The sequence below is a fragment of the Malaya genurostris genome, chromosome 3, assembly GCF_030247185.1.
Source record: "Malaya genurostris strain Urasoe2022 chromosome 3, Malgen_1.1, whole genome shotgun sequence".
Classification (NCBI taxonomy): Eukaryota; Metazoa; Arthropoda; class Insecta; order Diptera; family Culicidae; genus Malaya; species Malaya genurostris.
Window position 1 is genome coordinate 129,511,012 of NC_080572.1, and position 122,512 is coordinate 129,633,523.

A 122,512-nucleotide genomic window follows, 5' to 3' on the forward strand; every position below is an offset into this window, starting at 1 on the left:
TTAAACTATTTACAGCAATAAATGCTGGAAGAACATGACTTCCATATACCATACGACTCAGTTCGTCGAGATAAGCAAATGCGTGTGTGACAAATAATTTCACTCAATTTTCTCGGAGATGGTTAAACCGTTTTCTACAAACTCAGATTCATATGAAAAGTCGTATACTCCCAAACAAGGTTCTTGAATTACGTTTGGATCCGACTTCTGATTGCGGAACCACAGGATGATATGTGAAACGAAATTAAAATAATGTAATTAATTTTTCTCGTAGATGGCTGAACCGATCTAAGATTCAAATGAAATCTAAGAATCATCTATGATTCAAATGAGAGGTCTTAAAATCCTATAAAACCTCTTACTTTTTAGTCAGATCCGACTTCTGGTTTAGAAAATGCAGGGTGATTAGTATAAAAATGTTCATTTCACATAAATTAATCAGGTTTATCGGGTTTGCAGATTTGGATAGTCGATTACCGATTACCAGTTTGAGCGGTATTTGTTTTTGAATTCGGAATGTACCCCCAAATTTTAATTCGCACTACAATTTCTCAAAGATGTCTACACACTCCTCAGGTGAATTTAACTGATTTCGGCTACACCGATTTTAGAATTCCGGTTCCAGTATCGAATCGATTCTCAAAGCTCAATCATTTTCTCAAAAAAGACCAAATCGAACTTCAAAACAAATATTACAGGACTTAAGGTCCCATACAAAATTGGTGAATTTTATCCGATTCTGGAATTACAGATGATGAGTTTATAAATTTCATGTAAATTGTTCGGCGTAATAATTTATGGCCATTCGAATCATTTTGGGCTATGCTAATTTCTGAATACCGGCTCTGGAAGTACCATAAATAATGACGAAAAACTCTAAAGTGGAACTTACTTCGACATCTCATGGAATGTTCAATCGATTGTCACACGCTAAGATTGAAATTCGATATGTTTTGCAGTTTCGGCATTACAGGGTAATGAGTGATTAAGGTGAAATGTAGCGGAATGCGAAAATCGCGTTTTTGATCAATTATTCAAAAACTAGACCGATTTTCGAAAAACCAAAAACACTTAAGTTTTCGAAATCAAATTTATCATAACTAAGTATTCTTAGAATTTTGAAATTTTGCTTTGCCGAGCCGTAATTGGTTTTTGAAATGTATAAACGGTCACTGTTCCGTCCCACGGGGATGATTTTAGAACTGAAAAGTAGTGTTTGTAGCAGAATTTCACAAAGAATCTGAAAATGCAACTCAAAATTATAAAATTTTAGCTAAATCAACCGAAATTTGAAAAAGTTTACATAAACTTTTCCTTATTTTTTTATTGCTTGCGCGCTGCTGTTTCGTATTGAGGTGGTGTGAGAAATGCACGGAGGGCACGGTGGCATTATATCGTGAGCAAAAATTACATATAAAATTATGACACGAATTTATGCAGCATTGGGATTTGTGTTGAAATAAAAACGAGTTGAATACAATAAAATGGGTATTGTAAGAAATTGTTTATTTTCTAAGTAACTGTCATTTATAATGCTAATAATGTCCAATTCTGTTGAGTTCAATGCATTGATGTTGCTGAAGCAATAAAGCCTGGCTGTGTGATATCGTATAACAGGTATTATTTTAGATTGTAGCAATTTTTATAGCAAAACTATAACTTCATCATTGACAAGCTGCTGAATGAAATACAAACCAAACATTATCGTGATACAAACAATGTGATAAACATTGAAAAACAACAGGCATATACATGGTTAGCAAGTTGGTCAATACATACCTATACATATAACCTCATCACTAACATTCATAATTACTCATGATTTATAGCGCTAGTGTAATAGTATTCACTAACAATAACTATTGAATTAGCATACATTCAAAGTGTGAAGGATTCAAAAATCCATTACGTCCAGTCTTTTTTACAAGCCAATATAACGAAAGCTAAGCCCACTGCGCTCAATCATTGAAAAAAGTTCTTGTTTCTATGTGTCCGTTTTTCTTGGTATGCTTTGTGCGACGGTTCGTTCAACTGAAGCGGATAAAATTTTGCGCGCATTTTATGACGCTACATTTCACCTTAAAATCTCAATTTGCCGTTTTAAACGACGATAATTAAAATAATGTCATGAGAACTAAAACACCTAAGAATATCCATGCAAAAACACATGCGTATTGATAAAAAAAGGTATCATCTCACTGCTAGGTGGATTAATCACGTTTTTTTACAAGAGTGCATCAGATTCATATCAAAAATTTTAACGTAAACGTTTAGCCTTTCCTTATAGAAAGGTATTAGAATTACTGGAAAAACCGACTTTAGAACGGAGCCCCGGAGACCCATAGTGTTATATACCATTCGACTCAGTTCGACGAGATTGGGGAAAATCTCTCTCTCTCTCTCTCTCTCTCTCTCTCTCTCTCTCTCTCTCTCTCTCTCTCTCTCTCTCTCTCTCTGTCTCTCTCTCTCTCTGTGTATGTGTGTGTGTGTGTGTGTGTGTGTGGTTTTCTCGGAGATGGCTGAACCGATTTTGACAAACTTAGAGTCAAATGAAAGGTCTCATGGTCCCAAACGACATTCCTGAATTCCATTCGTATCCGACTTCCGGTTCCGGAGATATAGGGTAAATCGTGCTGAATATTGTACACCGTCACTTAATCCGGCGAAACAAAAAACCTAAAAAAATTCTAAACTGGACTCAAAACCGTTATTTTCAATCTTAGGGTCAAAGGTCTTATGGTCCTACCAAAAATTACTGCATATTTTCGGATAAAACAAAAATTTAAATCATCGTTTAGATTTTAAATTTAAATAAAAACTAGTAGAGTTTGTACGTCATGTTAGTTGGTGGCCGTACGAACCGACTTGGATTATACCGGTTCTTGGGTTCCGGTGCCGGAAGTGCATATAATAGTGAACCCACTTCGTTTTCTTAAGGATGACCTACACAAGCCAAGCACTGTTTCAATCTGTATGTTATACTAGTTAATGCACAAACAATTCCTTGGTTTCTTTCAAAAATCGAAGAAAACATATTTGAATAGAATACCACAATACTATATATGAGAAAGGCATCATTACACCACTAGGTGGATTAAAACAGGTTTTTAGATTAGCACCACTCTTTTCATACAAATATGCAAGGCAAATGCGAGGCGCTTGGTTGGAAAAATGATGCCGACTTTGTGACATAAACGCTGAAGCATGCTTTTGTGAACTACTCGAATCAATCTGAATCAATTGGTGTCAAAAATGAGCTCAAATTTGTGTCCGACATTATTTAATAAAAAGATAAACAATATTTTCATAAGACCACTTATAGGTGGATTAGGAAAAAAATTTTTTTATTGACTTGAACAGGCTAGAATTTTTTTCAACCAGTCATCGGCCATTATTACCGTTTTCGTGATAATCGCTTTTATTCTGAATAACGTCGTATCGATTTTACGATCGTATTTCATTTATATTCCTAATAACGCTAGCAAAATCAAAGGTAGCTAGGATTCGATCGAACCACATTCGATCGAAAAATCAATACGTCGTTATTCAGAATAAGGGCGAATGACTTCACTTAGTTTTCACCGTTTAGTGATACCCGTAATAAGGGCCATCAATTTATCTGATGATGTTTCTATTTTTATATTTTGAAAATATTTAGTTGATTAAAAAGTTAAAATCAATATATTACTGTGTTTGGGATTCTTACATTAGCTTGTATGCATAGAACCAATTTTTTTCTATTTTTTCTGGTTCATGAATTTATTGTAAACAAATTTAATTTTACTAATGAAAATGGCTAAACTATATTCCAATGCAAAACGAAAAAATATAATATAGGTAATAAACCCGAGATCGACGATATACGATATAAAAAATATAGCTAATAAATTATCCAGTTTACATTGACGATACGGATGACCGAACCAATTGTTAATTTCCTGGACACTCGAGTTCTCACGTATTTTCGCTGCACGCGGATTTTTCATACGGTCAGCTAGTGCGAGTTCTACTCCGCAATTTACTAATTCTAACGGATTCTCTGTGAAACTTTTGAGGATAAAAAAAATCAATAAAAACAACAGTTAATGTGTGATTTATTACCGATTAGCTGCGAATCTTCAAATTAGCAGAAATACTTTGCGCCACCAATATCGGCTTAAAAAGCTTCAACTGAGGATGTATGTTGTTTTGAAAAAACTGCTCATCATAGGTTATATTCGTTGATATCAAGTCCTTATGAGCAGCATCGATGAACACGACTGTAGCCGATAACGCTTTGGTCGAATGCATTAAGCTATGAACTTCAACCAGCACTGATTTTTTCGGGAAAACTGTTCCGTCCTTAGCGTTATACATGCTACTTTTTCTTTTTTCTCCTACTTCTATCAAATTTGAATATTTACCGCGCTTCGCTTTTTTTATTATGAAAATTTCCATTCGGTCCAATGATATGCCTGCAATACAAAATTTATCAGTTACTTGTACTGTTTTGAAAAATGAAAATAAGTGTTACAATTTAGAAGAAAAACTCTATAAATAAATTTCTAAAAGCACATGGTGTTTATATGAATCATTAAGTAACATGATCCCTATATTTATAGACGTAATATTCACAGCCTTATAGCAGGAATCAGAACTAATTGGCTCAAGTAAAACGTTCCCCTGGTTATTTGGAGATTTGTGCCTTGATGTGACTTCTCATCATTTTCCTGATGGAAAGGTAAGGATAAAAGGAACATTGATGGGATTGCTAAGCATTGATTGCATTGCTAAGTGAGTAAGGTATAAAAAAGAGCACAAAACTAAGAAAACCGTTCCTGAAAGTATGCTGCACGATCAGCAGGTGTCATAATGCTCATTTAATAAAACCTTAATCCCCTGGAAGCGTTTAGAATTTCTACAAAACCAACACTATTCTGCACTCCGAGAAAAACGAATTACAAAATGCATGAGCAGAAGTAAGTTTGGCGCCTTATAAGAAATCATTCAATCCAAGAAGAACGATGCATCCCTCTGACTACATCTCTTTTTCACATTGGGTGAGAAACGATAGAATATCCTTTAATTTAAACTCCCGAGACACAGGTTTCACCATTCATGGAGAAGCTTAAACCCGGATACGTAGTTGTGTCAAAGCGGAACAGTTATATATTAGATGATATGAAGTACCGTAATCGCGTTCACAGAAATCGCACGAATAATACTCAGCACGCTGAATAATACCCATGTGATAATTTAAATTGCAATGCCCAGTCAAATCTCTGCCCATGATAATGCATTTTTTTACATATTTAGATTCTAATCTGATAAAAATGCTTTTGTCAGAGCACAAGTTTGCAAGCTTCGCCAGTGGCTGGCATGTTTGGGTGCAGCTCAAGAACGAATCTTGTTGAAAGTGGTGAAGCCCATTCATTAATTCATAAGATCGGTCATTCTGGTATTACTTGGCGGCTTGGCAGCTTAGTTATTTATTTATTTATTCATTTATTTATTTATTGATTTATCAATTTATTTATTTATTTATTTATTTATTCATTTATTTTTTTATTTATTTATTTATTTATTTATTTATTTATTAAGTGCAGAGAAAAGCCCATTACAGCTGAAATTATCTAATCTCTTTCTCCAACAGGCATAAAACCTCCTGATCTTTTAAACCAACAGATTAACAATATTCAAATGGTACATAAAGTAATTTATATACATAAAATAGTTTTATGATTGATTTATATTATTTCTATAAGTACACTAAAATTTGTTGTTTATATTTATTCAAGTATATATCATATATTTCTGAGCATCAAACATTATTGAGAAACTTGGACTCCTAAAAGTACTTACCGCCCGGAATTCCACAAATAAATGGATGACATGGGCAGATAAATGCTCCACATGATGTGAACTTTGTGTCCAATCTCTGCATAACAAGTTTCCGTACCGCTAGGTTGCTCCGCAGGGTTAAATATACCTGCTTTTTAGAAATTAAAGCACCAGCTTTCTTCTCCATCCCCTTAACTGATTTGCTGCGAACAACTTCAAAAACCAACCTATCACCATGGTAACCTATCAGATACACGAGTATTAGAATGAAACACGTGTATGATCAAGTCAATCTGCATCAGAAGGAGTATTTTATAGTTTGAATAATTAACAAACATTCAAATCTTAAAAGTCGTCAAGCAATGCCAACAAGTTTCAGGTATTCAACCAACTAACCAAACGGAGTTAACTAATGTTTAAAAACAAGCTTTTGGAATACCACTCGAAACGAGTACATGTAAACGCTTCAGACGACCTGCGATCTTAGTATGTTATAATACAATAAAAGAATGTGGAATGTTACCTCATATTTTCTCTCAAAACTTTCCATTTCTTCAGAGGTTATAATATTGCTGTGTTCTATTCTATGTTCGGATACGTAATCATTGCTTTTGAGTGTTTTTTTTGGCACGTCGCTGATACGAATCTTCAGATTTTCTGGTGTTGTTATATACATTCTGAGTAATCGCTTGCTTTAAATATTTTTCATAAATTAAACCAGGATTACATCCGACAAATGTTTTAAATATCTCTTGTTGCCAACTATACCCTTCGTTGTATTGAAGGAAAGCTATTTTCACTCTGCGCTCATACGACCCACGCGATGAGAGGTACAATCTTTTTCCACCGATAAACTTAACCACGGATGCAAACACAGCTTCGGAATCATTCGAAGTTTTTCCACCTATCAGAAGCTCTGCTTTTTCTGCTAGATCTTCGAATATTTGAGAAATCTTTTCAAAAAGTCCTTCTTGGCTTAAAATATCATACTCGGATTTCTGTGAACTTGGATCTAAACATTCTAATGGTATACTGAATTCCTCTGAAACTGTATTTTGTTCGGATTCATTTGTTTCAGAATTCAGTTTCAGAAGGTTTATCGTTTCCATAAGCTCTATATCATAAGAATCTTCGTCGTCATAATTTGGTTCCGTTTCGTGAGACTCTTTTTGTTTACAAAAATAATACCTACAATTTTCGTGTATTCCAAAAACGTGGTATGGTATGTTCCGAAAGTCGGATCTAAGTTCATCCGCACTGTTGTTGTTAATTGCACAATATTGAATAGCGCTTCGAGCTCCTTTCCCGAGTCGGTAAATTTTACTTTCTAAAATTTTTTTCGACTCCGATGTTTTTCCTGCTGAAAGCTGTAATAATACATTTTAGTATCGCACTAATTTACTAGCATGGAATAAGATACAATAAATTATAAGATTGTTGTTATACGTGGTAGAACATTAGACTCAAATATTTTTATTTTGCCATAAAGGACGACATTTTCATTATTCAAATTCAACTTCAACTATAATTTGAATTCATGTATTTATTGATATGTTGTTTAGAAATGCATATAGTATTCAGAAAAAATAGTACATATAATCAATTTGGAGATTGGTATTTGAAAGAATCTTTTGCATATCTTTTTTACGGCCTTCATGATTCAAAGGTAGAGATAGGTTTTTACATAGTATGTTACATATGTTACATTTTTGTCGCGAATAAAACATAGTTTTTACTATGAGGCGCCTTTTCAAAATTTACTCTCTGAGAGAGTGATAGGTTTTTGATCGTGTATATCTCTTGTTGTATCTAACGAATCAACATAATTTTTGCTACCTAAAATCGGAAATATGTTCATAAATTTGTGATAAAATTTCCAATTGTGTGACATAGTCTCAAACAATTCAAAATTATTTTTTCTGAAATGTTTGGTACCAACGAGTATAAAAGTGGAAAACTCATGTCGCGTGTGTACTTTTCTCGTATTTTGAAAGCTCACAGCTCAGTGATCTGTAGCAGAATTTATACATTCTAATTACCAATAGATTCGAAATTTTTCAAGTTGAACGCGTATTGCAAAAACATTGAAAACCCTGGTTTGACCGATGTCAGCACCAGCCAATCAGAACGCGTTCTGAGGAAGAGAACACAATATATGCTGCTGTACTACTGCATCGGTATAAAAGATGAACATTCTACTTTCTTCCATCACTTGCTGAGCAACGGTCGTCGAAGCATGATATACGGCAGAGCAACATCGACGGCCTCACGATTTTGTAATAAAGCGAACGCCGAACAGCAAAATTGCAGAACACCAAAAGCCTGCCAGTGGAAGTCGTCAGTCGTCATGAGAGCACTGTTCTGTTAAGTTGTCCGGTATTTGAGTAGGAATTCATTGTGAGTCCCAATTGTACCTACTGATTCTGCCCGAAATGGATTGTTTCATCTTCTATGAAGTCTAATTCGAGATCACAATATATTCCGAATCAAATTTCGGACGAGTTTACCGAGTGTACACACCAAGAGCCATCTCAGTTCTGTCTACATGCATATCCGGTTTTTTTTTTTTTTTTTTTTTTTTTTTTAAATAACTATTTATTGGAATATGAGTTAAAATTAAATTATTAAGATTTAAATTGGGTGTTCAGCCACAAGTGGTGACTTTTCAGCCCTATTATATATATGATTTGGTTATTACCATGAGGACATTATTTGCTTCCGCAATTCTGAGATTTTTGTGTAGGGAAAATTCTAAACCTACTTGTATTGTGTAATGGGGAAAAGGAACTTATATACTAACTTACTAACTAATACAGAGAGCGAATCGATTCAATTGAAGATTGCATCGATTTTTGTCGGAATTTGCTTATAATATTATGTGACATTACATCTAATGGTTCTATATTTGTGAGTCTGTGTAACTCATTTGTACTAAACCAGGGAGGACGCTTCAGAATCATTTTCAGAATTTTATTCTGAATCCTTTGAAGCGTTTTCTTCCTGGTGGAACAACAGCTTGACCAAATTGGTACCGCATAAAGCATGGCTGGTCTGAAAATTTGTTTATAAATTAACAATTTGTTTTTTAGACAGAGCTTAGAATTTCTGTTTATAAGAGGATATAAACATTTAATATATTTATTACACTTTGCCTGGATTCCTTCAATGTGATCCTTGAAAGTGAGTTTTTTGTCATACGTTAAACCTAAGTATTTAGCTTGATCAGACCATGTCAATTCCAAGCCATTCAATTTGAGAATGTGATTATTGTTTGGTTTTAGAAAAGAAGCTCTTGGCTTGTGAGGAAAGATAATTAATTGCGTTTTTGCTGCATTTGGTTTAATTTTCCATTTTGACAGATAATCACTGAAAATATTTAAACTTCTTTGTAGGCGACTGCAGATCACTCTTAGATTTCTACCTGTGGCTAACAGACTTGTGTCGTCACAGAATAGCGATTTCTGACAACCAACGGGTAGACTTGGAAGATCAGAAGTGAAAATATTATACAAGATTGGAGCTACACTCGAACCCTGCGGAACACCGGCTCGTACGGGTAGCAATTCAGATTGACAATTCTGATAGCTAACCTGAAAAGTACGATCAGTTAAATAATTTTGAATCATTTTGATCAAATAAATAGGAAACTGGAAATCAGACATTTTTGCTATTAAACCTTTGTGCCAAACACTGTCGAATGCTTTTTCTATGTCTAGAAGAACAACTCCAGTGGATAATCCAGAAGATTTATTTGATTTTATCATGTTCGTTACTCTGACAAGTTGATGAGTAGTTGAATGTTCATGACGAAATCCAAACTGCTCTGGTAAAAAAATTGAATTCTCATTTATATGAGTCATCATTCTTAACAAGATAATTTTTTCAAAAAGTTTACTGATAGAAGAAAGTAAGCTAATTGGGCGATAACTTGATGTTTCTGCTGGGTTTTTATCAGGTTTTAGGATAGGAATTACTTTAGCGTTTTTCCATCTTTTTGGGAAGTAAGCTAATGAAAAACACTTGTTGAAAATTTTAACCAGGAGTCTCAAGGCAACATCGAGAAGATTTTTAATAAGAATATTAAAAATTCCATCATTACCAGGAGCCTTCATGTTTTTGAGTTTCCTAATAATTGATTTAATTTCATCAAAATTCGTCTCAATAATGTCATCGTGTGATAACACTTGGGTTGAAATATGATCATACTTCAGTGAGACTTCATTTTCAATAGGACTCACAACGTTCAAATTAAAATTGTGTACACTCTCGAACTGCTGAGCAAGTTTTTGAGCTTTTTCGCCATTTGTAAGCAGTATTTGATTTCCTTCCTTGAGAGCAGGAATTGGTTTCTGAGGTTTCTTAAGAACCTTAGAAAGTTTCCAGAAAGGTTTAGAATATGGTTTAATTTGTTCAACTTCTTTAGCGAAATTTTCATTTCGCAAAAGAGTAAATCTATGTTTAATTTCTTTTTGTAAATCCTTAACTATGTTTTTCATAGCAGGATCACGAGAACGTTGATATTGTCGTCGACGAACATTCTTCAACCGAATGAGCAGTTGAAGATTGTCATCGATGATAGGAGAATTTAATTTAGTTTGAGCTTTGGGAACTGAAAGATTTCTAGCTTCGATAATATAATGATTCAAATTATCAATTGCTGTGTCGATGTCCGCAGAATTTTCTAAAATAGTTTCATCATCCACATGATTTTCAATGTGAGATCTGTAATCCAACCAATTAGCTCTATGATAGTTGAAAATAGAACTAATTGGATTAATTATAGCTTCGTTGGAAAGTCTGAATGTTACAGGAAGATGATCTGAGTCAAAATCAGCATGAGTAATCGGTTCACTACAAATGTGACTTTGATCTGTTAGAACCAGATCAATTGTAGACGGGTTTTTCACGGAAGAGAAACAAGTAGGATTACTGGGATGAAGAACTGTAAAGTAACCAGCTGAGAGTTGATTATGAAGTATTTTACCATTACTGTTATTTTGCCTACAATTCCACTGGACATGCTTAGCATTTAAGTCCCCTATTACGAAAAATTTCGATCGATATCTTGTAAGTTTTTGCAAATCGCCTTTAAAGAAATTTAATTGTTCGCCGGTGCATTGGAATGGCAAATATGCTCCAGCGATGAAATAAATTCCATGAATGGTTTCAACTTCGATTCCCAAGCTTTCAATAACTTTAGTATTGAAAGAAGGTAAAATTCGATGTTTAATTTGCCGTTGGACAAAAATGGCAACTCCACCACCAATTCCAGTAAACCTGTCAAATCGATGAACCACATAATGTGGATTACTTTTCAATTTTACATTTGGTTTAAGAAAAGTTTCTGTCACAATGGCAATATGAATTTTGTGAACTTTGAGAAAATTATAAAATTCATCTTCACTCGATTTCAAAGATCGAGCATTCCAATTTAAAATATTCAAATAATTATTTAACATCACTGTTAAATTTTAAATTCATTATAATATTATTTGCAAATTTCCATCCGATTTGAAATGCTTCAAAAAGTGATGAAGTCGAATTCATTTGGATGACCATTTGAAAAAGTTGATCTTGTAGGTAGATCATTTTATTTTCAGTTATATCGCCTAAATCGACTTCATTTAAAGAAGCGAATGGCATTGAAGGAATATTTGAAGGTAGACTGCATATCCGGTTGCTCGTGACAATTCAAGACACTTTCCAGTCCCACAGATCATCACAAAGAATTAATTGAATTTTCTCCATGCCTTACCAACAGCATCAGGTTCATCAAAATGGAAGTTGAAAAAAGTTTGCGCCGTCAATTACGACATTCAGCGGTCTCACGCAATGCGAAAACGAAAGTATTGTGTAGAACACATTTCTATACTAGTATGGGTGTCGTTTCGAAATATGTCGTGCGAAACAGAGTTATCACATGCATAGATTAATCTATATTTCATTTCTTTTGAAAAATACAGATTCAAATGTGGCGAAAGAAATAAAATTTTTTAACGCAGCAAAAACCACATTTATTTAAAAGGTGTTTTACTAAATATATTCAATATTTCCATGCGGATTATGAAACAAGTCAATATTTCCATGCGGATTATGAAAATCGAAAACTGTGTAATCTACTAGTACATTAATATGTAATCATTTACTTCACTTGGAAAATCTTACCTTCAGCAACCGCTTATTAGTCGCTCGAACAGCATGGTTGCAGCATTCCTGCTTCTCGAGTTGTGCTTCCCAACTTAGACGATCTTTCAATTTATAAAATGTTTTGGAGTCACCGTCGAATATTACTGGTGTCATTTTTATGCTGTCTTGTGCATACACGTTTTGAAACCCTTCAATTATTATGTCAGTTTCCATGGCTCCTGACGGTCCACTAAAATTTCGATAACAGTTGTGGCGTATAGTTCGTTGTATTTTTTCTTCCTTATCAGAAATGACACAATCTTTATTTCGAACTCCTCCATACAAAATTTTGCCAGTTTCTTCTCCAACGATTGGAGCACAACCCGAAGCTGCATTATATTTTGTACCATATGAGCGGCTACTGTAACCGCTATCAGCCGATACTGCAACGAGCGGAAACCCTTCGTTATCGGTTTTTCCATTATCAAATTCTATTTCTTTTTCCTGGACTCTCGCACGGCTGAAAGATTCGTTCAATTTATGGTCTAATACGTCGTCTATTAATGGCTCTAGTTTATAAAAGGTACATTCGGCCATCATCCGAATATTTAATGATGACAGAAGTGTTAAAGTGGATGTATAGGTTTGACCACTTGTTATCGTGCCGAAGACTACATTCTTCGCTAGTTGTTTTTTTTTCATAGGATTTGAGTAATACCCCACAAATGATTGCGAACATCCTGCACATTTGAAATGTATTTTGTCAACCATCGTCACACAAGAAGCGGACTCAGCAATTGGATATAAATCGCAGTTTTCACAAGTCTTAGAATGCCTAGCGGCGATTTCCCACGCCAAGAGATAGTCTGGTTCTACAATTCTATATCCATTCAACGAGTGCCAATTAGAGTGTTTTTTTGATGCAAAATGATGAACCCGTCTTGTATGTGTCGAATTTCTACTGATATATATATATATATATATATATATATATATATATATATATATATATATATATATATATATATATATATATATATATATATATATATATATATATATATATATATATATATATATATATATATATATATATATATATATATATATATATATATATGTGTGTGTGTGTGTGTGTGTGTGTGTGTGTGTGTGTGTGTGTGTTAGTGTGTGAAATTACCTGTCGGATGATTCTAGTGTAGAACTTAGATGATTAGACGAGGAGCTTTGGTCGGTAGATTCTATTAAAAAAACATTTTTTATTCATTGATGTCTAGTCCATTGCAGTACGTATTGATGATTTTGTTTTCAATAGGTCATCAAAGTAATACTACTGTTACCAGTTGAATATAAATTTATCTTAATTTTTATACGATTTGAAATATTATAGGATGCGTATGATTTCATAATATTCATCTGAATATCATTCAGATGGAAATATTGAAAAAGGCATATCATAATTGAGAGCCAAGAATCGTTTTAATTGTTTTGCTTAGATGGGTAATGCTGATTTTTTATTGAACACATCTTAATCAGTACCATTGACAGGAGTATACGGTCTCTCAGATACCAAAAGCAGTGGAAACGTTTAGACTAGAATTTTGTTAGTAGTCTATTTCTGTTATTGAAACCTAGTCTTTTTAAATGATTTTTCTTATGTAGTTTACATTTAATGATTTTTCTTATGTATTTTTCTTATGTAGCTCGATTTTTTATTATGTAGTTTATGTAGTAGTGAAAAAACTAATACAGGCTCAGGGTACAAACACTTTTCACGAAACTGTGTTGGTTTCGCACTTAGCAAAGGGATAATCAGGAATCAGAACAAAGCTCAAATGGCTCGTTCCCCGTGATATTTGGAGATTTGTGCTAGTTTCGAAGCTGCTAACAGATGATTTGACAGCAGTTAAGGCGGAAACTGGGTTATGATTGGCATCAAGCGAAAATAACATTAGTTTATTAACGTTTTTGTCCCGGGTTGGCGGCTAAATGCACAGGACGCTGGTCTTATAAGCCAGTTGTCGTATGTTCGAGCCCCGACCTGGAAGGATTCTTAGTGCCAGTAGGATCCATAGTACTAGCCATGCAATGATTCTGTACACTAAAATTCGGCTGCGAAGTCTGTTGAAACAGAAAGGCCAAAACAAACGAAGCGATTTTCACGATGCGAACGAATATCGAATCCAAATGCAACTGAACAGGCGTCGGTTCAAGCACAACTATCCGAATCCTTTTATGCAGAGTTCAGCTCAAATGTTGCTGGTATGTGTATACGAACGTAGCGTAGCAACAGGATACCGTTGGCCGGCAGGTTTTGCGCAACTCTCAATGCCTATATTGTTTGTATTTTTTCTTTCTTTCTTTCTGTCTTTCTTTCTGTTACTCTCGGTGGAAGGATATGTAAGAAACGAAGCCAACCTTATGCATTTATTCGTACATCTACGGATTTTTCATTATCCTTCTCTTCAGATTTCACATCAGATATCTTTAGATATCTACAGAAAATATTAATATCGCACGTTTTTTCTGAGAACAGCCAAAAATACTGTCCTAATTCACTTTAAAAATTGTTATGGAAGGACGCAACTGAGGTATTATAGCCACTCACTTTTCTCGGAGATCTATGAACCGATGTTTACAAGCTTGGATTCAAATCAATGGTGTTAAAATTCCATAAAAATATCTTAACTTTCATTCGGATCCAACTACACGTTTCAGATGTATGGTACTTAGTGTAACAATGTCAATTTGAGTATTTCTTCGTCGTTGCATCACTTTTACATAGAATTCTTATTCTAATATAATACTAATATAGTCACAAAGATTTGAGTTTAATAAAATATATTCCTCTTATTTTTTAAATATAAATTATAAAATTAGCTGAAATTTTTATACATTTTGTTGTTGATTTCGTAACCTATTTTGAGTTTGTTTTTATCAGAACATCATTTTTATTAAAATTTTGCTATTGGATGAACTAATGGTTGCAGTAGTGCTTGTCAGAACTAACTCTCAAAAGGTCACGACAAGCAAGAATGTCTCGAACTGGGACATTGGATAGTCTACCTTGGGTACGCAAGGAATTTAATAGTTGAGATCTGACATCAAGATACTCCACGCATGTCCAAATGACGTGATCAATATCGCGAGAACCTTCGCCACAAGCACTAGTATAGGAAAGTCCAATTCTAAAGAGATGTGCATATAACGTGTAGCGATTGGATATGAGTCTTGACATCACACGAATGAAATCCCTACTCACATCCAGTCCCCTGAACCATGCCTTTGTCGATATTTTAAGAATAATTGAATGCATCCACCGACCCAGATCACCTTTATCCCAAGAAGAATTCGTTAAAAGCGGCTCTTATATTGCATGGAATGGAGCAATGAGCTGGAACGCATCCTATAGTGATTTGTTAATTATTATTCAATATGTCGCTCAGGCACTGTTTTATTTTGCCCAAGAGAAACGGCTCATTCTTGCCAGTTATGCTTGAGTGAATGGCTTCAACTCCACTCAGACTATCTGTGAAGAGGAAATAATGGTTGGGAGATAATGTGACGATTACACTCAAGCTATAATAAACACTGCTACTAACTCTGCTATATCGTGTCTGCTGCTGCTAACTCTGTTATATGTGTCGAAAAATATAGTTGAGTCAGATATATTTAGGAGGCTGACATGGATAGGAATATACCTTGAAGGGTTGATTTCCTGTGACATATGGTTAAAATATACTGTCATGAATCTTGGTTGAGATTGAAGTTCAACTAGCCTTTTGAAGTTACTAATAACCAGGGGATTCAGTACCTCACATCTTATCAGGAGGCGTGATGAAAGCTCCCAAAAACGATCTTTCAATGGAAGAACTCTCGCCAGAACTTCAAGACTCATTGTATGTGTCGAATGCATGCAGCCTAAGGCAATTCGCAAACAACGGTGCTGAATTCGCTCAAGTTTGATATTATGAGAGTTTGCAGTGAAACGAAAGCAAACGCATCCATATTCCATCACATTCCAAACTACACTCCGAGGTATTTGAAAGATATAACTTGCGCGATAATTTTTTTCGTCATATGAAGCTGTACGGGATCATGCTTTCTTGAAAAGGTGACCAGCTTTGTTTTCTCCGCAGAGAATTCAATACCCAGATGCATTATCCATTATCCTTTATCATTCCTAAATCTTCGAATTTTCGAAACAAAAATTTTTAATTTAACAAACAAAAAATTTTAAATCTTCGAATTTACGGGCCCCCTAAAAAGTTCGTTTCTATTCTCCCATACTTCACTTCAATTTACTCTTCTGTCATTACACTTATAAAATTTCCTGTCATCAGCACTATCAGTACTGCAATTTTATGAGGTGTTCAAAACTATGCGGACTCAGCAGAAAAATATTTTTTACAGCAAGGTTCTCAATTCGGCTTATCGTTTTTTACCTTGCGGAGAACATCAATCCGCTAATGTTTTTTCTACAAGAGATTTATTACAAATGATCAAGAAAAATCAAATAATAATAAATTTATATTTTCTGAATAAATTCTGATGAACAATTTTCACCACGTTTACGAGTTGCGGGCTCTGCAATGGAAAAGCCATACGTCTTTTTACCATTTGGAGCAGGAAACAAGTAGATCAATTCTGAATTGAAAAAAAAATCGGCCGACGCCTCACTGTTTGGTAGAACTATACCATTGAGAGTGGATCGTTGTGGATTTGTAATTACTTAGGAATTGATATCGATTTTGCCCTGCAATTTAGGCTGCTTGGAAAGAAAAGATGACATCGAAAGACTTTGAAAAGAAACTCAATCGCATATTTCGCTCGATTTAGTTGATCATGATCCATACCATTACTTGTGTGAAAATAGAAGATGACGAAATCAATTTTTACAAACCTACATGGAAATGAAATGTGAAAACTGAGTTTTTATCGATCTAAATTTCAATAGCCTTCAATCGATTTCCCTCTGAGAAATCAAATTGAGTTCACGAGTAGATGAAACATCGTAGCAAACAAGGATCATCTTAATAATATCAAGATTTTCTGAAGTTATTTGTTGCCTTTTATTATAGTTTAGCTTAAATACTCCGAAGAAAATATTGATTATATGAAAATCCTCACTTTCTAAGTACTGAATTAGAACAGGTCAATTATTTCTAAGAATTTTCCATGAGCGCTGTTTTGGATATAATTGAGAATTACAATCTATCCAATGTTTGAAAAAAAAAACAGAGCTGTTTCATTGTGTGATGCTGTCTTTCTAACATATCTCATAAATTTTTAATAAGCTGTTAGAAATAATTCAAACTTGCTTCACATTTCTTTTGTCGTGAATACGACTTACTTTACTATGGGGCGCCTTTTCAAAATTTACCCTCTGAGAGAGTGATAAGTTTTTGATCGTGAATATCTCCTGTTATATCTAACGAATCAACATAATTCTTGCTACATGCCATCGGAAATATGATCACAATTTTATGATAAAACTTTCAGTTGTGTGACATATTCTTAAATAGTTCACAATTAAACTTTTCTGAAATGTTTGGTATAAACGAGTATCAAAGAAGATAATTCATAAGGCGCGTTTGCCTTTCTCGTATTTTGAAAGCTCATAGCTCAGTGATCTGTAGAAGGATTTATATAATCTAACTACCAATAGAATCGAAAATCTTCAACTTGAACGTGTATTACAACATTATTGAAGTTTTTCAATAGTACACTATTGAAAAACCTGTTTGATTTAACCCATGACAGCACCAGCCAATCAGAACGCGAGATGTCTGTATCTATACAAGAGCATCCATATAAAAGTTGAATGGATCATTTTTCCTACCATTTGCTGAGCAACTCTTCCAGAAACAAGACACACGACAGCAACATCTAGGACCTGTCGTCTCATTGTTTCCCGATATGAATGCACGAGACATCGTCAGCACAATGACACCGAAAAAGGCAGCCAAAAAGTCCAGCAAGGCCCATTGCCGAAACAAGACACACACGAGAACCATCTCAGATCTCAATATTTCCTACCAAAAGATTCATCAAGATGGGAGTTAAAATAATTTGCACCGTCACTAACACATTCAATTACGAACGGCAATGCGAAAGCGAAAGTGATGATTTTGAACACATCTTTATACTAGTATACAAATATGCCGTGCGAAACAGAGTTGCCACAGATCAATATGTATTTTTGTCGCGATTACTTTAGTATGCGGCCGAAAACAAAAATTGTTAGAACAAATGTTTCCACTTGATTTGCGCATTCTACTTTCCAGGCGTATCAGAACTGGCTAAACTTAAAGCAATTCTAAATATTTCTTTATCACAGTGATGTGGTCATCCTGAAAAGGACGGGGTTTTCAACGGATGGCCAGCTGCAGATGGCGAGGGATGATTTTCTTTTTCGTTGTCATGGGCAGCGTTACCGGCCAATTCCAACACTTCGGCAACCAAGTACTCCATCACTGCCGCCAGATAGACCGATGCACCAGCACCTACACGCTCGGCCTAGTTCCCCTTCCGAGGCAAACGATGGATTCTGCCGCCAACTGGGCACTTCAGACCAGCACGGTTTAAGCGGGACTTTGCCTTGCCCTTAACTGTTCCTCCTGTGTGCGTGTTTCTGCGTAAAAATTCCACAATACGCAGTCAACAGCTCGACGAGTCGTCGTCGACGACGACCAATTCAGTACTGGCTGCCGCTCATTTTTTTTTTTTTTGCGTAAATATCTGTTTATTAATCTTATTTTTGTGTATTACATCAACATTTTACAGTACAAGTGTTTTGACCCTTTGGCCTTTCATCTTTGTTGTTCATACGATTCGTTATTAATATTAGGTGTTTTAGTTACTCTTGTTTTACATACTAATGTTTAATCATAATATTTATTTCTGGCTGCCGCTCTGCTAACTCTCTCTTTTATATCGTTTCACTGTTTCCCGTTCTGCGTATAGGAAAGGAATTCTAACAAAGGGGAAGTCCGTCCACCGCTACCACTAGCTCGTATAAAAGGAAATGTGATGTGAGAAATAGCGTCATTTAAGTTAAAGCAGCTACTCTGTACGTACGTACGTAGGTAGAAAAGCAGATTTGTACCATTACTAACACATTCAATTACGAACGGCAATGCGAAAGCGAATGTTGAACACATCTTTATACTAGTATGGGGTCGTGTGAAAATATGCCTTGCGAAACAGGGTTGCCATATATTCAGATTAATCTGTATTATTATTATTATTATTATTATTATTATTATTATTATTATTATTATTATTATTATTATTATTATTATTATTATTATCATTATTATTATTATTAGAATCACTCTTGCATACCGAAGATCGTAGATACATTTCAGACCAGGCCATTGCAATTGTCTCGTACTGGAATTTCGAGAAGAATCAGATATCTTCGAACTTCATAGCTTCAATAAAAATAAACTACAAATTTGTTGTACCTAGCTTCCTATATTAGCAAATTAAAAAGGAATTGTTTCAAGTTTGGAATATATAGTTGTAGAATAGTAGCTGTTTAATGTAACTAATCTGTACTTTAATGTAGGTGTATCGCTTCAAATTCTATTAGTGAAAAAGAGGAAAGCTTGCACAATTCATACAATCAATCAACTAACTGATATTCGGAAAAGTGATGGGAGCGTGTCAGTTTTTTCGTATTCACGACATCCAGTTATGTCTCTGACATTACTCACCCGCCTTTTTTTTTTGACTGCATCAACTGTTGTTATGGTGTTGCAATGCAAGATGAATCGTATAAATTATGACTGAAATGTAAATCGAATTCAAGCCAAAGTCTTGATTTTACGTTCCTTTTGTGAATCTTTACCAACCGTTAACAATTTCAACAGATTTCCAAGGTGATTTTTAGCGTACAAATTTATACCATGGCTGGTGCTACAATCTTATTGACGCAAAGAAAGCTTTTTATCGGGATTCAACAACTGATTGGGGAGAATATCTGCCGGTCTCATAAGAAACCTGTATATGTTCAGATAACTATAAAAAACTTCGCCCCTCTTAGAGCAGTATTTTCAGTTTCTATAAAAATTCAAACACAGCACACATGGCAATAACAACATCATGACAGTTTGATAGATTCGAATTGAACTTACACATTGGCCAATAAAATGATACTTTATTTTCTCATGACATATATTGTATCCAAACATAATTTGTTTACGAAAAAGTAGCGATGAAAATCATTACTGATTTCTGGTGCTACTGAAACACGAATAGAAATTATTTTACAAAGTAGTAATACTTACTTACATTTTCTACTCATCTATATTCAACGTATACGCAGAGAGAACGGACAACGAAAACAAAAGAAATGTTGTTAGCGTCTACCGCATGTGGCATTTTGCACACCCCAATAAATATAAATATAATAAGGAAAAACTCATTTATTTTTATAACTCGCACGAAATCTTTCGATAAAAACGTTTATCAGGCACAAATTATATACGAATCGATAGAAAAAACAATTATCTACAATCGTATGTTCTTGGAATTTCCGTTTTCTCACAATTTTGGGTAAAGTGCATGAAACCCCGGGATAGGCAGCGAACTCCCGTGACCAGGGTTGCGAACGGTACCGGAGAATGACACGAAACAGCAGACAGTCAAACCGCACAAATGGTAGCTGTCGCCGAATGAACTTTACCGTGACTGCAGCGGATATAAATGTCATAGCTCTCATGACATTTTCTCTCGTGGATGTACCCGTATGCTCGCATCGGTAGCTGTTCTACTCTCTTCAAGCAGAGAATGGCTTACCACAAAGAACAGTTTCTCCTTTCAAATTCTACAACTTTCGAGAGACATCCATCAACAAGGCTCAACGTTGAAATTCGTTTTATGCCTGTTCTCACGCGGTGTATGGAGACATACACATGGAAGTTTTGGTCCTCTATGCTGATGGTTTTTCTGCATTCTTTTTTGGTTCTCCGCACTCTCGTTGGAAGGAAGCGGTTCAGTGAGCAAAGTTGAAAAGCAGTGTTAACTAATGCTTTGATTTCCAGCCGGGATGGTGGCACGAATTTGTAGAGGTTTGGTGCATAGTATATTATATATATATATATATATATATATATATATATATATATATATATATATATATATATATATATATATATATATATATATATATATATATATATATATATATATATATATATATATATATATATATATATATATATATATATATATATATATATATATATATATATATATGCTTACGGATATAAAAACGAAAGTTATGTATTAGGGGAAAATAGTATGAAGCATCCCATCAGAGTAAAAGCACCCTTTTTCAAAAAAACTTCTTTTTTAAAACATTCAAACATACTTCTTGCAGTAACATTATCTTTCCGCAGGATCTTTCGGCTTTGCAATTTCGCAAATCTATCTAGACCATAAATCAATATGTTTCTCAACATTAATTAAACTGTGTACTCACTTTTTCGAATAAATCAACGATAAATTTAGAGATTTAACTTTTTTTTGCCACAGGAAGGTCATATCGAAGTGTTTTTGGGAAACGATTCGTGCGTATTTCTCAAAGCTGCTTCCAAACATTGTGAAAAAATTATTATTTAATTTAATTACTCATTTGATCCCAAACATCTTCAATTGGTCTACATTTATCAACCCATTGGATACGCATTTGGGCATATTGTTCTCTTTACATCGGTTTTTGCAGAGCATTCCGAAATTTATAATTATTTGCGCTGAAGTGACAACAAACAATTCCGTACTAGGTTTAACACTTTGAAACGATTAACCTACCAGCTCAGAAACTGTTTTGACTTTTGCTTGTTTTTAGCTTGGGTCATTTTGAGACTTTTCAAATGCAAGAATGAAAAATCTGCGAAGCGTACGTGGTACCCATTTGGAAAAAAATAGTGAAATAAAAACAATTGTCAGTTGATTAATTTTAATGGAACATGTAGGACAATGCTTCTCACTGTTCGAGAAAAATACTTACACCATTCTACATCGCCTGTTGCGAGCAATCATGACTTTTCTAAAACCTAATATTACGTAGAACGTTTGATTATTCTGATTTTCTGAGTGTTCGAGATAATTTCCATCCAAAGACAAATTTTACAGATAATACAAGAACAAGTACATGAACAAACACAGAGTACTGGAACAGGTAGAGAAACTAGAGGAACTGGTACAGATTATACAGAAACATGTAAAGGAAGCAAAGAAACGGATACATAAATTTCAAAAACCAATACAGGAAGTGGAGGAACAAGAACAGAAAATTTTTTATTCACGGCTACTCAGTTTAATCGTCTCAAACCGATCCGAGTCGGAATCGGTCATTGCATCTGATTCGAGATTCAGTTTAAGTATTCTGAATTCCAAATCAAACTGGGTAACTTTGAGATTTCATGCGTAAATGCAAAAAAAAACTGTGTTACTTCGAAAATCTGCGTGAAAAACCCGCATTACTTCGGAAATCTGCATAAAATTTAACCGTATACAAAATATCTCAGTGTAAAATATAAACGACTCAAATAGACGTGATCTGCATTTTTAATGAATGGTCTGTATTTTTTCATCAACGAATATAATTTTACTCTATTATAAAAAAATCACATTCCTAATGGAAAAGAGATGAAAGAATTAAGTAAATAAATTGAGAGCTTGAAAATAAAAACAGTATCATTATACATTGCTATTATTATTCCAATCGTAAAGATTTGGCATAATTTTTTCTATCAATTCTTTGTTAAGTTTTACGATTAAAATGTCCTCCAATAATTCATCCGCGATTTTCGTTCTCAAGTCAGATAGTATAAGCCCTAAGGCACTAAAGGCTCGTTCTACCGTCACTTGATTCGACGGGACAGAAAGTACGCATAACGCTATTTCTGCAAGTTCCGGATGAGAATTTTGACGAGGATGAGAATTTCAAGATAACAGTACGTAGTGAGTAATATTCACGAGTAACAATGTTATGAGGCCTATGTCACCAACGTCATCCGGTGCAGTAACGGCGAAGCTCAATCATTCATCTCAATACCGGAAGCGATAATAACGAAAAAACCAAAGGTCGAAAATAAACGCTGTAAAATCACAAAATTTAATCGTTAACAATGGCGTAAACCACCTGTTTTAGTTGAAAACTTCTAAGCCAGATTTAATGGCATTTTAGTTTTAAACGGTGGCGGTTGTCGAAATCGTGTTGAACCGCTGCCCGCTGCGTTTTTTTCATGACTACGTTTGTTTCATAAGAATTCTTAGTGTCAGTAGGATTGTAATACTAGCCATGCAATGATTCTGTACACCAAGAATCGGCTGCGAAGTTTGTTGAAACAGAAAGGAAAAGTTCCACTAAAGGAATGTAATGCCAAGACTGCTTTGCTTCATAAGGCAATATACATAGGTTTTTCTTCGCCGTAGCAATACATTTCGAATATCACATTGGTATGTTGGAATTCATTAGTTAATCTAAATACTGTTTTTATCAAGCGATTTGCTATAATAAATTACATTAAATAAAAAACATTTATTTTGTACATGATCTTATAACTATTCCAGGTTGCCCGCTGCGGTGTCAAGCAATGTAGACAGCGTCGCTCCCACTCTAGTGCAGTTCAGAGCAGTCACAACCGATATGACTGTCCAGTTATAGAAATGTCATGACATTTCGAGCTCGCGACATTTACAAAAACCGTGAACGAAAATAAATGCAGCAGCTACCTATCCAGAATGTACGTACACTACTGCAGAGCGAACGGTGTGACTTTGACTGCTGTGAGAGAGTGCGACAAAATGAGCTGTTCTCAATGTTGCTGTCGTGTGTCGTGGCTCTCACGACTGCACCTAGCTATCGTGTCATTGCGTGTTGGCTACTGTTAAACGTAGCAGCTGAGCGGATCGTTGGCAGTGGCTGTCTTGTGCTTAGCGACAGTTAAAAAAAATGTCAAATTTTCGCACCCCTGCCCGTGACCACGGCGAAGCGCTACCTTAATATTGTCATACTCAACGCTGTGTACTCGTTGTTAACTGAAACGAGTGCAATTGCATCTCTTTCACGTTTAAACATAACACAAAGTTAAACGATTTGTTGAATTGAATCTTAGTTACATTATTAGCGTCTAGGTGTATTCGTTTTTTAAGTAAGATTTCAATTTCATTTGCTGCTGGTCTAACTTTGCAGCGCTTGAAATCAATACAAATTGAATTTGGTCTTGTAGGCCAAGTTTGAGGCTTCGTTAAATCGCTTTTGCCCATTACGTACACTCTATTGTTCACTACACTGTATTGTCTTTGTTTCTGTCGTCTCGACCGTATGCAATTTTCGAGAGGCAACCGATTTGTTCAGAGATTTGCTCGTGGAAATAATTGTCAACTGAGTTGAAAGTAGGACAAGTGATAACCTTCGGCTTTTTTTCAGAATCCAAAGCACTTTACAAAGAACTAATGAGATTCTACTTGAAATGGATGATTTATTTGTAGAACAATGTACCAAAATAAATGTGCATTTTTAAAATGCTCCTTGTCGACAGCAGTCCTATGTCAATATTGTGGTTATGTCTCTAATATTACATACTACAAGTTTTTTTTTACTTTTTTGATGCTTTTTTTTAATTCATCATATTTATAATGTTATTATAACTACCAAGAAAATATTCTTCATTTAAGAGCCTCTTACGTTCTAAACAATCACTTACTATGTGAGATTTAGATCCACAAACTACACAGCCAGAAGCATTTTGTTTGCATCCTTTTATATGTTCCCAGATACTACACATATTTTCTACGTGTCCTTTTAAAAGACAAATACGACAAGTCACTTTCTTTCTATACAATTTACAAATATGTCCTTGAACTTGGGAGCATCTTCCACATTTATCACAATGTTGATAGTTTGGTTTAACACACCAATTACATTTCAAACAATGCCGGTAAGTGACATTATTTTTCGAAGTACAATTGTTACAAATCACGCAATGTCTATTTGATCTACTAACCCATTTGTGACACTTTGAGCAAAATTGATAATTACTTTTTGGTAAACTGAAAAGATCCAAAGCAACATTAGTAAAAAGACGAACTGGTGAACCGTTTTTCAAATGCTTCTTATTGTTATTGTAGGTTTTATGGTTTGTATAGTTAATTCGGTAGTCCGACATTTCCATTGAAGGAATTTCTTTTCGAATATAGATTTCCATGAAATATGGATATACCCAAAATACTGGTAAGATGTTTTGAATATATGAGTTGGTTTGGTTGTAAAGTTCATTCAATTGTCGAATGGTTTGCGCCAGAAGTTCCGAACGGCAGCCAAATGGAGGATCGGCAAAAATACATATGATATCACTGGACCTGCAAATTAAAGAAAAAAGTTATGAAAGTTTCCATAAAATATGTTCATTATTATTCATGCATTAACTTTAAACCTGTTTAAGTACACGTAGTGGTGTAATGATGCCTTTCTCATATCAAACATACTATCATATTTAATAATGTGGTTTTCTTCAAAATAATTTTCTTAGATTCTTGAAAGAATAACCGGAATCGGTTTAGTTTACGGATAATGACTACCGATAGAAGTAGTTTCAAGTCCGATTTAGAATTGTTTAGGTTTGGACGTAGGACTACGTCTTTCTTTACTTTGCTCACCTTGAGCTTGAACTTGAGCGACCACCCCTGGTTGCTACTACGTTACTGATCGGGATTAGCTGAAATTGTACAGGGAATTTCTAGATGATCCAACCTGGGACTGGTAAATCATCCTTCAATGTACATCTTCTGGTAAACCCAAAATTCATTGATCAGTACCGGCGCCGGGTCTAAGGAATGGGAAGGGATGTTAGTCCAACACTTGTTGTTACTAGAGGCCGTATATACTACTGCGCACTCCACAAGTGTCACGGGAGAAGGATGTTCGTTAGTAAAAATTCCAGTTTTGGTATTATCGCGCGCGACTCAGTATGTTCCGGTTTCAAGATGCTCGGACGCGTCACTAAACTCACTGACTTCCCCAGTGAACGTTTCAACAAGATCCTATATTGAAGTCCCAGGAAGTCTTGATTCACAGCTCTAATTCGAGGAAACTGAAGAAAAAGAGTGAATAGGATTTAGACAAAATAATTGATTCATTGCATTGACATATTCTAAACAGTTGTTATAAAATCATTTTAAATCACCAAATAAAGGTCAACAGATGTGAAACATTGAAAAACATCTGATAACTGAAAGGAAAAAGTAACTCCTGCAATTGTCGCCTTTTACGACATGGAAGCAGGAACCCAGTAGATCTATTCTTGGCTTATTTTTTCCGCCGGATTTCACACGGCTTCTAGGCTGGTACTGCCCGGAGGAAGATAATATATACTATCAATCTCCTGGTGGACCCCAGCACCTTAAAAAATGGACTACATTATTTCATAGACTAAAAAGATGAATACGAAAAAGACACAGTGTCAGTCTACACTAACCAGTATTAAGTAAAGGTAAAGTAAATATTCTTCGGAAAATTTCGCTATTCGATTCGAACTCTGGTTCTGATAGCTATGATAATCAACAAAACCAGACCCGTTCAATAAAACAGTTGTGATCAGTTATATAAAAACTTCAAACCAAACAAGGACTTTGGGTCTAGTGGGAGATTGATCGTACCTATCATCTTTCTCCGGACAGCAATTTGATGGATGTAGCAAGTGCGTTTAAAAAAGGGGGTGTAATGTTTGTAGCGGCATAACACTGATATTATTGACGGATTGCTTGACGCAGATTATTCTTGCTCTTCAAAGCCTTTAACAAGGGGCATCATGACTGAATTTATCTAAATTCACTAGAATCGATACAAATTTAGCACAGGTACTTCTTGCTCTTCAAAGATGGTCAAAAGGGTATTTTCTAGGGAAAGGAGCGTGGCAAGTGTTCTTAACAGGAGGGGGAAAAATTTGTCTAATTTGACGAGAATCGATATTTTTGAAGATCATAGCTATTTTTTGCAGGACTTAGATATGGTTATAAGGGTATTCGTGTTGTGAGTGCCTCTGCATTGTGTGTAGCAAATGTTCTTAACATTGGGTGGTACAATGACGAACTTTATCTAATTTGAAGAGAATCGCTACGTTTTGAAGATCATGCATACTTTTCGAAAAACTCAAATATAATAAGGGGTACTTTTGGGGGGTGAATATAATGAGTACCTCTAAAAAAGGAAGTTGATGGAATTTTCCAAAAATATATACGATACTTCTTGCTAAATTATATTACAGATATTATTTGCACCAGAAGTAGAAATAAGATCATTTTGCGCACGAAAATGTGAATCAAGATTTCCGATTGTGAATCAAAAGATCGAACACTGTGAATTAAAAAATTGAGTAACAAAACTAAAATTGCGATTATTTTTTAAAATGTGAAAACTGTATATTACACAGAGAAGCAACAGACCTTATGCATACTCGCTATTTTTATTGCGCTGAGACAAATTTGTTCTCATTCTCAGAAGACGCAGGCGAAGAGTTTTAGCTGCTCTCACAAAAACTCGTTCGCGTATTTATGTACCGCGGCAGAAATGAATTTACAATGCTGAGAACGTAAGTTCTCAGTGCATTTAGATAATAACGAGGTTCGAGTGCTCCTGTCGCATGAGAATAAGCGTAGCATGCTTTTTTTTTCCTTTATAGGCTACTCTAGCCGAGGGGGGTGGTTACAACGATCCGCACTTTCCATACCGGACTAACTAGGCTATGGTGCCCAAATGAACACTAGTAACGAAGGAGGAAACCGGCATATCATTGATAGGTTCCCTCCAGCATGTAACCCAAGCGACAGATTCCTTCACGGTTATCAATTTGCAACGAAAGATACGAATATCTTCTATTGCAAGTTCACCAGAGAGTTTGTCACTTGGGCAGGAAGTGTGTGCTTCACCCTGTAACCAGTCAATCATTGAGTCGTGCGTCTGTATCGTATTGGTATTTTGTCTTAAATGTTCTCGTCGATGAGACTTTGGAAAATTTCGCTTTGTATCCGCTCCGGTCTTGGCCCTGCTTTCCTATATAGTCTTTTATGTCTGAAGCGGTACAAACGATTATTACTTTAAAGTTCCTAAATAGATGTAGATATGCTTGGTCTACTAACACTATCCATTCTAATCTGCTCTGATTGTTTCTATCTTTGTCGAAGTTACGTTACATTTCCTTTTCCCCATTGCATCGCTTTTTTGACTATGCCGGAGAAACCTGTTAATATCTCAAGCTGATAATTTATCAAGAATAAAGAAATAATAATAATTACTATAACAATAATAATATCCATAAGAAATAATAATAGTGACAATCACAACAATAATAATAACAATAATATTTATAATAATACAATAGCAACAACAATAATAATAATGATAATAATAAAAATAGAAATATTGTGACTTACCAAAAGTTAATATGTCATCAAATGAGTTATTACATGAAAATACTTATTTTTCGTCGTTTTACTGGGGCTCTTGATTTGTTTTCAATTTCCTTTTGGTATTCCTGTGGCACCCTAGGATTTTTCCGCTCCATATCGTTTTAGTCTATAATTTTTTATTTTGATAATTTCTCGTGGTAAAAATAAAATAAAATCAGGTGTTAGTAAGCTTGTTAAATTATATAATGTAAGGATGCGCATTTAACACTAGATTACCCAGGAAAGTCACAATATGTAAACAATGGAAGGATTGCCTAAAATTCTGTGAACTTTTCTAATTCTTTATTTAACAATATATGCACTTAGGCACACTGCACTAGTTTTTATTTATTCTTTCACAGTTTATATTATTGACTTTCTCTCTTTCAATCATTTTGACTGCTTTTGAGCAATTTAGGTCTAAACTAAGTTTTGGGCTTTCTAAAGTTGAGCACGCATCCAGGAAACAAGAACTACATGTATTTCATGAAGAAATACTAGGTGTGATTGGATGAAATGGTCCACGTGAACCGTTCTCTTCCAGAAACACACATCTCACACTCCTAGTTAGAAGGTGACATCTGTGTCCAAGTTGGAGAAATCTAAGTACATTCAAACCTTTCCCGATTTGAGAATGTATTCACACTTGATTAATCAGTTTCGTCGTCATTGCAATTTGTAAACATTACCGATGCCGAGCCGGATCGGAAAGGTTTAAAAGTTCCTAAACGGTTCATAAGATATCAATTTACTCCTATTCCTGATAACAATAGTCCTCCTTTTAGAATTAAATTCACCAAGTTCAGGACGGATATGATATATTAATATTCATCCCAACTGGATCAAAATAATTCAAAATGGTGACCAATTCCAGGCATAAGAATGCTCGAAACCACCTAATGACCTATTGTCAATTTCAAGCATTATTAGTCCTGTCCACTCCGTGATCGGTCCAGACAACATAAAAATTTTCATCTTTTACATTTATAAGCGAACGATCGATCTCGGTATGGTCCGACTTTATCAATACGCGAAGTGTAAATTGACTCCCACCCCCATCCACCAAGCGGGGGTACGCGCCCTGTAGCTCATCATCCAAAGCCCAGGGCATGAGAATAAGCGTAGCATCCTGTGCTAATAAACACTCCAATAAGTACTAGATAACATTTTCTGGCGTTGCGTTTTCTGAGACTTGTTTAATTACTTTCTTTGGCGTACGACACAATTGGTAATAATTAAGTTTTCAGAAGTGGCAAAAAGTATCTGTAACTATTCAATCATTTCAAAGCTTTTTTAGTTATTTCTGGAAAATCTTAATGCGATTTTTCTCAACGCCACCTTAAAATTTATTCAAAATTGTTGGCGGGGTCATACATAAAAAATTATTCAAATATAATCTATAATTAAATAAAGTAATCACGTTAGTAATTTTAATTATATTACTAAGATTTTATCCAGTTATCCCCCCAATCAAAACTTCTTGTTTGGTTTTTGCACTAATAATGGCTTTAAACGTTTTCTGCTCTGGAAAGTTCAAATCCGATTTTGGTACATAAAATACTAATTCGGTTTTCGTATTCAACACCACTTCAAGGAGGTTTCAACGAGAAGTTGTAGTTATCAGCCGTCCATATAACACTTAATAACTTTTTGAAATCAGCTATGTTTCAAACGGGAGCGGGTCATATCGCCGAAAGCCATTTCGCCGAATTTCGTCTCGGCGAATGCCATTTCGTCGAAAGTCGTTTCGCCAAATAGGTCACTTCGGCGAAAGTCGTTTCGCCTAAAGGGTCATTTCGTCGAAAGGGTCATATCTCCTGTATAACTGATGTGGCGCAGCCACATAACCGAAGCCAAGATGGCTCGGCGGCACAAATCCGCCGAGTCGACGCCAGCTGAGTCAGCCGCCGACCCGTCGTCGGAAGCAGCGGGCTCTTGCAAAAAAGTTCCTGCAGTGCTACGACATCGAAGCCGCGGATTTGAAGCTCATTATGCAGCATGTGGTCGTATCTTGGGAAGCCAAGCGATTTGCAGTTCCATGTGCCAAGCTTCCAATCGTAGTCCTTTGTTCGTCGCCTAGGTCTTTGCCGATTATTCCTAGTCGTATTTATATCCTGATTATACGTAACAGGTGTTTTCCGGGCGGCTTGTTAGGCCTGCACCAACCTCCCGCTCGCCGGAGGGCCATCGTGTTAGCACTGTTTAGAGTCCCACACTGACACAAGGACGGTAATCAGCCGCCCCTAAATCGGAGAACAGACGCTGTTTCGAGCAGCCTTAACTTGGGGAACTAACGCATGGGTAGGCTCGCTCTCTGTAGAGAGAAGGCAAGCCCAGCATACGACCAAGGTCCCACCGGGGTTGGTTACCCGATCTTTCCTATGGTTACTCGTACCCCAGCTGGCACCGCGGGGAGGTAGGGATAGGAGTTACTGGACAATAGCAAAGAACCACATTCGGGCCTGAATTGCACATTGTCCAGTCGTTTACCAACCATCAAAAGCTCAACACATATTTACAAAATAGAAAAAAAAATTCTGAACAAAATATGATAAAGTATTGTGAAAGTACAAACCTTTACGAAGAGATTTCAAGTTTAAATGTATAAATAAATTGAGTTATCGCGAAGCAACACGATTTTTAAGACGAGATGTTGATCGTGCTACGCGCACTGCAAAAGTGCAAGCAAGGTCTTGGCAGTACATTCCTTTTGTGAAATTTGACTTCGCAGGTGGCGGGATGATTGGATCCGATAGATTATTCAGCCTGGGGTAATTCCCTGGGTCTGATGGCGATACAAGTGGTCAGAGATGGCATTTCACTAGAGTGATACACCAGGGCGTAGGTTTCCATTAAACACTGCGGATACATTTGCTCCGCTCCACACAAAGAGGAAAGCGCACTTCTTCTCAGTGTCCAGACAGACAGACTTTGAGTGCGTGCTTGTGAATAACATTCTCTTCGCACGAATCACTCTAACGTGCTCTCGTCTAAATACACCCAAGTGATCACTGGCGCGTGATGGTGAGCGAACACTTCTGTGAACTTTAATTAATAAAGAGTAGATCTTGTCTTGCTATGAAAAATTAGCAATGAAAACTGAAAATTTAACGATAAATTGTTTTATTTTGCTGATTTCGCGTGCCCCACGCTTCTTCTACGCAAACCATACACCAGAGTGCTCACCGGCGTGTACACCTCTGTGAAAATATCTGCATCCACCTCAGAGAATTTATTAGCTAATGCTCTAGCACTTTGGTGCGATTCAGTGAAAGAGGTAAAAGGAAATAAACAAACGCACTCATGATGCGTGCACACTTTTTACAACAGTGGTGTGAAAGAGAAGAGCTCTCGTTGAAGTTGTCAGTGCGTAGGGAGAAATTTTGCTTGCTCTACGTCACACAGAGGAGATGGACATCTCTGCAAGTGGTACAGGTGGAACCTTATCCTTTGATGGTTGACGCTGAGCTGCAGCTTGTTTCCTTATTTTCAGGAACTCAACCCGTTTCCGGCAAGCTCGTTCGGTTGCTCAGCACAGTTTGCACAGCGGAAGTAGAATCTTCTTCCATAGCGCACTTGTTGGTAGCATGATTCGATCCGCAGCGGTTGCGAAGACTAATCATGTGGCAATTTCGAGCACCATATACGAAGTGTAGACATTTCAGGGTAGGGTTCCCATCACATTTTACGATGACATGATCGTTGGCCTTCAATTCCTTAAGCTGCTTCAACGTGGCCATACCTCTCTTGAAGTGAATTAGGTACAATGCGTCTCTGTACGTGCGTTTATCCTCTTTTCGACGTTTCATTCGATAAATGGCCAAAGCCGTTTTGACAATATCTGATAAGGTGTCCATCAGTGACTCTTCGCTGACTAACGGAAGTCCTCTCAGCACAACTTTGTATGCTATATCGATTTTGATTGGTTCTATACGACAAGTATTAACTGAGAGAGACGAAAGATATGAAATGAAAAGACGGATAGGTATTCTAGATTGAATCAGTTATAAATTTAGAACGGAAAAGTTAGCCTAGGCAGGCTCATATAAGCATGATCAGAAGAAAGAAATGAATTCTATTTTACCTTCTACTTGAGGGGATCGAACACTAAATTCGAGTCCCCAAGTATGGTCGTGTAACATGTGTAGTTCTTCATCAAACTATGCTACTGACACCGGAAAAATATAATTCAAATCTTCCCGCCTAGATCCGATCACGCGATTATTATTCTTTTACTACTGACACCGCAGCTGTGCCCAATGCTTTTTAGGCACTAAGTTAGAAGTGCCAACCCCATACCTATTGTGTTTGAACTACTCGTAGCCTTTCGTTCCGCATACAACGGAGGGCATATCGCATCAAACGACATGGCCAGACACTCAGTAGAGATCGAATTTTTCGTTACATTTTAACCAACTCATGTATATGTTATTTGGTTTTAATTGCCGCATAATGTCTATTATATTGATATCCGTCTTTTCATTTCATATCTTTCGTCTCTCTCAGTTAATGCTTGCCGAAAAGAACCAATCAAAATCGATATAGTAGACATTATGCGGCAATTAAAACCAAATAACCCAACTTTGTATGGTTTTTCACTCGGCCTGTCATGAGTGAAAAATTCAGCCTTCGTTTCCTGGAGATGTTTTGTTACCTGATATTCAGATCATACTAGTCCTGTGAGTTGCAAAGCAACTTGGTCCCAAAGTTGCATAACTTGAATGTTGGTGCAACATTCATTGAATGTAGAGCCTTCCACAAAGAGTGGTAATCCGCATTGGCAACTATCAACACTGGAACCGTCCCGAATTGTTTCTCTTACAATCGGTCGCTTTAAGCGGCATCTTCTCCAATTCACTCGTATGTATCAAAGTTTTAACTCGTTGAAAACAAAACACAGAATAGAGCTGCGACCTGAGCGCTTGAGGTTTTGTCGTGAATACGACTTATTTTACTATGGGGCGCCTTTTCAAAATTTACCCTCTGAGAGAGTGATAAGTTTTTGATCGTGGGATATTCTAACGAATCAACATAATTTTTGCTACATGCCATCTTCCGATGGCGATTCACTCTCTCAGAGGGTAAATTTTGAAAAGGCGCCCCATAGTAAAATAAGTCGTATTCACGACAAAACCTCAAACGCTCAGGTCGCAGTTCTATTCTGTGTTTTGTTTTCAACGAGGTAAAACTTTGATACATACGAGTGAATTGGAGAAGATGCATGATGATCACAATTTGATGATAAAATTTTCAGTTGTGTGACATAATCTCAAATAGTTCAAAATTAAACTTTTCTGAAATGTTTGGTATAAATGAGTATCAAAGAGGATAATTCATAAGGCGCATTTGGCTTTCTCGTATTTTGAAAGTTTATAGCTCAGTGATCTGTGTTATATAATGTAACTACCAATAGAATCGAAAATTTTCAACTTGACGTGTATTGCAACAACATTGAAGATTTTCAATAGTACACTATTAAAAAACCTGTTTGATTTAACCTATGACAGCACCAGCCAATCAGAACGCGAGATGTCTGCATCTATGCAAGAGCATCCATATAAAAGTTGAGTGGATCATTTTCCTACCATTTGCTGAGCAACTGTTCCTGAAACAAGACACACGAGAGCAACATCGAGGACCTATCGTCTCACTGTGATGTGAGAAATAGCGTCATTTAAGTTAAAGCAGTTACTATGAACGCACGAGACATCGTCAGCACGATGACACCGAAAACCGGTAGAAAGGCAGCCAAAAAGTCCAGCAAGCCCCATTCAAAGCACTTTTCAGTGCTAAAGATCATCCTAAAGAACTAATTGAATTTTGTCGCTTTCCTACCATTTTCTGAGCAACTGTTACCGAAACAAGATACACACGAGAATCATCTCAGATCTCAATCATTTAAGTTAAAGCAGTTACTTTAAGTTAAAGCAGTTACTCTGAACGCACGAGACACCGTCAGCACGATGACACCGAAAACCGGTAGAAAGGCAGCCAAAAAGTCCAGCATGGCCCATTCAAAGCACTTTTCAGTGCTAAAGATCATCCTAAAGAACTAATTGAATTTTGTCGCTTTCCTACTATTTTCTGAGCAACTGTTACCGAAACAAGACACACACGAGAATCATCTCAGATCTCAATATTTCCTACCAAAAAATTCATTAAGATGGAAATTAAAATAACTTGTACCGTCACTAACACATTCAATTACGAACGGCAATGCGAAAGCGAAAGTGATGATGTTGAACACGTCTTTATACTAGTATGGGGTCGTGTGAAAATATGCCATGCGAAACAGGATTGCCATATATACAGGTTAATCTGTATCTTATTTATACATACATATTGCACAATTCATACAATTAATCAACTAACTGATATTCGGAAAAGTGATGGGAGCGTGTCAGTTTTTTCGTATTCACGACATCCAGTTATGTCTCTGACATTACCCACCCGCTTTTTTAACCACACAGATGGTGCATTCTCTGACGCTGCTGGTTGAATGTGTCTTCTCGCTTCGACGACCGGAAAGCAAATGAGCTTAGCGACCATATTATTTTTTACATTAAATATTTTATTTACAATCCATTTTTTGTCAACATTTATATACAGTGGCTACAATATTTTAGTGATACAGTTTATAACTTTACATCTATGGTATTATCTGCTTAGTCTATGTTTTAATTTTATTTCTTATTGTTTCAGTCCTGCATTGTAAGTGAGGTAGTTATTTCATGTTTGGATTTATATCCTTGAAATTGGAGAGAGCTGCAACCTGAGCGTTTGAGTTTTTTAACCACGCAGAAAGTGCACTCTCCGACACTGCTGGTTGAATGAGTTTTCTCGCCCCGATCCCTGCTTCCATCCAACGCACAAGAAGAAATGATTGATTTTCATTCATTCATTAAATATTTTATTTATTATCCACGCTTGTCACACTTGCTGCCTTTTTTGCACCCGGACGACGGTTTTGAGGCACTCAAGCATCCGATTATCTACTGGGCGAGTGCAACAACCCTAATTTTATCATAGATCAAGATCAGGCCGAAATCATATCAAAAGTTCTTCCAAAAGCATAATTCGCTATACCTTAGCTAGTAAAAACAGTATCACTGAACGTGGATAAAATATTCAGACAAATTAATTCATGATGTACCCAACCACACGATCGCGCGGCAATCGCCTACATCATAGCAATCAAAACATGTATATTGAGTATATGTAGAGGTTAATTAACCCAAGAATGTCCAGTATGGTTAATTTAGAACACCTTTACGTAAAACGAAAGAAATAAACTTTTTGCATTCAAGAGATAGCAGTGAATTCCGCATATATATGAAGTTGAAATATATACATTTTTTGGTTAGACAGCAGTATTTTAGGTAAAAAAGGGCCCTTTTTGAATCTATTGGGGCTTCTTAATTCAACTGTTGAGGGTGCTGGTCCATGGGCGACCGGGTAACACCGTAATGAAACCTGGACACCAGCGTTCGTGAAAAAGCAGAAATTAAGACTTAAAGCAAAGTTTAGTGAAACTAACATAATATCAGATAGGTGTTAGGTCAGGCACAGAGTTTTGTGCTTTAGGAAAGTTATTGTGTTATAGTGTAAATTTATTGAAAGAGAAGTAAATATAAGTGCGGTGAACAGTTAGAAAACGCTTCGTTAATTATATAGATGATATTTCGCGACATTGTATAAAATACTCCTCTCGCCGTTCAGGTTGGTTACTGCATAAGGTGATAGCGGTATTTTTTTAAAAGAACATTTTGTCGTGAATACGACCTACTTTACTATGGGGCGCCTTTTCAAAATTCACCCCGTACAAGAATGAGTAGAACTTAATCGTGAATATCACTTGTTGAACTTAACTCAACAGCAAAAGTTTTTTTAAAAGCTTTCGGGAACTGATTTTTGGATTGATTTCTGTAAATGAATTCTAAAACTGAATTCCAAAACTATTCTGGTCCACCTGAATGCTGAATTTAATTTCAGGTCTCGAGCTTCCATGCAGGAACTGAACTCGGGAATTGGATTCTGGAACTAGATTTCGGAACTTTATTCAGTTTCGTAATTCGAATTAAGAATTCAATTCAAGAACTAAATTGCAACTGAATTTTGAGCCTATTTCGTTCTTGAACTCAGGTCCGGTTCCTGAATTCTATACAATGGTTCTTTTTAGAAGTATGAATATATTCTAAAAGAACTATTCGAAGATTTCCTACCATGTAAATCTACAAATTGCATTCTCGCGTTTCATACCTGGGCAGGTATGAAATGTATTGATAGACGGTGACGATATCGAGGTGGTTGACGACTTCGTGTATTTGGGCTTACTGGTGACCGCCGATAATGACACCAGCAGAGAAATTCATAGACGTATTTTGGCAGGGAATCGTGCCTACTTTGGACTCTGAAAAACCCTCCGATCGAGAAAAGTACGCCACCGCACGAAATTGACCATCTACAAAACGCTAATTAGACCGGTTGTTCTCTATGGCCACGAGACCTGGACTATGTTGGTAGAGGACCAACGCGCCCTCAGTGTTTTCGAAAGAAAGGTACTGAGTAGAGATGGGCAATTCGTTCGCGAACGGTTCAAAAGAACTAGTTCGTTTGAAAGAATGAACGAGCTATAGTTCTTTTTTCGAGAACGGTAGTTTTTCAGTTCAAAGTCGCGGAATGTTTTTTTTTTGTTTTTTGAGTCCGCTTTTTTCAAGAGCGATACTAATAAGAAAGTTTCATCGCGAAACCTCAGTTCTACTTCGAGGGACCTTTTTTTTTTTGCTCACTTAAGCTTACAAAAGTAAGTTCTCGTTTAGTCTTTGAACAAACAAACCAACTATGAATAGAACGAACGAACGGCTCTGGAGAACTAGTTCTTTCAACAGAACTCTGCATCACTGAACGGTTCTTTGAAATGAACTGTTTTGCCCATCTCTAGTACTGAGGACCATCTATGGCGGAGTGCAGATGGAAGATGGAACGTGGAGACGGCGTATGAATCACGAATTGCAACTGCTGCTAGGAGAACCACCTATCGTACGGACAGCTAAAATCGGACGTCTACGATGGGCTGGGCATGTCATAAGGATGTCGGACGACAGCCCAGTGAAAATGGTTCTTGAAACTAATCCGAATGGCACAAGAAGAAGAGGAGCGCAGCGAGCAAGGTGGATCGATCAAGTGGAGGGTGATCTCAGAATCATCCGTGCCTTGAGTGGCTGGCGACGAGCAGCCATGGACCGAGTTATGTGGAGACGTATGCTTGATACAGCAAAGGACACCCCAGGCCTATAGCTGTTAGGTAAGGTAAGTAAGGTATGAAATGTAAAAATTGGCACGATTAATGTATTCTAGCCAGCGCAGTTAACTTTTAATATCAGTAAATCGTGGTATTGAGGATTTTTTTGATATTTTCTTCAATTGAAATTATTGTAATTCGTTACCGTGTGTACTTCTGCAGGCGAACATTTTTTTACCCTCTTACTAAATTGTGTGCTAAAATAAGTGTGACAATATATCAATCGATAAATTGACAAAACGCTCAAACGCAGCAGATGCAACCAAGTGCATATCGACAATAATATCATTGGGTAGCTATTGCACTTAACGCGCGCGCGAATGTAATAAAAAAACAGACAAATGTGTCTCGGATGTTCGACATTCGCTTATTCTTCGGCAATGATTTTTTATTTATATTTTGCAATAAGCAAAATATCGGAACAATTAATTTTGAAATTTAAAACTGTGGTAACCATGGTCAACATTTCGGTCTACGATTATTTGTACAACATATCAAATTGACTATTGATTGACAAGCATTTCGAAATTCCAATCAAAATATTAAATAAAGTTTATGTGAATCAGTCGGTGTTGAACAGTCGTTCGCACCGCACGCTCTTGGCTCCTGGAAATTTCTGGCTACCTAGAGTTTAATTGTTTCAAGGCTTCAGTCTTTTTCAAGGTTACCTGAATCACTACCAGTCTTTTTAAAGACTAATAATTAGTCAACCATTCTCAAGGCTATACAAAGAGTGATATTCTAATATAATCAGTCTTTTTCAAGACTAAGGAATTAATCAGAATTTTTTAAGGCTAGCTATTCAAAGAACTATTCTTCGAACTAATCAGTTTTTATTAAGACTACCACAAAATCAGTCTTTATCAAGACTTTTCCAATCTAGGAGTCTAATCGATGACTAATCTAGCCTAGTTTATTTAATTTCAAATTTCATTCATTTCAGAAATATCTGCGTCCAACCGGAAAGGTCACAATCCATTATTCAACATTTTTCTAATAACATTCACCATCTTATAGAATCTGAATGTAAAAATAAAAGACAACGAACGGATTTCCCTTCCGTTGATTCTATGCCGTTTAACAATATTTACGAGATTCGTCCTGAATCCGATTGTAGCGACAAAGAAAAATTCAAAAATGGACGCTTGTCGTACTGGGAAGGAACAACAATCTATGCCACCAGTGACTGTGATAATTTTCGACTTCAAAGCATTCCGTGCTGAGCTTTCTACTTTTCTCCAGGAAGTAAAAGTCTCATTTCAAATCGGACGAAGAGGAGAATGTCAAGTCTTGGTTGATGAATTGGAAGATTATGAACGTCTTATCCGATATTTGTCCGAGAAACTTCATAAATTTTATTCATATGATATAAAATCAGACAGACTCTTCAAGGCTGTCTTGAAAGGCTTATCAAATGATCAAAGTACTGATGAAATAAAAAGGCGGGTGGGTAATGTCAGAGACATAACTGGATGTCGTGAATACGAAAACAACTGACATGTTCCTTAACACTTCCGAATATCAATTGTATGAATTATGCACGCATTCCCCTTTTTCACATTTTTCTCAAAAACAAAGAAAGCTTCACTTGATCTCGATTACTGTGAATTTCACACAGCGAAAAGTGCACAAATCTAAGCAAACTGTTCTTGATTTGCAGTAATCTGAGGATATTTCCCTACGATTTGCGAACAACAAATCCTAATAGTTCTTTAGAAAAATTTTAGAGCCATTAGAACGGCTGATATTGTGCTCCACCGTTGTTTTTTTCCCAATGCTAATGACTGGCAGCTGTGACGTAATCACTCTTGTCGAAAGCGTGCAGACGACACAAAACACATTTGCTCGCAGTGGCGATTGAATCCAAACTGATTGAATTTTTGTTAAGAGATTTCCTTTTATGTGATTTCGTTTGTAGCTTTCTCACTAATGGGCGGTCCTAACGGCTACAAAAATAGCCGCATACAGAATCTTATTGTCGATTATTTCATTTCGGATTTGCATAATTTATTGAAAGAAACTATCAATATGCTGTAGGGATTCGTTTCTAGCATTCACAAGGACCAAATTGAGGAACTCACTGCGATATTCACCACTTTTCGGAACATTTTTCCCGGACGATTTGTTGTACAGCAGCAGATATTTTGTTCTCTTCCTTAGAACGCGTTCTGACATGGTGTTGACATGGAGCAAATGAGACAGGTTTTTCAATAGTGTACTATTGAAATACTTCAATGCTTTTGCTATACACGTTTAAATTGAAAAATTTCGATTCTATTGGTAGTTAGATTATATAAATCCTTTCACAGATCACTGAGCTATGAGCTTTAAAAATACGAGAAAGGCAAACGCGCCTTATGAATTATCCTTTTTGATACTCGTTTATACCAAACATTTCAGAAAAGTTTAATTTTGAATTATTTGAGAATATGTCATAAAACTGAAAATTTTATCATAAAATTGTGATCATATTTCCATGTCGGCATGTCGCAAGAATTATGTTGATTCATTAGATACAACAATAGATATTCACGATCAAAAACTTATCACTCTCTCAGAGGCTAAATTTTGAAAAGGCACCCCATAGTAAAGTAAGTCGACAAAAATGGGTTGTATAGAGGTACAGTAAAGTAAATTCCGCATAATTCTTTAGGAGTATTATTATGGTTTTAAGAAGAACCGAATAGAAGTCTGGAATAGAGAACTGGACCCTGAGTTCAAGACCTATATTTAGATCCAATAACAGACTCAGAATCCAGTTTCAGTCGCTGCTGGTTCTCGCCTTGATGGCCAGCAAGCGAATGCGAGATGCGACCGGAGCGTTTGAGGTTTTAACCACGCAGAAGGTGCATTCTCCGTCGCTGCTGGTTAACTCCCGCTGCTGTTGCTGGTTAAGGTCCTCTCGCCTCGATGGCCAGCAAGCGAATGAGAGATGCGACCTGAGCGTTTGAGGTTTTAACCACGCAGAAGGTGCATTCTCCGTCGCTGCTGGTTGATGATTCCACTCCCACGACGTCTGCTTCCATCGAACGCACGAAAAGAAATGATCGATTTTCGACCACGGTTCCCCTTTTATACGCATTCAGTTGAAGATATGTGCCTGACTACCTCAAAATCGTCGTCCTTGCGCGAAAAACCCAAGCGAAAGTAAAGAGTTTTCCGCGTTGTTTCCAAATTTTAAGAAAACTTAATTTTTGACTTGTTTGTGGTTATCACACACTGTTCAAAATATTATCCTGAATTCCTGATCATATTTTTGATGAAATGGTGAAAGAATTATGTTGCTACCATTAATACAAGTCGAGATATTCACGATTAAGTTCTGCCCATTCTTCCATATGGCTAATTTTGAAAAGGCGCCCCATAGTAAAGTAAGTCGTATTCACGACAAAAAATGAACTAAATGAATTGCTTGGTTCAGTCGGTGTTGAACAGTCGTTCGCACCGCACGCGTATAGCTCTTGGCTCCTGGAATTTTTTTCTGGCTACCTAGAGTTTCATTGATTCAAGGCTTCAGTCTTTTTCAAGGCTACCTGAATCACTAACTAAGTGACTAAGTGATACAAAGAGTGATATTAGAGTGACTAAGTGATACAAAGAGTGATATTAGAGTGACTAAGAAATTAATCAGCCTTTTTTAAGGCTAGCTAGGAGTCTAATCGAAGACTAATTTAGCCTAGTTAATTTAATTTAAAATTTCATTAATTTCAAAAATGCCTGCGTCCAACCGGAAAGGCAACAAGCCTAAGGCTAAAAATAATTCAATACGGAATAAATCACAATCCGTTATTCAACATTTTTCTAATAACATTCACGATCTTATAGAATCTGAATGTAAAAATAAAAGACAACGGACGGATTTCCCTTCCGTTGATCCTATGCCGTCTAACAATATTTACGAGATTCTTCCTGAATCCGATTGTAGCGACATAGAAGAAAATTCTTCAAAAATTCCCAAAATGGACGCTTGTCGTTCTGGGAAGAAACATCAATCTATGCCACCAGTGACGGTGATGATTTCCGACTTCAAAGCATTCCGTACTGAGCTTTCTACTTTTCTCCCGGAAGTAAAAGTCTCATTTCAAATCGGACGAAGAGGAGAATGTCGAGTCTTGGTGGATGGATTGGAAGATTACGAACGTCTTATTCGATATTTGTCCGAAAAACTTCATAAATTTTATTCATATGATATAAAATCAGACAGACCCTTCAAGGCTGTCTTGAAAGGATTATCAAATGATCAAAGTATTGATGAAATTAAAAATGAACTAAAAGAATTGCTTGGTTTTGCCCCTTCCCAAGTAATACTTATGAAAAAAAGAGCGAATGGTACTTCTAAACCACGCTCTGGAATTTCCCATGAACTTTACCTAATACACTTCAATCGAAGTGATGTAAACAATTTGAAAACTTTAGAAAAAGTACGTTTCATTTCCCACATTAAAATTCATTGGGAACATTATAAACGGCATAATCGTATTGCAAACTTAACGCAATGTCGTCGTTGCCAAGGCTTCGGTCATGGAACCAAAAATTGTCATATGGATATACGGTGTTTGAATTGTGGTAAATCGCATTCGAAAGACGTTTGTCCAATGAATGAAACCACTGATAAATTTTCATGTTCAAATTGCAATGGAAATCATAAATCCAATTATTTGAAATGTCCTGTCAGGGAAAAAATTTTAAACGCTCGTTCGCTTAGACAACAAGTCAAATCAACGACCTTAAATTTACAGAACATACCTGAAAATTCTTCTAAGGCACCTGCCAATTCGTCTTCTAACGAAAACAATTTATTGACAGGTAGATCGACCTCGTCATCATCTTCTTCTAATGTCAGTTATGCTGGTATATTAGGTAGAAATCTATCTCCTATTTCTTCTAATGTAAATAATCAAAACACAGGACCGCCTTGCAGTTCTTCTTCTAACGAAAACAATTTATTAATAGGTAGACCGGCCAAATCATCTTCTTCTAATGGCAGTCTACCTACAAATATTCCTTCAATGCCATTCGCTTCTTTAAATGAAGTCGATTTAGGCGATATAACTGAAAATAAAATGATCTACCTACAAGATCAACTTTTTCAAATGATCATCCAAATGAATTCGACTTCATCACTTTTTGAAGCATTTCAAATCGGATGGAAATTTGCAAATAATATTATAATGAATTTAAAATTTAACAGTGATGTTAAATAATTATTTGAATATTTTAAATTGGAATGCTCGATCTTTGAAATCGAGTGAAGATGAATTTTTTAATTTTCTCAAAGTTCACAAAATTCATATTGCCATTGTGACAGAAACTTTTCTTAAACCAAATGTAAAATTGAAAAGTAATCCACATTATGTGGTTCATCGATTTGACAGGTTTACTGGAATTGGTGGTGGAGTTGCCATTTTTGTCCAACGGCAAATTAAACATCGAATTTTACCTTCTTTCAATACTAAAGTTATTGAAAGCTTGGGAATCGAAGTTGAAACCATTCATGGAATTTATTTCATCGCTGGAGCATATTTGCCATTCCAATGCACCGGCGAACAATTAAATTTCTTTAAAGGCGATTTGCAAAAACTTACAAGATATCGATCGAAATTTTTCGTAATAGGGGACTTAAATGCTAAGCATGTCCAGTGGAATTGTAGGCAAAATAACAGTAATGGTAAAATACTTCATAATCAACTCTCAGCTGGTTACTTTACAGTTCTTCATCCCAGTAATCCTACTTGTTTCTCTTCCGTGAAAAACCCGTCTACAATTGATCTGGTTCTAACAGATCAAAGTCACATTTGTAGTGAACCGATTACTCATGCTGATTTTGACTCAGATCATCTTCCTGTAACATTCAGACTTTCCAACGAAGCTATAATTAATCCAATTAGTTCTATTTTCAACTATCATAGAGCTAATTGGTTGGATTACAGATCTCACATTGAAAATCATGTGGATCATGAAACTATTTTAGAAAATTCTGCGGATATCGACACAGCAATTGATAATTTGAATCATTATATTATCGAAGCTAGAAATCTTTCAGTTCCCAAAGCTCAAACTAAATTAAATTCTCCTATCATCGATGACAATCTTCAACTGCTCATTCGGTTGAAGAATGTTCGTCGACGACAATATCAACGTTCTCGTGATCCTGCTATGAAAAACATAGTTAAGGATTTACAAAAAGAAATTAAACATAGATTTACTCTTTTGCGAAATGAAAATTTCGCTAAAGAAGTTGAACAAATTAAACCATATTCTAAACCTTTCTGGAAACTTTCTAAGGTTCTTAAGAAACCTCAGAAACCAATTCCTGCTCTCAAGGAAGGAAATCAAATACTTCTTACAAATGGTGAAAAAGCTCAAAAACTTGCTCAGCAGTTCGAGAGTGTCCACAATTTTAATTTAAACGTTGTGAGTCCTATTGAAAATGAAGTCTCACTGAAATATGAGCATATTTCAACCCAAGTGTTATCACACGATGACATTATTGAGACGAATTTTGATGAAATTAAATCAATTATTAGGAAACTCAAAAACATGAAGGCTCCTGGTAATGATGGAATTTTTAATATTCTTATTAAAAATCTTCCCGATGTTGCCTTGAGACTCCTGGTTAAAATTTTCAACAAGTGTTTTTCATTAGCTTACTTCCCAAAAAGATGGAAAAACGCTAAAGTAATTCCTATCCTAAAACCTGATAAAAACCCAGCAGAAACATCAAGTTATCGACCAATTAGCTTACTTTCTTCTATCAGTAAACTTTTTGAAAAAATTATCTTGTTAAGAATGATGACTCATATAAATGAGAATTCAATTTTTTTACCAGAGCAGTTTGGATTTCGTCATGAACATTCAACTACTCATCAACTTGTCAGAGTAACGAACATGATAAAATCAAATAAATCTTCTGGGTTATCCACTGGAGTTGCTCTTCTAGACATAGAAAAAGCATTCGACAGTGTTTGGCACAAAGGTTTAATAGCAAAAATGTCTGATTTCCAGTTTCCTATTTATTTGATCAAAATGATTCAAAATTATTCAACTGATCGTACTCTTCAGGTTAGCTATCAGAATTGTAAATCTGAATTGCTACCCGTACGAGCCGGTGTTCCGCAGGGTTCGAGTGTAGCTCCAATCTTGTATAATATTTTCACTTCTGATCTTCCAAATCTACCCGTTGGTTGTCAGAAATCGCTATTCTGTGACGACACAAGTCTGTTAGCCACAGGTAGAAATCTAAGAGTGATCTGCAGTCGCCTACAAAAAAGTTTAAATATTTTCAGTGATTATCTGTCAAAATGGAAAATTAAACCAAATGCAGCAAAAACGCAATTAATTATCTTTCCTCACAAGCCAAGAGCTTCTTTTCTTAAACCAAACAATAATCACATTCCCAAATTGAATGGCTTGGAATTGACATGGTCTGATCAAGCTAAATACTTAGGTTTAACGTATGACAAAAAACTCACTTTCAAGGATCACATTGAAGGAATCCAGGCAAAGTGTAATAAATATATTAAATGTTTATATCCTCTTATAAACAGAAATTCTAAGCTCTGTCTAAAAAACAAATTGTTAATTTATAAACAAATTTTCAGACCAGCCATGCTTTATGCGGTACCAATTTGGTCAAGCTGTTGTTCCACCAGGAAGAAAACGCTTCAAAGGATTCAGAATAAAATTCTGAAAATGATTCTGAAGCGTCCTCCCTGGTTTAGTACAAATGAGTTACACAGACTCACAAATATAGAACCATTAGATGTAATGTCACATAATATTATAAGCAAATTCCGACAAAAATCGATGCAATCTTCAATTGAATCGATTCGCTCTCTGTATTAGTTAGTAAGTTAGTATATAAGTTCCTTTTCCCCATTACACAATACAAGTAGGTTTAGAATTTTCCCTACACAAAAATCTCAGAATTGCGGAAGCAAATGATGTCTTCATGGTAATAACCAAATCATATATATATATAACAGGGCTGAAAAGTCACCACTTGTGGCTGAACACCCAATTTAAATCTTAATAATTTAATTTTAACTCATATTCCAATAAATAGTTATTTAAAAAAAAAAAAAATAAAAAAAAATAAAAAAAAAATTAAAAAAAAAAAAAAAATTGCTTGGTTTTGCCCCTTCCCAAGTAATGCTTATGAAAAAAGTGCGAATGGTACTTCTAAACCACGCTCTGAAATTTCCTTTGAACTTTACTTAATACACTTCAATCGAGGTGATGTAAACAATTTGAAAACTTTAGAAAAAGTACGTTTCATTTTCCACATTAAAATTCATTGGTAACGTAATAAGCGGCATAATCGTATTGCAAACTTAACGCAATGCATCGTTGCCAAGGCTTCGGCCATGGAACCAAAAATTGTCATATGGATATACGGTGTTTGAATTGAGGTAAATCGCATTCGAAAGACGTTTGTCCAATGAATGAAACCACTGATAAATTTTCATGTTCAAATTGCGATGGGAATCATAAATCCAATTATTTGAAATGTCCTGTCAGGGAAAAATTTCAAACGCTTGTTCGCTTAGACAACAAGTCAAATCAACGACTTTAAATTTACAGAACATATCTGAAAATCAAAAAACCGTTACAAATGCCACGCCTCATTCTTCTAAGGCACTTATTTCTTCGAATTTAAAACAAAAAACAGGTGTTTTCTAACGAAAACAATTTATTGACAGGTAGATTGACGTCGTCATCATCTTCTCTTAACCCTCAGGGTACGGACTGGGTTACCGTAACCCGAGCGAAATTTGAAAGAAGCGCCATACGAAGAGAAGTCGGCGAGGGGGTCCGGACCAGGGGGGGAAAAACTTATAGGTACACACTATTAGAGGCCCAAGCGGCAGAGTCAGTCTCCGCTTTGTGTCCGAGCTAGACACATATAAACATTGTGCTCGGGTGTGGTACACCCAGTCCGTATCGAACGTTACAAAATCCAAAATTTTCAAAAAAATTAAGTTTTAATTTTCGTCTGTTTGCCGCTGAGGAATAAAAAGGTAAGTAAGAATACGTACTCTTTACTTAATTTTGTAGATTCTAACCTCAAAATAACGCGTTGTACATGGTGTAAGCGAAGTATTGTAGTAGATCTCAATCACTTGAACGTACGTCTTATATCGAAATCTTTGCTGCTCGTAGTGAATTATAACTCATTAAATTTTGTTTCTTGTAATTTTTTGTTAAAGAACACGCATTAAAAACATGGCAACGCGTCGAATCACTCGAAGCGTTGCTGCTTTGGAGGAGTTGTACAAGGAAAACCAGGAGGACAGCGTTACAGAGAATGACAGTGACACCGACGACGCCGTAGGTGCGGAAGAGGAAAGTTCTCACGATTCTGAAACAGACGCAGAATCTGAAGGAGAGCCATTGTCAGGCGAAGAAGAAGCAGCTGCTCCGAGAGGCGCCCCGCTGCGAAATACGATTGAAGAGTTTTTGGATTCTCGTGAGTTGCCAGAAGAAATGGACATTCGCGATGAGTTTTTCGATAATAGACTTCCAAAGCAAAAGAGATGTAACTTATGTCCAAGTTGCTTTGACCGAAAAACGTATTATAAGTGCCTTAGATGTCATAAGGCGATGTGTAAAGAGCACGTAGCGAAACTGTGCTGCGAGTGCGGCAATATTATGTAACATGACTTGTGTAACTTTTTAATAATAAATATTCGCCTTTAACAATTATGTTTGGTATTTATTTATATGATACTACTCAACAATATCTGAGAAACAATTTTTTTACGCTCAAAGTAATTAATTTTAACTTTTATCATCATAAATCAACGAAACAACGTTTTTTCGCTAACTCGAAAAAACGCGTATTTTCATTTTTCAAAAAAAATATAGTTTTTGGAATAAATCAAAAAACCGTTATGGACATTTGTAAGAACTACTTTTTACCTTTCAAATGCGAGTTATACAATGTTAATATTATTTTTCAAAAAGTTACAGCATTTTGAAAAAAAAAACGTTTTTTACAAAAAACATTCAAGACCCGTTCACATTTTTCATTATAATTTTTTTTCAATCAGTTAAATGATTAATCTGACAACTCTATTATATTTTTGAGACAATTTCACACAAAATATAAAAAAGATTATTTAAATTGACAAAGTACAGCTCGATATACACCCAATCAAAGTCGCCGGGTTAGGCTAACCCTGTCCGTACTGAACGTAACTTTTTATAGTCCGTACCCAGAGGGTTAATTCTTCTAACGTAAATAATCAAAACACAGGAACGCCTTCAAGTTCATCTTCTAACAAACGTAATTTATTAATAGGTAGATCGGCCAAATCATCTTCTTCTAATGGCAGTTACACTAGTGTAACAGGTAGAAATCTACCTAGCAATATTCCTTCAACGCCATTCGCTTCTTTTAACGAAGACGATTCAGGCGATATAACTGAAAATAACCTGTTTTAATCCACCTAGTGGTGTAATGATGCGTTTCTCATGTACATATAATATCGTGGTATTCTATTTGTACCTCCGGAACCGGATACCGGGAACCAGGATAGCCGGAATCGATTTGTTTAGTTGCCTACTGATAATGACTATCGATTTGTGTAGTATTGAGACCAGTTTAGGAATTTTTCTTACGTTTTTTGTTTCGCCGATTTAAGTGACGGTGTACAATATTGAACACACTTTACCCTATAACTCCGGAACCGGAAGTCGGATCCGTATGAAATTCAGGAATTCCGTATGGGACCGGAAGACCTTTCATTTGAATCTAAGTTTGTGGAAATCGGTCAAACCATCGCTGAGAGAAGTGAGTGAGATCCATTTTGGTATATATGACAACTATTTTCGGTACTTCCGGAACCGGATACCGGGAACCAGGATAGCCGGAATCGGTTTATTTGGTTGCCTACTGATAATGACTATCGATTTGTGTAGTTTTGAGACCAGTTTAGGAAATTTTTTACGTTTTTTGTTTCGCCTGTTTAAGTGACGTTGTACAATATTGAACACACTTTACCCTATAACTCCGGAACCGGAAGTCGGATCCGGATGAAATTCAGGAATTCCGTATGAGACCGGAAGACCTTTCATTTGAATTTAAGTTTGTGGAAATCGGTCAAACCATCGCTGAGAAAAGTGAGTGAGATTCATTTTTATATATATGACCACTATTTCCGGTACTACCGGAACCGGATACCGGGAACCAGGATAGCCGGAATCGGTTTGTTTAGTTGTCTACTGATAATGACTATCGATTTGTGTAGTTTTGAGACCAGTTTAGGAAATTTTTTACGTTTTTTGTTTCGCCGGTTTAAGTGACGGTGTACAATATTGAACACACATTACCCTAGAATTCCGGAACCGGAAGTCGGATCCGGATGAAATTCAGGAATTCCGTATGGGACCGGAAGACCTTTCATTTGAATTTAAGTTTGTGGAAATCGGTCAAACCATCGCTGAGAAAAGTGAGTGAGATTCATTTTTATATATATGACCACTATTTCCGGTACTACCGGAACCGGATACCGGGAACCAGGATAGCCGGAATCGGTTTATTTGGTTGCCTACTGATAATGACTATCGATTTGTGTAGTTTTGAGACCAGTTTAGGAAATTTTTTACGTTTTTTGTTTCGCCTGTTTAAGTGACGTTGTACAATATTGAACACACATTACCCTAGAATTCCGGAACCGGAAGTCGGATCCGGATGAAATTCAGGAATTCAGTATGGGACCGGAAGACCTTTCATTTGAATCTAAGTTTGTGGAAATCGGTCAAACCATCGCTGAGAGAAGTGAGTGAGATCCATTTTGGTATATATGACAACTATTTTCGGTACTTCCGGAACCGGATACCGGGAACCAGGATAGCCGGAATCGGTTTATTTGGTTGCCTACTGATAATGACTATCGATTTGTGTAGTTTTGAGACCAGTTTAGGAAATTTTTTACGTTTTTTGTTTCGCCTGTTTAAGTGACGTTGTACAATATTGAACACACTTTACCCTATAACTCCGGAACCGGAAGTCGGATCCGGATGAAATTCAGGAATTCCGTATGAGACCGGAAGACCTTTCATTTGAATTTAAGTTTGTGGAAATCGGTCAAACCATCGCTGAGAAAAGTGAGTGAGATTCATTTTTATATATATGACCACTATTTCCGGTACTACCGGAACCGGATACCGGGAACCAGGATAGCCGGAATCGGTTTGTTTAGTTGTCTACTGATAATGACTATCGATTTGTGTAGTTTTGAGACCAGTTTAGGATTTTTTTTACGTTTTTCGTTTCGCCGGTTTAAGTGACGGTGTACAATATTGAACACACTTTACCCTAGAACTCCGGAACCGGAAGTCGGATCCGGAGGAAATTCAGGAATTCCGTATGGGACCGGAAGACCTTTCATTTGAATCTAAGTTTGTGGAAATCGGTCAAACCATCGCTGAGAGAAGTGAGTGAGATCCATTTTGGTATATATGACCACTATTTTCGGTACTTCCGGAACCGGATACCGGGAACCAGGATAGCCGGAATCGTTTTATTTAGTTGCCTACTGATAATGACTATCGATTTGTGTAGTTTTGAGACCAGTTTAGGAAATTTTTTACGTTTTTAATTTCGCCTTTTTAAGTGACGGTGTACAATATTGAACACACTTTACCCTATAACTCTGGAACCGGAAGTCGGATCCGGATGAAATTCAGGAATTCCGTATGGGACCATGAGACCTTTCATTTGCATGTAAGTTTGTCAAAATCGGTTCAGCCATCTCCGAGAAAACCTAGTGAGATTATTTGACACACACACACACACACACACACACACACACACACACACAGGCATTGCTCAGCTCGATGAACTGGGTCGAATGGTATATGACACTTGGCCCTCCGGGCCAATTTTCACTAGTTGGTTTTTCAAGTGATTGCATAACCTTTCTATATGAGAAAGGCAAAAACGATCTACCTACAAGATCAACTTTTTCAAATGATCATCCGAATGAATACGACTTCATAACTTTTTGAAGCATTTCAAATCGGATGGAAATTTGCAAATAATATTATAATGAATTTAAAATTTAACAGTGATGTTAAATAATTATTTGAATATTTTAAATTGGAATGCTCGATCTTTAAAATCGAGTGAAGATGAATTTTATAATTTTCTCAAAGTTCACAAAATTCATATTGCCATCATGACAGAAACTTTTCTTAAACCAAATGTCAAATTGAAAAGTAATCCACATTATGTGGTTCATCGATTTGACAGGTTTACTGGAATCGGTGGTGGAGTTACCATTTTTGTACAATGGCAAATTAAACATCGAATTTTACCTTCTTTCAGTACAAAAGTTATTAAAGGCTTGGGAATCGAAGTTGAAACCATTCATGGAATTTATTTCATCGCTGGAGCATATTTGCCATTCCAATGCACCGGCGAACAATTAAATTGCTTTAAAGGCGATTTGCAAAAACTCACAAGAAATCGACTGAAATTTTTCGTAATAGGGGACTCAAATGCTAAGCATGTCCAGTGGAATTGTAGGCAAAATAACAGTAATGGTAAAATACTTCATAATCAACTCTCAGCTGATTACTTCACAGTTCTTCATTCCAGTAATCCGACTTGTTTCTCTTCCGTGAAAAACCCGTCTACAATTGATCTGGTTCTAACAGATCAAAGTCACATTTGCAGTGAACCGATTACACATGCTGACTTTGACTCAGATCATCTTCCTGTAACATTCAGACTTTCCAACGAAGCTATAATTAATCCAATTAGTTCTATATTCAACTATCATAGAGCTAATTGGTTGGATTACAGATCTCACATTAAAAATCATGTGGATCATGAAACTATTTTAGAAAATTCTGCGGACATCGACACAGCAATTGATAATTTGAATCATTACATTATCGAAGCTAGAAATCTTTCAGTTCCCAAAGCTCAAACTAAATTAAATTCTCCTATCATCGATGACAATCTTCAACTGCTCATTCGGTTGAAGAATGTTCGTCGACGACAATATCAACGTTCTCGTGATCCTGCTATCAAAAACATAGTTGAGGATTTACAAAAAGAAATTCAACATAGATTTACTCTTTTGCGAAATGAAAATTTCGCAAAAGAAGTTGAACAAAGTAAACCATATTCTAAACTTTTCTGGAAACTTTCTAAGGTTCTTAAGAAACCTCAGAAACCAATTCCTGCTCTCAAGGAAGGAAATCAAATACTTCTTACAAATGGCGAAAAAGCTCTAAAACTAGCTCAGCAGTTCGAGAGTGTCCACAATTTTAATTTGAACGTTGTAAGTACTATTGAAAATGAAGTCTCACTGAAATATGATCATATTTCAACTCAAGTGTTATTACACAATGACATTATTGAGACGAATTTTGATGAAATTAAGTCAATCATTAGGAAACTTAAAAACATGAAGGCTACTGGTAATGATAGAATTTTTAATATTCTTAATCTTCCCGATGTTGCGTTGAGACTCTTGGTTAAAATTTTCAACAAGTGTTTTTCATTAGCTTACTTCCTAAAAAGATGGAATACTCTACAGCAATTCCTATCCTCAAACCTGCTAGAACCCCAGCAGAAACTTCAAGTTATCGACCAATTAGCTTACTTTCTTCCATCAGTTAATTATCTTTCCTCATAAGCCAAGAGTTTCTTTTCTTAAACTAAAAAATAATCACATTCTCAAATTGAATGGCTTGGAATTGACATGGTCTGATCAAGCTAAATACTTAAGTTTACCGTATGACAAAAACTCACTTTCAAGGATCACATTGAAGAAATACAGGCAAAGTGTAATAAATATATTAAATGTTTATATTCTCTTATAAACGGAAATTCTAAGCTCTGTCTAAAAAATAAATTGTTAATTTAAAAACAAATTTTCAGACCAGCCATGCTTTATGCTGTACCAATTTGGTCAAGTTGTTGTTCTACCAGGAAGAAAACACTTCAAAGGATTCAGAATGAAATTCTGAAAATGATTTTGAAGCGTCCTCCCTGGTTTAGTACAAATGAGTTACACAAACTCACGAATATAGAACCATTATATGTAATGTCACATAATATTATAAGAAAATTCCGACAAAAATCAATACAAACTTCAATTGAATCGATTCGCTCTCTGTATTAGTTAGTAAGTTATATAAGTTCCTTTTCCGCATTACACAATACAAGTAAATTTAGAATTTTCCCTACACAAAAATCTCAGAATTGCGGAAGCAAATGTCCTCATGGTAATAACCAAATCATGTATATAATGGGGCTGAAAAGTCAACACTTGTGGCTGAACACCCAATTTTAATCTTAATAATTTAATTTGAACTCATATTCCAATATATATTTATTTAAAAAAGTCTATGTGAATTTAGCTAAGAAAACAATTACAACGAAACTAAAGTTGGTTGCATAAGTTGTAGCAAAATAACATTTACATGACAGTTTGGCATTTTATGCTGATTAGGGTTGTGCACGATGCTAACATAACAAATTCAATGAACACCGAGAGAATTAAGGTGGGGTAAAACTATTAGAAGCGCACAGCGTGTCTGAAAAATTTCTGCAAATGTTAAAAATGATGCTCTTCAAAACATACAGCAGAGGCTTTACAAAGATACAAGAGTATAAAAATGAATAAATGAAGAGCCACTAGTTAAAAAGATGAAGGCGCACAGCCAATTGAAATCACATTGACAATAGCGAACGAAAATAATATTGAAGGCGGTGGTGCCTATGGATTTCCGATGTTGGATGCAATACAATGCATACCAGAATTTCACGGTTCAGTTAATGAACTGGAACTATTTTTATGTCAAATAAGTTATTTCGCTGAGCAAATCCAGAAAAGTGCGAATGAAAAACCTTTAGCAAATATTACACTTACAAAATTGAAAGGAAAAGCCGCAACCTATATTAATAGAATTAGAGCGAATACAATAAATGATGTGTTCCGAAATTTGAGAGATTACATGTGTACATGTCACAGTAGAAGAGATTCTTATTAGAATTGAAACTCTTGAACAACTATATGGAGAACTTTTTGAAGAGTACGCTGAAAGAGCGCTACTAATAATTAGGCTCTCTGACAGCTTACAACCACAAATTCAAATGAGATTGGTTTGTTTTCATCAGGAAACGCATGCATTAAACAAGATTCAAACGATCAATCAACTTCCGTCGACGTCCAGATTATTTTTATTAATTTTTTTAGTCGAATATTGTTCACGTACCCGACGTTAAAATTTTCTGTGAACTTGACTTAATGTCCCTTCATATGAATTGTTTACAATTAATGTTGTTGTTCCGTAATCGTTCCATGCAGGCGATAGTCGCTTGATGCTGCGTATGAATAGCTTTTACATATTGTTTTGTTTTCATCAGGAAACGTGTTGGCCACCCATTTTTCAGTAGGCCCGCCGTTCATTTTTCACCGGGCATAGACACCTCAATGGAATTTATTGACACTCAACAAGAAAGTCAAGGCACGGAGGAAGTACAAAAATCCTTCGCAGAAAGAGCATTAACGATTAATCCGCAATTGTACGAGAGTCTGCTTATGTCGTTTTCGTTTTTAAATTGCAGTACACCGGCGTAGCGAAAGCTGCACTGAAACCGTTGTTATCAATTGCACTACACCAGTTCTGCACCGATACCACTGGTGTAGCACTCATCAAAAGTTCCGTGTAGCTCTATGCAATAGAGTCGTTTATTGTAGTCAAGGGTTACTGTTTATGTTTTCATCAAGAACAAAAATTCTTTTATTCATGCCATGATGTAGCACTGCGCCGGTGTAGTGCCGTTTAAAAACGAAAACGACATTAGATTGATCTTGATTCGGAACCGACACCGAACATTGTTTGTTTTATAACCGACGAAATTACACCAATATCCCAAATGTATACACACGGAACGACCAAAATTAGCTCTGCGCCTAATTCGTATTACTGTTTTTGAATTAGTTGATTTTAACTACAAAATTTCCAAAATAACTATAAAATTAGTTAAAATTGAGAATTTACTTTGCTGAAAACAATTCTTATTTTTGGAGAATGTGTTTAGTTGGCGAATATCCTGGACACAAACCAGCAATATTTCTTCTTCTCTGTTCGCAGCTGACATCCGTCAAGCTGCTACTGCGGAAAGGGCTAGTAACTATAGACTATATGCCCTGCTATTTTATTGGTATAGTTTCCCTTCAAATGCTTAGTTGACACTCATTCACGAAACAACAAACTTTTTTTAACAGGGTTTCATTACATATCGTATAAACATTTATCCACGGAACGACCGAAATTAGTTTTGAGCCTAATTCGTATTACTGTTTTTGAATTAGTTGATTTTAACAACAGAATTTCCAAATAATTAAAAAATTAGTTGAAGTTGAGAATTTACTTTGCTGAAAAAAACTCTTATTTTTAAACAATGTGTTTAGTTGGCGAATATCCTGGACACAAACCAGCAATATTTCAATCCAACACGAAATTCTCACTGACAACTAATTTTGTTATTGAAATCAGAAAATTTGTTTCTATTTATCTATCACCATCATTACTGAAGGACAGCACAAAGAAAATAAAAATGAAATGGGTTTTATTAAAAAGTTTAAAATTCATGAGAAGTGTCAAAGCAAAACAATCCATTAAAAAGCTAAAACGGACAGTTTGCTTGCTTGCAAATTGTTTAGATGTTTTTCGCATGTGTTACGATATATCCATGTATAAATTTCTAAACCGATATGTAATAATGACGTAAACTCTTAGTGGAAAGTGTATTTATTCAGAATTTGTGCGCATTTGAAGCGATTGTGCGTAATAATGTTTTTACGCGGAACAGTCAAGTGAGTTTCGAATGTTGCACTCTAATTGTATACGTCAAATGATGTTTTTTGTATCTTCCAACCTTCCGGGATACGCCGTCTGGTGTACTACTTGTATTCGGTTTTTGTTTTCCGGGTGCTCAAAATATTCAGTGAGTGAGTCGATTTTGCGAAGTCGAATGAAGAAAACAGCGATTTAGAAGAAAAATTTTCAAAAAGAAGTTTATGTTTCGTTTATGTCTTTTTCTCCAATACAACATCGAATTTATACCTGCCAATAGAGAAAAGACAACCGCGACTGAATTTTTTTTCGGTAGTAGTGTGCCATCTAGTGGCTAGTATTCATTACGGTGTTAACATTTTCTCGGCGATAGAGCGCCATATAGCTGCAAATTGCAGAAGCCAATTCAACCATTCATATTGGTTGAAAACAACGTTTTATTTCTCTAATTCAACTAAAAAATTAGTTGAATAGAAATGAAGTGTGCCTTAGCTAAGGAATGACAGCACGTTTAGTTGGTGAATTCAACTAAAAAAATAGCCATTTCAACAAATATTTTATTATTATTAAGTAAATTAGAATTAAAATATCTAAAATAGCAAAAGTAAGATTTTTTTGGTTGTCTCAAAAAATAACCAACTAAAATCAGAAAATCATCTAATTTTTTCGCCAAAATGCTGATTTCGGTCTTTCCGTGCAATTATAACTTTTTCTCATTATCAATCGAGTTCATCTTATATAAATTAAAAATTAATCTTAAGCACTCAAAATTTACCCTGGGGTAGTAGTCAATTTCTCTGGCGAAACGACATAACATGGAATTTCATCCGAGCTTCCATGACACAAGATCATGGAAATATGGGGCTTGATACATTTAAATCGAATCTTAGAAATATTTCCAATCAAATAATGAAATAATATTAATAATTGATACAAAATATACTGAGCTGTAAGTGTTTAAAACCTGACCACATTTCTACGTGTATTTTTCCTGATTTTCTGAGTTTCTGATTTGCACCCCTATATAAAAAAAAAAGATTTGTTCCACATCAAAAACATTTTTTATCTTTTTATTAAATAGTTTGTGACACTAATTTGGGCTCATTTTTGACACCAATTGATTCAGACTGAATCGAGTAGTTCACAAAAGCATTCTACAGTGTTTATATCACATAGTAGGCATAATTTTTCCAACCAAGCGCTTGACATTTGCGTTTCCTATTTGTATGAGAAGAGTGATGCTAATCTAAAAAACCCTTCTTAATCCACCTAGTGGTGTGATAATGCCTTTCTCTTCTTTCATAACAGTCTCATGAAAATATATTTCATACTTTTATTAAATAATTTCGGATCACCAATTGATTCAGATTGATTAGAGTAGTTCACAAAAGCATTCTTCAGCGTTTATGTCACATACTCGGTATCGATTTTCCAATCAAGCGCTTGGCATTTACGTTGCCTATTTATATGAGAAGAGTGATGCTAATCTAAAAAAAAAAACTACAAAGATCAGCCCCATGGGGTTGTTCGAGCCGTTGATGTGGAACAAGGCAACCAAAATTTCTAATGATCTACAATCAAAAAGTTAAATCAATCCGAACCAACACCGAACATCATTTGTCTTGATTTGCATTTGTTTTATGACCGACGAAATTACACCATTATCCCAAATATATGCAATTATATCTTTGTACATATTTGCGATTTCGATAATTAAGCTTCTCTTCGCCAAGCTTGTGTTCAAGTTTTTTATGCAAGCAGTTTTTTAGCGTTAAGTTTCTCTACCATTCTGCGATTTCGGTTGAAGGGATAAACTATTTCTCATTATCAATCGAGTTCATCTAATATAAATTAGAAATTAATCTTAAGCACTCAAAATTTATCCAGAGGTAGTGGTCAATTTCTCATGGGGAAACGACATAACATGGAATTCCGAGCTTGCATGACACAAGATCAGAGTATACCAATTAAGGGCTGAGGCCAGTGTGTTTTGGGGCGTTTTAAAGGGCTATTTTCACGCTTCAAATCTGATTTTCTCAGAAAGGGTGACGAATATCAAAAAACCCAACAGACAATCTCTTAGAAATTTAGTTTAGATTATTCTGTGAAAATTTCAGAATGGTTGTTTGACTTTAGCGGTCGGGAAAGTCTTTTTTCTAAAGGAAGAGTTGCATAGCTGAAAACGGAAACTTTCAACTTGTTCATTGAATATCTCGCATTTAAAAGCATGGATCAAAAATCTATCCTGACAATGTCTAGATAATTTAGTTTAGATGCGATTAGTGCATAAAAACATATATGTTGTCGTGATAAAAATTAAGTGAATGTTATTCTTGTAATGGTAAGTACGTTTCTATGGCGGCACCATTTCAGCCTGGTAACGTAACGAAACATGAGAGAGAAATAAAATCGGCTCATCAAGGCTGCCAAACAAGCGGTAGCTTTTTTGGATTTTATGTGATGTAGTCAAACTTGTAACCGAAAATATCAAAACTTTCTTGGCCACCCGGCCACATCGAGAGTCATTTTACACGTTTACGAGAGAGCATGAAGAGAAATGTAATACGCACAGCGAGCGACACGGTTTTACGCTAACAACTGGCATCAGCCCTTAAGGTGAAATGTAGCGGAATGCGAAAATCGCGTTTTTGATCAATTATTCAAAAACTAGACCGATTTTCGAAAAACCAAAAACACTTAAGTTTTCGAAATCAAATTTATCATAACTAAGTATTCTTAGAATTTTGAAATTTTGCTTTGCCGAGCCGTAATTGGTTTTTGGAATGTATAAACGATCACTGTTCCGTCCCACGGGGATGATTTTTGAACTGAAAAGTAGTGTTTGTAGCAGAATTTTACAAAGAATCTGAAAATGGAACTCAAAATTATAAAATATTAGCTAAAACAACCGAAATTTGAAAAAGTTTACAGAAACTTTTCCGCATTTTTTTTATTGCTTGCACGCTGCTGTTTCGTATTGAGGTGGTGTGAGAAATGCACGGTGGGCACGGTGGCATTATATCGTGAGCAAAAATTACATATCAAATAATGACGCGAATTTATGCAGCATTGGGTTTTGTGTTGAAATAAAAACGAGTTGAATACAATAAAATGGTTATGGTAAGAAATCGTTTATTTTCTAAGTAACTGTTAATTTATAATGCTAATAATGTCCAATTCTCTTGAGTTCAATGCATTGATGTTGCTGAAGCAATAAAGCTTGGCTGTGTAATATCGTATAACAGGTGTTATTTTAGATTGTAGCAATTTTTACAGCAAAACTATAACTTCATCATTGACAAGCTACTGAATGAAATGAATACAAGCCAAGTATTATCGCTCATTAACCTGTGATACAAACAATGTGATAAAAATTGAGAGTCAGCTTCGAGCCAGTCAGCATGGAAAACTTATTGGAATTCATTGGTTTTTCAATTATTATGAATACAATGAATCAACGCTTGATTTTCCTTTCGAAATCTTTTGAATAATAATGAACTACGAAATAGCTTTACATTTTATTTCGTGCCCCAAATATGTGCTTGAGAAAAGATTCACTAAATAATTTTAACTGCATGGTAAGATGAACTCATGCGAGTCAAGTAAATACTTTTACGTAAATTCTATCTCATCGGCAGGAAAGGCTTGGTGAACTACTGGCAAAGATATCGAATCCATGCTTGCTACTAAGCTCAGGCCTATACATGGTTAGCAAGTTATTCAATACATATACATATAACCTCATGTTAGTCATTCATAATTACTCATGATTTATAGCTGTAGCGTAAGAGTAATCACTAACAATAACGATTGAATTAGCATATATTCAAAGTGTGAAGGATTCAAAAATCCATTACGTTCAGTCTTTTTTACAAGCCAATATAACGAGAGGTAAACCCACTGCGCTCAATCATTGAAAAAAGTTCTTGTTTCTATGTATCCGTTTTTCTTGGTATGCTTTGTGCGACGATTCGTTCAACTGAAGCGGATGAAATTTTGCGCGCATTTTATGACGCTACATTTCACCTTAAAGCTTCAAAACGTTTTATGGCACGTTTTTGTCTTGCTGTCTAGCAACAACCTACCTCTAGCATGCTAGGAATAGGACTGAAACGTTAGCTTTTTTTTTTGCATAAATATCTGTTTATTAATCTTATTTTTGTGTATTACATCAACATTTTACAGTACAAGTGTTTTGACCCTTTGGCCTTTCATCTTTGTTGTTCATACGATTCGTTATTAATAATAGGTGTTTTAGTTACTCTTGTTTTACATACTAATGTTTAATCATAATATTTATTTTAATTATTTATAAAATATCTACCTACTTAAAACTATCCCTAACCTAATACGTACAAATTTTGAATTATTTGTATTTCAGAGATTGAGCACCTCTCTTCAAATATCGTGCAGTATTGTTCGAATTTTTGTTCTAGTATATCCAGGGAGGCCATCTCATGTACTTCACTAGTCCTTGTCCAAGGGGGTAGATTTAGAATCATCTTTAAGATCTTACTTTGAATGCGCTGAAGCCTAAGTTTGTGCGTTCGTGCGCAGCGCCGCCAAACAGGGACTGCGTATTCAATTGCGGGGTAGATGATTTGTTTATAGACAGCCATCTGATTCTTCAGGCACAGTTTAGATGTTCTACAAATCAGCGGATACAGAGACCTAATGAGTATGCTGCATTTTTGAACGATTTTGTCAAAATGTGACCTGAATATCAGATGTCTGTCAAAGGTGAGTCCTAGATAGATAACTTCGTCGCACCATTGGATGACCTCATCACCGAATCGTATTCGGCATTCGTCTGATTGAACAAGTTTTGGAGATCTTGAATGTGGAAACAAGATGACCTGAGTTTTTGCTGCATTGATCACAATTTTCCAGCTGGTAAAATATTCCGTTAAAGCGTCCAGACCTGTCTGTAGTTTATTCTTCAGAGCATTAATGACACGACCTTTGTAAAGAATGGCAGTATCATCAGCAAATTGTGACAGAACACCACGTCCCGGAAGAGGTGGGATATCTGATGTAAAAATGTTGTATAGAATGGGACCTAGGATACTTCCCTGGGGTACACCAGCAGGAATAGTAAATCTTTCTGAAAGTGCATTATTCAGAGAAACCTGGAATGCTCTATCTGCAAGATAATTTTTGATAATTTTAATAATATACATGGGAAAATTATACCTATGCAGTTTAAACACCAGGCCATCGTGCCACACATTATCGAATGCCTTTTCAATATCCAATATTGCCATGGCAGTCGTTTTGGACACTGATTTGTTTTGCTGGATGACGTTGTTAACCCTTGTGAGTTGGTGGATGGTGGATCTTCCTTTCCGGAACCCAAACTGTTCTTCCAGTAATATATCCTGTTCATCTGCGAAAGCAAGAATTCGCCTTTGTATTGACTTTTCAAACAGCTTGGATAGTGCAGAGAGTAAGCTGATGGGCCGATAGCTCTTGGAAAAGGAAGGATCTTTCCCCGGTTTCAAAACTGGGATAACTTTAGCTAACTTCCACATTGAAGGGAAGTAACCAAGCTCCCAGCACCTGTTAAAAATTTTAGCTAAGAAGACAAATGAGCGAATACTCAAATGTTTCAGCTCAATGTTGAATGTGTTGTCGAAACCGGGGGCCTTCATATTTTTGGATTTTTTCGCAATAGCCATCAGCTCATTCGCAGTGACTCTACTTTCCTCAGGAACTAAGCTGTCTGATTGGTCAACCTCAGCTACGCTATCAGCTACGGCTCTTTCATGTGGACTAACAATGTTGAGTCCTAAATTGTGAGAACACACAAACTGCTTGCCTAGCGCATTTGCCTTCTCTACTGGTGTGATTAAAAGTATTCCTTCAGCTGCGTCCTGCGGTGACATCAGAGGAGGAATAGGCTTCGGTTTTTTCTTAAGCACCTTCGTTAAGGACCAGAAGGGCTTTGAATGTGGGAGAATTTCTCGAAGCTTTTCCTGGAAGTTCCTGTTGCGAAGCTCAGATATCCTTTCCTGGATTATCCTAGTTAAGTTGTTATAAGAAATCTTCTTATCTAGGATGCCAGTTCGTTGATACTGCCTCCGGTAGATATTTCGAAGTCGGATGAGTTTCTTGGTGACACTGTCGATTTGAAGAGAGGAACTCGGCATATGTTGTACTGGAACCGTCCTATCACGAGCGACTGTGATTGAATGCTGGAAGGAAGATAGGGCCGCATCGATTTCCATCGGGTAATCAAGTGGCAGATCGATATTAATATGTTGGTCGGCGATTTGTTGAAATTGGGCCCAATCGGTGCGATAATAGTTCCTCCGAGGTTGAATAGGCACTGTTTCTGGTGAAGATCCCAACGTCAATATTACTGGAAAGTGGTCGGAAGATAGCTCGTTGAAGACAACCGGAGAGCTGTCTATGGCGATGTTGCTGATAAATATATCCAAAATGGAATGAACTCCCGATCTGGAAAGTCGCGTTGGTTGATCCGGAGCGAGGATGTTGTACTGTCCAGCTTCGTAATCTTCGGCAAGTACGAATCCGTTTCGATTCTGTCTTTTGTTTCCCCACAGCTCATGCCGTGCGTTCAGGTCCCCAGCAATGATGAATTTGTTCTGTCGTCGAGTGAGCATAGCCAGATCTCGCTTCAATGATGCACACGTACCATTTCGAAGATTTGTTTGTTTGGGGCAGTACGCTGCAATGATGATGATGGGTCCCATCGTCGTTGTAATCTCAATTCCGATGGCTTCTATAAGTTGCAATTTAAAGGCTGACAGAAGCCTGTGTTGAATGGATCGTTTAATGGCAATGGCAACTCCTTCTCCTCTGGTAGTTGTCCTGTCGAGCCTGTGAATCCTGTAATTGGAAATAAAAATAGAAATTTCAGGTTTAAGATGAGTTTCAGTTAGAAGAGCAATATCGGCATTCTTCTCTTGAAGAAAGTCGGATAACTCAGCAGTTTTGCTCCTGAGTGAGCAAGCATTCCAATTTACTATAACCAACTCATTATATTGCATATTCGATGATGAATTTGCCTGAGGCGTTGATTTGATCCAACCGCGTTCTGCAGTTTCGTAGTTTTGTTGTCATTGTTTCAAAAATGACGATCAGTTGTTCAGCAGAGAATAAATCACCAGAGTCATCCTTTGCTTGTGGTTGATTATTGCCCCATCTAGGAGGGATTTTTGAAGAAGATTCTTTTTGTGATCCAGCGGTTGAATCTTTTGGGTTGCTGCGAGGAAGTGGCGGCAAATTCGGAATATCCCTCTTCGGTGGGAGCCGTGGGTAATTAATTTCATCCTTCTGTGGAACATTCTTGCGCGTTGATTGTTTACGGGACGCCTGTTGTCGAATTTTTGTGAACTCAGTACGTTTGGGACACGATTTGCTAGTAGATGGATGGTCGCCATCACAGTTCACACATTTTACAGCGATGTCATCTAGTAAGCAATCGTTGGTATTGTGTGATTCGGCACATTTCCCGCACCGACTTTTCATGTGGCAATTCCTCGCTCCATGGCCGTAGTTCAAACAATTTGTGCACTGTGTGACATCCCGATGTACCGGTTTATACATTTGCCATTCGATGATTATGTGAAATAACGATTTAATCGTTTTCAGTTGACTCATGGTGATGGAGCCCTTCTCCAGATGAATCACGTACAGTTGATCTCTAATTATTAGTCGTAGTAGGTTATTCGTCTATCCACATCGAGTGTTAGATGACGAATGGAAACGTTAGCTTTAATTTCGCTTCTATTTATAGATTCGCGTGCTTCCAACAGCTTCGCTTTTGCATCGATTGACCAATCAGAGCGATGCTCTCTCTTTGATACATCGCTTACTCATTCAAAATCGTCGACTATGGCAGGGAAATCCGGTATGCTGGAGATTTTTTGCAGACAAAATAAGACACTGCTAGCTATTAATCAACATTTCAATGATATACAATTCAAAATACATGGCTATGAACATTCAAATCAATACGTAGAAATATCTCCTATCAAATGATGAAATAATATTAATAATTGATAAAAAACAGACTGAGCTGTAAGTGTTTAAAACCTGACCACATTTCTACGTGTAGTTTTTCTTGAGTTTCTGATTTGCACCCCTAATAAAGATGTGTTCCACATCAAAAACCCTTCTTAGTCCACTTAGTGGAATTTTCATAGATCTTGAAAAACCACCATAGGGGGGAGTACATGAAATTTCCGAAATCGATTTAGATGCCAAAAGTCTTAAAATTGCATGAAACGTTGAGATGTAGTGTCATCTCGAAAAAAATGTTTTGAAAAAATCGACTTTTTGGGACTTAGAGAAAATATCAATATTTATATGTATATATATCAATATATATAGTCACAGCCATTTGATCTTCAAACTTGATCAATGACCTAACAATAGCTTACTAACGGGCCTAGACTTGTTAAAATTGGTTAAGCCATCTCCGAGAAACATGCGCGGTAAAAAAAAACACATTTTGTCGGTTACGTCACTTATTCCATTATATCTCCGGAACCAGAAGTTACAGTCATTTGATCTTCGAACTTGATCAATGGCCTAATAATAGCTTTCAAGCGAGCCTAGACTTGTTAAAATCGGTTAAGCCATCTCCGAGAAACATGCGCGGTAAAAAAACAACACATTTTGTCGGTTACGTCACTAATTCCATTATATCTCCGGAACCAAAAGTCACAGCCATTTGGTCTTCGAACTTGATCAATGGTCCGATAGTAGCCTTCAAACGAGTTTGTTAAAATCGGTTGAGCCATCTCCGAGAATTTTGCGCGGTAAAAACACAACGCGTTTTGTCAGTTACGTCACTTATACCATCATAACTCCGGAACCAAAAGTCACAGCTATTTGATCTTCGAACTTGATCAATGGAAAGACAGTAGCTATCAAACGAGTCTAAGTTTGTTGAATTCAGCCATCTCTGAGAAATTTGAGCGGTAAAAATATCTTCGAAAAGTGCACACACATTCACACACAGACATTTTCTGATCTCGTCGAACTGAATCGAATGGTATATAACACTATGGGTCTCCGAGGCTCCGTTCGAAAGTCGGGTTTTCCAGCAATTTTAATACCTTTCTATAGAGAAAGGCAAAAACGCGATCCTACAATCGCTTATGAAAATTGATTTGTATATAAACGTGGTGGAAACAATACATTGTAGAAAAGATAACAATTTAATGTTAGCTACAAACTATGCGCATGCAATTTTATTAGGAGATTATTTCTAGAAGAAATCAGAGTCCTGGTCAACGTGTGCATCCAACGTATTTTTCGCGGTCATGCAAGAAAGAAGGATTTCGGTAGCATAACAGAGCTACCTAAGAGAACGCGAGGGTGTGGTCGAATGCGGTGGCAAGTTGAAGACAAAGGGAACCATGGACCCATCAAGATGTCGGAAGTATGAACACAAGAGCTGGTAAATCGGAAAAAGGTATATTCTGTATTGAACACCATGATAACGAAATGAAGTAAACGCAGGCGACACTGTTAAAAATGACTTGCTCGGGTGCGCCACAACAGTCCAAAATGCTATACCATGTTTTACACGCAATAAGACAAGAAGGAAGTAAGCGCAGTCGACACTGTTAAAAATGATCTGTGCCGGGAGTGCCACAACAATACAAGGCGCTACCCTATGTTTTGCTCAGTGGGCATCATCAAAGATCAATTGAATGCTATGATCAAGCATATAAAATCCAATGTTTATTGTTAAATCTAACACGACATAAAATATTACGGAGTTTACAACCACGACATCAGATTAAACATTTTTTAAGATACGTTAGATGCCTCAATATATTGTGCGGAATAATGAAGTAATTTCGATGACACCCAAAACTCAAACGAGACAGCGATCAAATCTTAAACTATGGTCGATAAATCGGAGGATATTCACCGAGATGTTTTGTTATGAAGAGAAAGAAGAGAAGAACGAGCTATTATGAAAGAAACCTACAGGGTACCCAGAGTCCGAGACTAGCAACCGTTCGATCAACCCACACATAAGGTACAGACAATAGCGACTAGAAGGCGGAACTGGGACTGGAACGGAAGCACACGCTAGAGCATCGTAAGGTTAGAGAAACCGAGTTCATATAATCATATTATGTAAACAGCTGAACGAAAGAAATCTATTACGAAAAATACGTAAAATGTTAATCCTTTGTAACGGAAATCTTAGAGCTAAAGTTTTTCATTCCGCAAACACAACCTTTTGGTTTACTACCCGCGCGATCAACTTGATGGTAGCATCAAGCTCAGTAAGTAAGGGGGTAAGTTTTATCATAGATCAAGATCAGGCCGAAAACATATCAAAAGATCTTCCAAAAACATAATTCGCTATACCTTAGCTAGTACAGATAGTAAATTAGTGAAGTTTTTACGTTACTCACAGTAGCCTATTTCAACATATTGCATCAGTCAGTAAAAACAGTATTACGGAACGAGGATAGCATGTTCAGACAAGTTAATTCATGACATACCCAAACGACACGATCGCGCGGCAATCGCATATATCCATAGCAATCGAAACATGTGTATTGAGTATATGTGGAGGTTAATTACGGAGCAAGACTTTTTGCAAGTGTGCGTAAAAAAAATTCCGGCGCTTCTTTTCCTGATTTTACTCAATATATCTTCCATATGGTTGAAAAATAAACCAATCGGTTCATACTGCTTAAAATTGCACTTCAGGAAAAGCGAAAATCTTAATCTAAAACTCTTCCCTTTTCCTTAAAACTGCTCGAGAAAAATTATTTCAGTTTCAGCTTACTTCCACTGACACATTTGTTTAGCAACAAACACATTCCTATATTAGAGATGGTCGGGTATAGAAATTCTTATACCCGAACCCGACCCGTACCCGAGTGATCCGCAAAAAAAATTACCCGGGCCCGATTAAAAATTACCTGTACCGACTCGAATGAGTAGTGAAAATTTTCCGAAAATTCAGGATGGAAAAGTGTTTTAGATAGCGAGCCGTATCTGGCTTTAGTTGGTAAGTAAAATACATTAAAATGCTTGTTTACATTTAATCATATAAATACACTGTGAAGCATGAATAGATTTCCAATGTCTTTGGTTCTTTATACTCATTTACAAATGTCAACAAAAGGAAATAATATCTACTCCAATTTTTCGAGAAGCAAGTTTACATAAATTGTCGTATTACCCGTTGTATTCAATTTTGGGTAGGTATGGTTTTTACGGAACAGTGCGACTTTTGATTCGATTCTTTAGAACCACAAATGAGCGTGCTCATTATCTTGACACACAAATAAAAATTCACATTCGAATCACTTGAAAAATCACGTAAAATGGTTCCAAATGTCAAATTGGATATTATACATGACGAAAATGAATGTTATGCGAACATAAATACCCGGTGGAACCCTCAACGAGTGAAAACGGTGAAAATTTGAGTATTTCGCGAGAAAAAATTTTCACCCGTACTTTTGCGACTCCACGTTGCCACGTATCGAGATTTTCACTTGTAGTCCAGTGAAAAGAAACGAAAATTAACTGGCAACATAGCTCAACTTGCTGTTCCATCAATCGATGTCATGTCAAGTGAGGTGACACCACCCAGAAGTGAAGAATAAGAAGAACTTCTATGCAGATTTTCTGAAATAAATGTTCATGTTTTTATAGTTGATTTATATGAAAATTTTGAAAATCTCCAACCAATATGTGATATGAGTACTACACTACATTTTATATATGAAACAAATAATTTTTACTGGATTGCGCATTAAACAGCTTTAAAATGGCAGTCCATTAAAATTTACGTGAAAAGTAGGGTCTGACCGCAACATCTTAGAGCTAAGGCAGTGGGCCGTATGAATAAAACATAGCATGCTTGAATTTCGGTAGTAAATGCTACGTGTCGATCAAGTTCCTGTCAAAACATGCTACAAAATGTAGTATTTACTACAAGTTTTCGGTAGGTAGCTCTAGAGGTTGCTACTCGTGTGTTTGCTGATAAAGTTACAGTTGTAGGTACGTTTCTTGCTTTGTGCATGCTTATGCTAGGTTTTCGGGCTCTGTGTCGGTATGCAGTAAATGCTTAAATTCGGAAGTAGCATTAACTATATGTTCGAACTTGTTTTTTATTTATACCAAACCGCGTAATACTCTGTGGACTTTGTTTTTGAGAAGATACTACAAACAACAGACTTTACTACATTTTATTCATACGGCCCAGTGTGTTTTATTAAATATGTTATAAAAAAGTAGGGTGGAAAATATTCACATAACTTTTCACGTAACTATGATTGATCGCTTTTTTGCCTTTCTCATATGTAGACTTTTGAACCGAGGCCCGGAGGGCCGAGTGTCATATACCATTCGACTCAGTTCGTCGAGTACGCAAAATGTCTGTGCGTATGTGTGTACGTAACGTTTTTTGCACTAACTTTTCTCGGAGATGGCTGAACCGATTTTCACAAACTTAGATTCAAATGAAAGGTCTTGTGGTCCCATACAAAATTCCTGAATATTATTTGGATGCGACTTCCGGTTTCGGAATTATGGGGTAAAATGTGCAAAAAATTGTGAAAATAAGTGCACTAACTTTTCTCGAAGATCCACCTAGTGGTGTAATGATGCCTTTCTCATATCAATCATACTATCATATATAATACTGTGGTATTCTTCAAAATAATTTTCTTCGATTCTTAAAAGAATAACCGAAATCGGTTTGTTTGACCGTCTACTGATAAAAACTATCAATTGGAAAAGAATTGAGGTCGATTTAGAAAACTTTTTCCGGTTTTTCGCTCTTTTCAGTGATGCTATACAATTTTTAACACACTTTACCCTATATTTCCGGATCCGGATGAAATTCAGAAATTACGTTTGGGACCACAGGACCTTTCATTTGAACCTAAGTTTGTGAAAATCGGTCACCACATCTATGAGAAAAGTTAGAACACATATTTTGATTTTTTGCACATTTTACCCCATAACTCCGGAACCGGAAGTCGGATCCAAATAATATTCAGGAATTTTGTATGGGACCACAAGACCTTTCATTTGAATCTAAGTTTGTGAAAATCGGTTCAGCCATCTCCGAGAAAAGTTAGTGCAAGAAAACGTTACATACACGCATACGCACATACATACACAGACATTTTGCGTACTCGACGAACTGAGTCGAATGGTATATGACACTCGGCCTTCCGGGCCTTGGTGTGAAAGTCGGCTTTCACAGTGATTGCATAACCTTTCTATATGAGAAAGGCAAAAATTTACCCGTACCCGATTGAGCAGTAAATTTTTTACCCGACCCGACCCGTACCCGATAGAAAATAAAAATTTTTACCCGGACCCGACCAAAAAACCATCGGGTATGGGTACGGGTCGGATTTCTGGTAAAATACTCGAGACCCGACCATCTCTATCCTATATGAATTTCCTCTTGCATAAATTATTGCGATATAAAGATTTACGTACCTTCTATAAGTAAACCCGCAAAAAAGGAACCTTTAATTTAACACGCGAAAGGCAATGGATATAGAATGTTGTCGTAAAACTATTTATTTTTCCGGAAAACTGCTTTTGTAACAGAAAATATTTAGTTTTGTTTATTCAGTGTAGTGCAATCTAATACAAATGTATTGAAGCAGTTTTGCTAACTTTTTTATTAGGGAATTGAAATCTACATTCATAAAATGTAAGCAATTTTCCATCAAACGTTGGTGCAAAATTGATCAAAACTGGTATTTCATTCAAGATGTCAAGCTTAACATTCATTTGAGAATAAATTATAATGAAAAAGATTGTTTGAAACTCAATCGTGCAATCCAATTTGATCAACTCGGTGCACTGGCTCGAAATTTTTATCTACAAACTATGAAGGTTGCTTCTTTGCAAATCGGTAATCAAACCCATCAATGTAGTGCAAATCTTTTGATTTGATTTGATTAGCTTTGTACAATTTTTGCAGTGCAAATTCGCAACAGTGTTTAATGTCGTTTATATCCAAACAGTGTTTAATATCTTAGAGGATTACATAATTTGGCCCTTTTGAATGCCAGAAATTCATCCGGCACTGTCCTTTGATAGTTTTTTTATTGTAATATTCAAATCCAAAATAAAATAAAATTCTGTATGTTGTTATTTAGAACCATAATTGTATACCCAAAGAATTATGCCCATTTTTCAACCAGTTGTAGTTTATAGTAGAATTTTCTGCTGATTAGTTATATAAAATGCATAGCACCGACTCAGAATAGATTCGAACTCAACTCGTCACTCTCCATCACTCTAAAATTTCACACCCATACTTTTTTTTCGACCTTTTGATGGATTTTTGCAATTCTTCTTCTGTGGTTAGCAACAAATATAGAAGGCATTCTATCAACAGTTTCGACAATGACTGGAACAGTAGTTTCGTGAGGACGAACCATGTCTTGACCGAGACGGTGGGAACTAACATTATGTTGACCCAAAGCAATAGCGATTGCACGTCCACCTTCATCTAGCTGTCTGTCGATGTCCTCTGCTGATTCTGGATGGCGATCAAGTTAATAATATTGCCCACACTGCTGCTGAATGCTGACTAGTTGACATGATGATAATCACGCCGAGTACGTTGCTGGGTTTCAACGCCGGACTCAACTTCCACCACAACAGGATAGTGGTCGGAACTGAGGTCTTCAATGATGACAGGATGAGAGACGTTCTCAGCAAGATTGGTGATAAACAGGTCGATGATGGAGCACGTCCCTGATCTGGCAACATACGTTGAACTGTCCGGACTCTGAATTTGAAGGTCATCGTTCAGCACTGCTCCATTTCGATTGTTTCTGGAATTTCATTTTTAGTTGTGATTGGTTCGGTGAGCACTGTCTAGGGCAGTACGCTGCGATGAATTTTATTTTTCCGATCGTCGTATCCAATTCAACTTCTAGCGACTCGATGAATTTCGTACCAAGGCTAGGAAGTACATCAAACTTCACACCGCTTCTGACTGCAATCGCAACACCACCGCCACTAGAGTGGGTTCGATCCAGCCGAATGATTAAGTAGTTCGGTATTGAGAGGAACATCTTAGGTGACAAATATGTTTCCGCAATGATACACACATCGAAGCGCTGTGTGAAGTCCGATAGTTCAACTTGCTTTGGACGCACTGAGCAGGCATTCCAATTCATCACTTTTTATGTTTCACACACCGTACTGGATAATAAATGAACCGAGCACATGAATCTGCTCAATATTCGTCTTGCAACCATGGAGCGCAGAGCTCAGCACGTTTCATACTTTGCACAGCGGGGGTAGATTCTTCTTCCATAGCGCACTGGTTGGTAGCATTATTCGATCCGCAGCGGTTGCAACGGCTAATTATGTGGCAATTTCGAGCACCATGCCCGAAGTGTAGACATTTCATGCAGTGAGTTAGATCTCTGCGTTTGTTGCGGTAGGGTTCCCATTTCACGATGGCATGATCTTCAGTTCCTTAAGCTGATTCAATGTGGTCGTACCTCTCTTGAAGTGCAGTGGTACAATGCATCTCTGTACGTGCGTTTATTTTCCTCACGACGTATTATTAGATGAATTGCCAAAGTCGGTTTTTTAAAGATCTGATAAGGTGTCCATCAGCGACTCTTCGCTGACTAACGGAAGTCCTCTCAGCACAACTTTGTACGGTTTTTCACTCGGCTTGTCATGAGTACTCGACGAACTGTGTCGAATGGTATATGACTTGGTTCAAAAGTCGGTTTTCACAGTGATTGCATAACCTTTCAATATGAGAATGGCAAAAAGTACTTGTATGGAATTATATACAAATACTTTTTTCCTGTTAAGTACTCATTATACCACTAAGTGAGTTAAAACATATAATTAAACTTATTTTTCGACTTACCCAACAATTTTTAAAAATTGGATCAATACATTCTGCGCGGATGTTCCATCATAGAAGTAGTTGTTGAACATATTGTATTGCAGAAAACGAGTATCGTTATAAAACCAACGAAATCGGTTGTCGATATCCAGTAACAACGAAACGATCTTTGTTTTTGTAACTAAATATTCATGTAGTCTTGGGGCACCCAAACATACAACTTTAGTTATTTTGAGTTGTTTGAAGATTCCATATATACAAAGTAGCGTACTGCCAGTGAAAAAATATTGCGCTTCGGATTTATCAACGCTCAACGGTGATAAGATGCGTGTTGGTTCTTTCAACATTTTTTCCGTTAATTTATTGAGAAATGGATGATTTACATGATTTTTTATTTCCGATTCCACAACCAATTCCTGACATTTAATACAAAAAACTTTTCGAGACACTGGAGTGTTACGAATCTACAAATGAAACGAAACATATATTATTTAGTGGTACGTAATTCTAGCAATCATTTCTGGTTCACATAGAATGTAACTGTTATAAACTTACCATCACGTATCTTTCATTCGACTTATTTGAATGTGTGTTTTTTTTACTCGAACCTTGATTGATCCTAAATGTGCACGACCCATCTCGACTGGCACTACAGGCGAAAAACTGTTTCGAATGACTCCCGTTTATGCTAGGCAGTCTGAAAAGTACTGTTGGTCCGTGTTCACAAATGGGATTTTTTTCCTGATTGTACCCAATGACTATTAAATTTTCTGTAAAAAGAATTACCGTTTTTAAATATAAGCTACTAAAGCTTTATCAAATGTTTTGTTTAAATTCATGTTGTTTGATTAACGTAAATGACTTGAATGATACTTGACAACTGAAAAAGAAAATTATCAAGGTTAATCAACTAATCAGAAAATAAATCAGAAATTGAAACAAGGGTTATCAAGAATGCAGAAAACTATAAAGTTTAGGATCTAAACTAAACATTCAAACTAATCCAATTAAACAGCGAAATTTAAATGTCGTTTATAAATCTAAAGCTGTTGCACGAATGTAACTTGGATTCATTACCACGTGATCTGATAAACTGAAGCAATATTATTTTTTCCAAAAATACGTTTATTACTTAAGGCAATTTACATAAGTTTTTCTTCGCTGTAGCCTCAGTTTCACATAGAATTCTTATCCTAATATAATTCTAATATAGTCACAACGATTTGAATTTAATAAATCATATCATCAGACAGGCGCAAAAACCACTACATTTTAAACAACAAACACAAAACAAAAAGTACGGGTGTGTAATGTCAGAGACATAACTGGATGTCGTGAATACGAATAAAACTGACACACTTTCTTTATACTTCCGAATTCGAATTGGTAGTTGATCGATTGGGTGAATTGTGCAACTTTCCCCTTTTTCACTACTAGAATTTCAAACGATGCGCCTAGACTAAATTACAGATTAGTTACATTAATCATTCTGAAACGCAATTAAATGTAATGAAATAACTAGATAGTTCTTTATAATGAAAATGGGCCGTATAGAATACAGTAAAGCAAAATTTCGCATAATTGAGAGTATTATTATGGTTCTAAAAAGAACCGAATAGAATTCTAGAGTAAGGAACTGGACCTGAGTTCAAGAACTAAATTTAGAACCAAGAACTGAAGTTCTGCTTTCATTGACGACTGAAGTCCAAATGAGAGCACGACCTGAGCGTTTGAGGTTTGGCACCACGCTAAAGGTCTGCTCTCATTATTGACGACCACTGCTCCCGACGATTGAAGTCCAAAATGAAAGCACGACCTAAGCGTTTGAGGCTTTATACCACGCAAAAGGTCAGCTTTCATTGACGACTGCTCCACCTGACGACTGAAGTCCAAATGAGAGCACGACCTGAGCGTTTGAGGTTTGGCACCACGCTAAAGGTCTGCTCTCATTATCGACGACCACTGCTCCCGACTATTGAAGTCCAAATGAAAGCACGACCTAAGCGTTTGAGGCTTTATACAACTCAAAAAGTCTGCTTTCATTGCCGACTGCTCCACCTGACGACTGAAGTCCAAATGAGAGTTGCGACCTGAGCGTTTGAGGCTTTTAACCACGCAGAAGGTGCTTTCTCCGAAGCTGCTGGTCCCGCGACGTCTGCTTGCATCCAACGCACAAGAAGAAATGATCGAATTTCGCATTTTTTTTATTTGCATAAATATCTGTTTATTAATCTTATTTTTGTGTATTACATCAACATTTTACAGTACAAGTGTTTTGACCCTTTGGCCTTTCATCTTTGTTGTTCATACGATTCGTTATTAATATTAGGTGTTTTAGTTACTCTTGTTTTACATGCTAATGTTTAATCATAATATTTATTTTAATTATTTATAAAATGTCTACCTACTTATAACTATCCTTAACCTAATACGTACAAATTTTGAATTATTTGTATTTCAGAGATTGAGCACCTCTCTTCAAATTTCGTGCAGTATTGTTCGAATTTTTGTTCTAGTATATCCAGTGAGGCCATCTCATGTACTTCACTAGTTCTTGTCCAAGGGGGTAGATTTAGAATCATCTTTAAGATCTTACTTTGAATGCGCTGAAGCCTAAGTTTGTGTGTTCGTGCACAGCCCCGCCAAACAGGGACTGCGTATTCAATTGCGGGGTAGATGATTTGTTTATAGACAGCCATCTGATTCTTCAGACATAGTTTAGATGTTCTATAAATCAGCGGATACAGAGACCTAATGAGTATGCTGCATTTTTGAACGATTTTGTCAACATGTGACCTGAATATCAGATGTCTGTCAAAGGTGAGTCCTAGATAGATAACTTCATCGGACCATTGAATGACTTCATCACCGAATCGTATTCTGCATTCGTCTGATGGAACAAGTTTTGGAGATCTTGAATGTGGAAACAAGATGACCTGAGTTTTTGCTGCATTGATCACAATTTTCCAGCTTGTAAAATATTCCGTTAAAGCGTCCAGACCTGTCTGTAGTTTATTCTTCAGAGCATTAATGACACGACCTTTGTAAAGAATGGCAGTATCATCAGCAAATTGTGACAGAACACCACCACCTGGAAGAGGTGGGATGTCTGATGTGAAAATGTTGTATAGAATGGGACCTAGGATGCTTCCCTGGGGTACACCAGCAGGAATAGTAAATCTTTCTGAAAGTGCATTATTCAGAGAAACCTGGAATGCTCTATCTGCAAGATAATTTTTGATAATTTTAATAAGATACATGGGAAAATTATACCGATGCAGTTTGAACACCAGTCCATCGTGCCACACATTATCGAATGCCTTTTCAATATCCAATATTGCCATGGCAGTCGTTTTGGACACTGATTTGTTTTGCTGGATGACGTTGTTAACCCTTGTGAGTTGGTGGATGGTGGATCTTCCTTTCCGGAACCCAAACTGTTCCTCCAGAAATATATCCTGTTCATCTGCGAAAGCAAGAATTCGCCTTTGTATTGACTTTTCAAACAGCTTGGATAGGGCAGAGAGTAAGCTGATGGGCCGATAGCTCTTGGAAAAGGAAGGATCTTTCCCCGGTTTCAAAACTGGGATAACTTTAGCTAACTTCCACATTGAAGGGAAGTAACCAAGCTCCCAGCACCTGTTAAAAATTTTAGCTAAGAAGACAAATGAGCGAATACTCAAATGTTTCAGCTCAATGTTGAATGTGTTGTCGAAACCGGGGGCCTTCATATTTTTGGATTTTTTCACAAAAGCCATCAGCTCATTCGCAGTGACTCTACTTTCCTCAGGAACCAAGCTGTCTGATTGGTCAACCTCAGCTACGCTATCAGCAACGGCTCTTTCATATGGACTAACAATGTTAAGTCCTAAATTGTGAGAACACACAAACTGCTGGCCTAGCGCATTTGCCTTCTCTACTAGTGTGATTAAAGGTATTCCTTCAGCTGCGTCCTGGGGTGACATCAGAGGAGGAATAGGCTTCGGTTTTTTCTTAAGCACCTTCGTTAAGGACCAGAAGGGCTTTGAATGTGGGAGAATTTCTCGAAGCTTTTGCTGGAAGTTCCTGTTGCGAAGCTCAGATATCCTTTCCTGGATTATCCTAGTTAAGTTGTTATAAGTAGTTTGAAGAGAGGAACTCGGCATATGTTGTACTGGAACCGTCCTATCACGAGCGACTGTGATTGAATGCTGGAAGGAAGATAGGGGTGCATCGATTTCCATCGGGGAATCAAGTGGCAAATCGATATTAATAAGTTGGTCGGCGATATGTTGAAATTGGACCCAATCGGTGCGATAATAGTTCCTCCGAGGTTGAATAGGCACTGTTTCTGGTGAAGATCCCAACGTCAATATTACTGGAAAGTGGTCGGAAGAGAGCTCGTTGAAAACAACCGGAGAGCTATCTATGGCGATGTTGCTGATGAATATATCCAAAATGGAATGAACTCCCGATCTGGAAAGTCGCGTTGGTTGATCCGGAGCGAAGATGTTATATTGTCCAGCTTCGTAATCTTCGGCAAGTACGAATCCGTTTCGATTCTGTCTTCTGTTTCCCCACAGCTCATGCCGTGCGTTCAGGTCCCCAGCAATGATGAATTTGTTCTGTCGTCGAGTGAGCATAGCCAGATCTCGCTTCAATGATGCACACGTACCATCTCGAAGATTGGTTTGTTTGGGGCAGTATGCTGCAATGATGATGATGGGTCCCATCGTCGTTGTAATCTTAATTCCGATGGGTTCTATGAGTTGCAATTTAAAGGCTGACAGAAGCCTGTGCTGAATGGATCGTTTAATGGAAATGGCAACTCCCCCTCCTCTGGTAGTTGCCCTGTCGAGCCTGTGAATCCTGTAATTGGAAATAAAAATAGAAATTTCAGGTTTAAGATGAGTTTCAGTTAAAATAGCAATATCAGCATTCTTCTCTTGAAGAAAGTCGGACAATTCAGCAGTTTTGCTCCTGAGTGAGCAAGCATTCCAATTTACTATAACCAACTCATTATATTGCATATTCGATGATGAATTTGTCTAAGGCGTTGATTTGATCTAACCGCGTTCTGCAGTTTCGTAGTTTTGTTGTCATTGTTTCAAAAATGACGATCAGTTGTTCTGCAGAGAATAAATCATACGAGTCATCCTTTGCTTGTGGTTGATTATTGCCCCATCCAGGAGGGATTCTTGGGGAAGATTCTTTTTGAGATCCAGCGGCTGAAGTCTTTGGATTGCTGCGAGGAAGTGGCGGCAAATTCGGAATATCCCTCTTCGGTGGGAGCCGTGGGAAATTAACTTCATCCTTCTGTGGAACATTCTTGCGCGTTGATTGTTTACGGGACGCCTGTTGTCGAATTTTTGTGAACTCAGCACGTTTGGGACACGATTTGCTAGTAGATGGATGGTCGCCATCACAGTTCACACATTTTACAGCGATGTCATCTAGTAGGCAATCGTTGGTATTGTGTGGTTCGGCACATTTTCCGCACCGACTTTTCAAGTGACAATTCCTCGCTCCATGGCCGTAGTTCAAACAGTTCGTGCACTGTGTGACATCCCGATGTACCGGTTTATACTTTTGCCATTCGATGATTATGTGAAATAACGATTTAATCGTTTTCAGTTGACTCATGGTGATGGAGCCCTTCTCCAGATGAATCAGGTACAGTTGATCTGTGAACTTTTTGTCCGTATTATGTCGCTTCATTTTAAATACCATCAAAGGCTTTAGTCCAGCCTCCGACAGTGCCTGCTTTAGTTCGGCTTCCATCATGTCGGGTAGTCCTCGAAGTACAACCTTCATAGGTTTGTTGGCGGCAATATCGTGTGTGAAGTATTCCGCTTTTGTCTGCTTCAGATAGCATTCCACTCCTTTGTAGTGGTTCAAAGCCGGAACAGTTATTTTGTAGCCTTCAGTACATAAACGGATTGTTGCCTGTAGTCCTTTGCTGATCAGTGTGTTGAAATCCGAGCGTAGAGTTGGTGGGAAGCCCTTCAGGTAGAAAGGCGGCATTTTTTCCTTCTTCTGCAGTTCCTCTTCGACATCAACTGGCAGATCAGCATATTGGTTTTTACTCAGCAAACGGTCGTTTACCTGTACATCACTTGGCTTCAGACGCTTAGCATCCTTTGGATCCTTCTCGGATCTATGGCGGTTTTTACCCATAGCTTGGGTAGGTAGACAACTGCGAATAAAAAAATAAAACAAAATCGAAATTAGTCGTAGTAGGTTATTCGTCTATCCACATCAAGTGTTAGATGACGAATGTTGATCGAATTTCGACCACGGTTCCCCTTTTATACGCAGTCAGCTGAAGATATGTGCCTGACTACCTCAAAATCGTCGCCCTTGCGCGAAAAAGCCAAGCAAAGGTAAAGAGTTTTCCGCGTTGTTTTCAAAATTTGAAAAAACTTAATATTTGAGTTGTTTGTGGTTATCTCACACGGTTCAAAATATTATCCTAAATTCCTGATCATATTTTTTATGAAATGGTGAAAGAATTATGTTGCTCCCTTTAATACAAGTCGAGATATCCACGATTAAGTTCTGCCCATTCTTCCATATGGCTAATTTTAAAAAGACACCCCATAGTAAAGTAAGTCGTATTCACGACAAAAGTAATTACAATGCGTCAAGTGAAATAAATTAACACATAGAAAAAAACAGTCCTTATAATATAGTTCGTTTCAGTCTGTCTGCGAAGCGACGGGAAGGCTCATCAAACTCAAAAATTGTTTCAACAGAAGTAAAAGCTCGTGTGCACGCAGTTATTGGTTTGTTACTTCCAAATAAAGTCCTGTGGAATCCGTTTTGAAGTAGAGTCCGTATATCGCAATGATTTGCTTTGTACTCGAAAACTAATTTTGCTACGCAATTCTGGAGCATCGCTCTCCCCGTTTATTAATTTCGCAATGGTCCATGCTTGTTGATTTTTTCTTCGGCTCTGTAAAGTATCGATTCCCAATAATTGGCATCTGTCCGGGTATGGTGGCAAGTTTACAGAATCTCTCCAAGGCAAATGTCGTAATGCCATGCGAACAAAGCGTTTCTGAACACGTTCAAGTCTAAGGCTCCACGATATTTGATACGGACACCATATTACTGAAGCATTTTCCAGAATCGGGCGGACGAATGAGCAATATAAAGCCTTCAAGCAAAGCGGATCTTTGAAGTCTTTGGCAATTTTAGAGATGAATCCCAGCTGACGGGAAGCTTTCGAAATAACTAGCGACCGTTGGACATCGAACGTCAATTTGGCATCCAGTTGTACACCAATCAGTTGTTTCAAATCATCTGCGTAGATTAATCTACAACCAGATCCGTAGATTAATCTACAACCAGATGGCGGAGTAATGCAACATCGTTGAAAAAACTACAAATAGCAAGGGTCCCAAGTTGCTACCTTGCGAAACATCTAATTTTTCGAGAATTCGGACGACGCAACGTTATTTATTTTTACAAGCAGTTTTCTATCGGAAAGATATGATTTCAGCCAAGACACGAGTTGCGATGATAAATCAAGTCGAGATAATTTACACAACAGCATTCGATGATCAATCTTGTCAAGCGCTGCTTTTAGATCGGTGTAGATAACATCCATTTGTGCTTTTGTCTCCATACTAGAAATTCAATTAGACGTTAAGGTCAACAAATTCGTTGTAACTAATATACCAGGCATAAATCCATGTTGATCAAATTAAATGTAGTCCTTTGCACGATCTAAACTAGCACCACTCACAATTATCTCGAATAATTTCGATGAGGCTGAGAGGCTGGTTATTCCTCGATAATTTGCTCTAACGATCGGTTGAAAATAACACTTAGTGGTCCAGCTATGCAGCGACACAAAACAACGGCGGGTATTCCATCCGGACCAGGTGAAGAAGAGCGCTTTAGTTTTTTAGCCGCTTGTTAGATCATGTGAGGTGTAACGGTGAAAATGTCCAAATCAAACAAATCAGATGGAACACTTTCAGCTGCAATATTCGCTTCGCTAGGCGATGTAGAGTTTACAAGGATAAATTTTTTAATACTGCCATTTAATTCTGTTATACGTATATCACGTCACTATACAAATTCACTATGTATCTCACAACACTATAAATCATGTATAATGAACGTCACATCACATATACGTATTTCGAATACAATTTATATTCATCTTCAGTGTATTAGCGGTTTTTTTTAAGTTATTTATTAATTTTAATTATTAACCGCTAATACACTGAAGATGAATATAAATTGTATTCGAAATACGTATATGTGATGTGACGTTCATTATACATGATTTATAGTGTTGTGAGATACATAGTGAATTTGTATAGTGACGTGATATACTTATAACAGAATTAAATGGTAATATTAAAAAAATTATCCTTGTAAAATCATTCTGTTCGAACACTCAAACGAAAAGTTAATGATGTAGAGTTGCTCGAAAAAACACCAGTGAAAAATTTTGCAAACAACGCACATGACTCAGAAGCAGTAGTAGCAATTGCATTGTCAAGAAATACATTGGTTGGAATAGATGAACATTTTCTCTTTGAGTTAACAAAACGCCAAAAACTACGAGGATTACGTTGGAGATTTGTCTGCACTTTAAGTATGTACGATTTATACAAAGTGGAATTCAGTGTACGATATGCATTGACAGAACGGTGGAAATTAATGGCGGTTGCTAAACATCGATGACGCTTAAGCTTACGTTGATATGAATTCCGCAAGCGTTTCAGTTTACTCAGTTTTGACGTGCTCCAAGTTGGAGAGACAGGCGGTCTGACGCGTGGTAAGTTACTTTGAAGCCAATGATTGATTTCTCCGCAAAAAACTTCAGCCATATCATCTACGTCACCTGTTGCGAACAATAAAGCCTAATCAATATTTCCGACAAAAATCGATGCAATCATCAATTGAATCGATTCGCTCTCTGTATTAGTTAGTAAGTTAGTATATAAGTTCCTTTTCCCCATTACACAATACAAGTAGGTTTAGAATTTTCCCTACACAAAAATCTCAGAATTGCGGAAGCAAATAATGTCCTCATGGTAATAACCAAATCATATATATAATAGGGCTGAAAAGTCACCACTTGTGGCTGAACATCCAATTTAAATCTTAATATTTTAATTTTAACTCATATTCCAATAAATAGTGTAAGCTCGTTACTTACAATTATCTACGATCGGGAATTTTCTCAGCTCAATAAACTCGGACGTACCGTTCGTGAAGAACAAAATATAATGCGTTTATTTTTCGTAGCTCTACAAACATATACAGGAAGTCTACACAAACTGCTATTCATATTACTGTGAATTATAGTTGATGGATACGGCTATAGAACGACTATAGGTGTTATTCAACAGATATTCGGCTTTGTACAGAATATTGTCCAATTGCAAATTAATCTCCAACTGAATTTTTGTCAATAGCCGAATTAAGGTTCGATTATACCTTTCTATTTGTCCGTTAGCCTTTGGGCACCCTGTGGCTACTTGGACATGATAAAATCCGTGATCGTGTGAGAACGATTCAAATTCTTTGGAAGTGAATGCTGAGCCACGATCGGATACCACAACCTTTGGAACCGAGTATGAAAAGAAATATGATTTGAGACACTTCATTACATCTTTCGTCGTTGTTGTTTTCACTGCGTACAGTTTTAGGAATTTTGTACAACCGTCACAAACTGCTAATATATGTAGATTATTTCCCTTAGTTTTCTCCAAAGGACCCAAGTGATCGATGTGAATGGTTTGGAACGGTTTATCGGGCTTTTCATAAAGGTTCAAGTAACCATCGGTTTTTCGGTACTTCGGATTATAGCTGATACATGCAATACACTCGCTGACGTGTTTTCTGAGCTTTTCTGCTAAGTTAGGTATGTAAAAGTTACGCGTTATCATATCAGCTACCTTGTCCACACCGAAATGTGCTAATTCGTTGTGATACTTGAACATCATTGACGTCTCCATTACTTGAGGCACGTACAAAAGATTTTTCTTTCCTTTAATTTTATACACGATTTGATCTATAATCCTGTAGCCATCGTTCTTACCATCCTCCACGTCGCGCTTTATCTTTTGGATATTCCCGTCTTGCAATTGGTTCACATACAAAGCACTTTCGTTTATTCCGAACGCACCTCGTTTATCTTCGAGTGTATAAACATGCGCACGCGATAACGCATCTACATGTTGCATTTTATCACCAGCACGATGTATAATCTCATAATCGAATTGTTCAATGAATAAGGCCCACCTCGAGATTTTGGGGTTCAAATCTTTCTTATTCAGTGTTAGCTGAAGAGCGCTACAATCCGTTACGATTTGGAGATGAAGACCGAACAAGTAGTTCCTGAAACGTTTCAAGCTGTACACTATAGCTAAAGTTTCTAGTTCGAAAGAATGTAGTTTTTGCTCAGACGGTGATGCTCTTTTACTGAAATACATTACAGGGTGGAAATATTTGTCCTCCTTTGTTTTCTGCATAAGGATTCCACCGAACCCGTATGACGATGCATCGGTATGTAACTGAGTCTCCGCAGTAGGCGAGTAAATTTTAAGGACATCGAAGAAAACGATCACATGCCCCGATTTGATTAAATCAGAAAGCATCTTGTTTATATACCTTACGAATATTTCGGGGGCATTGCAATACCCAAATGGCATGCGAGTATATTCGTACTGTCCATTTTCGACAACAAATGAAAAATATTTACGGGATGATTCATTAATTTCTACATGGTGAAATCCGTTCTTTAAATCGAGAGATATAAAATATCGCTTATTTCCCAACTTCATTATTTGATCCTCGATTACCGGAATTGGATAGTGATCTCGTTCAACTAATTTGTTCAAGGCACGAAAATTTACGCAAAGTCGATACGACCCATTTTGTTTTCTGGTCAACACCACCTTACTTGAATAAGGAGAATTGCTTTCTTGAATTACACCCGAATCTAAGAGCTCATTAATTATTTTATCTACTTCCTTACGTTCGAAAACAGATAATCGCTGCGGCGCGGCATGATATACTTTATCTTCCTTTAACTTCACTCCAAACGAATGCTTTATTTTTGGAGCAGATGGACGCGCTCGTGAAACATACTCGGTTTGGAATAAATCGGAGATAACCTTCGTCGTGGAAAGTGTCGATCCATCGTCCCCAATGTCAAGATTCACTTCATTCAAAGTATGAGAGACTAGGTCACCATCGCTATCAGTTCGTCCATAGACTTCTGACATCAACTGAGTCATAATTTTTCGTTGTAGGATCTTCTATATCCAATGGATGTACAATAATTCTGTTGATTTTGTTACTTTTCAAGAACTTTCGACCCACTAGTCCATTAATTTTCATAGTACTCTCCGGTACTACCAAGAAATCCACCTCATAGTTAGATGATGTGCAATGAATGGTAGTTTTGAAAAAAGGCGGGTGGGTAATGTCAGAGACATAACTGGATGTCGTGAATACGAAAACAACTGACATGTTCCTTAACACTTCCGAATATCAATTGTATGAATTATGCACGCATTCCCCTTTTTCACATTTTTCGCAAAAACAAAGAAAGCTTCACTTGATCTCGATTACTGTGAATTTCACACAGCGAAAAGTGCACAAATCTAAGCAAACTGTTCTTGATTTGCAGTAATCTGAGGATATTTCCCTACGATTTGCGAACAACAAATCCTAATAGTTCTTTAGAAAAATTTTAGAGCCATTAGAACGGCTGATATTGTGTAATGCTCTCCACAGTTGTTTTTTCCCAATGCTAATGACTGGCAGCTGTGACGTAATCGCTCTTGTCGAAAGCGAAACTAGCTGTGCAGACGACACAAAACACATCTGCTCGCAGTGGCGATTGAATCCAAACTGATTGAATTTTTGTTAAGAGATTTCCTTTTATGTGATTTCGTTTGTAGCTTTCTCACTAATGGGCGGTCCTAACGGCTATAAAAATAGCTGCATTCAGAATTTTAATGTCGATTATTTCATTTCGGATTTGCATAATTTATTGAAAGAAACTATCAATATGCTGAAGGGACTCGTTTCTAGCATTCAGAAAGGTCAAATTGCGTAATTCACTACGACATTAAACTCTAAAACATTTTTTGCAGAAAAAGGCTTCACTTGATCTCGATTACTGTGAATTTCACACAGCGAAAAGTGCACAAATCTAAGCAAACTGTTCTTGATTTGCCGTAAACTGAGGATATTTCCCTACGATTTGCGAACAACAAATCCTAATAGTTCTTTAGAAAAATTTTAGAGCCATTAGAACGGCTGATATTGTGCAATGCTCTCCACCGTTGTTTTTTTCCCAATGCTAATGACTGGCAGCTGTGACGTAATCGCTCTTGTCGAAAGCGTGCAGACGACACAAAACACATCTGCTCGCAGTGGCGATTGAATCCAAACTGATTGAATCTTTGTTAAGAGATTTCCTTTTATGTGATTTCGTTTGTAGCTTTCTCACTAATGGGCGGTCCTAAGGGCTATAAAAATAGCCGCATTCAGAATTTTAATGTCTATTATTTCATTTCGGATTTGCATAATTTATTGAAAAAAACTATCAATATGCTGAAGTGACTCGTTTCTAGCATTCAGAAAGGTCAAATTGCGTAATTCTCTACGACATTAAACTCTAAAACATTTTTTGCAAAAAAAGGCTTCACTTGATCTCGATTACTGTGAATTTCACACAGCGAAAAGTGCACAAATCTAAGCAAACTGTTCTTGATTTGCCGTAAACTGAGGATATTTCCCTACGATTTGCGAACAACAAATCCTAATAGTTCTTTAGAAAAATTTTAGAGCCATTAGAACGGCTGATATTGTGCAATGCTCTCCACCGTTGTTTTTTTTCCAATGCTAATGACTGGCAGCTGTGACGTAATCGCTCTTGTCGAAAGCGTGCAGACGACACAAAACACATCTGCTCGCAGTGGCGATTGAATCCAAACTGATTGAATTTTTGTTAAGAGATTTCCTTTTATGTGATTTCGTTTGTAGCTTTCTCACTAATGGGCGGTCCTAACGGCTATAAAAATAGCCGCATTCAGAATTTTAATGTCGATTATTTCATTTCGGATTTGCATAATTTATTGAAAGAAACTATCAATATGCTGTAGGGATTCGTTTCTAGCATTCACAAGGACCAAATTGAGGAACTCACTGCGATATTCACCACTTTTCGGAACATTTTTCCCGGACGATTTGTTGTACAGCAGCAGATATTTTGTTCTCTTCCTTAGAACGCGTTCTGACATGGTGTTGACATGGAGCAAATGAGACAGGTTTTTCAATAGTGTACTATTGAAATACTTCAATGCTTTTGCTATACACGTTTAAATTGAAAAATTTCGATTCTATTGGTAGTTAGATTATATAAATCCTTTAACAGATCACTGAGCTATGAGCTTTAAAAATACGAGAAAGGCAAACGCGCCTTATGAATTATCCTTTTTGATACTCGTTTATACCAAACATTTCAGAAAAGTTTAATTTTGAATTATTTGAGACTATGTCACAAAACTGAAAATTTTATCATAAAATTGTGATCATATTTCCATGTCGGCATGTCGCAAGAATTATGTTGATTCATTAGATACAACAATAGATATTCACGATCAAAAACTTATCACTCTCTCAGAGGGTAAATTTTGAAAAGGCACCCCATAGTAAAGTAAGTCGTATTCACGACAAAAATGGGTTGTATAGAGGTACAGTAAAGTAAATTCCGCATAATTCTTTAGGAGTATTGTTATGGTTTTAAGAAGAACCGAATAGAAGTCTGGAATAGAGAACTGGACCCTGAGTTCAAGACCTAAATTTAGATCCAATAACAGACTCCAGTTTAAGTCGCTGCTGGTTCTCGCCTCGATGGCCAGCAAGCGAATGAGAGATGCGACCTGAGCGTTTGAGGTTTTAACCACGTGGTTATCGCACACTGTTCAAAATATTATCCTGAATTCCTGATCATATTTTTGGTGAAATGGTGAAAGAATTATGTTGCTACCATTAATACAAGTCGAGATATTCACGATTAAGTTCTGCCCATTCTTCCATATGGTTAATTTTGAAAAGGCGCCCCATAGTAAAGTAAGTCGTATTCACGACAAAACCCTCTACCGAAACTGGTACATTATTCAATCCAACAATACTCAAACTGTTTTTGTTCACAGGTTGTAAAATCGTTCCTTCTGGAACAAATCGGTTTTTTAAGAGACTCATCTCGCCTCCAGTATCGAGTAGCAAATCCACATCAGACTGTTTTTTAATACCTGCTGAGAACCTACCGCTTTCGTCAATTTCGAAACTATTTGATAGTTTGTTCTCTGTTTCTGCAAGATGCACGTTCCGCTGTTGAAACTGATTCTGAATCCGCTGGTCCTGAGTGCGAGGATTGCGCACTTGACTTGGCAGCTGATGACAATGTTCTCCATCATGTCCGACTCGCTGACATTTGTTGCACCGTATGAATCGTTGTGGTTGAGAACAAATAATTTACAAATGACCGAGCTTGCCACAGTTAAAGCATTTACGTTGTTGAGGAACATCCCCTGTGGTCCCTTGCATATCGGCATCAGATGGTTTTTGAGAAACTTTGTGGAAACTAGTCACCGATGGTTGACGTTTGCGTCTCATGTTGTTGTTTGCCTCGCATTTACGAATGTGGTTGAGTAGTTCGAGGCTGTCGTTGAAATGGTTTGCACATATCTGGTCATAAATTGGGTCCAGCGATAATCCTCTAACGATGTATGTCACTCTCGCTATCTTACTCATCTGAACGCGTGCCGCCAAAGCTTCCACTCGAAAAACAAAATGTTCGTAACTTTCATCTTTCGATTTCACAAGATTGGACAACGTCAAATGAACCTCCGCCTCATTTTTGGAGTCTGGGAAAGCCACCTGAATTTTTTGCTGAAACTGCGTCCAATTTGCGATTTCGGTTTGCGAACTACGATACCATTCTTTGGCTGCCTTCCAAACGACAAGAAGCATACAGAAGCGTAGTTTGGTCCGTCCAATTATAAAGATTTTTAAAATGGTTAACATTAGTACACAATGTTTTTACATCCTTTCCGCTGGAAAATGTTGGGAGCAGCTTGTTGACTTCATCTGGATGAAGATGCCTTTCGCATCGCTCCTCCTGATTATTGTGCATTGCAGCAACGTTCCGAACTGACAGTAATCTTCTCATCAAATTTATTAATTCCTGCCCATCGCATGCGTTGTCTTCGTCCTCGAATCCGTGGAATTCCTCTTCGTCAGACAATTTAAACGTATTGCTCGAGATCGTATCCCACTTCTGATAAAATTGTAAGCTCGTTACTTACAATTATCTACGATCGGGAATTTTCTCAGCTCAATAATCTCGAACGTACCGTTCGTGAAGGAAGAACAAAATTTAATGCGTTTATTTTTCGTAGCTCTAAAAACATATACAGGAAGTCTACACAAACTGCTATTCATATAACTGTGAATCATAGTTGATGGATACTGTGTAGCAAAGTTCGTTTTTTTTCTCTTACAATAGTTATTTAGAAAAAAAGCCCAATCAATATTACTCAAGTGATCAGAAAGTGCAGAGAAGTCCAGCAAACGAAAGTTCAATGGGCATGCAGTGTTGCTATCATCAGTGGATGGCCGTTAAATGCTAACAATACTGGCAGGCAGATAAATTGAAAGCGGTGGATGATGGGTATCAACGGGAAGCAGCGGGGCACAGTTGCGGTCGATCCTAGCTTCACCATCAGATGGGTAGAAAACAAGATCAAGAGTGCGACCGAGTAGATTGTGTCCAAATTTTTTTTGCTCTAGGCCTAAAAATTCGAAACCGTCGAGCAGCGTGTGGCTAGCAGGTGACAATTGAGCGTTGCTGTATATAGCGTCAACATTGTTCCTCTCCCATCTAATACGAGGTTGGTTATAGTCACCACACACGATCACTGAACCATTAGGCGAGCAATTATCAAACAGTTCATGTAATGCCGCAATATGTTCATTGATGACGTGTACATCCTGACTACGATCAGGCGGTATATAAACTGCACATATTTTAATATTTTTAACTTTAATTTTCTCTCTGAGACGGAGACTTGCTCAATATTTCGCCCGTTTATCAGATTCATCGTACTGGCATACTTTTGAGCCATTGCGACAAGAATACCATCAAACCGAGATTTGCAACTGTTGCGGGGACAGTGATCACACCGGAACACATTATAAGGCGTACCAACTAGCTGAATTGAATTGATGCAATCGTCAAGTCCGGTTTCAGTGAAAATAATCACGTCGAATTCGAAATCGATGGAATTCAGAAACAGATTATCAATTTTGGTCCTCAGTCCTCTCACATTTTGGTAATAAATAGATATACTGCTATCACAGTCGGAAATTCGCTGCAAAGGATAGTTATTGAATGCAAATAGTTGAACAGGAGCGTTTGAGTACTCGCCTCTGAAGGATGCCCTTAAGCTTCCATCATCCACCAAAGATCGCAATGCATTCAAATTACTGTCAATGGAAATGTTTCCTCTATCATCGGTATTACTGCTGGCTGCTTTCGAAATAACATGGACGGGTGTCTCAACAGGTGTAATTAAAAATCCACGAATTCTCTTAATATTAGCCCTGTAGGCCAACGCGTAGCGTCAAGTGTTGGTCAAGTCAAGTGCTTGAGTGTTGGATCAAGACCAGTTTTGAATGATATGTAATTCAAATTAGCAGGGTCTAAACCTTTTGGTACAAGACGAATGACATCAAATGTACCGGATAAATTAAGACAGCGTGAGACTATTTTCTGCACGTCATCATCGGTTGGAACCCAGACAGATAAAGCCAAAATTTCGATGGAGAAGTAGGCGGCATAATGAATGGGACAGAGAGTTCTCCCAAATCAATGTCATTTTTACCATGATTGAAAGAAGGGCGCACAGATTGACCATCCTCACCACGACGACGTTTAGCATTTGGATTAGAAATAGGCCATACTGGTCTTCTTACATCACGAGTATTGGGATATACAGTGTCAGAATTAACAATCCTGTAAACTTTTTGACTTAGCACTTCAACAATACCAGAAAGATGCTGGATCTGCGTATCGTTACTGTTGTTGCTAGAGCTTGTGCACATCGAGTCATCCATATACGCACGAAAGCTTCTACCGTTCAACTCATTCTTGCACTTAGGGCAAATGAATATTATTTTACCCTGAGCGAATACATCCTTGCAGGAACGAAGATTAAAGCCGCAGCAGTTCTGGCTGATGTGAAAAGAGGTTTCACAAAGGCCACAGCGCACTGGCTCCAAGTCGTTAATATCGTGATGGCATTCTCCACATTGTTTTGAATCCATCTTTGTTTTGATCGTTGTTCGTTCGAAGGATGACAGAATCAGTTTAACTGAGAATTGATGGATGTTTACAGCGATTGGTGCTAACGGTCTTTATGCCATCAACAAATTGAGATCAGCGAACTAAAATCAGTGAAAATGCAGAAAACGGTCACAGATTCGATGCAAACTTCAACAGGATGATGAAATAAATATACTGCCGGAAGTAATCAATACAATCTGGTGTTAACAGAAGAGCAATAACACTTTCAAAAACGTAATAAAGGTCGGACAAAATTCTAACACAAGGCTTTAATTTGACACTTTGACAACAAAAATCAACAATATCATTTCTATTCAAATTTAGCTATTGGATGAACTAATGGATGCAATATGAGTTAGAACTAAGTCTCAAAAGGGTCAATTATTAAATTGAAACTCTAATTGTCTTTATGAAATGATAAAGAAGTTACCTGTATGGAAGGTCACGATAAGCAAGAATGTCGCGAACTCAGACATTGGATAGTCTACCTTGGGTACGCAAAGAATTTATTAGTTGAGATCTGACATCACAATACTCCACGCATGTCCAAACGACATGATCAATATTGCGATAGCCTTCGCCACAAGCACAATGATTAGTCTCGGAAAGTCCCATTCGAAGGAGGTGTGCATCTAACGTGTAGTGATTAAACATGAGTCTAGACATCACACGAATGAAGTCCCTATTTACATCCAGCCGCCTGAACCATGCCTTTGTCGATATTTTAGGAATAATTGAGTGCATCCACCGACCCAAATCATCTGCATCCCAAGAAGCTTGCCAGCTGGCAAGTGTTCTTTGGCGGGACGCGCTATAGAATTCGTTGAAAGCAATTAGTCTCTCATAAATTTCACCCTCAATAGCACCACGTTTGGCGAAAATATCGGCTCTTTCATTGCCTGGAATGGTCATTGCTCCATTGCTTGGAATGGTCATTGCCATATTGGGACCCAAACTATTGTGATTTGATAATTATTATTCAATAGGTCGTGTAAGATCTTCCAGCAATTATTGTTGCAAGCAGCATAAATCAATATAAATATGAATTTGTTTTGAATTTATAAATACTACCATCTTCCTAATACACATGTCATGTCCGAACGATTATGTTGCCAAAAACGAACCGTGCTAAAATCGAAAAGTCATGAAAAAGCATATTCTTTTAGGTGCTAAGAAACAATTGCATAAAACAGTATTCAAAACCGTATTTTACTTTGATCCGAAACATTGCTTTATCAAAAAAAACTCCTACTACTGGAATAAAGCGAAAAGTCGCTTATGCAAAAATATCGATATTTCTGTTAAAAACGAATCGATTTTAGCAATCTATGGCTTGTTGGATAGATATTACTGTGCGGAATATTCTGTTTTCAAGGTCAATTGTGACGGATATTGTCAAAAAACTGAAAATTTTAACATAAAATTTTGAATAACTCGTAAAGTAAACATCCGATCTCAAAACCATTCAATAGCGTTCAGGGTGACCTTTCATTTGCAACTAGTCCGATCAAAATCGGACCAGCCATCTCTGAGATCTCGACCTCTTTGATGACAACACACATACACACACACACACACACACACACACACACACACACACACACACACACACACACACACACACACACACACACACACACACACACACACACACACACACACACACATACACACACACACGGACATTTGCTCAGTTCGTCGAGCTAAATCGATTGATTCCTAAAAAATAAATTTTGCGTCTGTAACGATGTAAACTTCAGGTAAATCAACTGAGAAGTTAAAGATATGACTTATCTTCACATGCTTTGAATTGTGAATGTATTTGAATCGTGACGCTTAGAATTTCTGTTTATAAGAGGATATAAACATTTAGTATATTTATTACACTTTGCCTGTATTCCTTCAACGTCATCCTTAACAGTGAGTTTTTTTGGTTTAATTTTCCATTTTGACAGATAACTATTGTGATTTGATAATTATTATTCAATAGATCGTGTAAGCAAGCAGCATAAATCAATATAAATATGAAATTGTTTTGAATTTATAAATACTACCATCTGCCTAATACACATGTCATGACCGAACGATTATGTTGCCAAAAACGAACCGTGCTAAAATCGAAAAGTCATGCAAAAGCATATTCTTTTAGGTGCTAAGAAACAATTGCATAAAACAGTATTCAAAACCGTATTTTACTTTGATCCGAAACATCGCTTTATCAAAAAAACTCCTACTACTGGAATAAAGCGAAAAGTCGCTTATGCAAAAATATCGATATTTCTGTTAAAAACGAATCGATTTTAGCAATCTATGGCTTGTTGGATAGATATTACTGTGCGGAATATTCTGTTTTCAAGGTCAATTGTGACGGATATTGTCAAAAAACTGAAAATTTTAACATAAAATTTTGAATAACTCGTAAAGTAAACATTCGATCTCAAAACCATTCAATAGCGTTCAGGGTGACCTTTCATTTGCAACTAGTCCGATCAAAATCGGACCAGCCATCTCTGAGATCTCGACCTCTTTGATGACAACACACATACAGACACACACACACACACACACACACACACACACACACACACACACACACACACACACACACACACATTTGCTCAGTTCGTCGAGCTAAATCGATTGATTCCTAAAAAATAAATTTTGCGTCTGTATCGATGTAAACTTCAGCTAAATCAACTGAGAAGTTAAAGATATGACTTATCCACAGACTAACAGACATGACAGTATGAGTAAATTCTTATAAAAATCATTTTTCGTGATGCACTAGTTCCACCTATATTGTACTGCGCGAACTATTTACTATCGGTACACCCCTTGTGTTACGTAAAAGTTTTTTTACTAGTTGGTTTCCCCTCGTTTGTCAACACCGATCAGCTGCTTGCAGGGTTGCCTGATTTCATCAAAATATTTGATAATGAATCGACACAATAAATTATTGGATTACGTTGATAATATATTTAACTTTTTTAGCGATGTTAGAAGGTAAACATTTATTTTACTCAACGTTGTTCATCTAGACTATTTTTGATTGTGTTGGTGATTTTCACCCGAAATTAAGTGACGGCAGACCAGAAGCAAGTAAATATTGTAACAAAACGGGTTCGATTTTGTATTGCGTTGTAGGATGAGAAGTAGGCACAATTCTGTATATATTTTTGGCAATATGTAATTAATCTGTATCCTACATGAAAATCGCATGGAGGTATACAAATCAATACATTACAGATAATTCTGTATGAATGGCAACTCGGTTGGTAAATGAAAAAAAAAACACAATCTAGATGACAGACAGGATGTATTTGATAGGGTAACGTAGCGCCATCATGACATATGCGAGTACTGTCCCAAATAAAGGAATATTCGAAATGACCGTTTATATGGTTAAAGAATCTAATTTGAGTGTCCTGTCTGTTAGTCTGTGACTTATCTTCACATGCTTTGAATTGTGAATGTATTTGAATCGTGACGCTTAGAATTTCTGTTTATAAGAGGATACAAACATTTAGTATATTTATTACACTTTGCCTGGATTCCTTCAACGTGATCCTTAACAGTGAGTTTTTTTGGTTTAATTTTACATTTTGACAGATAATCGCCGAAAATATTTAAGCTTCTTTGTAGGCGACTGCAGATCACTCTTAGATTTGTATCTGTAGCTAACAGACCTGTGTTGTTACGGAATAGTGATTTCTGACAACCAAAGCGTAGATTTGGAAGATCAGAAGTGAAAATATTATACGAGATTGGCGTTACGCTCGAACCCTGCGAAACACCTACTCGTGTAAGCAGCGGTTGGCCTCAGTGGCCGAGTTGCTACGGATCATTAGCTAAGTATTATATTTTTTTTCCTTCGTGTCCCTTTATCGTCAACTTATATTTTGACTCCCCTTATAATTTGCGCGGAACCTTAATCGCGCTATGGCAAGTCCATTAGATACTCCCCTGCCCCCCGAAGATATAATGGAAACAGATTCTAAATCTGCTCCAAAAAGTAGACTCATCGGGTTAAACAGTATCCCGAAGAGCCTTCACCCTCGACCCGCCTTTATGTGGTTTATTTCCGGAACAAAGAGAAGAATAAACCATTTAATATTTTGAAAATCTCTAAAGACTTGGCGTCACAATATCCAACTGTGAAATTTATCTAAAAAAATCGTCCCGATAAGCTCAGGGTCTCGTTGACCAGTCTGAAACATGGTAATGAGATCACTGGAAACAATCACTTTACGCGGGACTATCGCGTTTACACACCAGCTCGCGAAGTCGAGATAGACGGAGTGATCACGGATCCAAGTCTGACATGCGAGGACATTCTCAAACATGGGGTCGGATGTTTTTAAAATCCTTTGCTTAAGAAAGTCAAGATACTGGACTGCAATCGTTTGCATTCAGTATCGATCGTCGGGAATGGGACTAAGTCTTATCCCCACTCGGACTCGTATCGGGTGACCTTCTCCGGCTCGGCTTTGCCGAAATTCGCTCTCCTGGACAGCGTTTGTCTGCCTGTACGACTTTTCGTACCACGGGTCATGGATTGCACTAGTTGTCAACAACTAGGACACATAGCTTATCATTGTGGAAATCGGCCCCGCTGCTCGAAGTGCGGAGAGAGTCATGCGGATGACGTTTGTGACAGACATTGAAAAGTGTCTTTACTGTGGGGTGGCCCCGCATGACCTCACAGCATGTTCTGCGTACAAATTGCATGGAGATCATTTGAAACGATCTCTCAAGCAACGATCAAACCGCTCGTTCGCAGAAATGCTGAAAATCGCCACACCACCTGAACAGAACCCCTACACCTGCTTGTCTGCGGACGAGTGTGACTCTGACGATCATCAAGAAGGTACATCTTTAACTGTACCTCGTAGTTTAAGGAAGAGGAGAAATATATCATCTCCTAAACTCCCTAGCAAGGGTTCGAAGATATCCCTTGAAGGCCCTCCAAAAGTAACAGCAGAAGGAAGTGTTGGTAAAAAAAAAACAAAAAGACGAAGCCAAATGCTCCTTGTTCCGGAGACCTAAAACGACGACACGACCTGCCACTCGTCTATCGAAACGTTATCGCAAATTTAACAACCCCTCAGTAACTGGTAATGTCAAAACGAAATCGCCTGAAAAACTATTGAAACTGGCAACACAAATTGATAGATTATTGATTTCAAATAACAGTTACCATAACCTTGGTTACTGCACATTGAAGCATTGGGAAATGTAATCAGAACAAACTGCCTCGAGTGGAATTATCATTTAATTCAATCGGATAGAGGTCTTCGTTAAGGCTCGCTGGTGCTCGAACATATTAAAAATGACTTCCAGACAATTCAATATTCATGGATGTTTATAAATAATTTAACGTGACCATACTTAGATCTATAATGACTCTTTGCTATGTAAATGAGTTTTTAAATGGTGTTAAGTTTTGCAGTCATTCAATCCGTCATTGCGAAACTTTTGTCGTGAATACGACTTACTTTACTATGGGGTGCCTTTTCAAAATTTACCCTCTGAGAGAGTGATAAGTTTTTGATCGTGAATATCTATTGTTGTATCTAATGAATCAACATAATTCTTGCGACATGCCATCGGAAATATGATCACAATTTTATGATAAAATTTTCAGTTTTGTGACATAGTCTCAAATAATTCAAAATTAAACTTTTCTGAAATGTTTGGTATAAACGAGTATCGAAGAGGATAATTCATATGGTGCGCTTGCCTTTCTCGTATTTTTAAAGCTCATAGCTCAGTGATCTGTGAAAGGATTTATATAATTTAACTACCAATAGAATCGAAATTTTTCAATTTAAACGTGTATAGCAAAAGCATTGAAGTATTTTAATAGTACACTATTGAAAAACTTGTCTCATTTGATCCATGTCAACACCAGCCAATCAGAACGCGTTCTAAGGAAGAGAACGAAATATCTGCTGCTGTACAACAAATCGTCCGGGAAAAATGTTCCGAGAAGTGGTGAATATCGCAGTGAGTTCCTCAATTTGGTCCTTGTGAATGCTAGAAACGAATACCTACAACATATTGATAGTTTCTTTCAATAAATTATGCAAATCCGAAATGAAATAATCGACATTAAAATTCTATATGCGGCTATTTTTATAGCCGTTAGGACCGCCCATTAGTGAAAAAGCTACAAACGAAATCACATAAAAGAAAATCTCTTAACAAAAATTCAATCAGTTTGGATTCTATCGCCACTGCGAGCAGATGTGTTTTGTGTCGTCTGCACAGCTAGTTTCGCTTTCGACAAGAGCGATTACGTCACAGCTGCCAGTCATTAGCATTGGGAAAAAAAACAACGGTGGAGAGCATTGCACAAAATCAGCCGTTCTAATGGCTCCAAAAGTTTTCTAAAGAACTATTAGGATTTGTTGTTCGAAAATCGTAGGGAAATATCCTCAGTTTACTGCAAATCAAGAACAGTTTGCTTAGATTTGTGCACTTTTCGCTGTGTGAAATTCACAGTAATCGAGATCAAGTGAAGCCTTTTTTCGCGAAAAATGTTCCAGAGTCTAATGTCGTAGAGAATTACGCAATTTGACTCTTCTGAATGCTGGAAACGAATCCATACAGCATATTGATAGTTTCTTTCAATAAATTATGCAAATCCGAAATGATATAATCGACATTAAAATTCTGTATGCGGCTATTTTTATAGCCGTTAGGACCGCCCATTAGTGAAAAGGCTACAAACGAAAACAGGTAGAAACAAGCCTGTCAACAAAACATGAATCAGTTTGGATTCTATCGCCACTGCGAGCAGATGTGTTTTGTGTCGTCTGCACAATTAGTTTCGCTTTCGACAAGAGCGATTACGTCACAGCTGCCAGTCATTAGCATTGGTGAAAAAACTACGGTGGAGAGCATTGCACAAAATCAGCCGTTCTAATGGCTCTAAGTTTTCTAAAGAACTATTAGGATTTGTTGTTCGCAAATCGTAGGGAAATATCCTCAGTTTACTGCAAATCAAGAACAGTTTGCTTAGATTTGTGCACTTTTCACTGTGTGAAATTCACAGTAATCGAGATCAAGTGAAGCCTTTTTTCGCGAAAAATGTTCCAGAGTTTAATGTCGTAGAGAATTACGCAATTTGACTCTTCTGAATGCTGGAAACGAATCCATACAGCATATTGATAGTTTCTTTCAATAAATTATGCAAATCCGAAATGATATAATCGACATTAAAATTCTGTATGCGGCTATTTTTATAGCCGTTAGGACCCCCATTAGTGAAAAGGCTACAAACGAAAACAGGTAGAAACAAGCCTGTCAACAAAACATGAATCAGTTTGGATTCTATCGCCACTGCGAGCAGATGTGTTTTGTGTCGTCTGCACAATTAGTTTCGCTTTCGACAAGAGCGATTACGTCACAGCTGCCAGTCATTAGCATTGGTGAAAAAACAACGGTGGAGAGCATTGCACAAAATCAGCCGTTCTAATGGCTCTAAAAGTTTTCTAAAGAACTATTAGGATTTGTTGTTCGCAAATCGTAGGGAAATATCCTCAGTTTACTGCAAATCTAGAACAGTTTGGTTAGATTTGTGCACATTTCGCTGTGTGAAACTCACAGTAAACGAGATCAAGTGAAGCCTTCTTTGTTTTTGCGAAAAATGTTCCAGAGTTTAATGTCGTAGAGAATTACGCATTTTGACCTTTCTGAATGCTAGAAACGAGTCCCTTCAGCATATTGATAGTTTCTTTCAATAAATTATGCAAATCCGAAATGAAATAATCAACATTAAAATTCTGAATGCGGATATTTTTATAGCCGTTAGGACCGCCCATTAGTGAAAAAGCTACAAACGAAATCAGGTAGAAACAAGCCTCTTAATAAAAAGTGAAGCGTTCTTTGTTTTTGCGAAAAATGTGCAAAAGAGAATGCTTGCATAATTCATGCAATTGATCAACTAATTGATATTCGGAAGTGTTAAGGAACATGTCAGTTGTTTTCGTATTCACGACATCCAGTTATGTCTCTGACATTACCCACCCGCCTTTTTATCAGTTTATTCTTTTCGAATGACTTTCTAAAGTAAAAAAATTCCAATTCGCCACTTGTTCCAAATCGTTCAACCCTCGTTGCTAATCAGCATACATGTTGTGAAACAATGCGTTGTCATATTTTGGAAACTTCTCTACTTCTACTCTCAGTGAGTTGAGGCCTTCGCAAAGTGCGTGTATACTTTGATGAATATGAAAGAAACTTGAACAGCACAGGAATCAAATTTCTCAGGATATTAGAACTGATCGAAATCGAAAAAGAACGTTATAACAAAATTTTAATTTATAGAAAAGTTTCACAACTTTTTCAAATGATTGGTTTATTTATTAAAGTGCTTGGTAACTAGTTCATAGATACTTAAAGAGTGTTGGTCAAGAAGATTATTTTCATAATTATCGAGGTCGGATTACCTGGTCGTGTCGTCGCCTAAAATCTGAGAAAGAATATCCAAATTTTCCGGGGACACCAAAAACCTCGAAAGAACCCAAGGAGCCAGCAAACATATCAAATGCTGGACTTGTAAAATTCACTGACATTGTGGACTTTATATTTTCCGTCTTCAACATTTCTGACCCCCCTAAAATGTATTTTGATGACTTTCCTACCAAAAGTTGAAATGTTTTTGATGCAGCTGACTGCAATCGTTTCCTTCGATGGCTAATTTTTCGAACGAGGTCATGGATTCGATCACTGTTTTACAGTGGAACTGTAGAAGTATCATCCCGAAAATAGATTCTATTAAATATCTAGTAAATAATCTGAAATGTGACGCATTTGCATTGTGTGAAACTTGGTTAACTTTTGATGTATCACTAAACTTCCACGATTTCAACATTATTTGCCTGGATCGAGATGATCCCTACTGAGGAGTACTTTTGGGGATCAAAAAGTGCTCTTTTTCTCGAATTACTCTCCCCTCGATACCAAGTATTGAAGTTGTCGCATGTCATGTCACAATTAAAGGCAAGGACCTTTGTATTACTTTCATCTACATACCCTCAAGAGCCTCGGTCAGTCACATACAGTCAACTATCAATTATAATTCAGCAGGGCTCATGGAAAGCAAAAAAAAAAAAATAAGTGTTGATTTCAGGTTCACAGATTTTCAATTTTCTGCACAGTTTTTAAAAATGACACAGATTTTCACAGATTATTGAATAAATCACAGATTATGGAAATCGAGCACAGTAGTACAGAGCGGTTGAGGAAAAAGGTACAGAGCGTGTTGGTAGTGAGACCTTTATTTTTTTGCTCACTAAATTGAATTCGATCTGAACTGAAAGGAGGAAACAATTAATTTATGTGTATTCTGTGTGTTGGGAACAAATGGACATCCCTAGTGATCAAGCGATCGCTACCAACGCCGTACTCTCTGGTAGCAGTCAAGCTGTTGCCAGTTGATGTACATCCGGCAGTCAGTCAGTCAGTTAGTTCGCGCCATCGCGCTCTATACACGCTTTTAATTTGTTCTATGTTAAGTCAATAAAGTTTTATTTCATTATGTACGTTCACGTTAATTCATATAACCGTATTATCACGGCTACCCCGTCAGACCGAACGTAAAAGTGGCGACGTCGGAAAAAGTGATTTTTTTTTCTTATTTGCACGTGTATTGAGCGAAAGTGTTCCGTTCAAGGAAGCGAAGGAGGTTTACTGACGACGGCAACATGTTTTCACCACCTGGAAGTGACCCGTCACAGCATTCAGTACCGGGAAACGGACTGCAGCACGATCAAGCAGCACCGAATCACCAGCCAGGAGGAAACACACAGCAGCAGCCGCCGTTAAATTCTATTCTTCGACCTCCTATGTTCCAGCAGACACAACCTCAATCTTCTCAACAACAACAGCACAATGGTTCGTCGTTCGATCCGATGATGGTGCAGTTTTTTCAACAGATGCAACAACAAATGCAAATTCAGATGCAGCGACAGCAAGCTTTTATGGCACAACAGGAGCAGATATTTCGTGCTACTATGTCAGCGATAAATGTTCAAGGTACGATCAATCCAGAGCAAGTACTTGATTCACTCGCCGGTAACATTCACGAATTCCGATATGAATCTAATCAAAATGTCACGTTCACCGGATGGTATGTGCGTTACCAGGATTTATTCGCTAAAGACGCTGTTCGACTCGACGACGAAGCAAAAGTGAGGTTATTGCTCAGGAAATTGGGACCATCAGAGCATGAGCGATATACCAGTTACATTCTGCCTAAAAACCCGAACGAAATTACGTTTGACGACACAGTAAGTAAATTGAAAAGTTTGTTTGGCACCCCGGAATCGGTTATCAGTAAACGGTATCGTTGTTTACAAGTCACGAAGCAAGTTAGCGAGGATTACAAATCGTATGCTTGTCGTGTAAATAAATTGTGTGTCGAATTCGAACTAGGAAAACTATCAGAGGATCAGTTCAAGTGTCTCATATTCGTTTGTGGGTTAAAAGCAGAAAGTGATGGAGAAGTTCGAACAAGGTTGCTTAGCAGGATTGAGGAGCGGAATGATATTAGTCTCGAACACATTTCGGATGAATGCCAGCGGCTACTAAATATCAAACACGATACAGCCATGATCCAATCAGCTTCATCAGTAGCAGTGCATGCAATTAAAAAAAAGCAGTTCAACAGAAAAGAGTACAGATCCGGAGAGAGAAAATCACCAGTATCGAAATCAGTAGTTAAAAAAGATTCTGGTCCGGCAACCCCATGTTGGAATTGTGGGGCCATGCATTATTCAAAGGATTGTACTTTTACCAAACATCGATGTAAGGATTGCAGTCAAGTTGGCCATAAAGACGGTTATTGTTACAGCTCAAAGAAAGTGAAACCGCTCAGTCGCCAACGACTATCAAAGTCGATGCAAACCAACAGTGTACAGGTGCGAAACATTCGAAAACGTAGAAGATTCGTGAAAGCAGTTGTGAATGGTAGACATATCAGTTTTCAGCTCGATACAGCGTCAGATATCAGCATCATTTCCGAGCGTACTTGGAGGCAAATCGGACAACCAACATCGAGTCCTGCAACAGTGCAAGCAGCAACAGCATCGGGTAAACCATTGAAACTTCAATTCCAGTGTTCCTGTTCAATTACTATCAATGGAACTATCCGTGAAGCGAGATTCTTCGTGGTAAAGCAGCAGCTCAATTTGCTTGGGTTGGACCTAATCGACTCGTTCAATCTCGGGTCGGTGCCAATGGATCAGTTTTGCAATCAAGTCAGCAGCTATCCGATGGAAATGGACTCTCTCAAAGCAACATTTGCAGCAGTTTTCAACAACGAACCAGGTTTATGCACCAAGGCGAAAGTGAAATTTACGCTTAAAGAAGCAAAATCCCCAGTGTTTCGACCAAAAAGACCAGTGGCTTATGCTATGTACAGTACAGTAGATGCAGAACTTGATCGATTGGAACGTGCCAACATCATCACGCCGGTTGATTTCTCAGAGTGGGCGGCTCCCATCGTCGTTGTTAGGAAAGCAAGTGGCGCAATCAGAATATGTGGCGATTACTCTACGGGTCTAAATGAAGCATTACAGCCACATCAATATCCACTTCCTCTACCACAGGACATATTCAACAAATTAGCAAATTCGAAGGTCTACAGTCAAATCGACCTTTCGGATGCATTTTTACAAGTGGAGGTAGACGAAAGCTGCAGAGAGCTACTCACAATCAACACACACCGAGGTCTTTATCGGTACAACCGCCTTCCCCCAGGAGTAAAAGCAGCACCAGGAGCTTTTCAACAGCTTGTAGATACAATGCTTGCAGGATTGGAATGTACAGCAGGGTATCTTGATGATGTTTTGGTCGGAGGAGCCGATGAAGCAGATCACTGGCGTAATCTTCAAGCAGTTCTTCGTCGTATTCAAGAGTTTGGGTTTACTATCAAAGCCGAGAAGTGTTCGTTTGGACAACGTCGAATTAAATACTTGGGTCATCTAATTGACGAACATGGTCAGCGTCCAGATCCAGCGAAAATCGAGACCATATGCAACATGCCAGCACCAAAAGATGTTTCTGAAGTTCGTTCGTTTCTGGGAGCATTGAACTATTACGGAAAATTTGTTCCTAGTATGAGAACACTACGGTACCCGTTAGATGAGCTTCTGAAGCATGGTAAAAAGTTCGATTGGTCAGAAGAGTGTGAAAAAGCCTTCACCACTTTCAAGCAAATACTCAGGTCAGATTTGCTTCTTACACACTACAACCCGTAGCTCGATGTAGTGGTTTCAGCGGATGCTTCATCAGTAGGAGTTGGTGCGACAATCAGCCATAAATTTCCGGATGGGTCAATCAAAGTGGTTCAGCACGCTTCAAGAGCTCTTACATCGGCCGAGCAATCATACAGTCAGCCAGATCGTGAGAGGCTCGCAATCATTTTTGCTGTTACCAAATTCCACAAGATGCTGTTCGGTCGGAGCTTCACATTGGAGACAGATCATGCTCCGCTTCTTCGGATTTTTGGATCGAAGAAAGGTATCCCCGTTTATACAGCGAATCGTCTTCAGCGTTGGGCGTTGCAATTATTGCTCTACGACTTCAATATCGTTTACGTGAGCACAGAGAAGTTTGGCAACGCAGATATCCTTTCTAGGTTGATTAATCACCACGTCAAGCCAGAGGAAGATTTTGTTGTTGCTAGTATCATCATGGAAAACGACGTAAGATCCATCGCTTTAAATGCAGTTGATTCCCTTCCTCTTAGTTTCAGAGCGATTCAGAAAGCAACTCGCGCTGATCCTGTTTTAAAGAAAGTTCATCACTTCATCCAACATGGTTGGTCTCAATCGAAAGCAAGCATCTTAGACCGTGAGATCAAGCAGTACTTCGATCGAAGGGAATCTCTGTCTACAGCACAAGGATGTGTAATGTTTTCTGAACGCCTTGTTATTCCAACTGAATTCCGAATGCGATGCCTTCATCACCTTCATCGTGGCCATCCAGGAATTCAGCGCATGAAAGCGATTGCACGCAGCTATGTTTATTGGCCATCAATTGACTCCGATATTGTTGCGTACATCAAAGCATGTAATAATTGTGCGACGGCAGCCAAAAGTCCACCCAAAGCACCACCAGTACCATGGCCTAAATCCTCGTACCCATGGCAGCGTATACATGTGGATTATGCTGGACCTATCGAGGGAGAGTATTTCTTACTCAGTATCGATTCGTACAGTAAGTGGGTAGAAATTATCAAAACCAAATCAATAACAACACTATCCACGGTGGAAATTCTACGCAGTCTTTTTGCTCGTCTTGGAATGCCGGAAATTTTAGTGAGCGATAATGGTGCTCAGTTCACCAGTACAGAATTCGCTTTGTTCTGTATGGAAAATGGTATCAATCATGTGACAACTGCTCCTTTTCACCCACAGTCAAACGGACAGGCAGAACGGTTCGTGGACACCTTCAAGCGAGCAATCAAAAAAATCAGAGAGGGGAGAGGATCGATTCAGCAAGCATTAGATACATTCTTGTTGACATATCGAACAACACCGAATCTTTCGGCACCAGAAGGGAAGTCTCCATCCGAAGTCATGTTTTCACGCAAAATTCGAACCAGTCTTGATTTACTTCGACCACCACTAGTTCGAGAAATAACCGATCTTCCAGGCACAAGATCATTTGAAAAAGGATCATTAGTCTATGCGAAGCTGCATTCAAATAATTCATGGAGTTGGGTACCTGGAGTGATTCTGGAGCGAGTCGGAAGCGTACTTTACAACGTTTGGGTTGAAAATAGACGCATGATTCGGTCGCATATCAATCAATTGCGCAGCCGAAGTAATGTTGATGACGAGACACCACCTGTTCCAAAGCTACCAAGGTTATCCACACAGCAGTTACCGTTGGACATTTTGCTTCAATCCTGGAATCTACCAAAGCCAAACCAGCAACCAACTACAAGAAGTCACGTCCCAACATTACCTACTCCAATCGTAGTATCTTTTGATCAGTCTACGCCATTACAAGTTACACCAGCACAGCTAGATCAGACAGTTCCATCACCACCATCTGCATCGCGTATGAGTCCTGATAATCAGCCAGTCACAACAGTTGAAGCAGCACAGGCACCTCGGCGCTCTTCCCGTCTGCGAAGACCACCGGTCAGGTTCGACCCTTACCAGCTGTATTAAGCGAGGAGATGTTGGGAACAAATGGACATCCCTAGTGATCAAGCGATCGCTACCAACGCCGTACTCTCTGGTAGCAGTCAAGCTGTTGCCAGTTGATGTACATCCGGCAGTCAGTCAGTCAGTTAGTTCGCGCCATCGCGCTCTATACACGCTTTTAATTTGTTCTATGTTAAGTCAATAAAGTTTTATTTCATTATGTACGTTCGCGTTAATTCATATAACCGTATTATCACGGCTACCCCGTCAGACCGAACGTAAAACTGTGATTGACATTTCAGCTATCTGATTAGTCTTTCATCTTTTATCTTGAACCAATTCGAATGTTTACATGAACCTCATTTGAAGGCAGCTCTCACACCATTGAAAGATTGGTTAAACTGAGCCTCGATTGAAGAGAAACGAGTGATAAACTGAATGCTGCCCGTTCGAGCCGTCAGCAAACATTGTGTATGTCAGAGAGTGAAGTTTACTGCAGTGGAGAGATCGTTTGTTCCACATTCAGTTTCAATTGAATTGAATGAAGTTTTACTGCACTGGCTAAGACAAACATTCGAGCATTTTTAATCGAGATTTTACTCGATTAAAAATGTTTTTTGAGCTATTGAGGGTACTCCTGAAAGTACTTCATAGACGTACACACTTAGAAAATTTCGCAGAATTCGGTAATTTTTTACCGAATTTTCAACAGCTGAACGTTCGGTAATCAGTTCGGTAATTGAATTGATTACCGATCGTTCGGTAATTGCTGAACTGTCAAACAACTACCGTAAACTGTAAACCAAATGGATCTAACTGATTGTTCGGTAATTTTTTTTATTTTCCTTTGGTTAAAATTCTTTTATTGTTTAGAAAACTACACATATTCAGAAAAACGAATGAAGAAAATTTCAACCTGCTATGGTTTTATTCCACGAAAAACGGCTGACCGGAATTATGAGCACCTTCCAAAACACTGCACAATCCGTCGAGTCCACCAGAAATTACTCTTGAACGATTTGTGTAGGCAGCAAGTGGACAAGTGATACAAAATTATTTTCTGCCTATAAGTAAACAAAAAACTTTTAGTGGTTCTAATGTTTTAAAAATTTTTTTTTAAACAATCATTTTGTATTGAATGGCGAACATGGTAACTTGTGCGTCTTTAGTGCTGAGTCAAATTGTGATAAATTTTGTGTGAAATAGGTGGCTTTTTGCGAAAATTTTTTCGACTAAGCAAGTGACTAATTGTGCTTTAAACAGATAAGTAGAAAGTGTTTTGTAAATACTTCTATTTTGTGCTGTAAATTGTGTCAGTAATCGCCGTGCGGCGATCGCTCAAACAAAGCGGCGTCGTACCGTGGTATATTGAATGCATTGTCTATTGTTTTTGCATGGTTCACTTTGCTTTAATTTCTCCCCCAGCTGTGTGTCGGGCCGGTTTGGTTTGTGCATGAATGATGGGTGAATGTGTGAAGTGTAAGGAAAAAATAACCATATCAGATATTAGAATAACATGTTCAGTTTGCGAGAATGTCTATCACCAGCGCTGTACTGGGCTTACGAGAGCCATGGCCGGTTGGGTTTCAGATACACCGGCGCTTCTGTTTAAATGTGCTGATTGTTTGGAAGGTGCCGCGGTGTCTAATATGATGCCAAAGGATGATGTTCTTTCGCTCATTAGTAATATGAAGAAGGAGATGGAGAAATTCAAATCCATCACTGATTCGTTTGCTGCTGTGCGGGAGAGTATCGAGGCACATATTAATATCGCGATAGAAAGTGGAATCGAGAGACTGATCAGATCTTCCAATGATGCTCTGGAGAGCAAAATGGCCTGTTTAGAAAACAGTGTGGCCAAAAAGTTGGAAGATTTGAAAAGTTTCGTGATTAAGAATAATCAGCGCAATGATAATGAATTGGTCGTAATGAAGAGAAAGAAAATTGTTGCAGATAGAAAGACTCATTCGGAGTCAGATGGAAATCCCAGACGCAAAAGAAAAATTATGTCTAATACTGATGATGAACCACATGATAAAAATGTTGATAATGATAGTAATGACGAAGTTTTTGATAAAAATAATAAAAAGTCATACGCGGATGTTCTTTCTGGTAAATTAGCTAGAAATAGAACGAAAAGTAACAGAAAACGTAAGACTCGCTCGGTTATTATGATTAAACCTATTGAGTCTTCGCAAACAAGTGATGACACGAGACAATTTTTGAAGGGTAGGTTGGATCCAAGAACACATAAAATTAGTAATTTCAAAAATGGTAAAGATGGCTCGATTATTGTTGAGTGTGCAGCAGGAGAGGATATTCAGTCAGTGAAAGAAAACATTGAAAGCAATTTAGGTACTGAATACAATGCTGTTATACCCAAGCCCGGGAAACCAAAACTGAAAATAGTAGGGATGAGTGATCGATATTCCTCTGATGTATTTATTGACCTATTGAAAAGTCAAAATCAGGAAATTTCGATTGAAGATGTAAAAGTTGTTGCTGACTTTGAGAATCCACGCTTCAAATATAACAAATTCAGTGTTATAATTGAGGTTGATAAAAATACTTATTCTAGTTTGATGGCCGCCGGTAAGGTTTGCGTCGGCTGGGATAGGTGTTCGGTTTTCGAGTCGTTCAACGTATTGCGCTGTTTCAGGTGTGGTGAGTTTGGTCACAAGAGCACCGAATGTTTAAACAGTGAAAATTGTTCCAAATGTAACTCCGCACATAGAACATCTGAGTGTTCTTCAACTGAATTCAAATGCGTTAATTGTCTGAAAATGAACAAAGAAAGGAAATTGAATTTAGACATTCACCATCCAGCATTTAGTAAGCAGTGTCCTGTATATCTGAGATTGCTTGAAACGAAAAAGAACAACATTATGTCAATGGAATAGCAACTAATCGATGGGAGGCATTCAGATATTTTGTATTTGAACATAGCCGGTTTGTCTTCTAATTATGTCGCAATGCGTCATCTTATAGAGGATAGACATCCTTCATTAGTTTTGCTCTCAGAGACACATATTGTTGATTCTGACGCTTTCGATCAGTTCAGTGTTCCGGGTTACACTGTTGCTTTTTGTTTGTCCCATTCCAGGCACACGGGTGGAGTTGCAATTTACGCCAGAGAATCAATTAAATTCAGCATTCAATCAAACGAAGCAGTTGGAAATAATTGGTTCTTGGGTATATCAGTTGAAAGAGGCATGCAGATGGGAAATTATGGAGTCGTTTACCACTCTCCAAGTTCAAGCGACCGCCAGTTTCTGGAAATTCTAGAAAACTGGTGGGAGAATTTCGTCGATTTTGGTAAACTAAATATTATTACTGGAGATTTTAATATTGATTGGCTCAGTGATCAAGGTTCGAATCAATTGAAACAGTTAGTAGAATTCTTCAATTTAAGGCAAACTGTGAATGAATTTACAAGAATTTCGAGATACAGTAAAACATTGATAGATCACGTGTATTCCAATTTCGACGGTGTTTATTCAAATGTGGAATCCGATTGCAAGATTTCAGATCATGAAACAATTGCAATTTCCGTAACGAGTAGCTCTAGAAATGAGGAAGATACGGTGAAAATCAAGTGTTGGAAAAACTATTCAAAGCAAACCATATCTCGACTTGTATCAAGAAGCTTGGGTTGTACACAGTTGACTGGAAATTTGGATCACAGGGCATCTATTCTTACTGACATACTGAAAAAGTGTACTAATGAATTAGTAATTGAAAAGTATGTTAGTTTGAACAGCTCGAGTAGTTGGTACTCAATAGACCTCTTACGGTTAAAACGGGAGAGGGATAAACAGTACAAGAGATTCTGTAGAACTAACTATGATAGTCACTGGAGTAGATATACACAAGCACGAAATATTTATTCACGGGCCCTGAAGAAGACTAGATATGAATACATACAGAGGAGAATCGATCAAAATCAACAAAACAGTAGAGAGTTATGGAAAATTCTCAAACAGCTTATCAAGCCTACACATAGGGCATCGAGAAGTATAACTTTTGACGGTATAGAAGAACACACATAACAAATTATATCTGAAAAGTTCAACAGTTATTTCATAAATAGTGTTCAGCAGATCAATCAAAGTATTGAATTGGTAGGTGAACCTGTTGAAATAACACAGCCGATGAATAACTATTGTAGACTTGATGAATTTCAACCAATCACTTTTGAACAATTGAAAAATATTTGTTTTAATTTGGGAAAATCGACGGGTATTGACAATGTAAACTCAAAAGTGATACAGGATTGCTTTCATGTTATCGGACACGATCTACTGGATTTGGTAAATGAATCGTTGTACACGGGGCACGTGCCAAAAGTGTGGAAAGAATCTCTGGTTGTTCCTATCCCCAAGGTTACTGGAACGGATAAAGCCGAGGAGTACCGTCCCATTAACATGCTGCATACGCTGGAAAAAATTTTGGAACTTGTTGTTAAAGATCAGCTGATTAACTATTTGAACTCTAACAGTTTGCTAATACCGGAACAATCGGGATATCGTAAGGGTCACTCTTGTGAAACCGCTTTGAACCTAGTATTGGCAAAATGGAAGGAGAAAATCGAAGCCAAAGAGAATATTTTTGCTGTGTTCTTGGATCTGAAGAGAGCCTTTGAAACAATTTCAAGACCTTTATTGTTGCAGAAATTGCGGCGTTTTGGCATCGGGGGAATGGCACATGAATGGTTTGAAAACTATTTATGTGGTAGATCTCAAAAGACTGTTTTTAACGATGTAATGTCTAGTTCCCTCGGCAATTCACTAGGTGTGCCTCAGGGAAGTGTGTTAGGTCCTATTCTATTTATCATGTATATTAATGATATGAAGCGAGTCTTACGTTTCTGTGATATAAATTTGTTTGCTGATGATACTGTTCTGTTCATTACGGCTAAAGATTTCAATGAAGCTGTTGCACATTTAAACGAGGATCTAAGTTCGCTGGTTCGATGGTTGAAATTTAAGCAACTGAAACTAAACGTCGCGAAAACTAAATATATGGTTATTTCTTCTGTTAGCACCGGTCATGACGCCAATGTGGAAATTGATGGTGAAATTATTGATCGCGTTAGAGAAATGAAGTATCTTGGAGTCATAATTGATGAAAAGTTAACATTCAAATCTCATATCAATAACGTCATCAAGAAGACTGCCAAAAAATATGGTGTATTATGTCGTTTGAAAAATGACTTAACGACCCATAGTAAGATTCTGTTGTATAAAACAGTCATTTCACCACACATTGACTTTTGCCCATCCATTCTGTTTCTTGCTAATAACACACAAATCTTGAGATTACAGCGACTGCAAAATAAGATCATGCGATTAATTCTAAAATGTAGTAGATATACCTCCTCGGATTTTCTACTGAACGCATTACAATGGCTTTCAGTGAAACAGAGAATTTACTACTTAACCATGGTATTTATTTTCAAGATATTAAATGGCATGCTGCCTCGATATTTGTGTGATCGAGTTGAAAGAGGAACTGATTTGCATAGGTACAATACTAGAAACGCGTCTGATGCTAGAACACCAAGCTTTTTGTTAGCCAGATCGCAAAACTCATTGTTGTACAGGGGAATAAGTTTTTTCAATTCGATGCCAAGAGAGATCAAACGCGCGGCCTCGTTGGTGGAGTTCAAAAAGTTATGTATTTCACACATAAAGTCCGCTTTGTAAGCAAATATTTAGTTAGTTAGTTCAATTTTTTTAGATTTTTTATTTTTTTTTACGTATTACGAAGATTGTATTTTTTTTTGTTTATATATATTATTGTGAGACGTATTAAGTTACTATGTTCGGTATGATGATGATGGATTTTTAGTTTGTTTGAGAGTTAAAAATAATGAGCAGTCTACAAACGTTTGAGCCTCGCGCGCGAAGCAGGTAGTGACTATTTGGAAAGCGAACAGGACTGGCCGAAGAGCCTTAGCATTCAGTGTGTTAAGTTTGCTCTTGACCTTGATCGCAAGGTTGGATAATAATTTAAGGAATAGATTAGATTCGGGAAACTAATTGGGATCGACAGTTGTTGATGGAATTGGGCTTGGCTCTGCTCATCCGCAGTCTCGTTACTCCATCGTAGCTGATGTGTGTAGCAATGAACTGGTCCGGCGGGAGGGGCCAGGTGAATTACTGTCTGATACTGGTAAAGATATCGGGTTCGATTCCTGATGTGATCAAGGATCTTCCCGGGTTGGAAATTTTCTTGATTAACCCTGGATAGTAAATCCGAGATATTTGAATGTGTTTTTGAGGTCAGTCGTTCTTTTGAAGAAGAATCTATACCTGCTAGATTAATCAGATCGTTTTCTTTTGTTTACTGGTTAAGATATGTGCAAAAATATTAATTATCATTTAGATAACTCGTTCTGCTCACACCTTTGTAGGGGTATGAGGTGGGACCATCATCATCATCATCAAAAGACACTGAACTGAAAATTTTATCAACTGTTTGACAGTTAGTTTTCACGACAATCAGTATTTACAGAAGTTCGGTTATTGGAAGATTATTTTACCAATCGGACGGTATGGGTTTTACCGTACTCGGCGACTATTCAGATTTACCGTATGAATTGTATATCTATTTACAGAACTCTGTAATGAAAACTGAGCGTCCGGTAATAATTTGCATAATTTTTGTAAAATGACGTTCATATACCGAAATATCGGTAATTTCTATTGATTACCGAAAGTTTTCGTCAAAAAAATTACCGAACAACGGAATTGAATCTTAGTGTGTATCAATTATCAAAATCAAGCGTAGAAACAAGAAAATTCTTAGCATGCCACACTTGCCCCACCGTCCCTTACTCATTTCCACTAGAAAATAAAGTGTTTACCACATGTAGTTCGATTCAATAGCAAAGCATCACATTCAAAAGAAAAACCAGCCCTCTGCTATGACGTCATGAAACTATGGCCAGCATCATTCTGCAAAAACCAAAACAATGAAGAAGAATGGCTAACAAAAAATTGGATATTACCAACTACTTGTTTATGTAGCACCCTTTACCGCACTTCCCCGCAAATTATCGATCAGAATATAATCACTACGATAAGGAAGTTAAGATTTAAAAAAAAAACAATTCGGTAATCAATACATGTAATTTTCGGAGGCTTGTTGAGCAGCTCAATATTTTTAGTGCGGGGCATAAGTGCCCTCTATGTGGGTCAAAACCGCCACACTAACAATAATTACATTTTCTCAGTAATTTTATTAGATTTTCTCTACTGTACTGCTTTTCTTAATACAATCCATAAGATTCACGTTTATTTTAGATATTACAAGTATTAAACAAATTATCATCATTTATTTCTCTAAAGTTTTCCGCGGCATGTCGAATTCTTTAGCCGCCTTTCGAATTGTTGAGCCACCACCGTGCACTGACTGAATTGCAGCAAGCATGCTTGTGTTTGACCACCACCACAATATGGCGAACTTGCCTCGTTATGAGCCGATTGCAAAATCATGGTACTATGTTACTAATAAATCAATTAACAATGTTTAACAAATATTCAACTAGAAAGGTATACCAATGATTTGACATTAAAATGAAACCCTAGCAAATGGAGAATAATTGAAAAACTTATTTTGTAAGATCTCGTTATTATATTATCTGTGTGCTAATTACAAGATCTGGTTTGTTTGGATTTCTCGACCAAATAAATAAATGAGAAAAATAGAAGCAATATGAAATTATATATGAACAGCCCCAAATGTTTATATTTATGATAAATGCTTATTCTATGTGAAGATTGTGGGGTGGCATACTTGCCCCACCTTCCCATACAGCACAAATGTATGTGCAAAACTCTTGATTCGGTAAACTTTGTTTCAATTGAAATCTATATGAAAAACAATGTTATAGAATCTAGAGGTAACGATATATCTTATCATTTTTAAGTGCTTTTCAGAAAAATGTATCATGATTTCCACTAAATATAAAAAGGTTTTATGAGTTAAGTGTGTTTTCATGAATTTCGTGTGTTCTACAAGTAGTTCAAATCTCGGTTGATTTTCCAGAAGGCCGTAACAGCAAGTGACAGTTTCTCTTTGTTCACTCTCTCTTTCGATTATTGTGATGTGATCTAAAAAGATTTTCTTGGATTTCACAGTTCTGTTTGGAAGTCGAACGTTTCGAGCATCATTCTATGCAAAGAGTTAAGTGATAAACGTGTAAACCGCTTGGTAATTAATAGAAGAGAAAGCAAACAAAGAGAAAGTGTCACTTGCTGTTACGGCCTTCTGGAAAATCAACCGAGAAATGCTTCGCACATGATGCTAGCGTGCAAATTATTTTCAGTGTAGGTTCAAAGACGAAAACGATATTAGTTCACAAATCGGTCAAGTTAGTACAGGTACAAGTCTAGAAATAATCATTAACTTGATTTGAATATGCCGAAGATATACGTTACAGAACAGTGTGCCTTTAAAATAAGATTATTGAATAATAAAAAATAGTGAAACTAGTCGGATGAATTTCAAAGGCCCGAATTCGTCAGTCGATTACCAATTTTCAGAACTGTCAAACTTTCTACGGGGACAATTTTACAGATATTTTGTCATTCGTACTAATCTGGGATATACAGCCATCTGATACCGGTATGTTAGAACTAGCCATTTTAAACTACACCGATTATGTTGGACCCCGCGTTTCGGGTCCCAAACACTGCGATGTTTTGATACTCATCGCGGCTCTCAAATTGTGAAAACAACTTCCACTTGGCGTCCCAAAACACTCTGCTGTATTTTAGGTAAATCGACAAGCTATTGTGCAATAAACATGGCAAACCGTAAAACCGTAATTAGTTTATTTATGTTGCAATCAGCTGACTTTGATCATTATGATGGGGTCGTGACGGGAGGCCGGGGATTTACATGAATTTAAAAACATTGAGGTTTTTTGATTACAAAAAATACTTAAATATTTTCAACAATTATTAATAATTTGATTAAGATCAATGTGCATAATATTAATATTATATTACTTACTCATAATTGTGTCACAAGGCGAGATCTAAGACAAGACGAGGGAGCAGAGATGCCAGGTAAAAATTTGAAATATCTTCGGACAGGTTTTCAAAGTCTGTATATCCGAAAAAAAATCTGCAGTCAGCAAGTATGTCTTGCTGGCAGCAATTTCTCTATTGAAGAATCCAACCAACTCTTTTGCGATCGCTGCGCTGCCCAAGTGGCGAGCTTTGAACTAAGCGGTGGTGATAATTTTCAGATTTTGCTTGAAGATTCGAACAAAATGTAGGGTTTTTATTTTTTTTCCTATGAATCGAATACTAACATACAAAGACGTGTTAAAATTTGGTAAAAAAATCGATAATTTATGATTCAGTATTTTTCCGTGGTATGTTTGATTGATATTTATGGAGAAATCGTAACATGAAATACCAAATTCGAAGAAGTGAGGTTGGGTATTGTTTTCATATCTGGGATATTCTTTGTTTTTTGGATTGGATTTTGAGATTAATTGATAAATTATGATGAAAAGTTTTATGACTAGTACATTTACTCATGTTTTCTCATCTAAATCAAATCTGTATGTGAACTGAAAATTTCAAATTTCATCCGAGATTGTCAAGAGTATTGAAGAATCCAACCAACTCTTTTGCGATCGCAGCGCTGCCCGAGTGGCGAGCTTTGAACTAAGCGATGGTGATAATTTTCAGATTTTGCTTAAAGATTCGAACAAAATGCAGGGTTTTTATTATTTTTTCTTATAAATCGAATGCAAACATACAAAAACGTGTGAAAATTTGGTAAAAAATCGGTCATTAATGATTCAGTAACTTTCCGTGGTATGTTTGATTGATATTTATGGAGAAATCGTAACATGAAATACCAAATTTGAAGAAGTGAGGTTGGGTACTGTTTTCATATCGGGGATATTCTTTGTTTTTTGGGTTGGATTTTGAGATTAATTAATAAATTATGATCAAAAGTTTTATGACTAGTCTATTTATTCATGTTTTATAATCTAAATCAAATCTGTATGTGAACTGAAAATTTCAAATTTCATCCTAGATTGTCAAGAGTATAGGACATTTTGTAATCATATGTTTGATGACAACACGTGAATAATCGTTTTTCTTACCCATATTTGTAAGATTTTGCAATCTGCATTCCTTCAAACTCAAGTAAATTGAAAAAATCGTCCAAAATTTTTCTAAATACATGGGATATGTCAAAACAATCACCATAACGCTATCTGGTGGTGACCACGCTGATTGGATTGTTCAATAGGACAATTTGTAATCATATGTTTGATGACAACACGTGAATAATCGTTTTTCTTACCCATATTTGTAAGGTTTTGCCATCTGCATTTTTTCAAACTCAAGTAGATTGAAAAATTCGTCAAAATTTTTTCTAAATACATGGGATATGTCAAAACAATCACTATCACGTGGTGACCACGCTGATTGGATTGTTCAATTGGCACATTATCATTATTAGCGACACCTACCAATGAAAAATGGAACCAAGAAAAGGAGGATTCTTTCGAAAACTTTCATATCGGTAGTAGTAATTTGCAACATTTTTATCGTTTATACATTAGTACAAATAAATATCAGCAATAAAAGTATACTCGGAGTAGAAGAAAATCGATTTCAAAGTGATTACTACTCCTTTTTTGGTGTAAACTACGATTAAACATGGAAAATCTTCAGAAATATGTGAAATTGGGTAAGGTTAGGTTTTTTCCGATCAACATTTTTTTAAGCAGAAATCAGTGTAATGTTGATTTCTCGAGTACTAGAATGTATAGCGATAGAGTATTATTTATTTTGGATACTTTATTTGTTATTTCCAGGCATTTGAAAAATGGTACAAAACCAAGTTTAATGCGTCATACTGAATAAACGGTAGATTTCGCACAATGAAATAAGATCAACGTTACCACCTCAGAGTAAAAACTTTTTCTTCAACTTCTATTATGATTTTACAAATGAATTTGCCCGTTTTTATAAGAAATTGTTGAAAAGGTAGAGTAATTAAAAATTTTCCTACCGATTTGACAGCTCTTGCAAAAAGTATCATCTCGAAACAAGCAGTGCCTCTACATTTCAGTTTTGCGACAATGTGCCAATAGTGATTTTCACTGGTAGTTCACAAAGATTGCGATGCGACAAGATAGCGACAAAATGCCGCAAAGATAGCGAAACAGTCATTCGCATCGATTCATAAACTTAACCATAAACCAGAGAATTTTTTTATTAATTGGCCGTTGAATGACAATTGTAATAACCAGAATAATTATACAAAGATACTTTGTATTAATTGACGTTTTTGTCTTTAAAACCTTGTGCTTCATTCGAAACATTAGCAATATTAACCATAAAAATAAGTTACTGAAAAAATTGTAAATCGTCTATTATAAAAATTCTTTGACAGATACATATTTTTTATGCTTTTATTGAACAAATAAATAATTCTTGATGCTAGAGAATATTACCTTTCAAATCTGTAATTGCGTTTAATCCACCAGACAATTTATTTCGCAATCATCGATATAAAAATGCTGCAAACTTCAGTACAACAGACAGCGAACGAGTTAAAACAACTGTCTAACTCCTGGCAGACCCTGTCAGCTTGGAGCGATCTCAATCTTCAGTTCAGCAACGCCATCGAACTGAGTCACATTCAACATGTCATGTCAAAAAAGGATGTTGCCAATTATTTGTTCGGGAAATGTGAGAGCTGGATATCTTGTTAATATGATGTCTTTGCTCCTGGGCAGTTATTTCAGGTAATATTTTCACGTTGGCATACTAGAAATCCTCCAAAGCAAGTGTTAAATTTAATAAGAAAACGAGAAAATCCAAACAAGAAGCCCGACGCAATTTTAAAAGTCTGTAAAAAGTTTGCAAAATTGCAAAGTCTGCTCACAAAAGAAATCGGCAAATTTACATGCAAATCTGCAACATGGCACCTGTGATTCTAACGCTCATTATTTCGCTATTCGGCGGCGATTCCGTCGCATTCTATGCCACCCTGAGAAGCACAATATTAAGTATGGAATGCTAAACTGACTTGGCGGAGCAAAAAAAGGTCGTGACAATTGCAAAAGTCTGCAAAAAACTCGATTTTCAAAAGTCTGCAAAACAAAAAAATTGCCTGCAGCACTATGTACAAAATCTGCAGATTTACAGACAAATCTGCAGATCTGGCATCTCTGCGAGACAGCTGGCTTCTTTACCAGCATCACGTCAGTCACCAAAATCCAGACACAATTCTTTTTATCCTGGAATTAAGCGATAGTTGCGCCATCTGCGTGTCACATTTTGAAACCGTCTACTTACACGCTCTTCGAACATAACTCATGGTTTGAGTTACGATGACTCAAAATCATAAACTGGAACAATATGTCAAAATTTGAGTAATGTAAACTCGTTGCCATGAGTTCTCATGCATTTATTCATATATTAGAGTAAGCTTTTAAACATTTGAGTGAAAAAAATACTTCTTGCAGTTCAGTGTGTTTTCATTCTCGGAATATTCTTATCGCAATAATGAATGCAAGAATACACCGTTTTCCATTGCCGCGTATAGATCCGGTTTTAAAAGCATGAATCTACGTTAATCATAGATGTTTTGTGGTTTCAATTATGCTTAGTGAAAAGCGCAACATAAGGATATCAAAACAATTCAATTTTCACTCCAAACCGTTCAAAAGGAAACGGTTTTCAATAACTTTTTTGTGCATTCAAAAGTAAGAACAATAACTTTGTATATGAAAATTGACGAAGAAAAATTTCTTCATTTTGAGAGCAAGGAACTCAAATTTTAAGTTGAACTTACTCAAATTTTGAACAAAATATTTTTTTCTTATTTTGAGTAAAAATTACTCAAGTATTGACAATTTCGTCCCTTAACGCAAAAATGATTAGATAGGTGGTAACTCAAGTTTAGAGTACGTGCACTTTTAATGAATATGAGTTATGTGTCACTCAATTTTGAGTTATGTTCAATGAGGGTGTAGGCACTAAAATATTTTGGTACTTGAATGCTAAGAGCAAATTCAGCAGCTGCAAGATTCATATGAGTGGTCTATAATGTAAATGAAACTGAAACAAACGTATCCCCAGCAATCCGTTTTAGTTTTATTTATTCGACCAGTTCTACTGTCAAATTTAAAACTGGTATACATTGCCGTTCTATTTTTTCTATATTTAAAACACAGATAAAACGCTGCTGGGCTGCCAGTTTATTTTGTTATAATTTCTAGATTTAAATTTTAAAACTGACATAAATTATGCATCTAGAACTAGAACACTCCTGAATATGCCCTAAGACAAGACCTGATAACTGCACAGTGGTTTGAATTGACAAAAACGTGAACTTAATTCACAGACTAACAGACATGACAGTATGAGTAAATTCTTATAAAAATAATTTTTCGTGATGCACTAGTTCCACCTATATTGTACTGCGCGAACTATTTACTATCTGTACACCCCTTGTGGTATGTAAAAGTTTTTTTACTAGTTGGTTTCCCCTAGTTTGTCAACAGCGATCAGCTGCTTGCAGGGATGCCTGATTTCATCGAAATATTTGAAAAGGAATCGTCACAATAAATTATTGGATTACGTTGATAATATATTTAACTTTTTCGCGATGTTGGAAGGTAACCATTTATTTGACTCAACGTTGCTCATCTAGACTATTTTTTATTGTGTTGGTAATTTTCACCCGAAATTAAGTGGCGGCAGACCAGAAGCAAGTAAATATTGTAACAAAACGGGTTCGATTTTGTATTGCGTTGGAGAATGAGAAGTAGGCACAATTATGTATATGGTTTTGGCAATATGTATTAAATCTGTATCCTGCATGAAATTCGCATGGACGTATAGAAATTAATACATTACTGGTGATTCTGTATGAATGGCAACTCTGTTGGTAAATGAAAAAAATAAACACAGTCTAGATGACAGACAGGATGTTTTTGATAGGGTAACGTGGCGCCATCATGACGCATGTGAGTACTGTCCCAAATAAAGGAATATTCGAAATGACCGTTAAAATGATTGAAGAATCTAATTTGAGTGTCCTGTCTGTTAGTCTGTGCTTAATTCTTTACCTGTTAAACTGTTGATCCGATATACATAGTTATTGTGGAGAACTCATTCACAAAAATATACCTCGTGATTTGATCACAATAAAAATGTGCAAAGCCTACTACGACAAAAGGTCATTTCAACAACTTTTTTCCCTTAAGAGATAGAAAAACGGTGTCTTCTACAAAGTTTTAGAACTTCTAACGAGAAAAAACTTTGCCCAAGAAGCTAAAGGTCTAACGCATATAGTTTCGGATATATGAAGCATTTTCTTTTGAAACCACCTTAAATCAATTTTTTGTACATAACATTTTTCGCAATTACTTTCAGTGTCTACTATGTTCGAGACAATTACTAAAAACGTAAAATTACACAATTTTTTGAAGACTGTGCATGGTTTGGCCTTTTCCCTAAATAGTTATTTAACATTTAAACTTTTATATACACTAACTTTAACTACTAATATGAAGCAGGGTCGCAGACCAAAAGGCACATACATATACTTTTTGGAAAGTTTAAATCAAATAATATAAAGTTACGAAGTGTGTAGCGTGGCGTTTTTCAATTGAGTGAATGAGACAACAGAATATAGAGTGCTCTTTTTACCATTTTCTTAGGAAAAACGTATAAAATTGTTTATCTTCATATCACGCGTTATTTGTGGTATCGACCATCCATTCATCCATTATAAAAATCGCCACACGAAATTTTTTCAACTTCTTTGTATAGACGCCAAACAAAAACTAATCGTACGATATGCGTCAAAATTTGACAGAATGTGTATAAAAGTGTTGCCAACGTTGAAAGAATAAAAGTTTACCGATTGGACAAGCGCGGGAATTTCAAAATGAAAATTCCGGTTCTTTTTTTTTATCAAGGGGTATATATATATATATATATATATATATATATATATATATATATATATATATATATATATATATATATATATATATATATATATATATATATATATATATATATATATATATATACATATATATATATATATATATATATATATATATATATATATATATGTATATATATATATTTATATATAAATATATATATATATATATATATATATATATATATATATATATATATATATATATATATATATATATATATATATATATATATATATATATATATATATATATATATATATATATATATATATATATATATATATATATATATATATATATATATATACATTTATGATAATTTTGTATTCACAGATTAGCGATTACGCTATTATTTTTCAAAGTTTATTCAACCACTAATATAACGGATTCAATGTAGGGTCAACTACAATGGAATTTCTTACAGAACTAGTAATTTTCTTCGAAAATCGTATGATGTACTTGTATAAATTAATTCGTATATCGTATTCGTATGATGTACTTGTATGAAATATTGGAGTTTATATTGGTTAACGCTACAATATTGGATTCTTGTCAATTTTGGGAAATAGGTGATTATTGTGAGCATTATTTAACGTATAGAGCTCTAAACTCATTCAGTAAAAAACATTCAAACGAAGAGGTTGTGTTTCGATTCGATTTCGTGAGTTAACGGCTGCTACTCTAAGCTGCATGTAGTTAAACTACTGGTTCTAATCGCAAAGGCAATATTCGGGGCGTTTCCCGACTGGAAAGCTAACAATGAAGGCCATCCCGTTTATACGCACAGAGGTGCGAACGCATAGGAGTGTCGAGTCACACAGGTGCCATGGCATAAAGGTGCGAAGACGAAGGAGTGCGAAAGCACAGAGGTGCTGAGGCAACCCAGTGCTGACCTACCAGGTACCAGAATTTGTACGTTGCGTAGGATCGAAAGAGACGATACATATCGCGTGATGCTACACTGCAAGCATCACATTTGATCGCCACCAAGAGTAATAGCATTGTACCTGTGATCAGGTACAGGCAGCATACCAAGTTTAATGGTGATCACAACGACGGAAGAGCAACGTAGTTAGCGGAAAACTGATGATAGGTGAAAAATTACCAATCTCATTAGCTTGTTTTCACAAACGATGGTTAAAAACAGGAACAAATCCTATAAAACTGTCTGATAAATTCCTCTAGTTTGCAGAGCTTGTGAGTTTGTGGGCATAAAAATATAATGTAGATTGACAATATGTACAACATCGAAAGAAGAAGAAAACACAAAACGAACGATGAGTGCTTTGTTCTTTTTCGTACACGCTATAAAGAAGTCGAAAAGGTTACGGATGTCTGCTACTGATGTGTGATATTGGTAAAAGACGGTGTTGCGGTTGATAAAAGTTTCAGCTATTCTATGATAAGAGCGACCGAAAGAATAAACGAATGTCATTGAGTTCAAATTTATTAGAAAAAATAAGCAATTTGTACGGCCGGTAGTGCAGTAATACCGTTCCAGTTGTGTAGTGATGTCAATAATAGCAACAATAATAGTAATAATAATAATAATACTAATAAAAAATAATAATAATAATCCTCATACATATTTTATGCTGCTAATTCATGCTGTTTAGCTTGACCTACATATGCAGAGGTAACAGAAACTGAGGTTCACTTCGTTTGTTAGATTTCGTTTAATTGATTTAATCGAAATAGAGCATGAGATAGTAAGTCTAGGTTTAACTAGGTTCAAAACAGTTCCAATTTGTAGGTCATATTTGTTGCTGGCAAACAAACCAACTTCGGCTATTCCGGTCATCTGAATCCGGTTTCGGAAGAATTTTAAATGGTGTTTAGAAACTGCAAACTTACTTTCCTTCAATATGGCCAAAATGATATTCACAAACTTATAGGTTCAAAGGAAAAGTCTTACAGTTTCATACGGAATTTCTAAATTTGTTGTGGATACTACTTCCAGTTCCGGAACTTGAGGGTAAACAAGATTTGTAGAGTTTGTTAGATTAGGTCCGAACAAACTTTCCTATTTCTATTCAATGAACAGTTGTTTCAGCGAATTCCACAGTTATAACAGTTCGGCTGAAAAGTTCGTATCGTTTAATAGAAACACACATTTTTTGCCAAAATTCGTTTTTATTATTCAACATAATTGCCATCAGAGGCGATAGAGCGATTATAGCGATCTTCCAACTTTTCGATACCATTTTTGTAGTACGATTTGTACTTTGCCTCAAAATAGGCCTCAGTTTCAGCGATTACCTCTTCATTGCTTCTAAATTTTTAACCAGCGAGCATTCTCTTGAGGCACTGGGGGCCAAATCTGGAGAATGCGGTGGAAGAGGGAGCAATTCGAAGCCCAATTCGTTCAATTTCAGCATGGTTTTCATCGACTTGTGACATTGTGATTGTGAGCTCACGCGGCACCCATATTCGCTGCGGAGAAAACAGAGTTGGTCGTCTTTTCAAGAAAGCATGATCCCGCGCAGCTTTAGCATCATATGATGGGAAGAATGACCGCGCAGGTTATGACTTTCAAATACCTCGGGGTGTGGTTTGATTCCAAATGCACGTGGGGAGGACACATTAGGTATCTGATAACAAAATGCCAACAAAGAGTAAATTTTCTTCGAACAATATCAGGATCTTGGTGGGGTGCTCACCCGGAAGATCTAATGAAATTGTATCAGACAACGATACTTTCAGTGATAGAATATGGATGCGTTTGTTTTCGTTCCGCTGCATACTCCCATGTATAGTAAAGCGAGTTTAATATCGATGTTTGCGAATTACCTTAGGCATGTAATCCCCTTGTTATTAATAACTTCGAAAGACTAATTGAGCTCAAACAATCTCAAACAAGATTCATGACAGTATATTTTAACCATATGTCATAGGAAATCAGCCCTTAAAGATATATTGCTATCCCTGTCAGCCTCCTAAATGTTCCTGACTCAAAGTTATTCTTCGACACATCCATGCAGCGCGAAGTGCGTGGAATCCCGGAACACCTACACTCGATAGAAATCCCAAAAATATTTACAAGTAAGTTCAGGCATATTGACTCTGCGAAAATGTTTTACACAGACGGATCACCAATCGAAGAGAGTACTGGGTTTGTTATATTCAACAATAATGTTTCGGCTTCATTTAGGCTTCAAGTACCTGAATCTGTTTATATAGCAGAGTTAGAAGCAGTTCATTATAGCTTGAGTGTAATCGTCACATTATCTCCAAATCATTATTTTCTCATCTCAGATAGTCTGAGTGCAATTTAAGTCATTCGCTCAAACGCTGCTGGAAAAATGAACCGTTTTTTTTCTGGCCAAAATAAAACAATACTTGAACGACATATTCAATAATAATTATCAAGTCACTATAGTCTGCGTCCCGGCTCATTGCTTCATTACAGGCAATGAGAGAGACCGATTGCTTTCAACGAATTCTATAGCGCGTATCGCCAAAGAACACTTTGCACTGCAATCAATTATCCCTAAAATATTGATAAAGGCATGGTTCAGGGGACTGGATGTGAGTAGGGATTTCATTCGTGTGATGTCCAGAGTCATGTCCAACCACTACACGTTAGATGCACATCTCCTTCGAATTGGAATTTCCGAGACTAATTATTGTATTTTTGGCGAAGGTTATCGCGATATTGATCATGTCGTTTGGACATGCATGGAGTATCATTATGTAAGATCTCAACTAATTTCCTTGCGTACCCAAGGTAGACTACCCAATGTCCCAGTTCATGAAAATTCTTTATCATTTCATGAAGTCCATTGGAGTTTCAATTTTATGTAATGTAATTTATAATAACGAAACCTTCGAAAAAAAACAGTGTTCAGATTAACTAATGAATACCAACATACTAATATGATATTCGAAATGTATTAGGTTTAAAGTACTATGTATTGTGGATGTCACGGCGAAGAAAATCTTATGCATAATGCCTATGAAATAAACGTATTTATGAAAAAAGGACTCTAAGCCGATTATCGATTGTTGATGTGTATAGAATTGATATGTTCAAAAGTTATCCGATTACTTTGTGTCGTGTATCATAGAACGAACTTAATATAGTAGTAAACTAGTATGTAAAAGGAATGAAAAACAGCACTATTATAATAGCTACATAGCATTCTTCTGTATGCAGACAAATTTCTTATCTTATCAACTTTACAATATATGCTAAACATGAAACACTCATTCAATTTTCATTTAAATAGTAATTAAAGAATATAAATTCTAATAGATAACCATATAGATTTCAATAATATCATATTGAAATTTTATATATACAATATTTGAAAATCAAGTTCAATGCGGCACGTAAAACGTATATAACACTAAAAGTTAAGTGCATAACGTATTTAATTTGTATATAACACTAAAAATGAAAATTGACCGTAGATGATCTTCGTAAGCATTTGAAGGATACCGATGCTAACTGGAATTTCGATGTTGTATTTGACGTTCGGTCGTAGAGGAAACGAAGTGTAAGCATACAATTTAGCATTTATGAAGAGTTTTCATTATTGTTATATTTGAAGCAAGCAAAAAT

The 122,512-nt window shown here is 36.8% G+C and overlaps 2 protein-coding genes across 4 annotated transcripts; one reads left to right on the plus strand and one right to left on the minus strand.

The window, feature by feature from the left end:
• Positions 1-24,423: 24,423 nt before the first annotated feature.
• LOC131434705 (rRNA N6-adenosine-methyltransferase ZCCHC4) lies at positions 24,424-112,090 on the minus strand. 3 transcript variants are annotated; one of them, XM_058601721.1, is made up of 5 exons: positions 111,957-111,980; positions 103,852-103,999; positions 71,955-72,169; positions 71,421-71,863; positions 24,424-25,323 (listed from the first exon to the last, which is right to left on the minus strand). In XM_058601721.1, the coding sequence occupies exons 3-5, from the start codon at positions 71,955-71,957 to the stop codon at positions 24,582-24,584; spliced, it is 1,188 nt and encodes a 395-aa protein (XP_058457704.1). In that variant the 5' UTR covers positions 71,958-72,169; positions 103,852-103,999; positions 111,957-111,980; the 3' UTR covers positions 24,424-24,581. The 3 variants fall into 3 exon arrangements, with proteins under 3 accessions (XP_058457704.1, XP_058457703.1, XP_058457702.1); XM_058601720.1 differs by lacking the exon at positions 103,852-103,999 and having other exon boundaries at positions 111,957-112,090; XM_058601719.1 differs by lacking the exons at positions 103,852-103,999; positions 111,957-111,980 and adding an exon at positions 89,201-89,310.
• On the plus strand, positions 99,522-101,756 carry LOC131434704 (uncharacterized protein K02A2.6-like). The gene has a single exon (XM_058601718.1). It carries the CDS (start codon positions 99,543-99,545, stop codon positions 101,034-101,036), a length of 1,494 nt encoding a protein of 497 aa, XP_058457701.1. The 5' UTR covers positions 99,522-99,542; the 3' UTR covers positions 101,037-101,756.
• Positions 112,091-122,512: the final 10,422 nt, after the last annotated feature.

Bases quoted from the DNA above. Each gene is read 5' to 3' on its own strand.
- LOC131434705 (XM_058601719.1), bottom strand. From the start codon at position 89,246: ATGTCTGAGTTCGCGACATTCTTGCTTATCGTGACCTTCCATACAG. The intron at 71,864-71,954 runs GTAAGTTTATAA...TTTCATTTGTAG, and splicing joins CGAATGAAAGATACGTGATG to ATTCGTAACACTCCAGTGTC. The intron at 25,324-71,420 runs GTAAGTCGAAAA...TTTAATTTGCAG, and splicing joins CAATTTTTAAAAATTGTTGG to GTCCAGTGATATCATATGTA.
- LOC131434704 (XM_058601718.1), top strand. From the start codon at position 99,543: ATGCATTATTCAAAGGATTGTACTTTTACCAAACATCGATGTAAGGAT.